Source organism: Mixophyes fleayi, chromosome 4 (genome assembly GCF_038048845.1).
Source record: "Mixophyes fleayi isolate aMixFle1 chromosome 4, aMixFle1.hap1, whole genome shotgun sequence".
Taxonomy (NCBI): Eukaryota; Metazoa; Chordata; class Amphibia; order Anura; family Limnodynastidae; genus Mixophyes; species Mixophyes fleayi.
The window spans coordinates 318,015,290-318,139,585 of record NC_134405.1 but is presented as its reverse complement, the minus strand read 5'-3'; the positions used below and the strand labels follow the sequence as shown (position 1 = coordinate 318,139,585).

General features: G+C 41.9%; 2 protein-coding genes, 1 non-coding gene and 1 pseudogene across 5 annotated transcripts; 2 read left to right on the top strand and 2 right to left on the bottom strand.

Moving 5' to 3' along the window:
- Window positions 1-2,977: 2,977 nt before the first annotated feature.
- On the bottom strand, window positions 2,978-59,363 carry ITK (IL2 inducible T cell kinase). Of its 2 annotated transcripts, none has more exons than XM_075210143.1 (17): window positions 59,111-59,363; window positions 38,498-38,602; window positions 34,937-35,018; window positions 32,403-32,531; window positions 21,121-21,155; window positions 18,400-18,545; window positions 16,813-16,878; window positions 15,304-15,358; window positions 14,259-14,338; window positions 11,771-11,904; window positions 10,117-10,191; window positions 9,842-10,013; window positions 7,987-8,203; window positions 7,798-7,862; window positions 7,168-7,286; window positions 5,852-6,009; window positions 2,978-4,867 (listed from the first exon to the last, which is right to left on the bottom strand). In XM_075210143.1, exons 1-17 carry the CDS (start codon window positions 59,228-59,230, stop codon window positions 4,796-4,798), a joined length of 1,830 nt encoding a protein of 609 aa, XP_075066244.1. In that variant the 5' UTR covers window positions 59,231-59,363; the 3' UTR covers window positions 2,978-4,795. The 2 variants fall into 2 exon arrangements, with proteins under 2 accessions (XP_075066244.1, XP_075066243.1); XM_075210142.1 differs by lacking the exon at window positions 59,111-59,363 and adding an exon at window positions 46,760-47,432.
- On the top strand, window positions 19,823-20,532 carry LOC142149597 (ras-related protein Rab-35 pseudogene; annotated as a pseudogene).
- Window positions 59,364-61,926: 2,563 nt separating the features above from the next.
- Window positions 61,927-64,869, top strand: MED7 (mediator complex subunit 7). 2 transcript variants are annotated; one of them, XM_075210145.1, is made up of 2 exons: window positions 61,927-62,061; window positions 63,754-64,869. In XM_075210145.1, exon 2 carries the CDS (start codon window positions 63,774-63,776, stop codon window positions 64,458-64,460), a length of 687 nt encoding a protein of 228 aa, XP_075066246.1. In that variant the 5' UTR covers window positions 61,927-62,061; window positions 63,754-63,773; the 3' UTR covers window positions 64,461-64,869. The 2 variants fall into 2 exon arrangements, with proteins under 2 accessions (XP_075066246.1, XP_075066245.1); XM_075210144.1 differs by having other exon boundaries at window positions 61,928-62,204.
- Window positions 64,870-86,255: 21,386 nt separating this feature from the next.
- On the bottom strand, window positions 86,256-86,337 carry TRNAS-UGA (transfer RNA serine (anticodon UGA)). Its single transcript has one exon. It is a non-coding gene; the product is annotated as a tRNA-Ser (tRNA).
- Window positions 86,338-124,296: the final 37,959 nt, after the last annotated feature.

The following is a 124,296-nucleotide window of genomic DNA, read 5'->3' as shown; positions in this document are numbered from 1 at the left end:
CTGTACTATGATATCATATACTGCTCAGCAAAGTGTATACACGACACAGCGTTGTACAAAAGTGAATAATTTAGTGCTGGTCTGTGTTGAGAAATTTCTATGCTTAGTTTTGTTTAATTCCCTCTCTTAAGATTACATAACAGTGAGTTTTAGATCTGTTCCACTCTCACGGTCACTTGCTAGACTGCAGTTTCAGAGGAACAAACTATTTGACCTGCTTGACCTCTCTGACCACTTACATCAAAGCACCTCTGTAACTATAGAGAATAATTCTGTTGCAGGATAAGCACAGTACAATAATCGGTATGTGAACACTACAATGTGATTTATCAGTTTGAACCAGCAGGGCACTTGCAATGTATAGTAATTTAAAATATAAGGAGTATGCAACTCAAATGCAGACAATACAAATAAAGTTGTCACTAAGCATTGAATAAGATCTTGCGGTAAATGTATCAAGCTGCGAGTTTCCAGTGGGTTTGAAAAGTGGAGATGCTGCCTATAGCAACCAATCAGATTCTAGCTGTCATTATGTAGAATGTACTAAATAAATCACTAGAATCTGATTGGTTGCTATAGGCAACATCTCCACTTTTCAAACCCGCGGGAAACTCTCTGCTTGATCCATTTACCCAATTGTGTTGCTCAATGTGTTTAAATTGAACACTAACAAGCAGATATCTGTGCTAATATTCCTCACAGCCACTTTTCAAAAATATAATATCTCCACGTCTGCTGAGTTTCTTCATTGACGAAAACCAACAGAGTTTATAATATAATACAAAAATAAGCAGGTCCAGCTTTACTTTCACCAAATTGCCCACATAAAAAATGTAATTAAAAAAAGCAGTCCTAGCTTTATCTTCTAGTTCCAAAATCTAAATCATGCCATGGCAGCTATGGGCATGTTGGTACTTGTAGTTTCATAATAGTATATAATCTGTTGTTTGACTTATAACTAGTACCCTGTCATCCACCTCTGTTCTGGTTGTGTTTCCAATCAATGTGGAGGCTGTGACTATTTTGCTGCATATGACAAATGCGACTCTTCATACACACATGTTATACAGCTGCTTATCGCGTGTATCACAAGTAATATGTGCAGGGAAGGGGGTACATTGACAAACAGGTATCTTTTAATTTGACTTATTTTGGCTGCATATAAAAAGGGGAAGGAGTCTCCATGCCATATTAAAGGGGAGAGCTCCACATAATGAGAAGACTCTACGGAATATGTTGGCGCGATATAAATAAATGATGATGATGATGATGACTCCATTGCGAGAAGTAGTGTATCGCTGTATGGGACAGTGTGACTACAATGTATAAGAGAAGACCCTCAGAGATATAGAGGGAGTAGGAGCCCCTGCACAGAGGGATCGCAGTAATGATCTGAGAAGAAGCATTTGGAGTGTGAGATACCCAGTCAGGCTAAGAGCAACACAGAGAGGGTGACAGTGATACTACCCTCACAGAGGAGGGGTGAGTGAGACATGGCGGAGAGTACATCAGAAGGTGTCAGAGCCCAAGTGATATTACACTCACAGAGGAGGGGTGAGTGAGACACGGCGGAGAGTACATCAGAGGGTGCCAGAGCCAAAGTGATATTACCCTCACAGACGAGGGGTGAGTGAGACATGGCGGAAAGTACATCAGAGGGTGCCAGAGCCCAAGTGATATTACCCTCACAGAGGAGGGGTGAGTGAGACATGGCGGAGAGTACATCAGAGGGTGTCAGAGCCCAAGTGATATTACCCTCACAGAGGAGGGTGAGTGAGACATGGCGGAGAGTACATCAGAGGGTGTCAGAGCCCAAGTGATATTACCCTCACAGAGGAGGGTGAGTGATACATGGCGGAGAGTACATAAGAGAGGGTGTCAGAGCCCAATTGATGTTACCCTCACAGAAGAAGGGTAAATGAGTGAGAGGGTGTCAGAGTCTGTGTAAGCCAAGTGTGTGATATCATCTCCACAGAGGAGGGATGAACAGTAGATGAGGAGTGTTAGAGCTGCAGAAGAGAAGCTGACCCTGGATGAGGGAAATGTTTAACCTGTCGGCGTGAGAGTGACGACCAGCTGAGTACAGGAGGACAAGGAGTCTACATGTATTGAAGAGAGCAACAGAAGTAACTAGATTGTTTGGTAAAGCAAGTAATTTAAGAACAGTGTTGGAGTGTGAACGGTGATATATATATATATATATATATATATATATCTATTTATTTATATTTATTTTTTTCTTTATTTCTTTGTCTTCAAGAATTGGAGAGAGAAGCATTTTGAATAAAAGAGCTTATTTATTTTAGAATAACTTTTTATTTATTTTGATTGAAATATAAATATAAATACATATAAACAGTAGCAACAGAAGAGTTTACTTTTATTGAGGTGGTCTGGGCCCAATTTATTAAGACATCTGTTTGCCCTACATTTGGGTGGACATGTTTTCCTGTCAAACTATTTCTTTAGGCTACATTTGCTCTGCCTTCCCATCAGTCCCTATTTAGGTGGGACTGTTCTGATTCTTGGATGAAAGCGTGGCTTGTAAGAATGTGGTTGGGTGTGGTTTAGTGGGAGGGGCTTATTGTATCCCAATTTTGCATTTTTAAAATGTTGGGAGGTAGGGTTACTCCATTGCCCTTGTCCTCCAAATTTCATGCACTTCTAATGCATGAACAATTCAAACGCTGATTTCTGTGTCTTTTATGTTGTATATTCTTATATAATACTAAACATTATGATTTAACCAATTCAATATGCTGTTTTTTACATACTGTACATAAATGCACAACTGAATTGCATCCTACTCAAAAGCATTAAATACAGATGCATTATTTTGGTTGTAAAAAAGCATGAAAGCTGAAGTGTGAATGGGCTCAAGTGTGAATGGGATCAAGAGTGAATGGATTCTTATTTTTCTAAATGTTGATAGTTATGTTAAACATTCCAAATAAAGAAAGAAACCGTCACACACACGTTTGATCTGTACAGCACTTTAATAGTAGACTGACACATATAATTTATAATAAATAACGACACACATATATTTTGTCAGTTCATCACATGTGATCTGCTCAGATTTGATTCAGACTAAGCAGTGGTTTCAGTCCCATACGTGCACTGACGTTAAAGTGTACCTATGTACACAGTGGAGGCAACCATTTTGAGAGCTGGATGAAGATTCAGCCTCAGTGATGCCAGTGATGTTGAATTTATAAGCTGAAGTCTCATGAAAATTGGGCCAACTCACAAAATGGCTGCCTCCGCTGTCTGTCAGCGATAGGTGCATGTTAATACAATTAGCACTACTTTAAAACAAATAACCATTATAAACAATACTTGCCAACTCTCCCGGAATATTCGGGAGACTCCCGAAATCTGGGTCAGTCTTCCGGACTCCCAGGGGAGAGGGCAATTCTCCCGATTCCCGACCGGCTGTGGAAAAGTAAATGGAGGGGACGGGGCTTATTGGCGTCATGGAAGCGTCATTGTGGCCCTTCCTGCCTAGTTTTATTGGTCGAACAGGGTGGTGCTTTGGAGGTGGGGCTTAAGGGCCAATTCCTCGAGCCCCGCCCCCACACACCTGCCCCCTGGATCTCCCGGGACACAAGCTGCCAGTGTTGGCAACTATGTTATAAACATTGGGGGTCTCTGTTCTGACAGCAACTAGCGAGACACAGCCTAGATCTGGCTACTATCCTGAGGAAAACTTAACTACAGCGCAACAGACAGATATATCTTGTCACAGAAATCTGTGCATATAACAGCAGTTTTTTTCATGGATTTGTCACTATGCCAACAGTCACGAATAACCCCCATTGCTGTTTAGGCTATTTATATTCCATAAAACATAAACAGTCTGCTTATTTTATTGCATTTAAGGCACTGAAAACTATGTACAAAAGTAGAAATAATATATAAAATTTGCATTGCAGTGAAAATGCAGATAAATACTGTACTACATACATATACAATGGATCATAAACTAATATCTGTTCAGATGTGTCATATCACAAACCAATTTTTATCGACTCACACCAAGAAAACAGTATTAGGCAACAATTCACACCTCTTTGTCTGTTTTACCCAGTTTGTTTATTAGTTTACTGTGTTTGTCCCCAATTGTAAAGCGCTACGGAATATGTTGGCGCTACATAAATAAATGATGATGATGACGAATTCAGCTACTGCAGTATCACTTCTGCCCAGCAGATGGGAATGGAAATTATTATATGTTTGCAAGCCATTGAGTTTGTATGCTATTTCTTGGTATGTGAAAGTGCCCTTTGCTCAACTTTAGGAGATGGCCTGTTCTAGACAAATTTAGTTGTGCCATAATCTTTCCATTTCTTTATGAAGGACTTGGAGGATATTAAAAGTCTTTGAAACCTTCTTATATCCCTTCCTGATTGCTGCTGTTCAATCCCCTATTCTTGGATTAATTTTGAATGTTAATGGATCTTCATGATGAAGCTCTTGTTTGGAAATTTACTGTCCCAAAGTGTGTCATCTCACAGACAGGTGTATTCATTTTGAAATTAATAAAAACACTTTAATTGTACACAGGTGGACTCCAATCAATAAATTATGTAATCAATTATTATTTGCGTTTTATCTGTAATCATTAAGAAAGACATCATCGATTCTGTGACAGATAGATAAATAAATAAAATATGAAAATACCAAAGGGGTGAATAGTTTTTATAGCCACTGTGTGCTGCCAAGATAGCTTTATATATCCCATGTATTCTATATATGTCCATTGACTTTTCAATTCAGATCATCTTCATTCAGGTCACATCTCAGACTCTACTATATCTGTGACCTCTCTCATCAGGCGGCAGAATGACGGACGTGGTTCTGGCATCTGTTGAATAATGAAGAAATAGGTAACTATAAATTATGGTAAAGCAAAACCCAGCGTATACATATTAAGGAGTGTCTTCTATTTGCCTTTTAATACTTACCCCCCTTGACTAAAAATGGTATCTATCATATCATATGAAGTCATCCACCCTCTTTAAAATTTGTTCATTTAGTAGTCCAGGGGTATATTTACTAAACTGTGGGTTTGTAAAAGTGGAGATGTTGCCTAAAGCAACCAATCAGATTCTAGTTATCGTTATTTAGTACATTCTACAAAATGACAGCTAGAATCTGATTGGTTGCTATAGGCAACATATCAACTTTTTCAAACCCACAGTTTAGTAAATACACCCCCACATCTCATTAATTGTGGGGGTCCCAAAAGTAGGAAAACCTGGGTGGGAGTTTAGGGCAAGTTAAACATGTGTTTATTAGGGAGAGGGAAAGAGCCACTTAGTAGCTGGTACCTGACCCAGTGCTATTGTCAGGGCTGTATTTACCATATTAAGAGGTGGGAGAAATTTTCAAAACCATTCCACAGAATTGTCACCTAATTCCGCAGTTGCTCCTGGAATGTGTCCATAAGTGACCGCACAGAATTCATCCAATCATTTTTGTTCCACCCAGAATTCCACTAAAAATTTGCTCCGCCCAGACACATCCTTTAAAATATCTCAACCACAACACAGAGTAGAATGAATTGGCGCTGTCATTGTTCCAGCTATTTATCTGCACCACAGCCTTTCTACAATACAGATCAAGGGCCAGCGTAAATATGTTTTATAGACATTTGATTTACTTTTTTTATTTTATATTTTTTACTTTGCTAATTGGTCTTCAATAGCCACATATTGTGTGGATTGCACAATTAACCTAGGATAAGGACACTCACAGTGCATATGTCAAAACAACCTTAAGTGTAGCCTTGGGTATTGCACTTGTCAGTGTGTTGTAAATCCTTTCCATTTTATACATGGTGACATACCTCCTGCCAGCAGCTGTTCATAAGCTTATATATGTTCTCTGACGCCAGCTTGGGCTTGAAGAGTCTCAGACCAGCTGATATTTCTTCCACAGCATCCGAATTGCTAAGGTGTTCAAAGGGTGTCTTTCCCTCACTGAATATCTCCCAAACCAGCACTCCTGCCAAGTACAAAGTCATCGTATTTAAGTGTAACATATTATAAGTAAGGTACAGCACTGTTTCCTCTATAACTACCTGCAGAATTACAGTGAACTAGTAACTGATGCCAATCTGTCACTTGTATGTTATTACCCAGAATCCCTTGCTGCACTATAGACATAGTTGGCTGTGCTAATGTCCATTCCTTGCTATCAGTTCATTAATGAAAGAGATAGGGGTAGATTTTACTAAAAGTTCAAAAAAAGGAAAAGTGTTGGTGTTGCCCATAGCAACCAATCAGATTCTAGCTATCATTGTCTAGAATGCACTAGATAAAGGATAATTAGACTCTGATTGGTTGCTATGGGCAACACCCACACTTTTTAGAAGCTTTAACAAATCTACCCAAAATGTTGTAGAGCGGGGTTGATCATTACATTCATGGACATTAAAAAGAAAACAATTTTTCACACCTCAGAGAATACAGAAAGAGTTGTGAAGCCTTAACAGCAGTGACAGGCAACCTTGTACACTTGTCTTCATGGACGACCCTTTATCTCAGTAATAAGTTAAAAGAATACTTTTAATCAAAGAAAGATATACCTATCTGTAATAACATATCAAAAGGCAGTTTAAACAAGTGTTATAAGCTATAAGAACCAAATTTGACTGTAAGGCAGGAAGGAGCTGGGGGTTAAGAGTCAGGCCTGTTGACCACCACTGCTTTAAAACATACTTGCCAACTCTTGGCATTAGCTTTCCGGGAGGTCAGAGGGGCTGGTGGGGGCGGGGATAGGAGAATCGCGTCATTGGCCCCGCCCCATAAACGGTCATAGCCATTTCTTGACCTATAACAGCAGGGGGCGTGATGACGCGGGTATTGTGTCACTAAGCCCGTCCCTCATTTTACCTTACCGATCTCCTGGGATCCGGGAAGTTGTCCTGCTCTCTCGGGAGTCCGGGAGGACGCCCAGAAATTCAGGAGTCTCCCGGACATTCCGGTAGAGTACGCAACTATGCTTTAAAACCAATGACCCTCTGGGTCATTCCAGTCTGAACAAAGTTTGATACAGCATAGCACGGTATGAGTAATGCCAGCTGTCAGTAAAATGGTTTGTAAAATATTCAGTAAAAATATAGTTGAGTAGATGGGAATGTTGTCTGAGTATAATACACACCAAAAGACCACACATCCGATTTGCTGCTGTATCGACCATATCGAAAAACCTCTGGCGCTGACCACTTGATAGGAAATTTAGTGCCCGACGAGCTTGTGTACTGGTCATCAATGACAAACCTGGAAAGGTGTAGAAATGTATCTTATTATATATAACGTATGAAGTGGATTGTATTAAATGTAAACGTCTTGAGCTGGGAACACACTACAGGCTTATCATCCCATTATCGCGCCGGACACAAAATAGATAACTGTTTGGTAAAATATGGCATTAGTGTGAACGCACCCACAATCATGTTATATCGAACCAAAGCAAAATGTATCACTTGATTTGGTTTTATAAAAAAATTCCTAAAAATCTTTTGGACTAAAAACTGTGAAATATATTGTTATATTTGTCACTAACAACCAAATATACAGCAAAAAGATTAATAATCACCAAAAGAAAAATATGTTTTCCAGTTGTTTATAGAAATATTCACATCACTCATGTATTATATAAATGCATTGTGACTGATCAACTAAACTGCACTAAAAAGTGTCATTAAGAAAAAAATGTACTACCTGGTTTTTACACTTAATCAGTCTAAAAGCATCCAGTATTTATAGACAATTGTAAATCTCTACTTACCTGGTCATGCCGAAATCTGATACTTTAACCACCAAGGATTCTCCAACCAGACAGTTACGAGCAGCCTGTTAGGGCCAGATCACAGAAGTTTGACATGTCATTGAAACAGTAATACCCAGTTATAGACAGATTACTGTCCCCACTGGCTGTAATATATTAGATATTGTAGGCATTGGAAGCGGTACATACCAGATCTCTGTGAATGAAGTTAGAGACCTCCAGGTATTGCATCCCCTCACAGACATCCTGACACATCCCTAGAGCGATACTCCGAGATAGCGAGCCCCGGTTCATCCGTAGGTAGTCATTGAGGCTACCGTGCTCCATGTACTCAAACACAAGAAAGATGGGCATTTGATGGGTATAAACGCCCTGTAATTGCACCAGTTTAGGGTGAGACATCTTCCTAAAGGAGAGAGAGACAATATTATACAATGGAACTCCTAAGAGGTATATGCATATATTTATATACCTGGATGGGTGCTGCACTATCGATGTATTAGGGAATTAGGGGGGCTGGCATTGGGGGAAAGGAGAGTAATTGACCCATTGAACAAGTTTTGTCTTTACAACTGGGGGCTGGAACCATGAGAGATAAGAAACCACTCGCTTTAGTACCGGTTCACTGTATATACAATCACTATGATTATGAAAATACTTAGTGGGTATTGTTAGCACATACAGACTGTCATATATTAGATTTCCTCAAGTCTTCAGGATGATAATCATAGCCATGATTATTCATCGTTAGGACAGATATGAGATGCTATCTAGCATGCCATAATAACCTGTTCATTTAAAATTGTGAGGAGGTACGTAGGATATCTAGGGCCAATCGCTTGGGCTTAAGCAGAGACCAAAATTTGCCAGCCTCTGCAATCAATGCAAATATCTATCAATTCACCAGCACTTACTGAGGATTCAGAAATAACCTAATTCACAAATATCTCCCCTCTCATGGTACCTTACCCCTATTAGCTGTAATGAACCGCAGGTCCACCTGTAGTGACAGCAGGAAAGTTATCTGAGCGGATGGCCAATTAGTTCATATTTCTGGCACTGTAGGTGTGTAGTGTAAATGGCAATTGATTGGATAGGAGCCATTGCTAATCCAACAACTGTCCACATGCACTACACACACTTATTATAGTTGTATGAATAGGATACATATTTTGGCTGTTTTAACCAAAGGGATACAGGAAGGACTACTTTATTGGAGTGATCAGTGGTGATAGAGCACATAAGGTTTCTACATACTGCTTTAGAAGTGTCACTAGGTAAGTGTTATGCTTTACTGCTCTGTTGTCTCAGAATCCATTCCAGATTGTGCTGTATGTCTGAGTTGTTGTGTCTCTGTGTGCTGGAGGTTGCTAAGCAACCTTTCTCACTATGATTTCTGAGCCGTTAACAGGGAATTCACATTACAGCTGATTTTTCAGCTCTTGCAAGACTCATAACTGATCACTACCTAGCAGCTGATCGGCAAACACTCTATGCTCAAATGATTTCTGCCCAGCAGCTGATCAGTTAACACTCCCTGCTTATATAATTTCTACTCAGCAGCTGATTGGCTAAGACCCACATAAATAAACTCATTGCCATTATTGTCTTGATGGTATTAGTTACCTAGGCTAGTTCCTGTACCTTTATTCTATATAGATTGATATATCTTTTGCCGCTGGATTCAGTGTTTTTGACCTTGGCTTCATTTACTGGACCTTGCTGTTGGATCTCTGCCTGCCCGTGAACTCTCAACCAGTTTATAGACCTCGTGTGCCTCTCCTGCCCTCTGACCCGGCCAGCCAGTTGACTATTCTCTATTGTGTTCTGTTTGTCTTGTTTTGGCTTCCTGTTTCTCCATGACTGCGAGTTTCCCTGATTCTACCTCATTCTCAGCTGATAACAACTATACACTTCTGGAATCAAGTTCAAAGTTGTCCAAGTACCAGTGAAATTATTAATGGTCAAGCATATGAAAGCAGCAAAAATAAGGCAAATTTATGAAGGCCATAGTTCAGTCATAACTAATACAAATTGTCCTTACATTAAGACCTGGGCTTCCTCCACAAAGTCTTCCTCTGACATCATTCCTTCACGGATCATCTTTACTGCCACTTTTTTTGTCCCTTGCCAAGATGCCAGCTTTACCACTCCAAACTGGCCACTGCCAATCTCTTTAATAAATGTCAAATGCGTGGGGTCAATTTCCCATTTTCCTGGGGAGAGAAGAAGATGGATAATTTCAGTTTAGTTCTAAATTTAGTTTTGAAATCTCATATTGAGTACCCAAAGTAAGTAGCCAGACAGAGCAGACCTTACCGTAGCTCAGTCCGGCCGTTATAGGGGTCATTTCCTTCCAGCAACACACCGGATAGCGCAGCCGCGTCACCAGACCTGAGACACAGTTATCAGAATGAATAGATGCAAATTAGAGGAAAATAGCAATACATAATAACATCCATCACGGTCCATAAATAATAATTAGCTTCATGCATTCCTGTACTTCACCTGTTGTCACATTAATATTTGGAGGTTGACTAGCACTGTGTCTGCTTTACAGTGACCGTAACACAATACCTCACTGCCCAACCATACGTATGTACTCTTAGGGGTTATTGTGTCAAACATTCTAAAAAGGAGAAGTGGAGGTGTTACCCGTAGCAACCAACCAGATTCTAGTTATCCTTCTCTAGAACAGAGTTGGGCAACAGGCAGCCCGTCGAGTCTTCTCCTGCCAGCTGCTCCCGATCTTATCAGAAGGAGGGAAACCGACTTCCGAGTCATGTGACAGTGCAGGGAGGTCACATGGCATACCCGGGGAGAAGGAGTGAGTGCCGCTATTACACGTTACCTATCACTGCTCTAGAATGTACTAGATAAAAGAGTAGAAACTGATTGATTGCTATGGGCAACACCTCCATTTTTCTTTTGATACATTTACCCTTTAAATTCACAGTACATGGCTGTCTACCACAGTTCAGACATGCACTTCATTGCTGCATGCATAGACTAGTTGCTAAAGTTGTTAAAGCAAGGGTCAGGGAACTTTTTTACCTTTTACCCCAAAATATATTTAGATACGCCGACGTTACCCCCTTGATTTGAAAGGAAGGAAATCATATATTATTAATTATTGAAATTCAAAATTTTATTGAATCTATTCAAAATTTCTTTGAAAGCTTCAACTTCAAAACTTCAGGTTTTGGAGAAATGATGTTGCTTCATTTTTGATACGAGAGCATCAATATTGGGGCATTTTGATGTCAGAGCAATTTGGGTACAGTCTTCAGTGTCCTATCGATTTCTCTGCTTTTTGACTGCCTCCTCATGTGCAATTTTGAATGCCTTTGCAGCTGTTGACATCCAAAAATATGACAGATCTGCTTTGTTTTCAAAGGCAATACGTGCTTCATTATTACATCGAAGCTCAAGAAGTGCCTCTGCCAACCATTCTGGTACAACAGCAATTTCACATTTAAAGGGGTCTACAATCCAACTGACAGCATGTGAATTGGCAGCATTACCCCCAGGAATTTCATTTCTACCCCATTTGGGGTAATTTACCCCTGTTTTCTCACCACTGTGTTAGAGGGTCACCCAGTGGGCTGCTGGTGACTTTTTCATATAGAAAGCATTAAACAAATATGTCCATACAACAGACCTTTTATATATATATATATATATATATATATATATATATATATATGTATCATGCTTTTGCAGCTATGTTGCCTCGAATCCATTCCAGATTCTGTTGAATGTCAGAGTTGTTGTGTCTCTGTGTGCTCTCATCCTGCTTTCTGAGCTGCTAACGGGCTCAGAATATATACACATATATGTATATATATATATATATATATATATATATAAATATATATATATATATATATATATATATAAATATATATACACACACACATACATAAATATGCCACCTGTCTATATCTAAAAAGTACACATTAAATATACGTACCCGCACAATTGTGTTGGTGGTAATTAATAAGGTGAGGTATACTGGTGAACACAAACTTTTCAGCCAAGTAGTATTTCGGAGATGAATCGTTTGTATGCCGAATATGATAATGTTTCACTGTGGGGATGCCGTCACTGTAGAGCAAATCACAAACAAAGCACAAATGTTTATGGAAGAATTCTAATACAAGTAAAAACCCACTGATAATACAAATACATATATACATACTGGGCCAGATTCAGAGTGAGACGTACCACCGTTTGGGTAACGTAGCTTTGTGGTTTTTTGCACTGCGCATGGTCAGAGAGTGAATGCACGCAACTATCCCTATTCAGACCTGCTACTTTTCTAACGCCATAAATGCACAGTAAGGGAGTGTTCGAGCAATTACCTATGGATTCAGACTGGGACGTAGTTGCAGGTATGGCTGAAAACGTTTTTCCATTAGCGGGTGGTCAGGGTCAGGTGTGAGTAGCGGATGATGGAGACCACCAGAACTAGTGAATCGCTTGTAATTAGAGGTTTGCAGATGATTTGCAGACACCTACTGAGACTTTAGTAGTCGCTAAGCCATAGATTGGAATTTGAAGAGTGTGTTGAAGCAAAGAAAAACATTTTTTTTGTATGCATATCGGGAAGTTGTTCCTGTTGTATTAGCTAGGTTAATCAAGTATAAATGAAGCTTCATAGCAATTGCATTCCTAACATATAAAATAAGAGTTTGACGTAAATGTCTTGTCTGAGGGGTGTGTCTGGTGTCACGCGTTCAGGGTCTATGTGTTGGGGATGATGGATGGATGGAATATTTAGGGTATATGTGTTGGGAATGGTGGATGGATGCAGTGTTCAGGGTCTATGTGTTGCGGATGGTGGATGGATGGAATGTTTAGGGTCTAAGTGTTGGTAATGGTGGATGGATGGAATGTATAGGGTCTAAGTGTTGGGAATGGTGGATGGATGCAGTGTTCAGGGTCTATGTGTTGGGGATGGTGGATGGATGGAATGTTCAGAGTCTAAGTGTTGGGAATGGTGGATGGATGGAATGTTCAGGGTCTATGTGTTGGGAATGGTGGATGGATGGAATGTTCAGGGTCTAAGTGTTGGGAATGGTGGATGGATGCAGTGTTCAGGGTCTATGTGTTGGGAATGGTGGATGGATGGAATGTTCAGGGTCTATGTGTTGGCTATGGTGGATGGATGGAATGTTCAGGGTCTAAGTGTTGGGAATGGTGGATGGATGCAGTGTTCAGGGTGTATGGGTTGGGAATGGTGGATGGATGCAGTGTTCAGGGTGTATGTGTTGGGGATGGTGGATGGATGGAATGTTCAGGGTCTATGTGATGGGAATGGTGGATGGATGGAATGTTTAGGGTCTAAGTGTTGGGAGTGGTGAATGGATGCAGTGTTCAGGGTGTATGTGTTGGGAATGGTGGATGGATGCAGTGTTCAGGGTCTATGTGTTGGGGATGGTGGATGGATGGAATGTTCAGGGTTTATGTGTTGGCTATGGTGGATGGATGGAATGTTCAGGGTCTAAGTGTTGGGAATGGTGGATGGATGGAATGTTCAGGGTCTAAGTGTTGGGAATGGTGGATGGATGCAGTGTTCAGGGTGTATGTGATGGGAATGATGGATGGATGCAGTGTTCAGGGTGTATGTGATGGGAATGGTGGATGGATGCAGTGTTCAGGGTGTATGTGCTAGGAATGTTGGATGGATGCAGTGTTCAGGGTCTATGTGTTGGGGATGGTGGATGGTTAGAATGTTCAGGGTCTATGTGTTGGCTATGGTGGATGGATGGAATGTGCAGGCTCTAAGTGTTGGGAATGGTAGATGGATGGAACGTTCAGGGTCTAAGTGTTAGGAATGGTGGATGGATGCAGTGTTCAGGGTGTATGTGATGGGAATGGTGAATGGATGCAGTGTACAGGGTATATGTGTTGGGAATGGTGGATGGATGCAGTGTTCAGGGTTATGTGATGGGAATTGTGGATGGATGGAATGTTCAGGGTCCAAGTGTTGGGAATGGTGGATGGATGCAGTGTTCAGGGTGTATGTGATGGGGATGGTGGATGGATGCAGTGTTCAGGGTGTATGTGATGGGGATGGTGGATGGATGGCGTATTCAGGGTCTTTGGACTGTTGATGGCTGGAGGAGTAAAGTGCTCAAAGGAACTGTAACCTCAAAAAGTTTATGGATTAGTGGCATTTTCAGAGCCTGTATATAAGGGTTGAGGGTTAGTGGATGGGCAATTCAACTTTTCAGGGTTTAAGTCCTATGACTGAGACTGGAATATTCAAGCTCTACTAGTTACGGATGATATGAACTTGTGTTTGTCAAGCTTTAGTCCCCAATTGACAAGCACCATACTGTAATGTTGATATTGATCAGTTATTAGATACAAAACTAGAGTAGCATTAGCTCAATCAGTTCATATCCTATAAAAATACAATGACTATATTGCCAACATAGTGGCGTGATAATTACCCTAATGATTTTGTGAAGATAGATACAGTGTACATTCCGGGCTGCCTTGAATCCCGCACCATGAATGCCCCTTCCTTGCCCTGTGTAGGAGTAACAGAAATGCAAGAAAACAAAATAGGAGAAGTCAATTAGAAGTGAGATCAAATTGGTTAGTAAAAGAAAAAATCTATATATTATATAAATCTATAATAAAAAAATTTACACAATTTAAAAAAAAGGCGTTTGAAGGAAGAATACAGTATATAATGATATAATGAATGTCTGTGTTTGCTGAACAAAATGAGGGCACTCCTATTGGTGGGACTGCTATTGTCTGTCCAGTCGCAATCACTTCCGATCAATGATAAGATTTTTTTCATGATTTTCCCGGTGTATAATTTCTGAAGTTCTCACCCATATCAGAGATGGAGAACTTCAGACAGGGGTACTATGATGCCTCAAAATGTTAACAACACATCTCTTCACTGCATTATATGTCCTGGTGTGCAGATCTCATCTTGCATTTCCAAGATAGACCCAAATCATTATGTGTATGGGCAAAATATGAATCCTAATTCTGATCGACATCTAGCCAGTTACTATAAGATATTGGTCAGGATTGTCAGTGCTTGCATAAGTGGACAGGGATCAGCCACACAGCCATTTGGCCTAAGTACAAGTTTGGCCAAAGACATGTGATAGATTTATCCGTTCATGAGATCAGAAGATGAGAAGCTGTCCTAGTGAGGTCTACGGATGATGTTTCATTCCACCTCACAAGAGGCAGCAAAATGGCAACTCCGGCTCAGAACGTTAAGGGAAATAAGACACACAGTGAGGGATAACGTTAACATTACTAGAACAATGGAGTAAAACTTTATTGACAATCCACCCATCACTCATAAACAGTAGAGACAGACATTTTATTGGCTGATACAATATTCATTGGATTGCAGTCATCCATAGGAATTTGTGACATTGTGTCACGTACAGTCATATCACAAAATGGTTGCCTCCACTGTGTGTAGACAAAGAATGCCCTTTAGATATAGAAACAACTTTTTACCGTATCAATTAAAAGCTTTTCAGCTTGGTTTCTGCCAATGTTCCTGTTGTACCACCTAAGAAACGGTGAAATAGCAAGTGAATCTATCGAAGCGAGTAATGATTACATTACAATAACATTGGTGGCTAGTTTTACCGAGCCACGACTGCAAAATATCTGTCAGGTGGCAACACTAGTTTAGGATGGAGTTCATTAAGTACAGATGTATGTTTACATTTAGGGGTATATTTACTAAACTGCGGGTTTGACTGATTGGTTGCCTATAGCAACCAATCACATTCTAGCTGTTATTTTGTAGAATGTATTAAATAAATGAGAACTAGAATCTGATAGGTTGCCATAACATCTCCACTAGTGCGTTTATCCCCAACGTGGCAGGTTATACAAAAGCTTGAACAACCCAGAGCTCTTCTCTTCTTTCCTCTTATTCCCTGACTGTTTCAGACAGTCAGTAACGTTCCCCTATGAACTTATCATCCACATATATGGAAAGTTTTGAAAGCTCACAGGCAAGAGGCATCGATATATGGCTGGAGGTTTCAATGAGGACGGTCTTAGGAGGAGAGGGGATCTCAGAGCTGGAGTCCTGGAACTTTGGGGGCACCCTTGGACTTGGAGGATCACTGCACTGACGGTAAGTAGAACTGTACTGTTTCATTCCTTAATGAACTCCGCTAAAACCTAAATGATACATTTTTAAGGCTCCACAAAAGGTCCACAGTGCCGCACATGACATTTACAATAGTATACAATAAACAGACAGAAACGATCCATATCACATTACATAATACATGAAATACAAAACAACACAAAGACCAGACATCTGTTGATTTAACAAATGCTACACAGATAACTTGGTAATGCAGATCAAGTTATTTAGTGATGGTAATGCCCAATGTAAAGTAGGCCTGGGCTCAAGAAGACAGGGCTAGGGAAGCAGGCCTAGGGGTACAGAGGGGGATAGAAGAAGGAGAACACAAGGAAATAGGGTCCTGCTTGTGAGAGCTTACATTCTAAAGGGAAGAAGAAGATACAAGCAGGGTGGTACTGAGTGGGGGAGTTCTCCCATAATAGAAAACGGACAGGGTGGCAAGCAGCTTCGCTAAAGAAAAACTATACCTATACAAACTGCTTTATAGGGAAAGGGGTTGGGACCATGAAAAGCTATAAAGTTGGTGGTGGTCTTTGAGGCCTAAGTGAGCAAACTATAAATCCAGTTCTGGGGGTAAATGTATCAAGCTGCGGGTTTGAAAAAGTGGAGATGTTGTCTATAGCAACCAATCAGATTCTAGCTGTCATTTATTTACTACATTCTACAAAATGACAGCTAGAATCTGATTGGTTGCTATAGGCAACATCTCCACTTTTTCAAACCCAAAGCTTGATAACCCCTGGTCTACAGCTGGGTAACATATGTGTTCCAGACTTCATGGCACAGAGATAGGATACATTCACATCCAGCATTATAAATTGTTTACATGACGCTTACTAATTCCATCATACACTTACTCATATCTAAGGAGGCTGTCCTCACTCTGCCTTGCTAGATAGCTGCTTGGGGCGTATCCGACATGCCTGAAAAAATGGAATCAACATATTGTGAGAGATGGAAAGGGTTCCAAAGTTCCATCTGTTTAACATTATTCAACACGGACAGGTTTACACAACGCTTATTCACCCTCATTTAATTAATAAGCAACGTGTTGAATAAAGAGAACAAGCTGGGCGTGACTCAATGTTTCAAGTTTGTAAATGGTATTCATTATATTGAGGTAAAATATAGCTATGCACAGTCTTCCATTTGAAAATCCAAATTAACACCCCGTTTGGCCCAGAAGTACAGCTTTCGGCATCCCTGCCCTCTCTGTGACCTCTCGCAAATTAAGGGAATGCCTCCAAGTTTGTAATTTTAACATCACTCATAAATGTTTTGTTTTTGCAGCTATATACTGTACTTGGCACTAGAAAATGACATCTTATATTCCACCCTAATCCACCCACTCGCCAGCCAAGTGCATTCACATAGCCACCATCAATGTGTGCTACCATTGCACCTATACAGGCTCAGTAGTATCAAAAAGGGAAATATGGCTTTAGCACCGTGCTGCATAATACGCTATGAACGACCCCAGAATTTTTCCATAAATAGCCAACTCCTTTAAAATGGCAAATTTGCCCCTCGCCTTATTGATCATAAAATTAACAATAGGAGACAATAAAGCGGGCATCACCTTCTGGTATAAGTTAATGTCTCTAGTTGGCGCTTCATAGAAATCATCTGTTCATTTGCAATGGGAAGTAGATCTACACAAAGAGTTTTCTACAGAGCAATGGGAGACCATCTTTCTGAATTCCTATTGCATGTCCAGGTGCCTCAATCACACAGAAATGTTGATAAAATGAATTAATAGGTTATATCTGACACCTGTAGGTCTCCACAAAATATGGCCTCACAGATTTGCTGGTGTAATCGTAATTCAGTAGGGGACATTATTCAACATCTTCTGGAGCTGTCCGGTAATTCAGGCTCTGTGAACGGAAGTCTTCAACCTTGCCAGGAAAGTCACTAATCAAATAATACCTCCTTCACCTGAACTGGTTCTACATCATTACCATTCCCAAGTTCCAATTAATGATGAATATGTGATTGGCCACATAATTACCACTAGGGTGACAATAGCTGGAAAAATCCTTCCCCGCCATCTCTTCATAAAGTTATTTCCAAGCTTCAATTTAGTTTTGAGTTGGAAACACTTTGTATGCCCTATTCTACCGCAACATCTTCGCCATTAATGAAATGGTTCAACTGGCACATAATGTACTGTATATATCACTGATGGAGATGGATCTCCTTAAATCCGATCAATTCCTGCCATGCTCCCGTTCCCCACAAATGTAATCGAATCCCCTCAATCCAATCCCTCTTAGACCTTTAAAAAAAAAAAAAATGGACAACCCCTCTGATATCTTAACACTGTCGCCTGTTCTATTTGATCTGTGCTTGCTGATGTATCTGTAATATTGTGTTCTTACCCCACTATGTACCCCCTCCTTCGGACATAGTGGCTGTATCTGAGGGCATTACTATTCACTTACCCATTCTTATCCTGCATTTTCCACCAATTTGGGTCCGAGGTGTCCAGTGGTAGATACTCTTCTTCTCTGCGGAGTACCAGCTCTTCAGTATTTTCTGTCATATAATCATATAACGCCAGTGCCCAGCCTGGCTCTAAGTGACTTATCTGGAGGGTACGGAAACAAACAGAGATTAGAACATATGCATGACTAAAACAGGGCTGAGTTATGTGCCTCTATTACAACCTCCAACATTCTACACACTAAAATTAAATAGATTCTTGCATAGAGGTGCCCCAAAATACACCCACCCCACCGTCAAGTATCCTGGTTCTCCCCTGTGGCTCCTGCTCTGCACTGAAAAGAGTGGAGACCTCTTCTTAGCGGTGTATGTGCATTGAGCGCCTACGTTGGACTGTGCATGCTCAGAAGAGGCTCCCCTGCTTTGCTCTATTGAGAACAGAGCATGAGGCCAGAGAGTCGAGAACTGCATCACTCTGCCCCTGCTCAATTTTGCTATGGCGCCCGTCAATTCTTGTTGACCTGATCAAATAAAGATTTAATTGTCATTTTCACTTTTTCCAGGATGCACATTTTTATCTTGGCTTTCAAATCCCGCCAATGGTCAGGTAAAGTTTCTTCCCAAAAGCAGACAAAGGAAGGTATGTGCCCTTGTCAGAGAATTGCCTGTTCTCTCAGGATTCCGGGAGAGTAGGAAACAATGCCCTTATCAAGTTGCCCCACCAAAACCCTCTGCCCTCTGGATTTTGCACCAACTTCAAAAACTTGTCCTTGACGTCTGCCAGTGAAAGTGTATTTATGCTACGTTTTACTGTGTTTGATGACATTAACTGAATGAATTTGCACATTTCATTTTAACTACTCATAAAATGGACCTCATGTTACCTATCTACCATTATGTGATCATTGTGATGATTATGGTTCAGAGTTGTAACTCCTATGGTACAATAATCCAGCAACTGAAGCCTGGGAAATCAACCGTTATAGTTTTATACAACCTATCTGATTTCTAGTCCATGATCAGCAGGATAATTTTCACACACAGGGTTGCTCATAGGGAGAAACAGGGGAGACACATGTCGGGGAGCCCGTCATGTTGGAGTGCCTGTGACATGACCCAGTGGCTATTACTGTATCTGTAATATTTTGGGGCCCAAAAGAATTCCAATATGCTGCCGGAATTCAATCCTGAATGTCTGAGGCCCCATGTGTCATGATCGTGTTGTCGTGTGATGGCCATGTGATGCACAGGCCATGAGGCTTGTCAGCGTACCGCGCAGCGTTGTAATATCTCAAGTGAGAAGATCACTGCACCACCCTACCACCGATATACAATTCTGCTACTTAATATAGTTCCTATATTGTTTTTGCAGTATAACAAAAGTTAAAGTACAGGTCCAGGAAGCAGATTCGGTCAGAACGGAACACGCAGATCTCGGTGACCAGCTGCACAAGATGCCAACATGGCCCGGGATTATGACCATCTCTTCAAGCTCCTCATCATTGGTAACAGCGGTGTTGGAAAAAGTAGTTTACTACTAAGGTTTGCGGATAATACTTTTTCAGGCAGCTACATTATAACAATTGATGTTGATTTTAAAATCAGGACAGTTGAAATGAATGGGGAAAAAGCGAAATAGCAGATTTAGGATACTGCGGGAAAGATTTCGGATCATAACATCAACATATTACAGAGGAACACACGGTGTTATTGTTGTTTATGATGCTACCAGTGCAGAGTCTTTTGTTAATATAAAGAGATGGTTACATGAAATAAACCAGAACTGTGACGATGTGGGTCCGATATTAGTGGGAAATAAGAATGATGATCCTGATTGGAAAGTGGTGGAAACAGGAGATGCCTGTAAGTTTGCTGGGCAGATGGATATACAGCTGTTTGAGACTAGCGCCAAAGAAAACCTAAATGTTGAGGAAATGTTTAATTGCATTACCGAGCTAGTCCTCCGAGCAAAGAAAGAAAACTTGGCAAAAGAAGAGATGCTGCTTGGTGCAGGCACAGCACTGAGAAGCTGCTCTCATCTGAAGATTTGTTCCTGGGACGGAGAGAAACTGTGCCACGGGCAGTGCCCAGCTTTCAGGGGTTGGGGTATTTTCTCAGTTTTGTGCTGTTAATTTAAGACATTTCTCAAGGTTTTCTATTGAGAGATGCTGCCACTTCTTTATACCTGTGCCAACAAGGTGTTGTGGATCTTCGTCACCCCTGCTATTCTGGAGCGTCTGCTAGGAAAGGACAATTGCAGTGCCTACCTCTTGGACTGGTTATCAAGTGTCTGTACATACTGTAGAGTACATTCCATAGAGTACACACTGTAGAGTACGTACCAGAGAGTACACACCATAGAGTACGTACCAGAGAGTACACATCATAGAGTACATATCAATGAACCTTCGCTTGAAGTTTTGGATGTAAATAAACTTCTCGCAAGGAGAGGTGGGCCCAGGATCAAAAGTTGTCGGGGGGCCCATAATTCTTATTGGTGGCCCTGGTCACAGAGACAAAAAAGGGGGACCAGAAATTGCTCCAGGGCTCCCAATAAAGTTCACTACCTGGTTCTGATCACCAGGGTGGAGTCCAAGAGCATACCCTCTATAAATGTCAATGATGCTGCATTTGCTTCGATTTGTTTCCCCTTTTGCTTTTTCCCTTTTGCTAGGTAATTATTGCCCTTCTGGACAATGTATCTATATAAATAAACTTACCCTATTGTCTTCTGGAGTGGGTGGCAGGGGTTTCCCTGTAAGAGAAGCAAAAATACATTATCTTTATACATATTATTATTATTATTATTATTATTATGATTATTATTATCGTAGATTTGTGAGGCGCCACAGTGCTCCACAGCTCCATACAGCAGGGAAAACAAAGACATACATAAAACAAGGACATACAAGACAGACATGAAAATGAATGGGTGTGGAAAACCCTGCTCATTAGAGAGCTTACATTCTAAGTAGAAGAGGGCGCAGCTGATACAAGATCAGGGAGTGTGGCTTAGTGGAAAAATTTGGACAGCTGTGAGGGTGTATTAGTGTGAAAAGTATCATCAGGGATAAGGTAAGCTTTAAAAAAGAGATGGGTTTTTAGAGAACGTCTAAAGATTTGTAGGTTTTGGGAAAGCCTGATTGGGCGTGGTAGAGAATTCCATAAGTGGGGAGCAGCACGGGAGAAGTCTTATAGGTGCGTGTGAGAGGTGGTTACCAGGGACAAGACAAGGCGCAGGTCAGATGTAGACAGGGCCCTCTTAAGAACATCTTGGGCCCCCGAGCACAGCAGTGCACCGGGGCCCCTATATATACAAAATAAAATAAAATGATTATATATATGGGCCCTGCAGCCCAGGGGGGCCCGTCGGAGGCAGCAAAAAAAAAAAAAAACCTGAAAAAAAAAGAAGAAAATACTTACCTTGCGGTCAGCTGGCGATCCGGCTCCCTCCATGGTCTCCTCCTCTGTCACGCCCCGCAATGGATGTCAGGTGGGCATGATGATGTCACGCCCGACATGCACTGCGAGTGCGACGGAGGAGGAGACCAACGAGGGAGCTGGATCGCCAGCTGCCGCAAGGTAAGTATTTTCTTCTTTTTTTTCAGGTTTGTTTTTTTTTTTGCTGCCTCCGACATGCCCCCCTGGGCTGTAGGGCCCCCGGGCACCTGCCCATTGTGCCCAATGGGAAAGACGGCCCTGGATGTAGATCTAAGAGGGCGGGAGGGAGAGTATTTTGATATGAGATTTGAGATGTATGCAGGGGTAGTGTTGTTGAGGGCTTTGTAGGTAAGGGTGAGTAATTTGAATTTGATACTGGAGGACACAGGGAGCCAGTGTAGGAATTTGCAAAGTGGTGCAGCAAATGTGGAGCGGTTAGAGAGGAAGATCAGTCTTGCAGCAGATGGATTGAAGTTTGGATATATGGGTGTCGGAATTGCCAGATAGCAGAAGGTTGCAGTAGTCAAGATGGGAGATGATGAGAGAATGGATAAGAGTTTTGGTAGCATGTTAAGTAAGAATAGGGCATATTCTGACAGTGTTTCTAAGGTGGAATCAACAGGACTGGGACAGAGTCTGGATGTGAGGAATAAAGCAGAGGGTGTAATCAAGTGTGACACGAAGGCAGCAGGCTTAAGAGACTGAGTAAATTGTGGTGTTATTAACAGTGAGGGAGATTTGAGGGCAGGTGGTGACTCTGGCAGGAGGGAAAATAATACGCTCTGTTTTGGATATACATAGAAATGAATTGCACGGGACAAACAAAGCAGACAGTGTTTGTATTAAATACGGAGTGTAACGCTATTGTAGCTTTTGTCTTCTGTATATAAGACAGTCTTTTAATCTGAAAAACATGCATACTGGTTTTTCATAATATATTGATGACCCATTTAATGACAGTAGAATACACCTTCAGATAACTTGAATTTATTGGATTCCCCATGCCCTGCAACTTTACATAATGCATTGCTTTATCTTTCTGTTTGTTAACATTTGTTTTGATAACGTAAAACACGTTAACTATTCGGCTAGACATAATACAAAAGATATAATATTCCTTCTTGCATACAAATGAAAATAGCTAAAAAATATTGTTACAATACATTCACAAAACCCTAGAATATATACACATGATCAATGCAGAAAGCACCTATCAGCTTTAGAGGTGAATTGGCAATCAGCCAATCAGAAGCGGCTACCTAATGCTGGCAAAGTCAGCAGGTGCAAAAGATATAGCCTCTGACCGGCGTATATGTGTGTCGCCGTGCTGGTCTGTCCAAGCCACATTTACATGAACATGCTCTTACGGCACAGTAAACGTTTATGTGTATTTGTTCTACTTCATTTTTAGCTTTCACATGTTATTTTCTCAAACATAAAGAACATGTTTGACCTTTGCTCTAGTCCTCAACCATTTTCGCCTATGTCCACTTCCTGAGTGTAAATGTGTGTTCATGTCAGTTGCTTTTAAGCCACAAACACAAATTTACAGTCAGGAAATGGACATAGGTGAAAGCCGTACTAAAAGGTCACTAATGGTAAACAGACATACAGATCATGTAAGAGCTACAAATGAAGTTAAATAAAAACATGGGGCCTCAGTCATTAGGGACGCATACTGAGTGCATTGTGCAGTTGTTCTCAATGGCACGTAAATCTGCATACTGATGATGATGATGATGATACTCCTGGAGTCAGCAGAGGACGGATCTCAAGATACGTGTGGTGTTGACTATGGGTGTAGGGTCACTCTGCTGTACTAGACCAGACACTGCAGGATGCGTACAATGCTTATGTGGAATATGAAATCTCAGAAGAACGCACAGAAAGAAAAAATATTAATCAATTAATGTTACCTGTCAATAATATAGTAATTTATGATTAGAAATGGAAATTGTATAAAAAAAAAAAAAAAAATGTTTAGAATTTTTTTTTCCCGTTGATAAACATTAGGGTTATTTTGTCCTTAAAGTCTACTGTACATAAAATAAATTTTTACAGTTGTTCCTGATTGCAGACACATGGTATATCATGCATACGATACTGACCCAGGACTTGCCCCTTAGCTGGTGCAAGAGATATGGCAGAAAAACAAGAAATTTTAACAGCCGCAGAGCTTCATTCCGACGTGGCTGCATTCGCTTGAGTTTGTCACGCCCACATTGTGCATTGAGTACGGGCACACGCCCCTTCCCTGCCCCGTTCACTCCCGGATATCGTACACTGTCGTAACTGTCATTTGCGTTGGCCTACGCAGCGTACTCGCTTTCGTTGACGGCCGAGTGTCCTCGTTCTGGGCATGCACAGAAGGGAATTGTGTACGATACGCACAAAAAACAGAGATACGTTCCTTAATGACTCAGGCCCGTGGAAATGAACTCAGGGGGGAATTCAATTGTCCGTGTTACGGGTAAAAGTACGCGGCCTGCGCATTATTACTGTTATTACGGTAATAATGCGCTGAGCTGTGAGCAGAAAGTGGGGTTAAAATTACCATAATAACGGTAATAATTATAACGCCATGGTTTTGTCCAGAAAACCTAAGTAAGAAAACTTACTTAAATTCTTACCTAAGTTCCTTAATAGTTATTAATGAAAAAACATTAAAAAAAAGTTTTTTTCTTCATTTTTTTTCTTCCATTAAATACATTTATCCTGATGTTAGTAATGTGTGCTGTACATAAAATGCAGTTTTACAGTTGCTCTTGATTTCAAACACATGTTGTAGCATGCATACGCGACCGTCATCACTATCACTCGGCACTTACATCTGCCCCGTAGCTGGTGCAAACGCTACGACCAAAAAACAGGTACCTTAGGGATGCCCAAAGCTTGAATCAGATGCTGCTGAGTGCACTGGAGCTTGGCACGATCCCTAGTGTACAATGACTATGTGCATACGCCCCTTCCCCAATCCGCCCCTGAAATCGTAGGCTGTCGGAAGTGTCCTTTGTGTTTGAATATGAATCTGATGTTCTTGTTTTCACTGGCGTATACTGGACATGCACAGTGCAGTTTTAAGCAAAATATGGCATGTATCCGCATTTACATTCCTTAATGAATCAGGTCCTGAATGCAGATATTAGGCTTAAGTAAGATCTGGGGTCAAAATATTTTGTCACGGCCACACCCGTGACATCACTTCCAAACCAGAGCCGACAAGCTGTGCAGGAAACATACAGTCACCATAATAACGTTGTGGACTGAGTGGCACTGATTTCCTGTGCTCAGTGCCTTAGAATTGTCTCTCTGGGCAGATAGAACCCTGCTTGTTATCTTGAAGCTGTTTTTGTTAAACCATTGGTCTATCGAAAGATTATTATTATTTTAGCGCCTTCCAAAATTGTTTAAAGTTTAAAAACCACATGGGGGGCAGAACCCAAGGGAGGCAAACAGTACAGGGTGGAAGTATAACTCGGGTCTATTATATTTGTGGCCTTTTACAACACTACGTTCTGTTAATATTACACTCGTGTTCTTGCACATATAATGCTAAGGATCATTTTTTAAATAACTGGCTAATTAAACTCTCAGTAAATGTTACATTTTACCCTGTATATCAGTGCAGGGAGTTCGTGTGTGGTACTATTTGAGTACTCACAACATATTATGTGACAGATAACAGGTGCAGATAGGTCCACACAATCTTATTCAATTCTTCCAAGAGTAAACAGAAGGTGATGCTGATACACTGCAGATCCTCAAACCAGGGGCAGGCTGGGCTGGAGGGCAGGGGGACATCTACCCCCCGGGCCGGTCCCATAGCGGACTACCTTCGGCTGGGTCACTGGACAACCTGCATTTTTTTCCTTTAAAATGTTCCTAACAGGCTGCCGAGTTGAGTCTTGGCCCCAGGGCTAAAATTTGCCAGCCCTCCCCTGCCTCGAACCCTATGTAAAAAAACTGGACCAACAAAGACTGAAAAAAAAGTGTCCGGCATTACGTATAGACACCTGAGTAAACAGTGATGCGCAGGGGCGAACGCAAAATTTTTTAGAGGCGGGTTTCCACACCACGCCACCAGTGGGCGTGACCAGCATGCATGGGGGCGTGGCTATAATATTAGACAGTACTTGGCTCCTCTCCAACTCTTCCTATCCCTATAATATACATGGGCAATGCTGCGTGCTCTAATGTTAGGTGCACGCAGCTCTCCCTTTTCAAGCAGAGCTGTTTGAAGCGGGGGCAGGGTCCAGCCACCTCAATTATACAGTGCCCCAGGCTTGGGGGGGGGGGGGGGGTTTCCAGGCACTAGGAGACCCCCCTCGGTTTGCCTATGGTGCTGTACCCATGGGGAACAGGGATCCCTACTGTGCCAGCAATTGTTAGTCATTGGTGTTGAAGTATGTATTCTTGGCTGATGAAGAAATATCATAGCTCTCACTCTTTTTAAACTGTATCTGTCATCTAAACACTGAGGGGGCAGCAATTTTGTGGACTGAAACAATATTTAGCTTATCAATTAGACTAAACTAGTGACATCACCGAGTCGGGTGAGGGCCTTTAAAAATCATCTTTGGAAGAATCATTCTGAGAAACACAGTACTGACCTTTATTTGTTTCACAGCCTGTTCCGTTTACCAGTAACAATAGGAAAGAAATGTGTCATCTCTCATGGAAACAAAACAGTTGAGACATTAAAAGAAATATGCGAGTGTGAGCCAAATTAGTGTCAGGCAAAGCATCAACTGGCTGTCAGTGTATCTCTGGTGCACAAAGTCCAAATTCTAAACTGAATAGAACGAAGCACTGATTCAACATCCTTGTTATTAGTAATCATTATTGGATTGTTGATTGGACCTTGTATAGTTTTGAATATCCATATTAAACAAATAAAAACAAATATTCTATTTGAACTTAAAAGGGACACAATCATAATATTATTTTCATGTTGTATGCATTAAAGGTAGTGAAGCTGTCCTTTTCTCAGGCTCCTTCATAAAAGTTGTTTGTAGTAAAACGTACGTAAATCGGGTGTACGTATGCCCGAATTCAACAAGGAACAGATTTGAAGATACGTGCAGCAATGACTACGTGTGTAGATCCGCTCTGCTAGACCAGACACTGCAGGATATATCTAATACTTATGTTGAATATAAACACACAAAAGAAAGCACAGAAAAAAAACTATTCAATTATTGTCACCTGTTAATAATATAGGCATGAATGATAAAACATTAAAAAAAATAAAAATAGTTGTTTTTTTAACAATTTTTTCCCCATGAAATACATGTATTAGTATGTTATTAATGTCTACTGTACATAAAATGCATTTTTACAGTTGCTTCTGATTGTAAACACATGTTATAGCATGCAAACACAGCCGTCATCACTAGTAATCGGCACTTAGGCTAGACCTGTAGCTGGAACAAGAGATACGGCTGAAAAACAAGTACTTTTGAGATGCCCAAAGCATGGATGGGATGTTGCTGCATGCGCTTGAGATTGGCATGGCCCTTACTGTACATTGACTATGGGCAAACAACCCTTCTCCTCTCCGTTCCCTCTGTGAAATCATAGGCTGTAGTAAGTGTCCTTTGCGCTCAAAGATTAATTGAAGTATCTGCATTCTGTGGTGTATGAGCTGGCATGCACAGAGCGATTTTGTGGATTGTACGCACAAAATCTCCGTTTACGTTCCTTGATGAATGAGGCCCGTTAAATGATGTTCCTCTGTGTTTATGTAAGACCAGCTAGGCCTCACTTTATAACATCTGTTCTTCCACTAACCATACTTATCTAGTTTTCATGGGCTGGGCTTGATAGAGTCATCAATTGGGTGGGACAAGGTGCATGATGCCACCAATCGGGCCATCATGTCCCTGCTCACTCAGTATTCACTAAGGTGGGAGGGTTTGTTGATGCAATTTTATGTAATTATAACACATTCCCGGCCACATCACAGACCGGTGAGCTGCCTTTGGGGAGAATTGGCAGCTGCCCTCGGAATCTGGGAGGTTTCCCAATAATCTGGGAGAGTACGTCATCTCTGGAGAGTAGAACATTCCGGGAGAGTAAGATGTTCCTGGAGAGTAGGACGTTTCGGAAGAGTAGGACATTCTGGGAGAGTAGGACATCTCAGAAGAGTAGGACATCCCAGGAGAGTAGGACATCCCGGGAGAGGACGATGTTCCGGGAGAGCAGGACATTCCGAGTGAGTAGATCATCTCAGGAGAGTAGGTCATCTCGGGAGAGCAGGACATCTCGGGAGAGCAGGTCATCACGGGAGAGTAGGTCATCACGGGAGAGTAGGTCATCACGGGAGAGTAGGTCATCTCTGTTGAGTAGGACAATCCGGGAGAGTAGGAAGTTCCTGGAGAGTAGGACAATCCGGGAGAGTAGGACGTTCCTGGAGAGTAGGACATTCCGGGAGAGTAGGACATTCCGGGAGAGTAGGACATTCCGGGAGAGTAGGACATCTCGGGAGAGTAGGACATCTCGGGAGAGTAGGACATTCTGTGAGAGTAGTATGTTCCTGGAGAGTAGGACGTTCCTGGAGAGTAGGACATTCCAAGAGATTAGATCATTCTTGGAGAGTAGGTCATCCCGGGAGAGTAGGACATTTTGGGAGAGTAAGTCATCTCGAGAGAGAGTAGGACATCTCGGGAGAGTAGGACATTCCGAGAGAGTAGGTCATCTCAGGAGAGTAGGTCATCTCGGGAGAGCAGGACATCTCGGGAGAGCAGGACATCTCGGGAGAGCAGGTCATCACGGGAGAGTAGGTCATCACGGGAGAGTAGGTCATCACGGGAGAGTAGGTCATCTCTGTTGAGTAGGACAATCCGGGAGAGTAGGACGTTCCTGGAGAGTAGGACAATCCGGGAGAGTAGGACAATCCGGGAGAGTAGGACGTTCCTGGAGAGTAGGACATTCCGGGAGAGTAGGACATTCCGGGAGAGTAGGACATTCCGGGAGAGTAGGACATTCCGGGAGAGTAGGACATCTCGGGAGAGTAGGACATCTCGGGAGAGTAGGACATTCTGTGAGAGTAGTATGTTCCTGGAGAGTAGGACGTTCCTGGAGAGTAGGACATTCCAAGAGATTAGATCATTCTTGGAGAGTAGGTCATCCCGGGAGAGTAGGACATTTTGGGAGAGTAAGTCATCTCGAGAGAGAGTAGGACATCTCGGGAGAGTAGGACATTCCGAGAGAGTAGGTCATCTCAGGAGAGTAGGTCATCTCGGGAGAGCAGGACATCTCGGGAGAGCAGGTCATCACGGGAGAGTAGGTCATCACGGGAGAGTAGGTCATCACGGGAGAGTAGGTCATCTCTGTTGAGTAGGACAATCCGGGAGAGTAGGACGTTCCTGGAGAGTAGGACAATCCGGGAGAGTAGGACAATCCGGGAGAGTAGGACGTTCCTGGAGAGTAGGACATTCCGGGAGAGTAGGACATTCCGGGAGAGTAGGACATTCCGGGAGAGTAGGACATTCCGGGAGAGTAGGACATCTCGGGAGAGTAGGACATCTCGGGAGAGTAGGACATTCTGTGAGAGTAGTATGTTCCTGGAGAGTAGGACGTTCCTGGAGAGTAGGACATTCCAAGAGATTAGATCATTCTTGGAGAGTAGGTCATCCCGGGAGAGTAGGACATTTTGGGAGAGTAAGTCATCTCGAGAGAGAGTAGGACATCTCGGGAGAGTAGGACATTCCGAGAGAGTAGGTCATCTCGGGAGAGTAGGTCATCTCAGGAGAGTAGGTCATCTCGGGAGAGTAGGTCATCTCGGGAGAGCAGGACATTCCGAGAGAGTAGGACATCTCGGGAGAGTAGGTCATCACGGGAGAGTAGGTCATCTCGGGAGAGTAGGTCATCTCGGGAAAGTAGGACGTTCCGGGAGAGTAGGACGTTCCTGGAGAGAAGGACATTCTGGGAGAGTAGGTCATCTCGGGAGAGTAGGACATTCCGGGAGAGTAGGACATTCCGGGAGAGTAGATCATCTCGGGAGAGTAGGTCATCTCGGGAGAGTAGGACATCTCGGGAGAGTAGGACATTCTGTGAGAGTAGTATGTTCCTGGAGAGTAGGACGTTCCTGGAGAGTAGGACATTCCAAGAGATTAGAACATTCCAGGAGAGTAGGACATCTTGGGAGAGTAGGTCATCCCTGGAGAGTAGGTCATTCCGGGAGAGTAGGTCATTCCGGGAGAGTAGGACATTCCGGGAGAGTAGGTTATCTTGGGAGAGTAGGTCATCTCGGGAGAGTAAGACATCTCAGGAGAGTAGGACATTCTGTGAGAGTAGTATGTTCCTGGAGAGTAGGACGTTCCTGGAGAGTAGGAAATTCCAAGAGATTAGAACATTCCAAGAGAGTAGGACATCTTGGGTGAGTAGGTCATCCCGGGAGAGTAGGTCATTCCGGGAGAGTAGGTCATTCCGGGAGAGTAGGTTATCTCGGGAGAGTAGGACATCTCGGGAGAGTAGGACATTCTGTGAGAGTAGGACATTCTGTAAGAGTATTATGTTCCTGGAGAGTAGGACGTTCCTGGAGAGTAGGACATTCCAAGAGATTAGAACATTCCAAGAGAGTAGGACATCTTGGGAGAGTTGGTCATTCCGGGAGAGTAGGTCATCTCGGGAGAGTAGGACATTCCGGGAGAGTAGGTCATCTCGGGAGAGTAGGACATTCCGAGAGAGTAGGACATCTCGGGAGAGTAGGACATTCCGGGAGAGTAGGTCATCTCGGGAGAGTAGGACATTCCGGGAGAGTAGAACATTCCGAGAGAGTAGGACATTTTGGGAGAGTAGGTCATCTCGGGAGAGTAGGACATTCCGAGAGAGTAGGACATCTCGGGAGAGTAGGTCATCACAGGAGAGTAGGTCATCTCGGAAGAGTAGGTCATCTCGGAAGAGTAGGTCATCTCGGGAGAGTAGGCCATCTCGGGAGAGTAGGCCATCTCGGGAGAATAGGACATTCAGGGAGAGTAGGTCATCTCGGGAGAGTAGGCCATCTCGGGAGAATAGGACATTCCGGGAGAATAGGACATTCCGGGAGAGTAGGACATTCCGGGAGAGTAGGTCATCTCGGGAGAGTAGGACATCTCGGGAGAGTAGGACATCTCGGGAGAGTAGGACATCTCGGGAGAGTAGGACATTCTGTGAGAGTAGTATGTTCCTGGAGAATAGGACATTCCTGGAGAGTAGGACATTCCAAGAGATTAGAACATTCCGGGAGAGTAGGACATCTTGGGAGAGTAGGTCATCCCGGGAGAGTAGGTCATACCGGGAGAGTAGGTCATCTCGGGAGAGTAGGACATTCCGGGAGATTAGGACATCTCGGGAGAGCAGGACATCTAGAGAGAATAGGATGTTCCTGGAGAGTAGGACATTCCGGGAGTGTAGGTCATCTCGGGTGAGTAGGACATCTCGGGTGAGTAGGACATCGCGGGTGAGTAGGATGTTCCTGGAGAGTAGGAAATTCCAAGAGAGTAGAACATTTTGGGAGAGTAGGTCATCCCGGGAGAGTAGGACATTCTGGGAGAGTAGGTCATCTCGGGAGAGTAGGACATTCCGGGAGAGTAGGACATTCCGGGAGAGTAGGACATCTCGGGAGAGTAGGACATTCTGGGAGAGTAGATCATCTCGGGAGAGTAGGACATTCCGGGAGAGTAGGTCATCCCGGGAGAGTAGGTCATCCCGGGAGAGTAGGTCATCCCGGGAGAGTAGGACATTCCGGGAGAGTAGGACATTCCGGGAGAGTAGGACATTCCGGGAGAGTAGGACATTCCGGGAGAGTAGCATGTTCCTGGAGAGTAGGACATTCTGGGAGAGTAGAATATTCCGGGAGAGTAGGATGTTCCTGGAGTGTAGGACGTTCCGGGAGAGTAGGACGTTCCGGGAGAGTAGGACGTTCCAGGAGAGTAGGTTATCTCGGGAGAGTAGGACATTCTGGCAGAGTAGGACATTCTGGCAGAGTAGGACATCTTCAGAGAGTAGGTCATCTCGGGAGAGTAGGTCATCTCGGGAGAGTAGGATATTCCGGGAGAGTAGGACATTCCGGGAGAGTAGGATGTTCCTGAACAGTAGACTACTGTGTCATTTAGTCACATAGCCAGGGTCAGGGAAATTATGAGTTTATTAATGATAACGGTAAGTACCTGTTGTTGGCAACATAGTGACAAGTGATAATTTATCCTTTAAAAGTCATTTAAATAGAAATTTTAATAATATAAGAGCCCTTTTAATGATAAGTAACAACTGAGCTGCGTGTCGGATAAATTCAGATCTTTGACAGGTAGCATAAGAAGGGGTGTGGCCTCACTTATAATGGGCCTAGTCTCACCCAAAATGTGCGGCTGTCATTTTCATTTATCAATGTGCAGATCTAAGTGTACATTGTACTAAAGCACACCCAATCCTATGGGAATAACAACATTTTACAGTATATTGATGCATACTATTGCCCAGCATTTTATGGACAAACTGAACATATATGACATGATGAAGAATCACAGTAACCTCATTCCCCTTCTGAGTTAGCACAGTATAAATATATGGTATTACTTACAGCCAACGCTGGGGTCATACACAGTACACCCAGCTGCCATCTTCTCTGTCTGACAGCAACACCTCCACCGTCCCTCCACCCAGAAGTTGGGGTGATACTTGGGTATGAGACAATGGTTTTTCTTGGTCACTACAAATAGATTTAAAATGTGCATCAGCGACTGGTCGACATTTAGATACTTAGATGAGAACTTAAACTTCCATATCTCAATGTTTTCAAGTGGTATAGTGCTATTGTGACTTGAAAAATTAGTAAAATGGTTCTTTCACTAAAAATATAGTTGTGATTTGTGCTAGTTGTATTACACCTACCATAAATGTAGCATTCTGAAAGTGGCAATTGGAAATAGTATACACTTCTATATGATACTATATATCATACCCGAATAACCTGTGGCTCTCCTGGGGGTATATTTATTAAACTGTGGGTTTGAAAAAGTGGAAATGTTGCCTATAGCAACCAATCAGATTCTAGCTGTCATTTATTTAGTACATTCTACAAAATGATAACTAAAATCTGATTGGTTGCTATAGGCAACATTTTGCACTTTTTCAAACCTGCAGTTTAGTAAATTTACGCCCTGTTGCTGTGAAACTACAAGTCCCAGCATGCCTTGCCAGTAGATTTCCAGCCAATAGCTCACAGGGTAAGCTGGAACTTGCAGTATCAAAACCCCTGGAGAGCCACAGGTTGGCTAGGCCTGATATATATATCTTTAAATCTTTGGACTATGTTTTCACCATTAAGTTACAGTAACTCCATATATTGCAGTTATATGATCTCCAGAAAGGCACAGTTTTCAAAAATGTATATTTCAGGCCTAAAGGGGCAGATTTACAAGACCAATGTATGTATTGAAGCTCAACAAAGAAACTTTAATATATAACACTATTTTAATATTTATTAACCCTATTAAAATAAGATATTTTTCTCAAATATAAATGAATCCGATTTCTTATTAATGCAACACTCACCATTTAGTACAGTTACATTGTGTGTATTCTCTTAAACAGATTTATTTGCCTCCATCAAGAGGTCTCCTGTCAATCTTATTAAAGTGGCAATCTTGTTAATCTTATTGAAGTGGCAATCCTCTTACAATACAATAGCTTGGGGGAGTGGCCTAGTGCTAAGGGCTATATGTGACATCATTGGAGGTGACCTATCACATCCTTGGGGAGGAGTAGCCAGGTACAGATAGAACCAGTGATAGACAGAAAGCAGACACAGGGTAGAAGCCACAACCACCTAAGTATGCTCAGACCTTGTGCAGAGGAATTGCATAAAACTATGTCTAACATGTACATTCCCCTGTACTAGGCACAGTTAAGCAAATCATTTTTTTATATGGTACAAGAAAGAGGTAAGGAGGGTGTGTACTAATGTGGTTCTTTAGCATGTGGTAATACACCATGGCACTTTATTTATTTTTTGCAGCACAATAAAGGTAATTTAATATAGGTAATTTATAAAAGCTTCGTGCATTCATATGTGCATTCCTAGGGCTCAGTGCTTGGATCTACATCTACTTTTGCAGGATTGCAGATCCAACTGGAACTGTGCATCGGGTGGAAAGAGTAAAAAAATGTCACTTCACAGTCCATCCTCCTGCCAGTTTAAGATCACCCACTTTATTTATTTAAAGCACCCGAGTTTTATGCATGCAAAATCGGGACAACATAAGCCTTGTCCCTGATCCACACAAACCCCAATTCCATATCTCCCAAGTTTCTGGCAAAAATAACCCCCACCCTTCATCTGACAAAACCCTGTCCCATGCCCACTTGTTGATGAAGCTCCGCTCCTTTCAAGGTCTGTACATCAGGACTGTTCTGCTAAAATTGGACAGTTGGGGTTATGCCCGATACACCCAACAACAGCCACATTTTGGCAAAGCTCCAACCACTTTCATGTAAGCTCCAACCCCATTAAGGTCCACATATCAGTGTTGGTTAAACTTTAAACTTTTCTCTTAAAAGACTTCTTGGTTTGGGATGACAGATGCACCTTAAAAGGTGTATTTCGACCAATGTAATAAGTGTCACGTAATAAAAGAGAGATCTGATGTCCCCTCACTTTCATGATTAACTTAATAAATGAGGCTAAACTAAGCAGTATTTTAGGAGAAAATGTGAGATGAATGAATGAAGGGTGTAGGCCTAAAGTAGAATGAACTTTAAAGTAATATGTTAACTTTTTCCAAGATATCCATTTCCCCAGATCCCCAGGGTATACAGGGCAGCATGGTGGCTCAGTGGTTAGCACCTCTGCCTCACAGTATTGGGGTTATGAGTTCAATTCCCGACCACCATCTGTACTTTCAAAATAAAATACCGTTGGTCAGCATTGTATTAATGCCCAGGGCATATAAATGGAGACATGATGAGCTTATAGCTGCACTATTGTGCCCAAAGCAGATGTCTGGTTACATTATTTTCTTCATGTTAAATAAGTCTTCTAGAGTAAAATGGAAAGTTATAATACTGTCTAAATGTTTATAGTTTATAACATTGGAGAACCAATATATTACTTACCTTCCTTTAGAGCCAGGACCCATTGTTGCCGGCTCTCCCTGTCTGGAGCGAAGATGTATAGAAAATAATTATCATGGAGGACCTGAGGAGAGAGGTGAGAGTCAGAGTTATTTATAAACTGTTCCACAATAATACCTAAGCACATAAATATTCACATTTTAGTCATTGACATATACATATTTCTGTATAACTAGGGATGAATGACATTATCAAAACTGTTCCGTGAAATAGACCATCCACATTTGGCAGTAAAATGTTGCCTTAATTGTTACCGGTTCTGCCCCAACTACACCACACAGCAGAATGACCATGGTCATCCCAGTTCTATTCATAGAACCATTATAATTTCTACTCAATGTAAATTTACAAATAAAGTACAGAATGGAATTCCGTGGTTTAGCGCAGAAACAGCAGAATGTTTGCATTGCTGGTTACTTTAAACAGCTGAAAGTCGGGCCGAAACTTGATTTGCATGAAATTTCACAACTTCGCTCATCTCTTCATTTAACCCGTATATAGCTCTGTTCTCAATTTTTAAAAGATAGGAATTAGTTTATTATATTTTCTCTGTTAGTCTTATTCACTCAGTGATTGCTCATCATTTTTCATTATGCTGGAAAACAAGCGGTGGCTATTGTTAATAAGGATAATGGAGAACTATGGTCCAGATAATAAAGTCTACAGCTCAAGAAGAACATTAGGATAAGATTCAATTGAATATTCCCAGAAAGTATAAAGAATGGGTGGAGCCTGACATATGGGGAGTATCAACTCTCACCATTAACAAGAAAATATATCAAGAAGTTGACTATGATCTCATCAGTGTTTATTGATTTATTGATTCCAGCTCTACCAATCTTCTTAACCTTTTCTAAGTTGCCCACCAATAGGAACGGCACAAGTGGGGGACTGAAAATGCGGTGTACAGATGGCTGCTTACAGAGGCCGACTATGATCCACTGCAGACAAGATTTAGAAGCGTTGCCAAAAATCTGTCAATGGGCTGCACTCAGACCAGATTGCCAATATTGCCATTAATATCACTGTGGGATCAGCCAGCATAAAACAACCAGTAATAGGATGCAGTATCACGTATAATTCTAACAAACAATATGCAAAATATTTTGAACTACAGCAATTTAATTTTTCTGTATAAATTAATTATTTTTTATATCATAATTCCACACCTGCCAGGTGAGCATGCTGCAAATGTAAACATTGTTTTACTTCATTAATAATACATATATATTGACATTATTGTTATGCTCTGAATTTACCTTTAGCTCAGTGACAGTCATTTACAAGGCACCAATCACAAACAGACGTACACCCCCCCTTCCTCCAGATTTCATGGTCCGTTTGCAGAAATGATTTGCTCAACATTTTGTGGATTTCTTGTCAGTGGCTGACATGTGAATTGTGAACAGTAAAAATGTCACCTCCAAGCACAGTCTACTATTATTTTTATTATTACTATAATACTTTATAAAGCGCGGACGTATTATGCGCTGTTGTCCAAGGAGAGGATCATGGTATAAACAAATGATATAAAATGACAAGGAACAGCTGAAGATTGCCCCATCCAAATCAGATTACAATCTAAGTATATGACTGATACATAGTGTAACATAATGACAAGTGTAGCTGCTGGTGATGAAGGTGTAAGTGTAATATAAGGCAGATGAATAATCAGCAGCCAATAAAAATTGCAGCCTTTAACGACTGGCATTTCTGTGCGGTTACCATTGGTGTTGTACGTAGGACTGAGGACAGGCAATGCATGAAACATGAACTACTACTATCACATTTGGCAACCCCTTCATTAAGTTTAACTTGTTTGTTTCCTAAAATACTGCTATGTTGCATATAACTCATGAAAGTAAGTGGACATTGGAGATGCCTTTACTGTCACAATTTGACATCTTTAGCATATCTCCCAACATTTAGGATTTGGGACAGAGAAGGAAGGACGCATGGTCATGGTGTATGGTAATTGTGCCAACGTCACATTGGGGGCAAGCAGAAGATAAAAATGTAATACAATAAGGTATTCAGACCTTAGTTACTTTAAAAATTGGGATTAGTTGAGAATTCCATAATTGTGGCTGTGTTTTGTAAGCACGCAATGGATCTAGAGGGTCTAGAGAACAGAGCATGTTAACTTATTGTAGTTCACCTAAATCTAAATTTTTAGTTTAGTTTGGGGCAGAGAAAGATATATCTTCCTCTGCCCCAAACTATACTTGCCCTGCCTCTAGCAAACAGGATGGTGATGGGGTCAAGATCAGCATGAGAGCTTCTGACTAGTCCCACCAGCCTAAATTAGTACAGTAGTATAAAGTTCATCTACATCAGAGTTGTCCAAGTTCAGTCCTCAAGGGCTACCAACAGTTCATGTTTTCAGGATTTATGTCTGTAGAAACAGGTGGGATAATTACTGACCCAGCCAAATGGATTAACTCACCTGTGCATGAATAAAGAAATCCTGAAAACGTGAACTGTTGGTAGCCCTTGAGGACTGAACTTGGACATCTCTGATCTACATCGAGGTAGGAGTTGTTCGTTGAAGAATACAGGGCACAAAATGAACAATCAGCTCTCAAAATTCCCAGGTGATGGTGTGCTAGAAAGTCTTACCAATCAGGTGACTAAGACAGAATTATGTATAGGAGATTGTGAGTGTTTGTATCTGTCAGCATTTCGAACAACCATCACTCATCATCCAAAGTGGGTATCCATGCATCCGAGTGTGAGGGCCTAGGCCCTCTTCTGAACATGATATGGAGATGGTTCTACGTAACAGGTGGAAGGTGAATCTCTAACAATAGAGGATCCCTGATTTTATGAGCACTTTGGAAGTTTCTGTCAATGCTCTCCTCTTGGTGGTGGTAGTAGGAGCCTGATCTTGGCATAGATAGAGTTGGTGTTGCTCAAGTTTACCACTGCAACATTTCTAGTCTATTCGCATTTGTAGTGACGAAAGAGGACCATGACATCATGTGGACGGTCTGGCTCATGTAAACACAGTCATAATACTCTGTCTCATCTGTCCTTGAGAAATTCAAGGTCTAAAAGATCTTGAACTAGTGAAATAAATAGTATCTTAAGAGAAGGGTTCAGCTCTTGCCCTACTAATTCAGGAACTCCTCTAACCCTATATCATGACATCAATTTCAGGCAGCTCTTCCACTATTTTATCAAGAAGTATATATACTTAGCTGCAGGAGCACAGTACCCTGGCAGCCTACTCCATTGAGCCCAGGCCAAGCCCCCCATCTATAGTGAATCTAAAAGAGGTTGTCCACTTTGAGACCCATCTTTAGGCTCTGGGATCTAATCCCTACCTGGTGTGAGAGGGAGGTTTATAATCTGAAAATGGGGTTTTGTCATCACCCATTTAACTATTTGCAGTAAACATGCACAATGATATCTGAAACATCACTGCTCCTGATGGCAATGTTATCTGAAAGACAACACCAGCTCTGTAAGGAGCTGCATCATCCTGCATAGCAAAATGGTTAAGAGATAAAGCTTAGTAATTATTAATAGTAAAACATTTACCTGGAAGGCGTACTTGTTTCTGCAGGGGATGCTGACATCGGTCGTCACAATTTCCACACATTTAATTCGAGCCACTTCAACAAAACCACGAAGATTCCGCACTTTCTGCAGATAGAGATTACATTAATTGTTAAACAGTCAGATATTGTAGGTAATTATAGCACTATGTGTACCAAGGTACTGCAGTGTTATGGGTATGTTAGTGGGTATATAGCCAAATATTTAAAGAATAGTTTTTAAAGCTTTGCCCTTCTAATTGTTCTCACAGACAACACACTGTCAGAAGGAGCCAGCAGGACTCTCTTCACTTCTGTCACCCTATATATTTACAGACAGGGGGCATGTTGTTCACCAACGTCAAAGTGCCAACAGAAGCAAGCAAGAGCCAACTGAGTACAGATATACACAGTACTTGGGGGGCCCATCAGATAGCCAGAACACTGGAGCCGTTTCCGATTGGGTTTTAGGATCTTAAGGACTGATTCAATTCAAATTTTCCGCAGAGTGCCTCCAGAACGGTTGTGAAACCACTCCGCCGCAATCCAACATCTTTCTTCACAGTCCATGGAGGAGCACAGGAAACTTTGCAGTGATGGGTAGCACAGTACCTGAAAATATGCACAGCCGGACATTGCGGTAATTGGCCCCTTAGACTCAACAACGAATTTTCAGTTTAGAGTGATATTATCCTCTAACAATTACCATATATATATATATATATATATATACATACATATATATATATATATATATATATATATATATACTGAAATATCTTTGTATTGTGGTCACCATTTTGGGATACGTTTTGAACACTAGTCCCCAGAATAGGCTCAGCTTTCTATATTAGCCACCAGATTTGACTCAGCTTTAGGTTCACTCATAGGGGTAATGCCACTCAGTCTGCCCAGAGGGAGTTTGGGTCACTGAGCAGCAATTTTTTGGGTCCCCCCCGCACCTATCATAATGATCAAACTTAAGCCTTTTTGCCTCTCAGCCAATAAGAGCGTGTCTCGTGCAAAGCCCACACCCATTCCCTACCATAAATGGCATGCACTCAATTTCAGGAACGAGATCTGCCAGCTGTCTGTCTGCTTGTAAATCCTGCAAGTCACTGGTGCACTACACGTACCAGCAAGCCTAGCTGGTATATGTCTTACCTTAAATATTTAGGCTGCCAGCTTCAACCGCTTTCCTATTAGTTGGAGAGTGTGTATCACTTATTAACAATAAGCAATGACATGCCTGTAAATAGAATTATCTGTGCATTTGGTGAAATACAATACTCTGCACTATACCATATTGCTTTGTATATCCAGGGCCACCAAATGGGAATTTGGGTCCCAGTTTAGCAACTTTGTGGCCCTCCTACATAGTGATGCATGCATAGTATGACCTTGCAAAGTGCACACAGGAGCGGGGTGCCCAAGATATTAAAATTTGTGCTGCCCAAACGCTATACTGTAGTTATCTTTGGGGAAGTGGGTTAGGTGCAAGAAGAGACTCTCCACAAGGTGTTTGTTTCACCAGCCACAAATACAGCAACAAAGCAGCTGAGCTGAAAATCTAACTAATTCTGCAGTAACTTGGGCAGTCCTTTAACACTAATCCTTTAACCACATAATCTTTGCTGTAGATGCTACACTTGTACTCTCCGAGTGCAGCCCTGAAGACAGTGCGCTAGATTCATTAAGGAAAGTAAGGCAAAAAAATGAGTACGTGTTCTCCTGGAAAAAAACATGTTACGATGCATCTGGTGCAAATGAGTTTATTATTTTGCACATAAGGTAAATACTGTCTGTTTTTTCACGTAGCACACAAATACTTGATAGCTTTATTTGTACACTGAAATTTAGAAGTTTAGTTGATCTAGAACAGGGTTGTCCAACCCGCGGCCCGCGGGCTGCATGCGGCCCAGCCCGCCTGTAAATTTGGCCCAGTGGTTGTGGCAAGGGGGCAACGCTGTTAATGAAAAAAATATCCTGCAAAAAAAAAAAAAAAAAAGAAAATACTTACCTTGCGGTCACGTCAGCTGGCGCTCCGGCTCCCTCCCTGGTCTCCTCCTCCGTGTGGCGCTCGCAGTGAATGTCGGGGGTGACATCATCACACCTGACATCCATTGCGTAACGCAGCACAGAGGAGTCACCCGCGCGAACTATCAGCAGCAGTGAAAGATTATCCAGTATCTTATTGTTACTCTGAATTTGGACTTTCTGCACCATGCAATTATGAACTAGCTGTGTTCTCTGTATGTATCTAATATACATATTAAAAGATGATTGTATTTTTAATATTTTAAACTATTTTAAATGTGCAGTGCTGAGTAGGGTGAAATTATCACCCACTGTTACCCTCATCGGAGGCTGCTCCATGAGACATTTTTCCCGCCACCCTATCTTTAAATCTCTGTAGATTTCTATTAGTCCTCCTGATGCTCCTATATCGGTGACCATTTCAAACTGGTCAATAAAAAAAATGATTCATGGGTGCAGAAAGAAAGGAAAAAAAGTTTTTGCCATTTAATTCCCCGAACCCCACTAAGGGGCAGATGCAGGTAAGTTAAATTGCAGCTGGTAATGGGACTACTGCTTTAATCATGATTCTGCATCAGGTTTCCTAACTCTTACTAACTTCATTTCCAAGTAAGTTTAATATGTTAACTATGTTTTCTATGTTTTTTTGGATGATCAGCTATCATTAGCGTTAGTGTATTTTATGTGCGGCCCAAACCAACTCGTCGTCTTCCAATGTGGCCCAGGGAAGCTTAAAGGTTGGACACCCCTGATCTAGAACATGCCTTACCCCAACTATAAATCTGCCATATCATTTTAAATTTACCTCCCCCTCCAATGCAACATGGTTTTGCCAAGGTGCAAAGGTACTTATTTTTTTTTTTGCTTCACTTTCCTTAATGAATAAGGCCCAGTGTGTTTTTACCAGCCTTCCATCCTACCATAACTGGTAAGAGCTGATATACTATTATGCATAGCTTTACCTGAGAGCCAGCCTCTGTCTAACCTTACACTCACACGATTAACTGTAAGAGCTGTCACTCAAAAATTCCTAAACATCTACAGCACCATGAAGAATTAACGGTGAGAAGGCCTGTTTAGATACCACTGATACCACTAATGTTACACCTGTTATCAAACAAGAAAAAATTGAAAAAGAAAAACATATAAAAGAAGTTAGACACAAAGGTATTTCAGTGAACATGTATAGACAACTAAATGCTTTGGGCACATACCTGTACCGTTATAATAACCAAAATGGCGCCTGTTTTCCAGCATAAATGGAGGTTAAGCCCCCTATTATATGGTAATTGCGCCACAGGGACCAAAACATAAAATGAGAGTAATTCTGTCGTTGAATATATATTACAGATATAGAAGTTTAATGGCAAAAATTTTTCATTTCCTCGTTTCGTAGGTAAAGAAATGAAAGGGAAAAGAAACCCAAGCGACATCAAGACCTGTTCTGCCACAAACCAGTAGCACCTTTAAAGTGTAATACTATTTTTTTCACTTGTCGTATTGCAAAAAAATTTGTACATATTTTCCTGCAATAAAACTGTTGCATGAACACTGTGTGGTTTATTCTGGGTATTTCACAAATATTAGTTAATAATGGTTAATATGACTTTATAACTTTAATAGTTTATAAAGGTTAAAATTTATAAAGGGTAAATATGAATACATTGCCAACATAGATGCAAAGGGTAATAACACACGTGCTTTATACACGTGTAATGGTCTGCAGCCAAACAGGTGCAATATACATCTATACAAAACACAAGCATGTGATGTGCGGATACCGCACCACGTGGGACTGGGACAGACATCAAAAATTTACATACACACGCCCCCCAGGTCGAGGAAGTATCGGAGGATTGTCGTGGATTGGTCGGAAGTTTATACACACTGCACAACGAAAACGAGATTGGAACGAAAATATTTAACGGTACGACCAACCAAATGAGGCGACAATCGTCCATTTGGCCAAACTTTCGAACCATCGTGTCACTACACACACTGACCCGACTTTTGAACAAGCGGTCTTATGTCGGCTGGTTGAGTCGATTATTGGACGAAAATCATGTAGTGTGTACCTAGCTTTACTGTTAGGGATCTGGACACACTCAGAGGACTATACTGGAGCTGATCCTGCTACTTGGTCCATGCATCAAGCAACAAGATTAGTGTTGAATTTGGCCACATATGTAGGTGGTCGTATTGAATGAATTCCAGCCATTTGTTGCATGAGCCAAGCTGCTGGATCCTTTCTGGTGTCACTGGGGCCTGTTAATGCGGTCAAGAGAGGACCGTGCACACCAGCCAATAGCGACCACATTCACCCCATGTACAATAATGAGTTGATCATTTGGGATTGGGGTTGCTTTGGGTCCACACATGTTGCCATATTAATATTTCTGCTGATAGTGTGTTTGGCCAGATTAAAGGTGTGGTACAACCTAATCACTACATTTTACTAACCTGCTCCTTCCCCTCCCTGACGCTCTAGCGGGACCTAATTGATTCTGATTGGTCCTCTATCGCAATGCCACACAGCCGCTGTGTATGGCCAGGGCTTTAGTCCTTGAAAAAGGGCTGTATAGAGCAGGCTCCTGTGGCTACAGTGAGGGGAAGGAGCAAGGGAGTAAAATTCAGTGATTATGAGTTAATGTAGCTTAGTCTTGTAGATGCCTTGAAGGCATACTAACTCCACTTTTACAGCTTTGCCATATGATTTATCCAATGGAGTTCTAAAGAAATACATCCGTGTAGAAAGCCTTTTCATCCCTTCAGTGACAATGTCTACTACAACAGCAATTACAATGCCAACATCTCCCTTGTCTTTTTAGATGAGACATCTGTGTATGCTATAAAATCAAGAAGATGGGACAATTATGGGTCAATCATGGCTTTCTGCCATGGGTAAAACATGCAGCTGTGCATAGCTACAAAAAAATGTGTCCATTTTGCACCCAGCAGTGATTCTCTGCCCTTCTGAGCATGCGGGGGGCCTTGGTTGGGGTGATCAGGCATCATCAGGCCACCTCCATTCTGGACCCTGTAGCGGCTGCACTTCCTAGAATAGCGGAAGTTCTACCACTGACAAAGAGTCACCCAAAGTGCTTTTCAGTTTAGCCTCTTTTACGCATTAAACGTTAGAGTAAGGGGACATCTGGGGTATATTTACTAAACTGCGGGCTTGAAAGAGTGGAGATGTTGCCTATAGCAACCAATCAGATTCTAGCTGTCATTTATTTAGTACATTCTACAAAATGACAGCTAGAATCTGATTGGTTGCTATAGGCAACATCTCCACTTTTTCAAAATTGCAGTTTAGTAAAACATATCCCCTGGAATGTTTTTATTACATGTGCTATCTTTGTTTTCTTGAATATTTGTATCACAAATATTTAATCATATGGGAAAGTTCATTTCTAGGTGCACAAATGCACCTAGAAATTAGCTTTCCCATATAAGGTGAGTCTCATAAAAGGCTTCCCACACAGATGCCCATGCCTTGCACTGACCTGCACACAATACAAATACGAAACATTTTTCAATATGTGTTAATATTACTATGGTACTTATGTTATGATCGGGCACCATAACAAGTTAGGTAACTCAGATACAATGTGCAATACAGAACGCTGTGTTTGGGAAGATGTGTACCCCCTTTTCTACCACCCTGGAACGTCAGGGACATCATCATCCAGGTCTCGAAATACCCAAAGAAGCAGCTCTACTGTCAGAGCACATGTTATCATGCTTTAACATTAGCTTAGATGTCACTGAGAGCCGATGATACTTAATGATCGGACATCATAATGTATTAGATTATTCCTATACAGTATAGATAAACACTAATAATATAATCCTTACACGCGCTGTTATATATCTATACAGATATTATAGGGATAGAAAATATACTTATTTATTGTCAGATGTGGTTTACTGTGACTTGATGTCTCTCTATGGTCACTTTCTCAATTCTCCACATAGGAAAAATTGATTCTTTTTTCGTTCTTCAAGGCATATTCCAGGGTGTCAAAAGAGGGCTCGTCATCATTTCATAAAAATAGAAAATAAAGTGCATCTAGTGTGATATTGCTTAGATAAAAATAGGGTATTGATTCACACAATAATGATACACTCACATATAAAAAAATTGAACAAATAAAATCCCACAAGAAAGAGATTATACACTCCTACTGAATAGTAATTGATATTTTGGCAGTTGGTATATTCACAAGAAACCCGGGATGTCAATATTGTGGAAGATCCTTATTCAGCACAGAATATACAGACTTTCTAGGAGTAGTATCAATCAGCTTGCATGCTCCTGAAAGAAGAATCTTCAGATTGATGTGCCATTCTCATACTGAATTCTAGTCGCCCTACATGAGGGGGCGATAAACCGAGAAGAAATTACCAACAATATATATATATGAACTATATGTGGGACTTTACTGCAATATATTTGTGTTAAACTCTATTACACTATTATGATTCTTCTTTTTTCTATGTGGAAAATTGAGAACGTGTCTATAGAGAGACATCAAGTCACAGTACACCACACCTGACAATAGAAGTATATTTTCTTTCCCTATATTATCTCTATAGAAATATAACAGCGCTTGTAAGGTTTATATTATTAGTATTTATTTATGTTTTTTGGGGGTTTGATGTACATCCCGAATTGAAACTTATCAGTCAGCACTTAGAAGTGGAGCGCCGTTGGATTTTATATATATATTTTCTTGAATTATTTCTATACAGTGTTCGTTATAAAATGCTGTGCTTGGAAAGAGGTCCCACCCTAAAGCCTCAGAGACACCATCACCCAGATCTCGAAAGACCTTTGTTGTCTACCCCAAAAAAAATTTGGGTAGACAACAAAATAAAAAAGTTATTCCAGGTGAAAAGAAAATAAACAAAAGGTGAAAATTGCTCTGCGCCGAATCATATGTGGTCTTGAATGGTTAAGGGCAATCGACTCTCAAAACCTATATGTCTCCTGGGAAAAGTGGGTTACTGTTTGTTTTTTGTAATAAACATGATCAGCTTTACCAGGAAATATATTTTGGACAAAAGAAATCTGTGAATGTTATTTGTTTTTAAAGGATGACATTTTTAGCGTGATGTCTGTTTAATAACTGTTTGAGACTGTCCCGTGTTTCGTTGCTCCAAACACCAAGACGATTTACAATTTCTAGTTCGCTTTTCCTTACATTAAAGTGGACCTGTCGGCTACACACAGTAGAGGCAGACATTTTGTGTGTTTCAACCAATATGAAACCACTAGACCCCATCGACAATTACTAAGGCATAAGACACATTTTTAAATCTGTTGGGCTTTTTGGATTAATATTTAATATGGTAAATGAAGAAAGCTCCTCCCCCTGCACCAGTGACATCACAACGTAGCCTCCCCCGACTTAAGTGCTGGAATTCCCGGCCTTACAAAATGCTACACAGAGTCTGGAGATTCCGACACTTAGGGCGGTAAAGCAGGGCTATGCTGTCACTGGAGCAGGGGTACAATTTATTGTAGCAATTTGGGCAAAAAGCCAAGCAGATTGCAGCTCTTAGCAGTAGTACAAATAAGTGGCAGTGGGCATATTTCTGTATGTACTGCTGTTTTGTACACTACGTTGCTATACTGCATGGATGAGGTGTATTAAAACATCAAACTACTGTGTCTACAACTGAAAGCAGCTGATAGTGGCCAAATTATTTTGAAACACAAAATAAAAAATCATAGAATTCTACCTTTGCATTTCAAATCCATACATTTTAAATAAAAACAAAAAGGCCACATTCGTTTAGAAGCAAAGTGTGATTCTCAAAACTTTTTTCAGAGCAATATTTGCTTAAAGGTGGCAGATATTAACCTGTAGGCTCAAACCTGCGTTTGCTATCCCTTTAAACCCCCTAACCCCCAGCTTAAGCTTCCTAATTAAAAGTTAATCAGTTCACAAATAGGACGGTATATCAAATGAACTATAAAATAAAACTTGTGATTTGTTCAGAAGCAGAAAGTTATATTTGATTGAGAGTATATCGGGGGTCTTCTGACCTTATATATCTTTAAAGATGGTTGACCAAATAAAATTATTAAAGTTTTACCAGTTATCGGGGATACTAATAACACACAGATATCCCTCTTAAGGGAAGATACAGCGGAAAAAGTTTCTAAGCACATCACACAGTACCACAGGCCCCCTCTGTCACCCTCTGCCCATCAGCTCACCCCATTCCGATGCTCGTAGTAGTTGAGTGAGTTGTGAGTAAGGATGAAGACCCTTGACTTGAAGTTGGCCGGAGACGTCCTCCTCTTCTGCTGGGATTTCTTGATAAGCGGCTGTTGTAATATGACTGAACTATTCATCTGGAATGTCAGCCTCTGTTCCCAAGGTCACAGGGAGACCCTGAGATATTCACATAAGACACAACCCTCGGACTCCAATTAAAATGGTGACGACATAAATCCCAGGTCAAGCACACGGATGATAGTACAACTCAACACCATGAGAAACAAAGCCGTAAAATAGATGGGGTCTAAAAGAGACAGGCAGGGTGGAGGTGGAGTTCATAAGTTTTTATCTGCAGATCTATGAACACAGAAGGTGTATTATATGACCTCAAGCTATAACCACATCCTCTACTGAACTACTGCTTCTGTAAGATTGTCGGTGCAAAGAAATATACTCCCCCTCCAAAGATTACGTATTCCTCCTACTGAACTGCAAATCCATACTGTAAAGTGGCTAAACAACAAAAAAGTATGTGTCGAGGTTGATTCATATATTTGTGTTTGGCCAGTTAGAGGTGCAAGCAATGTTCCCAAGGAGCCTGACTCAACTGGCCTGGCACACCAATCCAATCCTAAATCATCAGGTAGATTAGGAAATCGGATTGACCGATGTCCTCCATCATATTTGATGTCATCAGCATACCTTGACGTGGTAAAGTGCACTCTTTATGGTGTAATCAAGTCAATGAGTTATGTCTAAATATATGGTTCTGTGCACATTGGGCTACATATGGGTGGTCAACATAACCTGGTTCTGTATGGGTCCTGATACCCTTAGAATTGTTGGTATTCTATGAAGCCAATAAAGTGAAGCATGGAGAGTGTAGGAACAGCCCACTTCTATGTTCTAATAATGGACATCATAGAGATGGCAGCAAATGTTGTATTGGTTGCTATGGGTGACGGCATATATATGCACATTGTACCAAGTTATTAACCAATAACCATCTGGTGCTATATGTAATCAACTGACTAGACTTCAAAAAAGAGTGAAGCAAACATGTATACAAAGATATCTGTCACATAAAATGCATGTCGTAGGGTACCACTTTCCCAATATTTGTCTGTCGCCTCCCAATTCTATCCCTGCTTGGACGTTTTGCACCCGTGCGATTTAACTTCAAGGGTACAAAATGGAATGTATATCTTTAAGCCCCATAATTATAACATGCCATGTACAAACTACACATATAATTAGCCAGGGTATATTTCTAGGGTGTACTAATTGCCCGAGAAGATTAATGAAAAAGTATATTTTTATCTTTTATGCCATTTCTCCACATGTAAAATCCATAAAATATATATTTCTTACAAAAAAGAGCTTCTACCCCCCAAAAAAACCCAACACAATGTTGCTTGTATAGACCTATAAAAAAGGTTATTCCCTTTGAGAATGATAAATCTCCGAAGCATAAAAACTGCAATGTAATAGAAAGCTTCACACACACACACACACACACACACACACACACACACACACACACAAAAGTGACACATAAATAATATGTTATTAAACCCCACCACCGTCACACAAATGCCACAAATATTGACATTGAATGTCAGAGGGGGCTATGGTGACGTGACCATCACACCACCTCCCCACTCGTCACTTGACCTCCGGGAGACCCAAGAGGGGAAGCTCAAAAAGATGGCAAATTATGCTTTCTACATACCCAACATTTGCAGTTAAGATCAGACATTATTTTGTCCAAACCAAGATTAATCCAAATTGATTGTCCTTTACTTTGGCTGGTATAGATAAGAACTGTTGTCAGGTATATTCCTATGGATACTTATTGAAAATGTACTGGAAGCAAATAAAAAAATACCCTGCAAAAAAATCTCTTTGGTGATGTTATGTGCCATGGTGGTGCACGCACACAAACCCAATTAATAAAGTTAAAATATTGGGAGGTATAAGAATACATGCCTGACAATGATTGTTGTTGACTATTGGGGTATCGCAATGACCTCTTTGTCCCTTTAGTGGGCATCAAACATTTTGTATCTTATCTATCCTGTAAAATAGAACACTTCCAGCTACAGGATGAATGAAGTAATTGAAGTAATTGGCTATGACCCATAGTTGTTCCCATTTCCCCTAGAGCAGGGTTTCCCAAACCCAGTCCTCAGGGCTCCCTAACAGTGCAGGTTTTCCGGATCACATGTGACATAATTAGGACCACCTGTGGATCTGTTACAATGTGTCAGTCAGTAATGAATACACCTGTGCTCCAGCAAGGAGATATGGAAAACCTGCACTGTTAGGGAGTCCCGAGGACTGGGTTTGGGAAACTCTGCCCTAGAGCACACTACATAGACATGTAAGGTGGGCAAGAGGCAGGCAAAGGATCTGGCCCAGGCCCTAGGAGCATCCGAGCAGCATCCTCTGTCTGCATCTCAGCCACTAGGGACATCCATGCAGTGACGGGTATGACTGGGTCATACCAGCAGCATACATATTGGTGGATGGCACTGCCCATGAATCAATGAAGCCTGCACAGCACCCCGAGAGACAGCGAAATCCTGCAGCAGGTGTAAGTAGTTTAATTGGGCTACCACCACAGATCTGGGGTCTGATTTTTACACCAATAGAGAATCGGTTGGGAGGGGGGCAAGTCTGTATAATAATGCCACCAAAGAACTAGGTTCTACTCTTGTATTATTGCAGGGATTGGGGGAGTTCTACACTATAATGCCACCGAGTTCTACACTATAATGCCACCAGAGATCTATCATCTGATTTCTTGTTACAACAGGGATTAGGCACATTCTGTATTAATCTGCAGCATTCCATGAAGTGCTGGTCATATCATATCATATGCTGGTCATTTTATATGTTGTTTATTTGGCAGTCCCCCTGTAAAGTATGACTTTTAAGCCCAGAGCCAAAACTAGAGTTAGATCTGGATTTGGACTGATTTGGAAGCCACACACTCCAGCTGGGACAGATATCCGGATTTGTAAAGCATCAATCACCACTGCTGCTCGTTAACTTGACTTTTACATTTGGCTTCTTTGTTGCTCATTTGACATCTGCAGCCGACCTTGTTTTCCTGTTAGCTCTTTTCTCAGTTCTTTATAATATCTTCTAATCCTTCCAAGTTCCTCACAGCTCTCATCACATCCACATTTTATTTTATTTTTTTGTAACATATTTTAGTAGGCCAGAGACAGTACATGTAACCATGGCATAGTATCAGGGCCGGATTAACCCGAGGTTTAACTGGGCTACAGCCCAGGGGCCTCGGGCATCCAGCAGGCCCTTGACAGAGCTCAGCGGCATTATTGATCGGGCCGGGGGCGGGGGGCCCTCACAGAGGAATGGTGGTCCCCTTAGCCCAGGGACCTCCATTCCCTTAATCCGAACCTGTATAGTATACATTGCAGTCAACTGCACAGCAGGCAAAGGCTACAGTTCATAATACTTGACTTATTATAATTCTCTGAATAGAGGTTTCGATTATCTTTACTACATAAGAATAATGCAAATAAGAATTCAGTAATAAGTACACTCACTTCTGAGTAAAGGAAGGGAAGGGACATGGAGCGCGTAGGGAGGAGGAAGACAAATACATTAAAAACTTCATTAGGGATGAGTATATGAGCGCTACACGATTACCAGGTGTCAGAGAGCGCTACGACTACACAATTTTCATCAAATTTGAATAAAGCGAGATTTGTTTCCTCGCATTTATGAAAATGGCGAGCTAGTCACATAAATCATTTTATATATGTGCCAAATCTGTCTACTCTCTGGAGTAACGGTCGGGGTTTCTGTGTTTTTTAGTCCACTGCAATTTAGCAATTAATTGCGTTTAAAATATGAGTAATTTATTTGGTAGTTCAACAGCTGTTTCCACATATAGGGAGAATAATATGATCGTCAGGAACTTCTACTTGATTATCGTCCTCAATGAGCTTAACAACTTTGCTCCAAAATCCTGTGATTTGACACCAGTTATGTCTTTCTTAACAGCATGGTCCCAAGTTAGTACAATACATTCTAAGGTGTTTTTCTTTCATTCTAGTGTAAGAGCACTGACCTTGTCAGTGACCCTTCTTTAGGAACCTTTCTGGTCCAGCCTAAGAAGGATTCAACAACGGTTATATCACGCATCTCACCGGTTAGTTCCATTGTGATCCTTATGTACATTGGTTTCCCTTGGTTACAGCTATCTGCTGTACAGCCTGACGTTCCTCTATCCTCGGACGCCATTTTGCCAAGTATTCTGCACATGCGCAACCCTGGGAACCTTTAAAACCTCTGCTCCTCAGTGATTGGATGATCACCAGCCAGTTCCCGTTATAAGGGTCCTCCTTCTTTCCATGAGTGTCAGATCATCAAGTCTCCCTACCTGACAGGAAGCATCACCTCTGACTCCTGCTCGTGCTTATACTTACCTTTGTTCATGACTTTGTGGGTTAGGCCGTCCATTCAACTGCTGCAGCTTCACTCGTCATCGGTCCTGTTCCAGAGTTATAACACCTGTGTGGATCACAGTGCTTCTGCTCTCTGCAGTTCATCACTTTACAGACTTATTCCACAGTCAAGACCTGTGACCTCACTGCAGAGCATTGCTCACCATCGGTCCTGTTCCAGAGTTCTAACACTTGTGTGGATCTCAGCACTTCTGCTCTCTGCAGCTCATCACTTCACAGCTACACCTGTTCAGCCTAATCCGCTGCTAAGACCTGTGACTATAGACTTTAGTGCTTCGCTCAGCATTCATCCTGTCACTCAAGCAGAGATCAAGACCATTTCCACTATCCGGCTTTCGTGACAGGTTATTTTGGAAGTGGTAGCGGAGAGAAGACGAAGGGGGAATGTCCAAGATGTTTGGCTGGAGTAGGGTAACTGAACCCCACTCTGGATGCCGACATCTCGATTTTGTTCTTGGCCTGGGCACGTATCTACAGATCTTCGCTGAATTGAAGACTCCCGCATGAAGACCTTACTCACCAGGGGTGAGGATGTAACCAAGAGTGACATGGGATGGGGGACACTAACTGTAGAAACACTGTCTCCTCTTGTCTATCGTCATATTGAAATTTGCAGGCATCTGATCTGCAGTTGCTCGCCTGTTTTACCTTGCACTTGAAATGAATGCATAGATTCCAAGATCTTGGCTCATGAGCTTGCACCCTCTATCACCCTTTGCTGATTATATTTTTTTCTTGGAGGTCCAAGCTGTTATCACCTCACACACCGTTGCTCGTGGAACATTAACAAGTTGAACAGTCTTGTACACTAAAGTTCCTGACCAATTCTTCCCAACAATCAGCCCTGCATCAAAGCCACTCCTCTTACAGCCATGCTAGCAATAATTAAAGGCAACGGATCAGTCCATCATTTTTTATACATAACCCTGACCATGCTGGATGTTATATGCTTAATTAACACCTGAGCCACCCAGCCTATGTTGAAGTCCTCGCTTTCAATATGCTTGGTGTCCCCCATTTATCCAGAGGTTCTATTTTTGTCTACTACCTGCACTTGTAAGTACATGCAGGATTAGCACAGGATTATAAAAGGGAACATTTATTTTCCTTTAAAAAAAAAAAAAGTAATTTACTATATATTTTTGAGTTTGTGATAAAGTTTTTTACGCTGTATAGAGGGTTTGTTTGTTTTATTTCTACACTGTTTTCATTGCATTTTATGTTTTTTAATAGTGAGAAGTGCTGTGTTAACACTATAACGAATATTCTAACTATATAATCATTTGCTGGGATCAGCTAGAAAGATACTGTGTGGTAGGCACACTGGCCTCAAATAGATCTCTGTAAGGATAATCTAGCAACCTTGAAACAGCATCTGTCAAATGCAAAACACATAAAAATAGGTCTAAAATAAATGTTTCTTAACACTGCTAAAGGAAATCACCAGCAGACTATTTTTGAAAAATGATGTAACTTGGTTGTATGAAATTCTGGGATTGCAGATCCCATTGACCAAGCTCAGGAAGTTGTAGTCACTTTTTTTGTCATTGGTCATTTGGCCCTTATCCAGACATAAGAAACTACACTTAAGAAACACATCATTGCCTATGTGTCTGTGGCTACATTCTATTCCTCCCTGCTTGTCCTCAAATCGCCCCCATCTCCTCCTTCCTTGTGCCGAAGACTTCTGCTATTTGAAAATAATAACAACGTCTTTGGAAAGGATGTACAGTATTGTGCTAACTAGGATGCACTATCTAGTGATCCGGATGGAGCATGCCGTTACTATAACATAGGGAATGAGGTTTTAGCTGCAATACAAGAGAATGGTAGTCTCACAGTCCAGAACAAAATTCTCCAGAAAGAGATCTTAGCTCAGGTACTTTCTGCCTTATATTCCCATCATGCAAATGCTATAGAAGTAATAATCACATTCTGTTAAAATAACTATTGATCTTACCAGTGAAGAAACCGGTGGTACACAATTCTGTATACTTTCTAGCATCCCACAGGAAACAAAATGTTTTACAGTAGTAGATCATTGTTCTGCATTTTTCCTCTATACCTTGATAGTCAGTATTTATTTTCATACACATCTAAGAGACAACAATATACATGGACCAGATTGCCACAGGCAGGCTATGTATTTTCCCCAAATCCTGGAGAAGGATTTAGAGGACATTGTATTTCTAAGAGGCATGTTGATTTGCTGCCTGCTTTTCTCTTCCTTTTTTTTTTAGAGGATTATAAAAATCTAGGTCACGACATAACACACAGACATAAATACATTTCTATAGATAGCATTAAGGTAATACTCAGAATCCCCAGGTCAACTAGAAAACTGAAATGGGTTCCTTTTCGGTCATGACTGGCTATTGCCACCAGTGGATACTTGGCTATGCCTTTGTTATAATTGTTGACACACCTGGATGTGCCTGGACCTTGTACTAAGAAACAGAAAGTTTCCAGTACCCATGCATTAGGACTGTCCGATTACTCTAAACCTTTTCACATTTTTGTAATCAAAGAGATAATTTGCATGAGGGAATTTGACACATAAGCATGAGGATAAACCAGTGGCAGATCCAGGGGGGGGGGGCGATCGGGGCTTGCTGCCGGCGGCTGCACAGTATGTGCAGGTCCGTTCGGCAGTGACAGGCAGGGACAGTGTGCTGCCCGGCTGCTCTGATTGTGTTTTAAACACAATCAGAGCATCCGGGCAGCACACTGTCCCTACCTGTCACTGCTGAACGGACCTGCACATAGTATGCAGCCGCCGGCAGCCTCAGATGTAAAAAAGGGGGCGGGGCCTAAATCGCCTTCCCCTAAATCGCCCCGGGTAGAAGAATTCTCTAGATCCGCCCCTGGGATAAACACCATTCTACAACTTATAACAGCATATTTCTAGCTCAGGTCTTTCCTCTATGCTAGAAAGCTGTTTACCCCTCATGTTTTTATAGCAACATTCACTACTTAATCCTGCTTCTTTGTTGCCATCTCTAGATAAACAGGGGGAACATGAGTGTATTCAAGTCACTTCCCATCTCACTGCAAAAAAACAGACATTGGGCCTGAGTCATTAAGGAAAGTAAAGCAAAAATAGGAGTAACTTTGCACCTGGCCAAAACCATGTTGCATTGGAGGAGGAGGTAAATTTAAAATGTTATGGCAGATTTATAGTTGGGGTAGGGCATGTCCTAGATCATCTTTAAATTTCAGGGTAAAAATAAAGCTATCAAGTATTTGTGTGTTACATGAACAAGATGACAGTATTTTCCTTACATGCAAAATAATAAACTAATTTGCACCCCTTGTATTGTAAAATGGTTTGTCCAGGATCAAACTTACTCCTTTTTTTGCCTTGCGCTCAATAATGTCTCAATTAAGCTGGTACTCTTGTTTCTAGTTCTGGGGTCTTTTTGCAGCACAATGTACTTGAGAATAGCTACCTACCCTCTGCCTACTCAACACAGGTAGCAGAGTTTATATAATCATCATCATCATCATCATCATTTATTTATATAGCGCCAACATATTCCATAGCGCTTTACAATTGTGTAATTATGTACAATTATGTATGACTCTCGTATGTATGATAGCATAAGGCAAGTCAGTAAATATCCTTACTAACTTCAGATATGCATTATAGACCAGAATACATGGTAATACAAGATATACATCAGCAGGTAAGCAGATTAAGAATGGTCTTAATGAGATCAACCATTGAGTGAGTGCAGAGTCGGCTGGCGCCAAAAAGGAAAAATGACGCCCCCTAGTCCTAAATTATAATGAAACCAACCTAAAACATTCCTTACCCTGTGCCTCCCTTCTGCTTTGCACCCTGGGTGGCTGTCCCTCTTGCACAGCCTGGATACGGCCCTGAGTGAGTGGTATCATGTTACCCTCTGAGATAGCAATCATCAAATGTTCAGTTCACACTTCACTCACTTAATGCATCAAAGGGAAATGAATTGGCAACTTTGCTGAGATCGCAGCCGTCTGAGGTCTCTCAGAGAAGAACAAATGATTTGTTTGCAGTGGAACCTAATTCTCTTCTGGTTTCTCTAGTCTAGATGATCTTCTTACCCTTCAAAATGAAGCCCCTGAGTCTGAAAAGACTACATGGTTGTACTTTGCAATCAGAGAATCTCCGAATGACACCAGATGGCTCCACATGTTCTACTCCCATTTATTGATTGGGTGCACCATGGAATGACACATGAACAAAGGAGGGAGTATTTCTGCCACAAATCAGGACTAGCTTGCAGCAGGATTTACTTCTGTTATGTCTAACTTGAACTACACAGTATACCAACAAACCAACTACACAACCTTCAACCTGGGGTCCATTTTTTAATTCACAAGGTGCTTGCTGCATCTGTAATAAATGTATGTGAAACTGCTGATGTCGTTGCTGCTCAGCCTGCAACTGCTGAAAAAGTTATTTCTGAAATTCCTGTTAGCGGTGAAGCTATTCCAGGTAGGACTACATTATTATCTTTCATGCTTATCTTTGGACCTCTTGGTGTGCAATCCCACTTCTAACGCCAGTGTAGACTATTGGGATATCACGCTGACTCTTTAGTCACTTTAGTGGGCTCAAAGCTTTTTGTATATTTCCTTCCTCCTGACAAACAGGACACCACCAGCCACAGTTTAAATGAAACTCGGGTATGCATCTATTCAGCAAATATTCAGCATTTTAACACGAGGTTGTTCACAGACACAAGAAAGGATTTTATCATTCATAATATATAGGGGTCTATTTATTAAAATGCAATTTACCCTGCCGGGGCTCCTCTGCAAGTCCCAGTGAGGACCCTCTGTCCTCCAGGAAGCCTTGTTGCTCTTCACCGACAGCATAATGGTGCCTAATGTTGCTGGTGCATAGCACCTTCACAGGTGAGGCATTCAGAGAAGCCGGAGAGGCTTCAGCTAGATCCCATTGTGAAAGACAAGTTACGCCATCCTGTGTTACTTTGCTGTGAAAAGCAAAGCTTTTTTCAGCTTACTAAATTGACTAGTAATGCTGAGCCCATAGTGGTCTGCAGTTAAGCTCCGGTAATTAAGTTAAATAGACTTCATAATGCTTTTAGCAGCACAATTTCTCCCCAACCTGTAACACACAACTGTTTCATGGAAACTTGTTTTGATCTCACCATAAAAAGGAACTAATCTCAGCATATCAGCAAATCTCCTCTCTCGGAGACACTTGAATTAAGATCCCTTAACAAGCACCTGTTTCCCTGCAGATTTATTCAGGCTAAACCAACACTTGCTATCCCTGGTTAATATTCAGGTGTGTGTTTGTTTTACTCAATTGCAATCAACCAGACATGTGCGTAACACCAAGCGTGTGCACTAGCTTTTTGTTGCTGGGCCTGATCAATTAAACAATGACATGAATGATTACTTATTTAAGTTGCATCTACACATACAACACTGCAAGTGATAAGGATGTAAAGTTAAGTCCCCTGAAAATCAGAAAGAGGAACATTGGTCAGGTTTACGATAGAAAAGAGTGCCCATGGTTTCATGGGAAATACCCAGAGTGACTCCGCCCTCAGGAGAATATGATGGTAATCGTTAGAAGCAAGATAAGTAGTGAGAATTCATTTCACACTTCGTTAACCATTATGCAATCACACTACATAAACTCTGTTTATTTCAGGAAACATAAGAAAACCACTTTAGATGAACTGTAAGCTCATCTTCTGATAAAGTCAAATGTAATCTGCAGAGCTCAATGTGCAGGCGAAAGCTTACAGTAACTGTTAATGCCATCACATTTTAGCTGATAACCATCAGTGTCTGTTTCATCAAGGAAACCTCCAATACAAACCATGGCACCATGATTACTACACATACTCCTCAGCCAGATAACGGAATGTGTAATCGAATTGTCAACAAGTCTGGATAATATTTTTTTAAATTTTTTCTCACTCAAACTAGAGATGTTCACTGACCCCCGTGTTCTGGTTTTGGATCTGGATTAACTTTGTGTTTTGGTTTTGGCAAAACCGCCCTTGCGCGTTTTGGTTTTGGATCCCTATTTTTTCTAAAATCCCTATTTTTTTTTTGCTAAAATCACATAATTTTGCTCTTTTTTCCCCCTACATTGTTATTAACCCCAATAATACTAATTTCAAGTCATTTGCAGTAAATTTTGACCATCTCACAGGTCACAATATCATTTTCATACACTTTCGGACAAAGACTGCAGCGACCTGGCTGGATGGTAAGAGACAGAGCAATGGCACAAACACATGGCAGTTCCTAGCACATCCAGGAAACATTGCCACACAGCAGTGGCAGAAAAGAAAAGTGATGCAAGATGGAATTGTCCTTGGGCCCTCCCAAACACCCTTATGTAAGATATTGAAAAGGACATGTACAGTTTAACAAATCAAGAACTCAAGCGACAAGCAGTGCCACTTTTGTGGCTGAAGTGCTTGGTTTGTTTGGGCACCCTCAAAACAAGCTAACAATAGCTTAGCTGCCTTTAGCCTAACAGTGCTGTCAATGAACTCTACATTATTAAACCATGTCTGATTGTGCTGCATCTTTAATCTCCTTCTCCTCTTTGGATACCTTCATGTCATCACTGAAAAACTGCCAAACTTATGTAGACACAGGAATGGATATTACAACTGGAGTGGCATTAGATCTGCTTCAGACGGACTGTGACACGGAACATGTGGGCAGCATGGAATCTGTGATGTTGGAATATGCTGCATTGAACAATGATTTCAACCAATATATAGACGCAGTTGAGGAGGCCAAATTAAAACGTGACCCACTGGATGAAATCCCACATTTGAGAGAGCTTGTACATGAGAGATACACTGTGCTTCAGTAGAATAATACAGAGGAGGCCCTGAGGCAGGACGATAAATATGTCCAGTTTAAAAACAGCTAAGAGACCTGAGAAAAAAAATGGGTGTGTCACCGGCCCCTGCAGACTAAGCTTTGGAAGATGATGACAAGGAGATTGCCGTCACCCTGAGCACATGGCCAGTACAGTGAAACTGAGAATGAATCATGAAATCAGTTATGGTTCATTTGATCGCTCCACCCGTTCCTTGGATAACTGTAGTAATTCTACAGCTAATACATGGACAGAGTGAAGCGGGCGGTCATGTACAAGGAGCCCCTCAAAGGTGGGAAAGGGATCCCAGATATACCCACCATGCTGCGCGCCTTCTTTGTCTGCAACTGTATCCACAGAACTCTTATTGAAAAGAACATTTGCTCTGCTGGGAAGTCCATGTCTCACTTTTTCCTCCTGCCTCTTTGGAGGACCCTTGGTTGGGACAAGTGGGACAGCTCCTTCCCTTACAACACCTTGGTTTTACCTGGATGTCGGACAATTTGTGAGGAAGCACCATCTGGAAGGACTTAAACCAGACTTGTGGAAGCCAAAAATTGTCCACAAGTTCATCAGAGCTAAAGACATTATGGAGTCTGTTCCAGGGCTCTCTGCTGCAGCAACAAAACATGGGTGGGAGAATGTGGCCTCCTACAGGCTGACTACTAGACGCAAAGACATTGCATGGATGGCCATCCAGGGGTGTCTGCTTCTCAGGACATTCATTCACTCCCGGAACCTGTGCCGATATGTCCACTGCCCCTTCTGCATCCCCAGATGGGAAACAGCACAGTGTATTTTTGGGACTGCCCCACTGCACAGGCACTGTTGGATGCCTTGGAACATGAACATAAGGACAGTGTGCCCAGAACTTGCCTTTCATATCATTCAGTATTTGATGGATTATTTTGTCATGGGTTCTAAGGGAGACAAAGCCACACAGCTACAATCCCCTTCGCTACACCCCAGTTACTCACCCGATCCCGAGGGAACACTATGGAACACCACTGCGCCGTCTGCAACCCCTGGAACCGAGGTCCACCTTGATCCTCTTTCCCCTGTACGCCAACAGGTACGTACACCTGAGGAAGAAACATAGCGTCGAGATCCGCTATCTCCCGAAGGAGGGGGCAATGTCCGAGGAGACAACTACGAGACACAGACACTCACTCTACCCGTTTGCCGACACCTCATCTTGCTCTAGCCACCTCAAAATTATTTGTTTTCTGCTGTATCACCTGCTTCAGTTACAGGGTTAGTCTAAGTCTTGATCAGCAGTGATGAAAGTCACGTGTGCATGCTATAACATGTGTCTGCTATATATATATAATTGTCCCTAGTCTGTCTGTGTGTGTGTGTATTAGGGATTTTAGGCTGTAACCTCCAATGGGGCAGGGATTGATGTGAGTGAATTCTCTGTACGGTGCTGCGGAATTAGTGGCGCTATATAAATAGTGGATGATATATATATATATATATATATATATATATATATATATACATATCTAACATATAAATGTCTAGTGGCGTGTTAGTCTGTCTGTGTGTGGAAAAAATAAAACCGAGCTGCAGCGCCACCTGCTGGGCAGAGTTATACACTGACCTACTAAATTCTTAGTGTGTGTGGGGAAAAAAATTCAGAAAGGGCTGAAATTTGGTATACTAAGATGTTTTTAATTTGTTAATTTAATTTGTTAATTGTTAAAAGTGTTTATAAAGATTTAAAATATATATATATATATTTCTTGAAGGAGAAGTGACAGTTGGGAGTGGTTGGTGGTTGCCGGGGGTGACAGTGGGGAGTGGTTGGTGGTTGCCGGGGGTGACAGTGGGGAGTGGTTGGTGGTTGCCAGGGGTGACAGTGGGGAGTGGTTGGTGGTTGAGGCCTGGGCTATGGCCCAAATGCATGACAAGAACCTTTTTAACACCTTAAGTAGCTTGATTTGACTAGAATGCATGAGTATCATGCACGGGTTAACTTGTATACATATAATTATATAATATATATATAATATAATAACCTACACACATACACACAGATGCAAATGACATACAAGGCCAAAATACTAAACAATGTCCGCAGTGACTGATCTTAATAACGGTATATCCAAGTCCAGCAGACTATAGTCTGTGCGTCGCCCCCTTCGTATTCCCGATCTCCACCGTAAAATAAATATCTAAAAGATTAAAAAGACGGGGGCGCTTCCATGGTGAATTATGTTTCATAAAATTTATTCATATAAAATCACAAAGATGCAAGTACCAAAAGATCATAAGATCAAAGCATATAACACACACTGGTCTAGTCGTTGCTGCAAACCTCACACGCAACAAACTCCTTCCAATCCCTCTACGCATTTAGTCTGTGGTGACTTCGTCTGGAGGGGTGTGTCTAACGTCATCCCACAGTCTTCTATAGGGCAACATAATTGCTCAAACAGGTGCACCCCTGATAGCTTCAATGCAAGCCCATTTTTACATCAAATCATCATTAATACAGGTATTCCTACACAGATGGTAATCGCTATATTAAACCATATTATCGAGGGTTATCTTAACACTCTGCACCAATTATACATACAAAAAACAAACAGTTAGAAAGTATATTTAAACAAGAATTTCTCATACTGATACAAGCTTAATGCCAGCCCCTTTCACGTAACTCCTTCCCGTTTAGAGAGCAGAAGCTGTATGACTAGCTCATTATTCAGCGTATAAATCATACTTGCCAACTATCCCGGTGTGCCCAGGAGACTCCCGTTATCCCGTTATTCCCCTGCATCTGCTGACTTCCTAGTGAAGCAGGGCAGATTCGACGCCTCCATGGTGCGATTCTCCGGGAATTGTACGTCACAGGGGGCGGGGCCAACATGACACGATTCCCGGAGCCCCGCTCCCTCATGCCCACCTACACCGAGACTCCAGGAGGCCAATTGTTAAAGGTTGGCAACTATGGAATAAATCTCCTGCAATAACGATCAGATCATATTGATCAATAAAAATAAAAACATACTTACCAACTTTCTGCCATTGCCTTCCGGGAGCTGCCGTGGGGCAGTGGCGGATCCAGGAAGGGGGCGATCGGGGCAATCAGAGCAGCGGGGCAGCACTGCCCGGCTGCTCTGATTGTGTTTTAAACACAATCAGAGCAGCGGGGCAGCACACTGTCACTGCTGAATGGACCTGCACATACTGTACAGCCGCCGGCAGCCTTAGGAGTCGGAAAGGGGGCGTGGCCTAAATCGCCCGGGGTATAGTAATTTCCTAGATTTGCCCCTGCCGTGGGGGAGGTGGGGCTCCAAAATCGCGTCATTTTGGACCCCCCGTGACGTAATGACGTCATTTTACAGTGGGGGGCGGGGCCAAATGCTGCGATTCTGGGAGAATCACTGTATTTTGGCCCTAATTCTCAGATGCGGGAGATTGCCATACTCTCCCGGGAGTTTTATGAAAGATAATACACCATGGAAGCACTCCCATCTTTTTAATCATATATAATATATATAATTTTAAGTTATGGAGCCACCGCTTTCTTTAATTTCAAGTCAAGTCTGGGAGTAACTGACTTTAATTTTTAGGTCAGTGGGGCCCGATATTTAGTACAGTGGTTGGCTCCTGTCTGTTAGTCTGTATATACATGTTATTAGCTCAGTACCAGCCATGTGCATGTACTTCACTAATGATCTCCCAACAACCTAACTGCGCGCAACTAGCGCCCCCTAGCGGATGCTGGGCGGACATGCGCAATAGAGACACATTTAACCCGTTCTCACCTGCGTCGCGGCCGCCAATCAGCAGGACACGGGCGGACCCTACGGACTACACGGGTGTTACCAGATACAGGCCCTGAGCTACCGTCACATCCGGGAAGTTGTGTCATCTGTCTGCCTGCAGTAGAGCTGTACGTGTTTGGAGCCGGGGGCTGCAGGTATTGTGTTTGAGAACCTCCACATGGTCTCCTAGTGCATCATTTACATGGCTGGGGTGTGATATTACAGAGTTGTATTCAGTCATTGATTCACACTTTAACTCAGGCTTCTGCCAGGTTTGCATGCAGCAAACATTACATAGGTAAGTGGCCTGTTGCTTTCCAGCTGGTGTGGGGATACAAGTCCCATCACACCCTGCCTTGTGTGCTGGAACTAGTAGTTCCACACCAGCTACTTATGCGGTGTTTGCAGAGTGTCTTAGCATGTATCTCGTTTTGGTTAAATTGACATTTTATCCAAGAGGTTCTGTGGCATCTGTGCCAGCTCTGTGTGGACTTGACACTTATACTCAGCTTATCTACACACAGGTGAGTTTACACACATATTCCTGGATGCAGTGGTGCTGATCTGCAATGTGAGCACTGTACATGTCCTTAGTGTGCCAGGAACTCTGCACTGCCAGCTATGTATGTGCAGGCAAATAGTGCTTGTTTCCAGTTATCCTGTGTTTATTTGTTTATGGTGCACAACAATGGATGTTTTTGTAAATATTTGTTTAATCTGGGCCTTATTGCACCAGAATGATGTCAATTATACTCTATCCCATACTATTCACTGGTAGCTATTGGTACCAGTCCTGTGATTCCCACCATCAACTGATTATTCCCCTTCACACTTCAATAAATTAGGGAGTGTGAGATTGTTGCCAAGTTAGTGCAGCACAATCTGCTCAAAGCAGTGCTGGTCAACAGCTGGCCCTAGGGCCTTCCCAGTCGTCACCTGTGGCCTACAGCTCATCCCTCATTTATGCCCTGCCAGTCCTTTCCTATTCTTTATGTCCCATTGCCCCAACTCTTATTTTTTTGCTTTACGTCCTGTTGAGCTTAACCTGCAGTCCCAGCTCTCATTCCAAGATTAAGGGTACTGTTCAGCCCTTTTGAAGGTTAGAGGGTCACAGATGTGGCCTTTAAAGGCTATCTGGTTGCCCATCAATAATCTATAGTTTACCAATCTAGCAATGGCACCTGGTTGTTGTATATTTCAGTTAAACCAGTTTGGTTGGATTTTATGTGTGTGTGCACTTTAGATGCAGCAAATTATTATGGATATTAGAAGTCATCTCTTTGTTCCATAAACCTGTATAACAATTCTTTGCCTAGATCTATATGTGGTTGTTGGACACTGCTACATACAGTGATTTGTGGGTGTCCCCTACCAGTTAATCTAGCAAGGGGATGGATTTGCTAGAAACTTATAATGGAAAGCCCCTTATCAAGATAATCATCCCAATGTGGTTTCCCTATTAACCACTTGTCCTGCCTACGTGCCGTCTTCCACACCTCATGTTGCGTGGGCTTGTATTGATTTTTTTTTAAACTGTTTTGTGAGACAGAAAGTTTACTGCCCTGCAGAATATGTTGCCCCTGTTAGTATATTCACAGAAAATAATATTATGATATATTGGAAATTGAAGCGTGGTCTCTAAATAAGGCTTTATAGGGTATGTTGAAAAAGTAGGGTTTTTTTTACTTGCTTAGTAAGTAAACTCAAGATAATTGTTTTATATTACTTCAGTTTGAACATAGCTAAGTTGTTCCATATTCTAGTAATTTTATATGCATTGCAGTGTTTCAAATAATTTGTTGCAAGATTATTAGAAACTGTTATCCACTATATTGCTTGTCTTACAGGTTGTGTTTCACCCGTCACCATGGGGGAGCCCCAGCAAGTGAGTGCTTTGCCTTTGCCTCCAGTGCAGTACTTCAGAGAATACACAGATGAAAATATCCGTAAGGGTCTGGTCCTTAAGCCACCGGTCCCCATTAAGGACAGCTACACCATGTTTGGTAACCAGTTTCAGTGTGATGAACTGATCATCCGCCCCCTTGAGAGCCAGGGCATCGAGCGGCTCCATCCCCAGCAGTTTGACCACAAGAAGGAGTTGAGGAAACTTAACATGTCTATCCTGATCAACTTCTTAGATCTACTGGACATTTTGATTCGAAGCCCAGGTAACATCCGGCGGGAGGAGAAGCTGGAGGACCTAAAGTTGTTGTTCGTTCACATGCATCACCTTATTAATGAGTACCGGCCCCACCAAGCCCGGGAGACCCTGCGGGTGATGATGGAAGTCCAGAAACGGCAGCGTCTGGAGACGGCAGAGAGGTTCCAGAAACACCTGGAGAGGGTGGTGGAGATGATACAGAACTGCTTGGCCTCGTTGCCGGATGACCTGCCCCTCCCTGACAATGGCGTCACCGTTAAGTCTGAACCAATGGAGATGCATGATATTGGTTTAGACCAGCAGGACCTTCCTCCTGAGGCAGCTGGCTCTGTAAAAGAGCACACGGCGGACAAAGATGCTGCCATGTGTGTTCTCATTGATGAAATGACATAGATCTTTATAGCACTTTCATATGATAAACTACCTCTGGGATCCGCGTCTCTTCAACCCAGACAAATGATTTGTGTATTTGCTGTCGCATACTCTGCCCCTCAGGCCTCACACCATCTCTCTCTTGTGGAGATATTGATGGGTGTTAGACGTGTCGGAGCAGTATGAATACAACTGTATTTATGGAACTCTTGTTCTGAATTAAATGAATTCTCTCAGGAATTTCTTGTCACACGCTTGGCGTAGGAATGTTCCATTTGCATCCTTATTGCCACCAATAAGTATTACTCCCCCTTTTTCTGGAATTTGGTGTAAAACATTTTTATGCACCCAATGGATTTTCTCTTGCCTAATAACTGTTAATGTTCAGTTTCAATTTGCTTGAGTAAATATGACTGTTTTTGAAAGATAATGTATATTTTGTATTTATTTATTTTTTAAATCACAAGTACATCGCAATATCTCGAGATATATAAAGTGACATGTATATTAGGTTTAGAGAACCTTTAAAATGATTGCATACATTATTGGGAGGAACTAAGGCCTAAAGATCTTTTATTACCATTATTGTTTATTGATTTGGACAGACATGTTACATTTAAAGCAGGCCTGTCCAACCTGCGGCCCTCCAGGTGTTGTGAAACTACAAGCCCCAGCATGCTTTGCCAGTAGACAACCTGTTGATATCTGGAAGGGCATGATGGGACTTGTAGTTTCACAACATCTGGAGGGCCACAGGTTGGACAGGCCTGATTTAAAGGTTTCTTTTGTTTTTCTTATTTGTGGTTGTGCTTACAGACTACAACCACTAGAGGGAAGGTATGTATTTGTTTTGGTCCTGAAAAACTTGGATCAATGTTTTAAATATCTCATTATATTTTTTTCTAAGTCTGTATCTCAAGGTTTAATTCACATTTCTAGGTTCGATTTAGTTTATCATCTGTTTTAGATCAAAAAATTTTTTCATTTTTTTTTAATGTAATACTATTTTATGTGTGTTTAGCTTTTACCCAAGGACCTGCAGTGATCAGTCCAGATGGCTGCTGTGAGTGCTGGGCTGAAATGCACAGTCTGTCCCGTCCCCCCCTCTACCATTGATGATAGCATTTTGTTTTGTTTTATACTTCTATAAAGTTGTTTTTGTTTACTGAACATTTTTGCATTTTGTAGAAACCTTTTCCTGCTTTTGCTTACTGTACAAATGCCAAAAACCCATACTCTAATGACCCATCCGATGGATGTGCTGGAGATGCCTGTGGGTGATCGGGTATAAATGGAGCCGTCCCTGGGGCGGGCTAGTGTGTGGTGGCTGGGGCAGATCATTTAAAATGTCCGCTCCCGTGCCTGGGCAAAAAGTCTTGCGTGGTCTCCCTTTGCCTTGTAGTTCAGAAAGACCAGGCTGAGGAGAGAGACTGTGTGATTCTGCAAGAGGGTAAAATAAGACGTTGACCGTCTCAATCAGGGAGAGTGTCCATTCTGGTAATCATGTGCTGTGAAAACTTCCAGTTATGTACCGTGCAGGAGATGTAATTAGTTATCCTTTCTAATCAATAAGATGATCTGGCACGCATTCAATTTGTCATATGTCATTGTACTGTGGCAACTTGTCTGTCTGCTCCAGATTCAACTTCCATTTGTTAAAAAGCCTGCATAGGCAGGGACACATTCAGTTAACTACCCCCATACGCTGGGATAAGAGGACTGAGCCTAGACCTGGGAGACCAGTCTGACCATCTCCAGAGGTAGGTGCCTGAGCGTGTGCAGTTAACCCACTTCACAGACACACAGGGCTATTTCTATAATACAGATACGTGGCATAATAAATGAGTAACCGAACACTTCGGCTTTTACAGTTAAGAAAAATAAGACTGGGAAATTACAAGTGAAATACAGTACACAAATATACTAGGTGTCTAACTTGAAATTGGACAGACGTATATTTGTCTATGCAGACTCGTGTGATTACGCCAACCTGCGGGATAATGTAGGCAAGGGGCTGAGTACAGTCCGTGAGAATGTTCTCACCGTTCGTTGACATTTCCCACCCAATCCCTATTAACCACTCCGTGAATAAGAGAGAGGATTGGAACACAATGAGGAAATAGCTTATAGTAAACAGAGTGCGCTCCTACACTCGAAAAATAAGTGTAAGAAGCTGTTTTATCGAGAACTAAATTTCATCTACCCTGTGTCTTATAGATAACTATATCTAGATCTGGTGATTATTTTTGTCAAATGTTTTGTGATGTAAAGATTGTTTCTGTCCAGCTAATTGTGATTGGTAATTGGGATTATAAAACAGCAGTCCTCATATGTTCCTTGTCACCCAGTGGTGGAGCAGACCATCCTCTGTACTTTAAGAAACATCCAGCATTCAACAAGGCTCCTGGGACTTTATGAAGATAATTGCATATATATGTATGCTGTTTAATTAAGGACATGTGGTAGGAATGATTGCCTGTGTCAGGGTTCAAAAGTTTTATTTATATGCATGAGGTTTATGTTTATTATGAGATGGGGTTTTTTTTTTTTTTTTTATTGAAATATTGGATGTTTAAAAGGTAATGCACCAGAAGCACAGATGTCCCTTTATTGTGAAATCAGCCTCACTATAACTTAACATTTAGTGTGGGGGAGATGTGTGTTTTCTACGCTAAGGGCCTGACTCATTAAGGATCTTAACTTGAGAAAATTCTTATTTCAGTCTCCTGGACAAAACCATGTTGCAATGCAAGGGGTGCAAATTAGTATTCTGTTTTGCACATAAGTTAAATACTGACTGCTTTTTTCATGTAGCGCACAAATATCAACTTTCAATTTCAGTGTACAAATAAGCTATCAAGTATTTGTGTGCTACATGAAAAAACAGTCAGTATTTAACTTATGTGCAAAACAGAATACTAATTTGCACCCCTTGTATTGCAACATGGTTTTGTCCAGGAGACTGAAATAAGAAGTTTCTCAAGTTAAGGCCTGATTCATTAAGGATCTTAAGTGTTTTTCTCACAGTGTTTAGAAAATACAGTTAAACAAGACAGTTAAACAACAATTGAAGACCTCTAGAAATAACCTACATCTGCTTCTTCAGATTGCTCAGGACATTACAACTAGGTAATTCTTTTATTTCCTGCATTTGATGGTATTTGCCTTCTAAATACCAATGTTTCCCAAGTTATTTTTCTTGCTTTTCCTTCATGACATCTTCAGAACTATATCCTCCTTCACCCATCCTCCAACACACACCTTTGTCCACATTATCCCTTCATTACTTCACTCGCCTCTAGTTAACACCCATGAACTGTTTTTTCCTATTTAAAATTAATAGTTAGAACAGCCTCACCCTGTCACCAGATACTAAAAGGACACACATCTTACAATCATCTTTCCTATCTTTCTTCCTCCCTGTTTCTATTAGCTAGTGATATATCACCGAATTCAGGTTCCCCTCACTTCTCCCAGACGCGTATATCTGAACGCTACCACAATCCAGCAAACCTCAAACGCATCACCTGTCTTCCTACCTCGAGGTGGGAAAGACAGCGGCGATTAATATTCTATAGAGTTTGGATATCATGCCTCTGTCCTTAGGGTGATTTTTACAATGGTCTTCAAAAGGAGTTAGGTCTCGTCAGACATATAGGTAGGCGAGAGGGACCGTAGGTAATGACTAACTTGGAAAAACTTAAACAGGCTAAGTATGGGGGATGGGGAGCAGCGTTGAAGTTCTGCCAGTGACCTAGTTTGGAGAACTCTGTCGGATATTTAAGGCCAGCTTGAGTCCAAAGATGAGCTCTTGCGGCCGAGAGTCCAGGAGGGAATACAGGATTGTGCCAAATAGGGGTGAAAGGGGATAGTGGTGTGGTAAGCTTCAATTTAAAGGAGTGAGAGTCCCAAAGCTTGATATCAAACTTAATGGTAGGGAGCATTTTGGATGCAGGAGGGCGACATGTAGTGGAGAGACCCCATAGAGAAATAAGATCGGGCAGGGTAGTATAAGCCAATTCTATATCGAGCCAAGAGGTGAAGCCTGAGGGGACATATGAGGTAACAATGTGGGAAAAGTGGGAGGCTAGGTAATATAGTTAAATATCAGGAAGGCCCCTGCCGCCAGAAGGGATTATTTTTTTTTGAGAATGCTGGCTGAGATCCGTGGGGGTCTGTGATTCCAAATGAAACAGGTGAGGGATTTTTGAATGTTGGCAAGGAAGGAGGCAGGGACTGCGGCCGGCAGTGTTTGAAAGAGGTATAGCCATTTAGGTATGATAGACATTTTGACTATGATCCTGCCCAGCCAGGAGATAAAGAGGCGTTTCCAGGAGGTCAGGCAGGAGAGCGTCTTAACAAGAAGGGGAGGGAAGTTTTCATGAAAGAGGAGGTTGTAGCGAGAGGTGAGGAAGACTCCTAAATATTTGATCTTTCTTTTTTGCCACTTGAAACTGAAGGTGGTCTGGAGGAGGTCGGTTTCCTGGGGGGAGCCATGAAGGAGCATGGCCTCCGATTTCGCATAGTTTATTTTATAACCAGTGATGGTCCCATATGCTTGAAGTATTTCATAGAGATTATGGAGGGAGATCGCCGGTTGAGATAGAGAGAGGACGTCATCTGCAAAAAGAGAAATCTTAGAGTTGATGCTACCCACCTGCACCTTCTGAATGTTGGGATTGGATCTAATCTGAGAGGCCAGGGGCTCCATCACCAGTGCGAATATAAGGGACGATAGGGGGCAACCATGCTTTGTGCCGTTTTGGATGAAGATCGGGTCTGTAGGTGTACCATTAATCAAAACTTTGGCAGTACAATTCCAGGACGCCAGTGAGGAAACCGCTAGCGAATCCAAAAGCCTCAAGGGCAGCCATCATAAAGTCCCAGGAGATCCTATCAAATGTTTTTTCAGCATCAAGAGAGAGCATGATAGTTGGGGAGCTTCTGGAGTTTACAATGTGAATGTCAATGGCTCTTCTGGTGTTATCTCTCTCCTGGCGTCCCGGGATAAATCCTACTTGGTCATAGAAGATTAGGGAGGAGAGGATTTGATTCAAACAGTTCACCAGAATTTTGGCAAATATTTTCAAATCAAGGTTAAGGAGGGAGATTGGTCTGTAACTTGCACAGTGGAGCGGGTCTTTCCCATCTTTGGGGATTACTACAATTCTGGATTCGAGCATTTCGGGTGGGAAGGAGTCTTCTTGAAGAACATTGTTGTAGAGGGAGCACAGGTGGGGAGCAAGTCTGAAAATTTCTTATAATATATCGGCCGTGAAGCCATCGGGGCCTGGGGATTTGCCATTTTTTGTCCTTTTAGGTTTGCTGGACTTCAGCTATCGAGATCTCCTCATTGAGATGTTCAAGAGCTTGGTGGGATAATTTGGGAAGTTTGGAGTTGACTAGGAATTCAGAGACTAAAGTAGCATTGGATCGGTGTGGTGGGGGGGGGGGGGGGAGGATGGGAGGTTATGGGGCTCTGTGTAATATTGTTGGAAGGCTGTTCTGAAGGCTGCAGGATCGTAAAGAAGCTGATTGTGAGAATTACGGATCGAAACAATATTATTGTTTGTCCTAGCGGAGACGTGATGCGAGAATTTTATCTGCTTGTCCTCCTTCTCATAGAAGCGTTGGAGAGGAGGTTAAGTTCAGCTTTTGTTGTGTGTAGAGCCACCAATGTGGCAGGGTCAAAGGTCATTTTGTGTTGAGTTTCCAAAGTTTGCAGGTGGAGTAAGAATCTATTGATATTGGAGAGCGTTTTTTTTTTTTGGAGGCCACGCTGAGCAAATGTCCCCTCATGAACGCTTTATGTGCTAACCAGAGTGTAGACTTGGAAATCTCCGGGGAGTCATTTAATTCAAAGTAATTCTCTAGTTGTGATTTGAGCTGGGATACTATGTCCACGTTGTGAAGAGATTCATTAAGGCGCCATGTCATGGGATGGGGACGAGGTGAGGCCGGAGAGGTCAATGGAAATATGGGAGTGGTCAGACCAAATCAAAGGATGGATCCGGGCCTCCTGGAGGTTTAAAGCAAAGTCATGGCTGAGCAGGATCATGTCTTTACGGGAGTAAGAATGGTGGGGTGAGGAGTAAAATGTGTAATCCCGGCCTGCTATATCAAGGACAAAATTGATAAGATCAGACTTGAAATGGTATCATCTCCCTCGACTAGCAATCAGCTTAATTCCTTCCCAGCATCCTCTGACACCCTCTCTTCATTTGATCCCACAAATGAAAAGGAAGTTTCTACTCTCTTCTCATCTTCCTACTCTACCTCCTGTCCTCTTGATCCCATGCCCTCACAAATTGGTAGGTCCTTGTTTTGTGTGCTCATTCCACCTCTAACTAAAATCTGTAATCTATTTCTCTCTACTGGTATCTTTCCATCACTATTCAAGCACGCAATGATTACTCCTATTCTATCCCCCTCCAAACTTCTTGAGAGAATTGCCTACACTTGCTTCACATGTTTCCTTTCTGGAAACAACCTATTGGATCCTCTTCAATCAGACTTTCCCTCTCAACACTCCACAGAGACTGCTCTGAGCAAGGTTGTCAATGATCTGATCACAGCTAAAGGTGATTACGCTCTTCTAATTCTCATGGATAATTGCTGCATTTGACACTGTTGACCACTGTCTCCTCATACAGACACTACAATCCCTGGGTCTTCAAGACACTGTCCTATCCTGGTTCTCATCCTATCTATCTAATTTCAGTATTCATTTCTCTGGAACAACCTCCACTCCACTTCCTTTATCAGTTGGAGTACCACAAGGCTCAGTCCTAGGTCCTTTGCTATTCTCTATCTACACCACTTCTCTTGGAAAAGTAATAAGCTTCTTTGGCTTTCAGTATCATCTTTATGCGGATGATACAAAAATATTTCTATCCTCTCCTGATCTCTCACCATCTGTGTTGTCTCGCGTTATTGACTGTCTTTCTGCCATTTCATCCTGGATGTCTTCTTGCCAACTCAATCTTTCAAAAACAGAATTAATAATATTCCCACCCAACAATAGAAGCCTCCTGCCTGACATTTCTATTGACATGACCAGAAATCCGACCCCGCACGCTCGCTGCCTAGGTGTAATGCTTGACTCACAATTATCCTTTGTTCCCCACATCAGCTCTATATGTACATCATGCTGCATACATCTATAAAACATTTCCAGAATACGTACATATCTCACAAAAGACACTGAAATAACGAATTCATGCACTCATCATCTCCCGCATCGACTATTGTAATTCCCTACATACTGGTGCTCCCCAACTCAGACTCAAGCCCCTACAATCTATGTTGCACGCAGCAGCTAAACTTATTTTCCTTGCAAATTGTTTTTCGTCTGCTGAGTCTCTTTGTCAGTCTCTCCATTGGTTGCCTGTTTCTCAAAGAATCCAATATAAAATTTTTCTACTAACCTACAAGGCCATCAATAAAATTGCACCAACATACATTTCCTCACTTGTCTCAAACTATCTCCCAACTCGACACCTCCGTTCTGCACAAGATCTGTGTCTCTCTTCCACTCTCATCACATACTCTCATTCTTGGTTACAGGACTTTTTCCAGGTTGCACCCACTTTATGGAATTCACTCCATCGCACCACAAGACTTTCCTCTAGTCTCTAAGCTTTCAAGTGTTCTTTGAAAACCCACCTCTTCAGATAAGCTTATAATATTCCTCTACCACCCTCACAGCTAACACAAGACAACCCTCTGACCAACATTGCTGTGTGACTGAAACAAACTTACCTTTCCTCGTTCCCCCGCCGCTCCGTTGGACCTGGAAGCCACACTTACGGAGTCAGCGGTCACATGACTGCAAATCCCAGGGCAGGGGATTTGAATGAGGCTGCCTATAAAAAAAACACGCTCTGACACTTGGTGAGTGTCAGAGCAACTTACCTGTTCCTCCTTGTGCCTGCTCCTTGTGAATTGACCTCCTATGCACCAGTCCCGGCTTGCGGACCTTCCTGGATCTCCTATACCTGTGTACCGACCCGGATTGTCTGACGTCTCTTTGCCTCTATTTGTATTGCTGCTGGCAACCGTGTACCACATTCCCTTCACGCTGCATTCACCTGCTACTCCAGTCGCTACACTACTTCTTGAGGCAAGCCTGAGGACCGCGACCTGCGTCTCCCGGCAGCTAAGCCCATTCCGCCTTGCGGCGCTTCTTGGCGAACACTGGGGAGTTCGTTAGACTCCGCACCTCAGGTAAGCCAGCGCTAATCAAGAATAGTACAGAATCCAGCTAATTCGTTACAGTGACTGAGCATACAGCCCACTGAATACTTTGTAACCTTTGCATTCTAGCTGGACAAATATTCAATATGATGTAGCACTTACCCTTGTGTATCAAACCCGTTGTCCCATAGATTGTAAGCTTGCAAGCAGGGCCCTCTTACATCTCTGTATGTATGTATTAACCAGTATTGTTTTAATACTGTTTGTTCCCAGTTATTAAGCACTATGGAATCTGCTGGCACTATATAAATTGTTGATGATGAAGCGGTTTCCTTTTCCTTTTCCATACGACAAATGATATTTAGTAGTCCATTGCATGAAGCATTCCCCAATTGGGACCAAAATAACTTGTGATAGATATTCATTCTTTCTTTTTGGAACACGAGTTGAGTGGAATGGATGGAAAGTCACACATTGAAGAGGTCAATGCAAGGCACGTTGGAAGTGCGCAAGGAACTGCGATTTATATTCTCAATTGTGGAACTTGACACTTAGACATAAGGAAAGTGAAGGCTTGCAGTAGACCGTTTACTATTGGGTTTGCTCCATCACAAATATCTTCTATATTGAGTACAGTACTTCTATTTTTAGTTATATACTGCAATTTTGTCACCAACTCTGCATCAGCCCCTAAGTATGTGCTTATAGATTGATTCTGGTCTGAGAGCTGCTATAAGGGGTTCTAAGAGTTGCGTAAAACATACAACCAGGGCTGAAACTAGGGATGTGCGACAGTAGCGACTGCCCAGGGCGCAACGCTGAAGGGGGGGCGCAATTTAGGAATATTTTAGGTTCATTTGGTTAAAATTGAGGGCTAGGGAGGCGGCATTTGTCTTTCTCACCCAGGGCGCTAGAATTCTAAGTTACGGCTCTGCATACAACTTTATACCCAGCAATATCAACAGCATCGCAAAGTGCAGTAAACGTAGAATACTTTTTCATCCATAACCGTGGAACTCAAATCTGTTTTCAAATATATGTTTATTTTTAAAGGATCATTAATCTTATTTATTCATTTTTTGGCGGTTAACGAAAAATAGTTGGTGTAAATAGAGCAAGCACTAAACACAGTGGTAAAATACATACAGATATTGTACAGGTTACAGGAACTAGTCAGAATCTTAAGCAGGGCCTGATTAAGGGTTCCAGCCGCCCCAGGCTAACACACCCCTTGCCGCCCCCCCCCTTCCCGCGCCACAGTTTTACAATTAAGGCAGTAGAAGTGGAGGTATGGAATTACACAGTCTACCAGCCCACTTCACCACTGTGTGTGTGTGTGTATATACATGTGTGTGTGTGTATATGTATATATATATATGCACAAAATTGTAAAATATTACTACATAAAAACACATAGTCCTGATTCATTAAGGAAAGGAAATGACCCCAAAAATTGTAACTTTGCACGTGGGCAAAACCATGTTGCATTGGAGGGGGATGTAAATTAAAATGTGGGGAAAGGTTTATAGTTAGGGTAGGGCATGTTCTAGATCAACTTTAAATTGCAGTGTAAACATAAAGCTAACAAGTATTTGTGTGCTACATGAAAAAACAGCCAGTATTTAACTTGTGTGCAAAATAATAAACTAATATGCATCCCTTGCATTGTAACATGGTTTTGTCCAGGTGAAAACTTACTTTTTTTTTAATTACTTACATTCATGAAGCAGGCCCACATTAGTTTGAAAACACATTAAAATGTCACTAAAGTAAAAATACACATTCAAAGTAAAGACAGGTTGCACTGTTCTCTCTTACCTGATCTTGCAGCGTAGACTACCTGATGTTCTCTCTTACTGGATCTTGCAGTGTAGACTACCTGATGTTCTCTCTTACTGGATCTTGCAGCGTAGACTACCTGATGTTCTCTCTTACTGGATCTTGCAGTGTAGACTACCTGATGTTCTCTCTTACTGGATCTTGCAGTGTAGACTACCTGATATTCTCTCTTACTGGATCTTGCAGTGTAGACTACCTGATATTCTCTCTTACTGGATCTTGCAGTGTAGACTACCTGATGTTCTCTCTTACTGGATCTTGCAGTGTAGACTACCTGATGTTCTCTCTTACTGGATCTTGCAGTGTAGACTACCTGATGTTCTCTCTTGCTTGTTCGTGAAGCGTTATTGTCAGTTGGCTTCTGGAACCTTGGGGTCCTGTATTGAAAATGTGCAAAAATGCAAAATGTTAACAAACCCTGAATGATTCAAACACAACACTCCATTATGACCAAATAAAACAACCCTTTACTACAGGCATATATAGATAATAAAAAATATGAAAATTATTTATACTATACTAACATCTACCAACCCATGACAGTCAGTTAATTAGCCCCCCAGCCCTTAGCCAATTTATAATTTTTATGCCCCCTGCAGCTTATTTACCCCCCCCCACGTCATGATCTCACCTCTGGCCCCCATATAGAGAAAAATATTTATCCCCCTGCACCCTATCCCCCCCCACCCCCAAGTCATGATATGTGCCACTCCCCCCCCCCCCCCCCACCAGTCATGATCTGTGCCTGAGCCCTTCCCCAGTAATTAATTGTGCCTGAGGGTCCCCCCCCATGAATTTTTGTTGCCTGAGGGTCCCCCCCCATGAATTTTTGTTGCCTGAGATCCCCCCCCCATGAATTTTTGTTGCCTGAGGTTCCCCCCCCATGAATTTTTGTTGCCTGAGGTTCCCCCCCCATGAATTTTTGTTGCCTGAGATCCCCCCCCCATGAATTTTTGTTGCCTGAGGTTCCCCCCCATGAATTTTTGTTGCCTGAGGTTCCCCCCCACCATGAATTTTTGTTGCCTGAGGTTCCCCCCCCCCCCCCCATGAATTTTTGTTGCCTGAGGTTCCCTACCCCCATGAATTTCTGGTGCCTAAGGTTCCCCTCCCCCTGGGTTATCACTCCATGGGCAGCCCACAGTGCAATTTACTTTTTTTACTTACCTGCCGAGAAATCTTCTGTGCGCTCCGGCGTCCAGCAGTGACTGTTTCTTCAGTGCAGGCGCGCTCTGTCTGCTTAGTGTGGTCTCGTGAGATGTTAACATCTCACGTGACCACACTGAACAGCGCACCGCGCCTGCACTGACAGCTTCTGATGCTGTTAGCTGCGCCTGCCGTCTCTGCTGTTGGAGCTGTCACGGACTGTGTATGGAGTCATAGATGGACTCCATACACAGGAGCGGACCCCAGAAGGTAAAAATTGCGGGCGGACGAGCGGGTTGAATCTGCAACAAAAAAAAAGGAAATAATTTTTTTACAACTTAACCAGCGATGCGCCCCCCCCGACCCAGCGCCCCAGGCTGCAACCTGGTCAGCCTGTTGGCTGATCAGGCCCTGATCTTAAGATAAATTTTGTGCCATGGAAAAAGATTTGCTACGCACCTCTGGTCCACAGCTACTAAATAGTACAAGAGGGACCGATATATAATCTACATGTCTGATTATAGGGACAATAAGCATTAAGTCCTGATGTGACAGCCGGAACCTGTCTATTCTGTACTGATCACAGACTGTGCTATGACGATGTGTAATACATTCCCTGTAATCTGCTCTACTAGGAAAGTATCCGAGAAGTGAAGATTTGCAGAGAGGGTGGGAGTCCGTGTAACGGGTCAAGTGATGTCCTCTGGTACCCAGGAACTTTGACAATAAACTAATCCTCCAATAGTAAACAGGGGGAAATACAAAAACCTGACATGCTAGATCAATGGCATGCTGCTGATAACTGCCTATAGTTTAATATGGACTAGAAATAGAGTATAATGCGATATAGTAAATGGAAAAGTTATCTGAACAACCATATAAAACACTTGTGTGACAGGATGGACCGCCTATGCCACCCTGTCTGTTGTTGCTGGGAACTGGCTGGGCTTACTTTGCCACCGTACCCTTTCGTCCCTCCTGTTGCAGTAGTAGGAGCCTGCTGCCACCACTGGACTCCTTTATGGCATCCAGAACCATGTTCCTTCTGGATAACAGTCGCTGCTAGGGGTACCTTGCTGGTACCCCTGACTGCTTACGATGGATCAGGGTGCTGTGAATCATCATCATCACTTATTTATATAGCACCACTAATTCTGCAATGCTGTACAGAGAACTCACATCAGTCCCTGCCCCATTGGGGCTTACAGTCTAAATTCCCTAACATACACAAACAGGCTGACTTCAATTTGTTAGCACTAATTAACCTACCAGTATGTCTTTGGAGTGTGAGAAGAAACTGGAGCACCCGGAAAAAACCCACGCAAACACGGGAGAACTTACAAACTCCACACAGATAAGGCCATGGTCGGGAATTGAACTCAGGACCCCAGTGCTGTGGGGCAGAAGTGCTAACCACTTAGTGCTGTGAATGGATTCCCCCTGGTCTATCACACTGGCCAGAGCTGCTGGGTAGCGGGCAGAGCGGTGGTACGGGAGAGCTGGGTCCAAACTTCAGAAACAGCCAGCGGATGGATTAGATTTAGGGTCTAATCTGTAGGTCACAGGATTACAGCAATATTCAAGAAGTTGTCAAGCAGGGTCTTCAAGCAGAGTGTGATGTTTATATTGCTCAAGTGTCCTGACAAGGACAGTTTAACTAATTAAAGTCAGGTCAGATGTAACATCAGAATGATACATTTTAGTGTACAAGGGCTCTCTTTATGCTATTTTAGACACAGCCTCACATGCCATTTTTAGAATCAGGATGCAATTTGTTTACCCAAACATGGATTTACATGCAATGCAAAGCTAACAATGTTTACACTTATTTGTGATAAGCAGTAAATCACAGAAAGGTTTTAGGTTCTTATTTTGGACACAGTGGACATCTGACAGCGAGTCTCAATACCCCTTCCTTTTCCTTAAGGGGTATTGGACACTCACACCAAAAGAAATATAAATATAAAAAAACCTTACGGCGCTAATAATGACTATGTAAATAAGGTGCCTAGGGGTCTGCAGTCCCAAAATATAAAATATAAACCACAACGATAATGCAATGATCACCCTATTTCCTGAAAATACTTGCACTGCAAAGGGTATATAGTATATATAATTTAGTAAAATGCAACACAAATCCACATGGATAATGTGTACTAGTACAAAGATCACATAGTATAAAAACACCACATTATTATAATGTAAACACAGCAAAGATCATGTACATAAAGATAGTAGGTGCACCTACAAATATGACATATTTATGCGGATAAATCCAACCAACCGGTTAATCGCAGTTCACCCCAAATGGTTAATAATGCTGGTGATATGGAGTGTTAAGAAATAGTCAATCACATATATTCCAATAAAATTTGTGCTGAGATAATTCAGAGTCCTGGGTCAGATGACCCAAATGGTGAATTGAAAACGGCTGCTTGTAAATATGGGGAGAGGAACTTTCTTGTCCGTGTAAAAAATAAAGTGACAGTCTCTTACCAGATTCCTGGAGATGTAATAGTCTGCGAGACCGGTACCTTTACAAAGATCCACGAGTGCTCGTTTGGAATGTGTTCCTCCACCAATATCCCCGAAAGCAATGAAGCTACTACTCCATTCTCAGACTCTTGTCAGTTCTTATGCACGCTTCAAGGTAATAGCGTCCCGACACAGACGTGCGAGATTGATAGAAACTTCACACAGCATATTGGATCTATATAAAATCTTCCAAAGGTTAGCGAAAAGTCTGGTACTAGGTCGGTAATGAATGTAAGTGGTACAATAAGATTAGGCTTTCAAACTGATGCGTTTCATCACCACACAGGTAATTTCATCAGAGATATGTCTGAGAGTCAAGACTCTGAGAACGGAGTAGTAGCTTCATTGCTTTCGGGGATATTGGTGGAGGAACACATTTCAAACGCGCACTCGTGGATCTTGGTAAAGGCACTGTGGTGCCTGAGACGCTGTCATACATCACAGGACTTACAGTAGGCCGGGACGTCATCCGACATTCCAGGTCAGAAAACGTTCTGTGTCAGGTGCTTCAGTGTTCGGTCTCTTCCCTGGTGCCCCGCCATAGGGATTTCATGGGCAACTTACATTAGTAACGCACGAAAACCCAGTGGTACCACCAGTTGAACTTGTTCCTGGACTGGTCTATCCCCATCTACCTTCCTAGCTACACGGTACAACATCCTTTTGCGCCAGGTCACACTCCCTACCTAAAATCACATAATTTAGGTATTACTTTTACCTTCATTATTATTAACCTCACTAACACTAATTTCCATTCAATTTTTACCATCTCACAGGTCACAATATGCTTTTCATACACTTTCAGTCAAAATACTGCAGTGATTTAGCTGGATGGTAAGCGACAGAGCAATGACTCAAACACACAGCAGTTCCAACCACATCTAGGACACATTGGCACACAGCAGTGACAGAAAAGAAAAGTGGTGCAAGATGGAATTTCCCTTGGATTATGAAACCAGTTATGGTTCATTTGATCGCTCCACCTTTTCTTGGATAATTGAGGTAATTCTACAGCTAATACATGGCAACGAGCACTGACCCCCCCCCCCACCCCACCAGGATGCGTGCTTTTATCAGACACACACCAATCCAGGCTGCCAGACAATGCACGAAAAAGAGCCATTGTAATTCCTAGCAAAAAGTGTATATAACACCGTACAGTTTTTGGTGCAAATTCAGAAGAAAAGCCTGCAAGGACTAGTATATTATATTTGTATTTCAGCAATGACAAAATTAGCAACGCAGCTCTTCTCTTTGGGTGTATATTAGACCCTACACTTATTAGTGCAAATTAAGAAAAAAAGCCTGCAAGGACATGTAGATTAGTATTTTGGCAATGGAGCTCTTCCCTGTGCCACTCTATTCTACCCCTTCTTTATCCCTCTCTCAAATGGCGCAAAATCGCAGTGGAGGGCGGTATTTATAGATTCCAAAAATCACGAGATCCGACGACGTCACAATGACGTTTTGCTTCGCTTTGGAATTCGAATTAGCGCGAAAGTACCGAGCCAACTCGGCGGTACTCGGAACCCTGAAGTTCGGGTGGGTTCGGCTTTCAAGAAACCGAGCCCGCCCATCTCTACTTTATTTTGCAGATCCGAGCCATCTAAAGTCAATTTGAGATCTGTGGGAGCAGAAAAAGCGGGTTTGTTCATCTTACCTAAGGTAACCCACAATACTGAATTTAAGCGCTCTTTTGGATTAGACTATATGCGTGGAGCACGGCTACTTATGTATTAAGTGGAACAGGTTTATTGCTTTATACATGGATATGACACTTCCATTGACATTTTATTTGGAATATTCATTCATTGCAGAAGATACATAAATACAAGACCACAGTGAGAAAAATATATCTTTTCCTTTATATTACTTTGGCCACTGCTTTTGACAATTATAGACGGGTGGATATTACATGCAGGAGGAAGCTATACTTTGACGATTTGTCCATCAGTGATACAGCAATTACAGCATAAAATCTGGATTGAGAACTGTGATATATATTATTACCATTGGTGTCTGCATGTTTTTAGGTGGTCCATGTTTGACCTAGATATCTCATACTATCGGACATTTGATGAATTGATTGTGTCGTATGGATTATGCTACTATAGAGTCTAAATATATTTTAAATCGATGAGACACTGTGAATTTATATTTTAATAAAATTTTATTTAGATATTTTTTGTTTGTTGCATGTTTTAATAAATGTTATGTGTTTAACCATTTCATGAACTCATCTATTATTGGCAATTGGTTACCAGCGCCCACAATTCTCTTAAAGATCATAAGATCATCATACAGGAGCAGGAAGAACAGTCATAATAGCCTTCTCTCCCGGAATGTCCGGGTAGTTCTCCTGGATTCCCAGGAGAGTAGGGCATCCTCCCGCATCATTATGTGCAGAGGTTGAAACAGTTATTACAGATGATCATATGGTAAAGAAACGTGACTGAAAAGGAGATATATATATATATATATATATATATATATATATATATATATATATATATAATAATAATGTCTTGGCGATACTGTATGTGTTGCTAATTCAGGATAACAGTGTAATTGCATTATCTGTATTACTGGGAATGTTAGAATGTTGTTATATGTGTGTTTAACATTTGCCAAAGCATCAAAAGCTGCATTTGGTCCTGAATTGTATGCTGAAAATAGTGTAACGTGTGTTCTCTAGCTGTGACCAGAATCACCAACCAGGTGCTATTTAATATCACCTACTCTGCATTATATTCATATATAATGTGTTTGGGAGACCCTGACCTCTGCTGTGGTTTGGTAAGTTGGGAAAGACGGTCTGCCGCAGAAGTAAGTGCGCCGGAGCTGGAGTCTGCAGAGCTGCGTCACACCAAGGTACCAGTGACCTGTACTTCATCCTATATTACTACACCCTCTCTACAACAAGGTGTTACAATTGTGCACTACATACTGCACATCTCTGTTAGTAATTAGGAAATGGTCATCTCTGTGAGCTGTGTAAACTATTGTTTCATGCAATGATGTTATAAGTCCTGATGATGGAACCTGTGGGGGGGAATCACAATTGAAAGCATTAAGCAAATACAGACTGTGTAAGTAACAGCTGTAAAAGCGACAATGTTTCCTAAAACATGAATGGTACTATATTTATACTTGGTGTACTTCTCAATGTTTGAAATGACCTATTGAGGCGGCCGCAGTGCCAGGCAGGCCGACCAAGCGTGATGACATCACCGCACCTGGCCCACGCACACTGCGTCCACGTGGGTGCTATGACATCGAAGCTCAGTTTGTGCCAACACATAGCAGGGGGCTGGGGACATGAGTATCATCACAACCCTGCCTCCTTTGTAGGGTCTGGGAGGATGGCCTACACTACAGGAGTCCAGGAGAACTCCCCAAGATTTGTGAGTCCCTACCACAAATGCTGAAAGGTTATTACATGGATCTCTCATGCTTTTGGTAAAAATAAAATACTTCCTAATGTTTAATCTTTTCCCTCCAAACGTTTCCCTTTCTTCTAGAAATCCTATAATATTATTAAAGAGTTCAGGATGGCAGTATTCTATATGTTTAAATGTTTCTATCAGTCTATTCTCTCCTCCCAGTTGTCCAAGATCAGCTCTTGAAGCCATTCCTGATTGGTTATGTTATACAGCCCATGCACCATGTCACTATCCTTTCTCTAAAATGATTGTGTTTTTTTATATATTTGATGATGTGGCCTCCAGAACTGTACACAGTATTTCCCTCTTACATGCCACCTCTTCTCTCCGGTCACAAATTATTTATCCTCAGCTTTCATTTAAAAAAAAATCTACTCCACCTGTTTATAACGTACATCTTTTAATATTTATTGAAAAGTATTGAATTCAAATGCACTTATGAAGCCTAGAGAAAAAGAATAGCAACAATTGGATTTAATATGCAAAATTATAGGAATGATAATGTACAGAGGAAAATAAACTTGGGACATTCCATTGAAATGATGGTCAGCTGGCCAGTATAGTTTCTAATGGTCTCATTTTGCAGTATGGGTCCTCCCATTCCCAGGACTGTCAACTGATTGAAGATGACACAGTATAGAATGTTATTACATACATTCAGAACTTTCAGGTATTGTTCTGTCACATTCACCTGCTCTTCCATTGTCACAACCACTAGTATCTTTCAGAGCAAAATGTTTTTTCTACTACACACACACATCCACCAGCCCCACCCCTATGGCAACTAGCCAAGAGGTTTGTCACACCCACCAGCCACACCCATTTCATCACACATGGATGACATAGGGAGGGTCATTGTGACACTATTGTCACTTCACTATGTAAAGAGATTTCTGGCCATAAGACATCAGTCTGCTACAGGCAGAAAGCAGTAGAATCTGCCAATGTGAAGGCTTTGAGGAAAGGGTAAGGTGATGTGACAGGATGGACCGCCTATGCCACCCTGTCTGTTGTTGCTGGGAAGCGGCTGGGCTTATTTTGCCACCGTTCCCTTTCGTTATCACAAAAGCGCGCTCTTGCCGCAGTAGGAGGGGCTTATAATGCTGCCACCACTGAGCTCCTTCTATGGCACTCAGAACCACGTTCCTTCTGGGTCACTGACGCTGCTAGTGTAACTCGTTGCTGGTGTACCCGGGCTAGTTACTCCGGACCTCTTACCATGGATCCGGGTTGCTGTGAGTGGATCCCCCCTGGCCTATCACATGGACCAGGGCTGCTGGGTAGCAGACAGAGTGGTGATACTGGAAACGCTTGGGTCCAAACCTCAGACACAGCCAGAGAACGGATTAGATTTGGGTCTAATCTGTAGATCACAGGAATACAGCGATATTGAAGATGTTTCCAAGCAGGTCTTTGAAGCAAAATATTTATTTTCTCTTACCCTAGTTGAAGGTACCAGGGTGATCAGGTCAGATGAAGTCAGAAGAATGATACATTACACGCTCACACAGCTCATCTTTTATACAGTTCAGAAATAGTCTATTTTTAGAATCGGTGTAACCCTGCTTAGCAAAACATAAATTTACATGCATTGCAAAGCTAACGATATTTACATTTATCTGTGAAATTCTAGAAACCATGTGATGGTTTTCAGAAGCAAAGAATCCAGGAGTTGGTCTTAATTAAAAGTTCCTGCCTTCAATGTTGGACCTTCATGCATCAAAAGATCTAATTAACATGTGGCCTTTCATCAGACCGTTCAGCATACATATTCACACAGAACAAAAAAAACAAAAACAAGCTAGTTTCCCACATCACAATACACCAAAGGCTTGGTAAACACAGGCTCATTGTATCAGATATATGCATCAGAAATAGGCATATCCTATAGCAAGGTTAAACAAGAGACCAATTTCTTCAGCTGATCTCAGAAATAACGATTTTGTATCTCACAATATACAAAATATCAAAAAATAAGTGCACATGCAATTACATAAATAAGTGCCCTGCGCCATTTGCTTTCAATAAATTTTTGCCAAAAGTTATTTAATAGTGATCCAGTCACACTCCTCCCCCCCCTTGTCCATGCGGCAACCAGGGTGCCATGTCCAATGATTTGGCTCCCGGTCCGCAGTATCCCAGGCTTACCAGAGGTGATCCAGCGGATCTGGCTCTTCCTTCCGCGACAGTCCATCCGCATTGCTGCAAGCCTTTCCTTGCTTGTGAATTATGTCAGTCATAAATTTGAAGAGCAAGGCTCCAGCGCAACAAATGGCCATTTTCCCCTGAGTTGTGTTGTAGCCACTTTAAAGGATTACGTTCAGTCACCACAGTAAAACGTTGTCCATACAAATAAGGTTGTAGTTTTTTTTACTGCCCACAAAATGGCCAAACATTCCTTCTCAATTGTGGCATACCCCACCTCCCAGTTCAGCAGTTTTCTGCTCAAATAGGCCACGGGGTGCTCATCAGGCCCCACCTGGCTAAGTACTGCTCCCAGTCCACAATGTGACGCGTCAGTTTGCACAATAAAGTCCTTGTTATAATTAGATGCCAACAGTACTGTAGCACGAACTTCCTTTAATGTCTGAAATGCCAGCTCACAAGCGGGTTTCCAGTCAACTATTTTGGGGAGTTTATTCTTAGTGAGATCTGTCATGGGCTTCGTTACGGTACTAAAGTCTGGGACAGAACGTCTGTAGTCCCCTGCAGTCGTTTAAGAACGCTAGTACATGTAACTGAGTCGTGGCCTGGGGCCAGTCTGGGATTGTTTCTACCTTAGCTGGTTCTGACCTAACCCATCCTCCCCCAACACGATCACCCAAGTACTGTACCTTCTGACATCCCCATCTGCCACTTCTCTGCCCTAACAGTCAAGCATGCCCAAGCCATCTTCCCTAACACCAGTCCTATTTGCTATAGATTATCTTCCCAAATCTTACTGAAATTGGAAATGGCAAGACTCGATTCAGCAGGCAGCCTAATTTAAAGCAGGTGGCCCAGTTACCCAGCCAAAGGTATCCCACTATGGGACCTGCCCCTGAATATGACACAACTTTGTTTGAGGCATTTTAATATTTAATTGTAGTCAGTACAGTACTTTCTTTATACCCTTAAATTGTCACAAAAATACTATACCATATATGTTTTCTTTTTTTTTTGCAAGGGAAATAATAGCTATGTTATGCAGTAATCAAATCTTATATAAAGTACAGCTTACTACAACCTATGCTTTCATGGGAGTGGACTAGACATATGCCAGCCACCTCAATTATACAGTGCCCCAGGCTTAGAGGGGGGTTTCCAGGCACCAGGAAACCCTCCCTCGGTTTGCCTATGTATAGAAAATAAACACACAGTCAGAGTGCCCTATGTAAAGTAACCAGAGACATCTGGACAGCTAATAGCATTTAGAAGACCTCATTATTGTCTTCACACATTGTCAAAAAGAAATGACACTTTCCAGACTCATTTCTGAATCTCCATTAACCGATAAGGAGGTGAACTGGCGGTCACTGGCTGAGTTGCTTAGAACTCTGACTCACAATTCATACTCGAGGACTGTGTGATTTGTAGAACAGAACGGATTAGTGAGATTTGAAAGGATCTGAAACACACGCAGTATTGCAGTCATGTAACAAGCAAAGAACATTTGACATACCTCTACCCAGAATTCCAAGGGTGTAGCTTAACCCTACACTTTGGTTCTGTCTGACAATGAAGGTTTTTTTATGCTATCTAGGAGAATGTGAACGCCAAAGTCATTGCCAAACTTATTTATGAGCCTCAGAAGAACAAGAAAATAATTCCACATTCCTCTATCATGGTGTTTGCAAAATATTTTACAAAGCTGATTCCCATATCCCATGTTACTGTGATTACACCTGCAGTAGTGTATTTACAGCAAGTACAAAAATGACCAACTCTCCATTATCTAAGTGACAAAAGATTTTCTCCCTGAAATTGTGCAAACTGCCTAGTGCTTAGCAGCAGAGCCAAGATGTGGCTGCAAAGATGTAATAGAAGGAATTTTTTCTTGCTTACTGTTGACTCTGTTCATGTCCTCCAGTCTGGCTATAACCATTTTATTTATACTCTACACTCACCTGGATTTAGCCTTTAGCAGGAAAAATGTGGAGCCCTCTCTAGGACAGACTCCTGCTGCAGCCCCCACTGAGGCCAGCCACGCCCCTTATAGGTGCGGTCACGCCCCTTTATAGATACGGCCACAGGCTGCAATAAGCAAGCGGGACAACAAAGTCACGCGAGAGCACAGCAAGGCACTCTCGCGTGACGTCATCGCAAGACGGACCGGGCGCCGCGGCCGGCACAAAAGCTCCCCCCCCCCCTTCCTTCCCAAACACCTTCCCCCGGCAGTGCAGCACCGGGCTCCCTGGCACACCCGGGCCGGGTAAATAGTACCCGCCCCCCTCTTTCTCGGCGGCCCTGTCGATCTGTAGATATATAGATAGATATATAATGATTGTTACTCAGTGACAAGTAACACAAGTTACAATCAATCCCTAGTTATGGCATGATATGCATTGTACAGTACAGTATTTTGTTTTGTAAGGTATCTCAGTCCAGCTATAACTACGTAGTAAATACGTAGAACAAATATTGAACTAAACTAATAAATTAAAAACCCCCCAAAAAAATTCGCTGCGAGCAGGGTTCGAACCTGCGCGGGGAGACCCCATTGGATTTCAAGTCCAACGCCTTAACCACTCGGCCATCACAGCACCACGTGAACTAAAAGCTGAGATATTATATAAAAGGCTAACCAGGACCTGTCATGTTTCACGTTCACTTCAGTCCATCTATCCATGTATTTAATGATAAACACCCAATATTATAGTATATTATTTATTTCTGTATTATGGGCAGATCCCTAAATCTGAGGTCGTACTCCTTATTTTCACTTTTTTCTTTTACCCATGGATCTGTACAGAAAATATCTTTATAGCCCTCTGGTGGCCACTGTGGCCAATTGCTCAGTGCTTCTATAGACGATGGAAGGAAGGCAGGCAGGCAGGGGATTTCACTAATCACTTCCCAGAGAACGCTACACATTTGGCCTTGGACGAATTAACCCATGTTCCTTCATCAGATTTCACTATTCAGTGTGGTGGAAATGCTTTTTTTTTGCTCCTTTCAGACAGATGTCTATTGTTGACACATTACTTGCGTCACAATGGCCCCGCTCCAGCTGCACACATGCCATTTTAGTACAGAGGTAGTAGGCAACCTATGGCTATCCAGTCGTTGGGGAACTACAAGTCCCATCATACCAACCTGGACTACAGGGCTACAGGTTTAGTAAATCCTGAATAAATTACGAGATTTTTTAGGTTTTTTTGGAACAGTTCTGATTGTTCTCAGCACTGTCCAATGTGGTGATCTGCTTTTACCATGTAATGATAAAAGCTGAGGTATATGATTTGTATGGTACTGTGCACACTGGTTATATACAGGGCTGCCAAGAGGAATTCAGGGCCCCAGTACAACAAATTCATGGGGCCCCCCTCAGTGGCGCACGCAGGGGGGGTTGCTGAGTCTCTAGAAACCCCCCCCCCCCACGCTAACTAAGTGGCCACTGTCCTATACAGCAGCCGCGGCGCTGTCAAAGAAGCGTCCGCGGCGGTGCCCCAGACGCTTCTTAGACAGCGCCGCGGCTGCTGTATAGGACAGCGCTGCGAAACGGAGCTGTGGTTTTTTTTGGGTTTTTTTTTTTTTCGGTCGGCGGGTAGAAACCCCCCCCCCCCCCGACAATCCTCCGTGCGCCCCTGCCCCTTAAAGTCGAGATGTGGTCATGCATTTGGGGGCGTGGCAAATACGCCATTGGGGCGTGGCTAACACATCAAAATGACTAGGTTCTGAATTCGCCGGAGTGTCACATATGTCCAAGCACTCCTGACTTTCAGGACATCTAGCACCACAGTGTAGTATAGAAATAAATAAAAAGATATTCATTAGTCAGGGGTGGTGGTAGAGCTGACATCTCAGATATAATATGGTATCAATAAGTATTTTGTAACCCTGTGTTATATACTCTATCTATATATATAGAGCTGTGTGCAGGTAAGCCTTAAGCCCAGATATAATAGCATAGCATTTGATCATGTTAGGACTGACCAGAATGGGAAGACTTTGGCGTGAGTTGGTCAGCTTAAATATATATTGCAATATGTGGAACTAACATTCCCTGTTTTTAATATAGAACAGTACTTGATTTAGCATTAATTATTAGAGATGAGCGCACTCGGATTTCGGAAATCCGAGCCCACCCGAACGTTGCCGATCCGAGACAGATCCGGGTATTGGCGCCAAATTCAAATGTGAAACCGAGTCTCTGACTCATAATCCCGCTGTCGGATCTCGCGATACTCGGATCCTATAAATTCCCCGCTAGTTGCCGCCATCTTCACTCGGGCATTGATCAAGGTAGAGGGAGGGTGTGTTAGGTGGTCCTCTGTCCTGCTATATCTTGTGCTGTTCAGTTCTGTGCTGTGCTGTGCTCTGTGTTCTGCTCAGTCCAGTGGTGCTGTGTCCTGTGCTCTGTCCTTCTGAGTTCAGTGGTGCTGCTGGGTCCTGTGCTGTGTCCTGTTCACTTCAGTCCATTGGTGTTGTGTCCTGTGCTCTGTCCTTCTGAGTTCAGTGGTGCTGCTGGGTCCTGTGCTGTGTCCTGTTCAGTCCAGTGGTGCTGTGTCCTGTGGTCTGTCCTTCTGAGTTCAGTGGTGCTGCTGGGACCTGTGCTGTGTCCTGTTCACTTCAGTCCATTGGTGTTGTGTCCTGTGCTCTGTCCTTCTGAGTTCAGTGGTGCTTCTGGGTCCTGTGCTGTGTCCTGTTCAGTCCAGTGGTGCTGTGTCCTGTGCTCTGTGCTTCTAAGGGCATAGTTATTTCCCCATTATTCCCAAGTGTTTAAAAAAATAAAAAAAGTTATTAAAAAAAATACTAAAAACTAATTTATTTTTTTCTTAATTACAACAAAATTTGCACAACCAATCCTGCAGTATAAGCCCATTGGTACTGCAATATTACCAAGTTCACACATTCAGCAGTATCTTGTGCTACATATAATGGAGAACAAAAATTTGGAGGATAAAGTAGGGAAAGATCAAGACCCACTTCCTCCTAATGCTGAAGCTGCTGCCACTAGTCATGACATAGACGATGAAATGCCATCAACGTCGTCTTACAAGCCCGATGCCCAATCTCCTAGTACAGGGCATGTAAAATCCAAAAAGCCCAAGTTAAGTAAAAGTAGCAAAAAGATAAACTTAAAATCATCTGCGGAGAAACGTAAAGTTGCCAATATGCCATTTACGACACGGAGTGGCAAGGAACGGCTTAGGCCCTGGCCCGTGTTCATGACTAGTGGTTCAGCTTCACCCACGGATCTTAGCCCTCCTCCTCCTCCCCCCCCTACAAAAAATTGAAGAGAGTTATGCTGTCAGCAACAAAACAGCAAACAACTCTGCCTTCTAAAGAGAAATTATCACAAATCCCCAAGGCGAGTCCAAGGGTGTTGGTGGTTGTCAAGCCTGACCTTCCCATCACTGTACGGGAAGAGGTGGCTCGGGAGGAGGCTATTGATGATGTAGCTGGTGCTGTGGAGGAACTTGATGATGAGGATGGTGATGTGGTTATTGTAAATGAGTCACCAGGGGGGGAAACAGCTGATGTCCATGGGATGAAAAAGCCCATCGTCATGCCTGGTCAGAAGACCAAAAAATGCACTTCTTCGGTCTTGAGTTATTTTTATCCAAATCCAGACAACCAATGTATGGCTTATGTAAAGCTCAAATAAGCAGGGGTAAGGATCTTGCCCACCTAGGAACATTCTCCCTTATACGTCACCTGAATAACCTTCATAGTTCAGTGGTTAGTTCAGGAACTGGGGCTAGGACCCTCGTCGGTACAGGGACACCTAAATCCCGTGGTCCAGTTGGATACACACCAGCAACACCCTCCTCGTCAACTTCCTCCACGATCTCCATCAGATTCAGTCCTGCAGCCCAAGTCAGCAGCCAGACTGAGTCCTCCTCAATACGGGATTCATCCGAGGAATCCTGCAGCGGTACGCCTACTACTGCCACTGCTGCTGTTGCTGCTGTTAGTCGGTCATCTTCCCAGAGGGGAAGTCGTAAGACCGCTAAGTCTTTCACAAAACAATTGACCGTCCAACAGTCGTTTACCATGACCACAAAATACGATAGTAGTCACCCTATTGCAAAGCGTATAACTGCGGCTGTAACTGCAATGTTGGTGTTAGACATACGCCCGGTGTCCGCCATCAGTGTAGTGGGATTTAGAGGGTTGATGGAGGTATTGTGTCCCCGGTACCAAATCCCTTCGAGATTCCACTTCACTAGGCAGGCGATACCAAAGATGTACAGAGAAGTACGATCAAGTGTCCTCAGCGCTCTAAAAAATGCGGTTGTACCCACTGTCCACTTAACCACGGACATGTGGACAAGTGGTTCTGGGCAAACGAAGGACTATATGACTGTGACAGCCCACTGGGTAGATGCATCCCCTTCCGCAGCAACAGCTGCATCAGTAGCAGCATCTACAAAATGGCTGCTCGTGCAAAGGCAGGCAACATTGTGTATTACAGGCTTTAATAAGAGGCACAACTCTGACAACATATTAGAGAAACTGAGGGAAATTATCTCCCAGTGGCTTACCCCACTTAGACTCTCATGGGGATTTATGGTGTCAGACAATGCCAGTAACATTGTGCGGGCATTAAATATGGGCAATTTCCAGCACGTCCCATGTTTTGCCCACACCATTAATTTGGTGGTGCAGCATTACCTGAAGAGTGACAGGGGTGTACAGGAGATGCTTGCGGTGGCGCGCAAAATTGCTGGACACTTTCGGCATTCAGCCAGTGCCTACCGCAGACTAGAGGCACATCAATAAACCATGCACCTGCCCTGCCAACACCTCAAACAAGAGGTTGTGACGCGCTGGAACTCCACCCTCTATATGCTGCAGACGATGGAGGAGCAGCAAAAGGCCATTCAGGCCTACACAGCCATCTACGACATAGGCAAAGGAGTGGGGATGCGCCTGAGTCAAGCGCAGTGGAGACTGATTTCCATGTTGTGCAAGGTTCTGCAGCCATTTGAACTTGCCACACGAGAAGTCAGTTCTGACACTGCCAGCTTGAGTCAGGTGATTCCCCTGATCAGGCTGTTGCAGAAGCAGCTGGAGAAAGTGAGGGAGGAGCTGGTAAACCATTGCGATTACACCAAGCATGTAGCTCTTGTGGATGTAGCCCTTCGTACGCTTTGCCAGGATCCGAGGGTGGTAACTCTTTTAAAGTCAGAGGAATACATTCTGGCCACCGTGCTCGATCCTCGGTTTAAAGCGTATGTTGTGTCTCTGTTTCCGGCGGACACAAATCTACAGCGGTGCAAAGACCTGCTGGTCAGGAGATTGTCCTCCGAAGAGGACCGTGACATGCCAACAGCTCCACCCTCATTTTCTTCCACATCTATGGCTGCGAGGAAAAAGCTCAGTTTTCCTAAAAGACACGCTGGCGGGGATGCTGGTCTGGACTGAAGGACCTGCCAACCATTGCAGACATGTCTACTCTCGCTGCATTGGATGCTGTCACAATTGAAAAAATGGTGGAGGATTACTTTGCTGACACCATCCAAGTAGACATGTCAGACAGTCCATATTGTTACTGGCAGGAAAAAAAGGCAGTTTGGAAGCCCCTGTACAAACTGGCTCTATTTTCCCTGAGTTGTCCCCCCTTCAGTGTGTACTCGGAAAGAGTTTTTAGTGCAGCGGGGAACCTGGTCAGTGAGCGGCGAAGGAGGTTGCTTCCTCAGAACGTTGAAAAAATGATGTTTATAAAAATGAATAATCAATTCCTCAATGAAGTACAGCACTGCCCTCCAGATAGTACAGAGGGACCTGTGGTTGTGGAGTCCAGCGGGGATGAATTGATAATGTGGGAGGAGGAGGAAGTACACACTGTAGGGGGAGAGGAATCAGAGGTTGAGGATGAGGACAACATCTTGCCTCAGTAGAGCCTGTTTAGTCTGTACAGGGAGAGATGAATAGCTTTTTTGGTGTGGGTGCCCAAACAAACCAATCATTTCAGCCACAGTTGTTTGGTAGGCCCTGTCGCTGAAATGATTGGTTTGTTAAAGTGTGCATGTCCTATTTCAACAACATAAGGGTGGGTGGGAGGGCCCAAGGACAATTCCATCTTGCAACTCTTTTTTGGCATTATGTGACCATTCAACAGTCGTTTGCCAAGTTCAAAAAGTAAAACCAAATTTCAACAAATTCAAGAAATTAAACCAAAAGTAAAATGCCCTGTCATAATTTAAAACAAGAGGTATTGACATGCTCTAGAACTACTGTATTGTTGTTTATATTTTATAAACACTACACTTGGAAGTTGGAGGAGGTATTGTGGCCCCAGCACCAAATTTACTACCGGGGCCACTCCACTGTGCAGTCCATATTTCGGTGTATCAGATATTAAACAACGGTGACAGTTGATGCCCAATTTTTTAATTATATTGTTGGCGCTGTAAAAAATTGTGTTCCGGGCACACCACACTACGCAGTCCATACCCTTTTTTGGTGGAATTCTGACCCGTGGAGGGTTTTTTAATTATATTGTGGCCTCGGTACCAAATTGTGTACCTGGGCCACCACACTACGCATTCTAGAAAGATAGATGCGTATCATAGATAAAGTACATTCAGTGTTGTGGGGCAAATTGAAAAATATTCAAAATGCACTGTCATTATCAAAAACAAGAGGTTTTGACACGCTGAAACTCCAACATGTATATGATGGAGAGGATGGAGGAGCAGCCATATGTGCAGTGTAATGCAGACCTGTTGAAGGTTTTCTATATATTATATTGTGGTGGCCAGTGGCCAGTCCTCTACGCAGTGCAGATACTATTTTTGGGTGTAATTCAGACCTGTTGAAGGTTTTCTATATATTTTATTGTGGTGCCCAGTGCCCACTACTCTACGCAGTCCATATACTATTTTTGGGTGTAATGCAGACCTGTTGAAGGTTTTCTATATATTATAATGTGGTGGCCAGTGGCCAGTCCTCTACGCAGTGCAGATACTATTTTTGGGTGTAATTCAGACCTGTTGAAGGTTTTCTATATATTTTATTGTGGTGCCCAGTGCCCACTACTCTACGCAGTCCAGATACTATTTTTGGGTGTAATTCAGACCTGTTGAAGGTTTTCTATATATTTTATTTTGGTGCCCAGTGCCCACTACTCTACGCAGTCCAGATACTATTTTTGGGTGTAATGCAGACCTGTTGAAGGTTTTCTATATATTATATTGTGGTGGCCAGTGGCCAGTACTCTACGCAGTGCAGATACTATTTTTGGGTGTAATTCAGACCAGTTGATGGGTTTTTAATTATATTGTGGGGAACACTCCTCTACGCAGTCCAGAAAGATACCTCGTTGCAACGATTTGTACTAAAAAAAATAAATTATTGTGAGGTGTTAGGTGTTCAGAATAGCCTTTAAATTAGTGGAAATGATGGTTATTAAATGTTATTGAGGTTAATAATAGCGTAGGAGTGAAAATAAGCCCAAAAACTTGATTTTTACACTTTTTATTTTTTTTTCTAAAAAAATCCGAATCCAAAACCTTAAATCCGAACCAAAACCTTTCGGCAGGTGTTTTGCGAAACAAATCCGAACCCAAAACATCCCGAAAATCCGGATCCAAAACACAAAACACGAGACACCAAAAGTCGCCGGTGCACATCCCTATTAATTATGTGTTTGGAGAGTGCAGAGTATCCCTGTTTTCTTGTCTATACAATGTGGGCAACCCCCTCTTGCACCCCAGTCTGTACATGGTGAGTGCAGAGGACCTATGCCTGTTTTTGTTTATACAATGTAAGTCCCATGACTCTTGCACCCCATTCTTTACATTAATTAATTCCAACTTGTGTCAGGTGAGTCCCAGGTCTCCCGTGGCTGCTAGTGCTAGGGAAAGACTTGCCTTTAAAAGCTGTGTGCAGGTAAGCCTTAAGCCCAGATAAAATAGCATAGCATTTGATCATGTTAGGACCGACCAGAATGGGAAGACTTTGGCGTGAGTTGATCAGCTTAAACATATATTGCAATATGTGGAACTAACATTCCCTGTTTTTAATATAGAACAGTACTTGGTACAGCATTAATTATGTGTTTGGAGAGTGCAGAGTATCCCTGTTTTCTTGTCTATACAATGTGGGCAACCCCCTCTTGCACCCCAGTCTGTACATGGTGAGTGCAGAGGACCTATGCCTGTTTTTGTTTATACAATGTAAGTCCCATGACTCTTGCACCCCATTCTTTACATTAATTAATTCCAACTTGTGTCAGGTGAGTCCCAGGTCTCCCATGGCTGCTAGTGCTAGGGAAGGACTTGCCTTTAAAAGCTGTGTGCAGGTAAGCCTTAAGCCCAGATAAAATATCATAGCATTTGATCATGTTAGGACTGACCAGAATGGGAAGACTTTGGCATGAGTTGGTCAGCTTAAACATATATTGCAATATGTGGAACTAACATTCCCTGTTTTTAATATAGAACAGTACTTGATACAGCATTAATTATATTTTTGGAGAGTGCAGAGTATCCCTGTTTTCCTATATATATAGATGGATATGTAGAGATATAGAAAGATAGATATATAAACATTGTTGCTCAGTGACAAGTAAAAGAAGTTACAATCAATCCCTAGTTATGGCATGATATGCATTGTACAGTACAGTATTTTGTTTTGTAAGGTAGTTCAGTGCACCTACAAGTTATAACAGTCATACGTATTACATAGGTACAAGAAATATTCAACTAAATCAATAACCTGTCACGTTCACTTCAGTCAGTCCTTATGCCACTGTGGCCAATTGCTCAGTGCTTCTATAGACGATGGAAGGAAGGCAGGTAGGCAGGGGATTTCACCAATCACTTCCCAGAGAACGCTACACATTTGGCCTTGGACGAAATAGCTAGAGATGGTCACTGACGCCCGTGTTTTGGTTTTGTATTCGGTTTTGGATCTGGATTACCTTCGTGTTTTGATTTTGCAAAACCGCCCTTGCGTGTTTTGGTTTTGGTTTCGGTCTTGTTTGGTTTTGTTTTGCTATTTTCGAAAAAAAATAAAAAAAAATTGTGTCTAAAATAACCTCTTTTAGTGCTCCACCAGTTTCTTAGATAAGTGAGGTAATTCTAAAGCTAATAAATTATGAAAAAAACAGTTTAATTCCTGGTAGGCCATCCTTAATTCGAACACTTGTCTGCAAATTATACAGGCAAACCTGGTTGTCTACCTCCTCCATCTTTGATTATTGGCAATGTAGCCATCGTCTTTGGGTGTATATTATACCCACCACTTGTAGTTGAATATTAAAAAAAGCAGCCTGCACAGACTGTGGAACTAGAAAGTAAAATTAAATGGACCACGGTAGTTTCGTGGCTATCTATGCCCCCCGCCCTCCACTTGTAGTTGAATATAAAAAAAGCAGCCTGCACAGACTGTGGTACTAGAAAGTAAAATTAAATGGACTACGGTAGTTTGGTGGCTATCTATGCCCCCCCTGCCGTCCACTTGTAGTTGAATATAAAAAAAGCAGCCTTCACAGACTGTGGAACTAGAAATTCGCATATACAAAGAAATGGACAAAGGCATTTTGGTATCTTTCTGCATCAGACCCCCCCCCCCCCCCATCCACTTGTTGTAAAATAGAAAGAAAAGCAGTCTGCATAGACTGTAGAACTAGAAATTCGAATATACAAAGAAATGGACAAAGGCAGTTTGGTATCTGTCTGCATCAGATCCCCTCTCCACTAGGATTAAAATAGAAAACTATTCAGCCGTTATATAATCTAGAATATAAATAGAAATTGAGAAAGGCAATTTGGTATCTGTCTGCATCATAATCATCAACATCATCATTAGCGCCCTCGTCGCCTACACAAATCTCCCCCTCATCCTCTTCTAAGTGGCATCCTCAATTTCTGTATCAGCGGCTACACTCGGGCTGTTCAGGTACACATCAGCAGAACTGCTGAAAGGGCCCTTCTTTATGGGTACACTAAAAGAATGCTCACGATTAGACATACCACTGTTGGATGGACTCTCCACAGGGATTGGTGTCATTTGTGAATCAGAGCAAACATTATCCTCTAATGCCTTACTGTTATCTTGCAGCTCGGCTTTGACGCGTAACAGTAGTTGTGCACCAATTGTAGGCTCGGTAACTTTTTGGGATCTGCCACTAATAGCCAAAGGTGAAGGCCTCATTCTCTCTTTGCCACTGCGTGTGTAGAATGGCATGTTGGCAATTTTTATCGGCACTTAACTTTTGCTCAGTAACACTTCTTTTTCGCTTCAACACAGTGAATTTTTTTTTTTGTTTTTGTTTTTTGGTCTGATTTCAAAACACTCTGTAGTTTGACATCGCCTTGCCCACATGAAGTACTGGGAACAGTAACATCAGGACTGGTGACAGAACCTGGTTGCTCATTCTGCTCATATGTGGACTGCTTTGAATCCATTCTCACTTGTAGTGCTAAAAATTAGTTGGTAGATACTGCTGACGGATAGTAATTTTGACAGCCAGAAATATTTATGCACAATTAGGGGGGACACCCCAAAAGCACTGGGGAGTGCTAAAAAAGAGTGCCAAATATTGAAAAGAAAAAAACCCTCTATCATCCTCTCTTCTCTAGCATTTTTTGTTACAACAATTGGAAAAAGAATATTGGATTCTCTGTCCCTGCTCTAATCAGCCTGTGACTACACCCTGCTCTCTCCCTCTGTCAAATGGCGATGGATTGCTGTGGAGGCGTGTATTTATAATCTTGAAGTATCGCGAGAACCGTGCCCCGAGATCCGACGACGTCACAATGATGTTCGGCCTCGATTTGGATTAGGAGCGGGCGGGAGAGTACCGAACTACTCAGCTCGGTACTCGGATACCCAAAGTTCGGGTGGGTTCGGTTCTCGGGGAACCGGACCCGCCCATCTTTAGAAATAACCCATGTTCCTTAACCATATTTCACTATTCAGTGTGGTGGAAATGCTTTTTTTTGCTCCTTTGAGACAGATGTCTATTGTTGACACATTACTTGCGTCACAATGGCCCTGTTCCAGCTGCACACATGCCATTTTAGTACAGAGGTAGGCAACCTATGGCTATCCAGTCGTTGGGGAACTACAAGTCCCATCATACCAACCTGGACTACAGGGCTACAGGTTTAGTAAAGCCTGAATAAATTGCCAGATTTTTTAGGTTTTTTTTGGAAGTGTTCTGATTGTTCTCAGCACTCTTCAATGTGGTGATCTGCTTTTACCATGCAATGGTAAAAGCTGAAGTATATGATTTGCATGGTACTGTGCATACTGGTTATATATCTAAAGGAGCAACACAATATGGCTAATATTGGCACATCTGAGAGCAGATAACTCTGAGTATAATCTGTCAATCTATCAATGGATAACTTAATTCAATATGTAGCCTGATGCTTTATACATTTAGGACCTCATTTAGAGTCGGACGCATCCAACAAAAAAACACTATCATGCATGTGCAGAAAGCACCAAATCCGCCTGCATCTTGGACACTTGCGCCTAAAACAGACTTTGCGTCCGACTCTAAATGAGGTCCTTAGTGAACTGTGTAACTTATACAGCATCATTGGAGGTACAGTGGGTCACTCATAAAGGATTTGCACATAAAAGTATGACCCACCTAATGTGCCCCAATTCGGCTCCTGTTCTTTAAACTTTACTCAGTATAGAAGTTGTTTATATATTAGATTTGAAATTGGCACCAAGAACCTACTGTTGAAGTCACACTCAATAATGACCTTACGTGAAACATTAAAGACCGCGTTAAACGACTATTAAAAATATGAAAAGCATACATAAACAAACTGAAAGCTCCACAGAATGACGTGGGGATATAAGCACACAAGTCTAATGAATAATGACAGAAAAATAAAAATTTTAAAAGTGAAAAATTTATTTTTTCAATCATGTGTTTTTTATTGGTAGATTTTTTTTTATAACACAAATAAAAATTATAACAAACAAACAAAACAAAACAAAAAAACTGACATAGGTTATGCTAATAAGTATTTGCTAATGTAATCAATAAATTGACATGTTATTTACCCAGGTTAAAAATATAGTTACAAGTTGGGTAAATGGTTAATTATAATATATAAACAATTATTAATGAAAGGGCTGACATAATAGCAGTAATAAAGCATAATTAAATAATATAAAAGAGTAATAAAACATATACAGTCAGGTCCATAAATATTGGGACATCGACACAATTCTCATATTTTGGGCTCCATACACCACCACAATGGATTTGAAATGAAACTAACAAGATGTGCTTTAACTGCAGACTTTCAGCTTTAATTTGAGGGAATTTACATATAAATCAGGTGAACAGTGTAGGAATTGCAACGGTTTCTATATGTGCCTCCCACTTTTTAAGGGACCAAAAGTAATGGGACAATCGTCTCAAAAGCTATTTTATGGACATGTGTGGGCTATTCCCTTGTTATTTCATCATCAATTAAGCAGGTAAAAGGTCTGAAGCTGATTCCAGGTGTGACATTTGCATTTGGAATATGTTGCTGTCGACTCTCAATATGAGATCCAAAGAGCTGTCACTATCAGTGAAGCAAGCCATCATTAGGCTACAATATCAAAACAAACCTATCAGAGAGATAGCAAAAACATTAGGTGTGGCCAAATCAACTGTTTGGAACATTCTTAAAAATAAAGAACGAACCGGAGAGCTCAGCAACACCAAAAGACCCGGAAGACCACAGAAAACAACTGTGGTGGATGACAGAAGAATTTATTCCCTGGTGAAGAAAAACCCCTTCACAACAGTTGGCCAAATCAAGAACGCTCTCCAGGAGGTAGGTGTATATGTGTCAAAGTCAACAATCAAGGGAAGACTTCACAAGAGTGAATATAGAGGGTTCACCACAAGATGTAAACCATTGGTGAGCCACAAAAACAGGAAGACCAGGTTAGAGTTTGGCAAACAACATCTAAAAAAGCCATTACAGTTCTGGAACAACATCTATGGACAGATGAGACAAAGATCAACTTGTACCAGAGTGATGGGAAGTGTCACTCACCGGACTGTGAGTGCCACTTCCCGTGTATTCAGGAACCGTGGCCGTCCGTCATCCTGAGGGTCTGCGCATGTGCAGCCCTTTCAAACCTTCAGTTACTGTTGCTTTTAATTGATTGGATGATCAGGCAACCCTCCCTATTTAAACCACCTGTGATCATTACCTGGTTGCCGGATCTTGGAGTCTCATTCCCCATGAGCCTCTGAAGGTGTTCCTGTGTTCCTCGTGTATTCAGCTCCTGCTGATTCCTGTTACTGCTATTATGGTTTCCAGATCACTTCAACTCTCCTGTGTTCATCGTGCCTGCACTCAGCTGATTCCTATCCGCTGCCTCCGTTACTTCTACAGAGTTCCTGCTCACTTCAACTCTCCTGTGTTCATCGTGCCTGCACGCAGCTGATTCCTATCCGCTGCCTCCGTTACTTCTACAGAGTTCCTGCTCACTTCAACTCTCCTGTGTTCATCGTGCCTGCACGCAGCTGATTCCTATCCGCTGCCTCCGTTACTTCTACAGAGTTCCTGCTCACTTCAACTCTCCTGTGTTCATCGTGCCTGCACTCAGCTGATTCCTATCCGCTGCCTCCGTTACTTCTACAGAGTTCCTGATCGTCTCAACTCTCCTGGGTTTATCGTGTCAGCGCTCCGCTGCCTCCACCTCTACTACTGGATACCAGACAGCCTCAACCCTCCCGTCTTCTTCATGTTTCCAGTTCCACTTACTACTGCTTCCTGAGTATTGCTTCGTGGATTCTGGATTACCTGCCGTGCGCTGCACCAACCTGATTACCGCTTCCACCCTCCACTGGTCTCTCCTCCTGCCGGCCTTCAGCCGTTCAGGTATCCCTGCACGTCTCTCTGACAGCCTGCTCTCCTGAACCGCGGTATGCATACTTTCCATTGACTTTGCTTGTGTATTGCATATCCATCTGGACTGAGTTGTGTTCTCCTCCGGAGCCTCCTATCCACTGTAGCTATTGTTACTATTGACTTTGTCTCCTATTGCCTGTACTGTTATTGTGACTTTGTATACTTCAAACAGTGCTATCAGTTATCGTTGTATTGTGGATATCATCGTGGGATCAGATCAAGTTCTGTGTGCCCCGTGTATACTCTGCTTTACATTCATCTCCTCGTGCCCCTCCTCACATATATATAGTAGTGGTACAACTTTCTGACGCAGACCACTGACTCCTGTTCCCTGTGACACCAGTTTCAAGTATCCTCTCACATAAGCAGTGGTACAACTTGCTATACGCAGACCACTGACTTCCCCGTTACCTACCTTCACCTGGATTCCATTCCTTCACTATAGACAGCGGTACAACTTGCTATACGCAGACCGCTGACTCTCTCTACCTCCTCGCTACTCCTGGACATTCCTCCTCACTATAGCAGTGGTACAACTTGCTATACGCAGACCACTGACTTTCCTCACGTTCCCTTGTCCATCTGGTTCCTCGTGTACATTCATCTACTCATTACCAGTTGCTGCTAGTCATAGACTTTCCTCGAGCATTCTCTCACCATCTGCTGTTTCTCCTGTTCCGTTGTCACCCTGCTACCAGAGAACCATAGTACCATCTCTATTTCTATGGTAAGTCCATCATCTGGTGATATCCTGGGCAAAGACTCCTAGTGCCCGTGACAGTAAGATCAGGCCATGACAGACCCAGGTGCGGAACCTACAGCTAAAGAGATGCTGCAGCATTTGGTTACCCGTATGGAACAACAGGATGTTCGTCAACAACTTTTGCTGCAATGTTATCAGGCGTTAGCCTCCCAAAGAACGTCTGTGCAAAATATCACAGCTACCGTTGATGCTCCTGTGCCTTCCTCCGTTTCCCCAGTGCCATCCCAGGTGTCTACTGCTTCCACGCTTCACCTGCCTACTCCGTCAAAATATGATGGAGACCCCAAAACATGCAGGGGTTTTCTAAACCAATGCTCAGTTCATTTTGAGCTCCAACCTCACAATTTCTCTACTCATCGTTCCAGAGTGGCCTATCTCATTTCCTTGTTTTCCGGACAAGCTCTCGCATGGGCTTCCCCTCTGTGGGAAAGAAATGATCCTTTATTACAGGATAGTGCCAAATTTATTTCCACGTTTCGAAGTGTATTTGATTAACCTGGTCGTGTTATTTCCGCTGCATCCAGCATCCTCCGGTTACGTCAGGGTTCTCGTACAGTAGGCCAGTACGTCATTCAATTCCGAATATTAGCCTCTGAACTTCAGTGGAACACTAAAGCGTTAATTGCCGCCTTCTGGCAGGGGCTTTCTGATAAAATTAAAGATGCACTGACTACCCAAGAATTACCTACTTCTCTAAAAGATTTGATTTCTCTTTGCCATCGTGTAGACATGAGATTTCGTGAAAGTGAGTCTGAAAAAACAACTTCATTTAAAGCACCTCTTCGCTCAAGTCCTCAAATTCGCCCAGCTTCATCTCCGGTGATACCCTTGGAGATAGGTCGCTCCAAATTAACTTCTGAGGAGAGGGACCGAAGAGTAAAAAATAGACTTTGTATCTATTGTGCTGATTCCACTCATATGCTCAATTCATGCCTTAAAAAATCGGGAAATGCCAGGTCCTAACCAGTTCTGGAGAGGTGAAGTTAGGGTCCCTGGAGTCCTCTCCATGTTCTACGAAATTAAAAGTTTGTGCTTTTGATGTTATAGTTTCCTTTGCTACCAAATCCTTTAAGTCCCAAGCACTTATTGACTCTGGAGCTGCAGGAAATTTTATTTCTAAATCCCTCGTGAATCAATGGTCCCTACCAGTGATTACTTTGAAGACACCCATTACTGTGACTGCTATCGATGGATTATTATTATTATTATTAATATTTATTTATAAGGCGCCACAAGGCATCCGCAGCGCCGTACAGAGACAAACAAAATCACAATACAATGGGAGACAGCACAGTACAGTAAACACAGCAACTCAGTACGCTCAATGCACAGCTAGAGAGGGCGGTGAAGGGGGAGGAGGGCGCGGAAGACAGGGAGACCCCCAGGGGGGAGGAGGGAGCGAGAGTGGACGTGGGGTGGAGGACCCTCGAGGAGGAGGGCTAAGTAGCTGGAGAGCAGAGTTAGAAGTGGTGGAAACAGGAGGAGAGATGGCCCTGCTCAGAGGAGCGTACAATCTAAGGGATTGATGGATCACGCATTATTAATGGTCTCATCACCCAGAGTACGTCTCCAGTAACCCTTCAAATTGGTGTATTACACCAGGAAGAAATTTCATTTTTAATTCTCCTTGTTACTACCAGTCCGATTGTATTAGGCCTTCCATGGCTTCAACGTCACTCTCCTCAGATTGACTGGCACACTCCTCAAGCTGATTCCTATCCGCTGCCTCCGTTACTTCTACAGAGTTCCTGATCGTCTCAACTCTCCTGGGTTTATCGTGTCAGCGCTCCGCTGCCTCCACCTCTACTACTGGATACCAGACAGCCTCAACCCTCCCGTCTTCTTCATGTTTCCAGTTCCACTTACTACTGCTTCCTGAGTATTGCTTCGTGGATTCTGGATTACCTGCCGTGCGCTGCACCAACCTGATTACCGCTTCCACCCTCCACTGGTCTCTCCTCCTGCCGGCCTTCAGCCGTTCAGGTATCCCTGCACGTCTCTCTGACAGCCTGCTCTCCTGAACCGCGGTATGCATACTTTCCATTGACTTTGCTTGTGTATTGCATATCCATCTGGACTGAGTTGTGTTCTCCTCCGGAGCCTCCTATCCACTGTAGCTATTGTTACTATTGACTTTGTCTCCTATTGCCTGTACTGTTATTGTGACTTTGTATACTTCAAACAGTGCTATCAGTTATCGTTGTATTGTGGATATCATCGTGGGATCAGATCAAGTTCTGTGTGCCCCGTGTATACTCTGCTTTACATTCATCTCCTCGTGCCCCTCCTCACATATATATAGTAGTGGTACAACTTTCTGACGCAGACCACTGACTCCTGTTCCCTGTGACACCAGTTTCAAGTATCCTCTCACATAAGCAGTGGTACAACTTGCTATACGCAGACCACTGACTTCCCCGTTACCTACCTTCACCTGGATTCCATTCCTTCACTATAGACAGCGGTACAACTTGCTATACGCAGACCGCTGACTCTCTCTACCTCCTCGCTACTCCTGGACATTCCTCCTCACTATAGCAGTGGTACAACTTGCTATACGCAGACCACTGACTTTCCTCACGTTCCCTTGTCCATCTGGTTCCTCGTGTACATTCATCTACTCATTACCAGTTGCTGCTAGTCATAGACTTTCCTCGAGCATTCTCTCACCATCTGCTGTTTCTCCTGTTCCGTTGTCACCCTGCTACCAGAGAACCATAGTACCATCTCTATTTCTATGGTAAGTCCATCATCTGGTGATATCCTGGGCAAAGACTCCTAGTGCCCGTGACAGTAAGATCAGGCCATGACAGACCCAGGTGCGGAACCTACAGCTAAAGAGATGCTGCAGCATCTGGTTACCCGTATGGAACAACAGGATGTTCGTCAACAACTTTTGCTGCAATGTTATCAGGCGTTAGCCTCCCAAAGAACGTCTGTGCAAAATATCACAGCTACCGTTGATGCTCCTGTGCCTTCCTCCGTTTCCCCAGTGCCATCCCAGGTGTCTACTGCTTCCACGCTTCACCTGCCTACTCCGTCAAAATATGATGGAGACCCCAAAACATGCAGGGGTTTTCTAAACCAATGCTCAGTTCATTTTGAGCTCCAACCTCACAATTTCTCTACTCATCGTTCCAGAGTGGCCTATCTCATTTCCTTGTTTTCCGGACAAGCTCTCGCATGGGCTTCCCCTCTGTGGGAAAGAAATGATCCTTTATTACAGGATAGTGCCAAATTTATTTCCACGTTTCGAAGTGTATTTGATTAACCTGGTCGTGTTATTTCCGCTGCATCCAGCATCCTCCGGTTACGTCAGGGTTCTCGTACAGTAGGCCAGTACGTCATTCAATTCCGAATATTAGCCTCTGAACTTCAGTGGAACACTAAAGCGTTAATTGCCGCCTTCTGGCAGGGGCTTTCTGATAAAATTAAAGATGCACTGACTACCCAAGAATTACCTACTTCTCTAAAAGATTTGATTTCTCTTTGCCACCGTGTAGACATGAGATTTCGTGAAAGTGAGTCTGAAAAAACAACTTCATTTAAAGCACCTCTTCGCTCAAGTCCTCAAATTCGCCCAGCTTCATCTCCGGTGATACCCTTGGAGATAGGTCGCTCCAAATTAACTTCTGAGGAGAGGGACCGAAGAGTAAAAAATAGACTTTGTATCTATTGTGCTGATTCCACTCATATGCTCAATTCATGCCTTAAAAAATCGGGAAATGCCAGGTCCTAACCAGTTCTGGAGAGGTGAAGTTAGGGTCCCTGGAGTCCTCTCCATGTTCTACGAAATTAAAAGTTTGTGCTTTTGATGTTATAGTTTCCTTTGCTACCAAATCCTTTAAGTCCCAAGCACTTATTGACTCTGGAGCTGCAGGAAATTTTATTTCTAAATCCCTCGTGAATCAATGGTCCCTACCAGTGATTACTTTGAAGACACCCATTACTGTGACTGCTATCGATGGATTATTATTATTATTATTATTATTAATATTTATTTATAAGGCGCCACAAGGCATCCGCAGCGCCGTACAGAGACAAACAAAATCACAATACAATGGGAGACAGCACAGTACAGTAAACACAGCAACTCAGTACGCTCAATGCACAGCTAGAGAGGGCGGGGAAGGGGGAGGAGGGCGCGGAAGACAGGGAGACCCCCAGGGGGGAGGAGGGAGCGAGAGTGGACGTGGGGTGGAGGACCCTCGAGGAGCAGGGCTAAGTAGCTGGAGAGCAGAGTTAGAAGTGGTGGAAACAGGAGGAGAGATGGCCCTGCTCAGAGGAGCGTACAATCTAAGGGATTGATGGATCACGCATTATTAATGGTCTCATCACCCAGAGTACGTCTCCAGTAACCCTTCAAATTGGTGTATTACACCAGGAAGAAATTTCATTTTTAATTCTCCTTGTTACTACCAGTCCGATTGTATTAGGCCTTCCATGGCTTCAACGTCACTCTCCTCAGATTGACTGGCACACTCCTCAAGTTACGTCTTGGGGGTCTGAATGTCATCATCGTTGCCTCTCTCAAGTCGTTCCTCTCAAAATACAGCAATCCTCCATTTCACCTTGTTCACCGGGACTTCCTCCTCAGTATGCTTCATTTGCCGATGTATTTGATAAAACTCAGTCTGAACGTCTTCCTCCTCATCGTTCGTGGGACTGTCCGATTGATCTTCAACCTGGCAAGACTCCTCCCAGGGGACGTGTGTATCCACTTTCGTTACCTGAAACTCAAGCTACATCTGAATACATCCAAGAGAATCTCCAGCGAGGATTTATTCGACCTTCTACCTCTCCCGCTGGAGCAGGGTTTTTCTTCGTAAAAAAGAAGGATGGATCATTACGCCCCTGCATAGAGTTCCGTGGACTTAACTATCAAAAATCGGTATCCCATTCCACTAATTACTGAGTTATTTGATCGCATCAAGGGAGCTCGGATCTTTACCAAGTTGGATCTTCGTGGTGCCTACAATTTAATTCGAATCAGGTCCGTAGACGAATGGAAGACAGCTTTCAACACCAGAGACGGGCATTATGAATATTTAGTAATGCCCTTCGGGTTATGTAATGCCCCCGCTGTTTTCCAGGGCTTCATTAATGAGATCTTCTGGGACTTGTTATATGTTTGTGTCGTCGTCTATCTGGACGACATATTGATCTTTTCGCAGGACCTGCCTTCTCATCATCAACATGTGGCAGAGGTCCTTTCCAGACTCCGGAAAAATTCATTATTCTGCAAGTTAGAAAAATGTTCATTCGAGTTGCCCCAGATTCCATTTCTGGGATATATTGTCTCCGGAGTTGGTCTTCAGATGGATCCAGAAAAGGTGAATGCTGTGTTACATTGGCCTCAGCCAACTACTCTTCGTGCAATTCAGCGTTTTTTAGGTTTTGCCAATTACTATAGACGCTTCATTCAAGATTTTTCCTCGATTGCATCTCCTATTGTGGCCCTAACTCGTAAAGGGGCCAATACTAAACAATGGTCCTCTGAGGCTCTTCAAGCCTTCCAGTTTCTCAAAGAGTCCTTCTCCTCTGCTCCTGTTCTTCGACAGCCTGATGTGACGCTTCCCTTCTTCCTAGAGGTAGATGCCTCTAATGTTGGTTTAGGAGCCATTCTCTCCCAAAGATCGGAGCAACAAAAATTCCATCCTTGTGCCTTTTACGCTCGGGGTCTTCTGCCTGCGGAGAAGAATTATACCATCGGGGACAAGGAGTTGCTGGCTATAAAAGTAGCATTAGAGGAATGGAGATATTTGTTGGAGGGAGCTCGTCATCCTGTGACAATTTTTACTGATCATAAAAATTTGTCATATTTACAGTCTGCTCAATGTTTGAATCCTCGTCAAGCAAGATGGTCTCTTTTCTTTTCTCGTTTTGAACTAATCATAACCTTCAAACCAGCTGCAAAAAATAAAAAAGCAGACGCTCTATCTCGAGCTTTTGTGACGTCCTCAGACGTTGAAGATGGTCCCAACCACTCTATATTAGACCCCAAATGTGTTTCTCTGACTGCTTCTTCCACTAAGGTGCTACCATTTGGGAGAACCCTCGTGCCTCCTGCTCTTAGGAAGAAAATCCTTTCGTGGTTTTACTCTTCTCGTTTTTCTGGACACTCTGGTGAACGCAAGACCTTTGAAATTCTTTCTCGAAGTTACTGGTGGCCTTCTATGAGGAAAGATGTCAAAGATTTTGTGGCTGCGTGTGAATTGTGTTCCCAGTTCAAGACTCCCCGCAGAACTCCAGCGGGTTTGCTTCAACCACTACCCATTCCTTCCAAGCCGTGGACCCATATTAGTATGGACTTTGTTACTGATCTTCCTCCTAGTAAAAACTGCAATACTATTTGGGTAGTGGTGGACAGATTTTCGAAGATGGCACATTTCGTTCCTTTGACCGGTTTACCTTCTTCATCTACTCTGGCTGATTATTTCATCAAAGAAATCTTCCGTATTCATGGATGTCCTTCCGAGATTGTTTCAGATAGAGGAGTACAATTCGTTTCCAGATTCTGGCGGGCCCTCTGTAAGACCTTGGGTATCCGATTATCACTCTCATCCTCCTACAATCCTCAATCAAACGGACAAACCGAAAGAGTCAATCAAGATCTTGAGACTTTTATTAGGATGTTCTCTTCAGCCAACCAAGACAACTGGGTAGATTTGCTTCCATGGGCTGAATTCGCTCATAACAACATGTATCATGAGTCATCTTCTAAAACTCCATTCTTTGTGGTTTACGGTCACCATCCGTCTTTTCCGGAATTTCCTGCCCTCCCTCCCACCCAAGTTCCTGCTGTAGAGACTGTTTGTCAGACCTTCAAAAATATTTGGTCTCAGGTCAAAACCTGTTTAAAGAAGACATCTGCCAGATATAAGTCTTTTGCAGACAAAAAGAGACGGGCTATTCCACCACTGAAAATCGGAGATCGTGTTTGGTTATCAACCAAAAATATTCGTTTGAAGGTCCCATCTATGAAGTTCGCTCCTCGTTTTATTGGTCCGTATAGGATCATTCAAGTGATAAATCCAGTTTGTTTCAAACTTCTACTACCTAAGAACCTTCGTATTTCCAATGCCTTCCATGTGTCTTTGCTCAAACCTCTTATCATCAACCGTTTCTCGGTCCCTCCTTCAGCACCGCGGCCAGTTCAAATTCATCAAGAGGAGGACTTTGAGATTACTCACATATTGGATGCAAAAATTTTGCGAGGAGTTCTTCGTTTCCTCGTTCATTGGAAGGGCTTTGGTCCTGAAGAGCGGTCATGGATCAAAGCAGAAGATCTTAATGCTCCAGCTCTTCTTAAGAAGTTTTATTCCAAATTTCCGGACAAACCCGGTTCCAGGTGTTCTGTGCCCACCTTTAAAAGGGGGGGTACTGTCACTCACCGGACTGTGAGTGCCACTTCCCGTGTATTCAGGAACCGTGGCAGTCCGCCATCCTGAGGGTCTGCGCATGTGCAGCCCTTTCAAACCTTCAGTTACTGTTGCTTTTAATTGATTGGATGATCAGGCAACCCTCCCTATTTAAACCACCTGTGATCATTACCTGGTTGCCTGATCTTGGAGTCTCATTCCCCATGAGCCTCTGAAGGTGTTCCTGTGTTCCTCGTGTATTCAGCTCCTGCTGATTCCTGTTACTGCTATTGTGGTTTCCAGATCACTTCAACTCTCCTGTGTTCATCGTGCCTGCACTCAGCTGATTCCTATCCGCTGCCTCCGTTACTTCTACAGAGTTCCTGCTCACTTCAACTCTCCTGTGTTCATCGTGCCTGCACGCAGCTGATTCCTATCCGCTGCCTCCGTTACTTCTACAGAGTTCCTGCTCACTTCAACTCTCCTGTGTTCATCGTGCCTGCACTCAGCTGATTCCTATCCGCTGCCTCCGTTACTTCTAATGAGTTCCTGATCGTCTCAACTCTCCTGGGTTTATCGTGTCAGCGCTCCGCTGCCTCCACCACTACTACTGGATACCAAACAGCCTCAACTCTCCCGTCTTCTTCATGTTTCCAGTTCCAATTACTACTGCTTCCTGAGTATTGCTTCGTGGATTCTGGATTACCTGCCGTGCGCTGCACCAACCTGATTACCGTTTCCACCCTCCAGTGCTCTCTCCTCCTGCCGGCCTTCAGCTGTTCAGGTATCCCTGCACGTCTCTCTGACAGCCTGCTCTCCTGAACCGCGGTACGCATACTTTCCATTGACTTTGCTTGTGTATTGCATATCCATCTGGACTGAGTTGTGTTCTCCTCCGGAGCCTCCTATCCACTGTAGCTATTGTTACTATTGACTTTGTCTCCTATTGCCTGGACTGTTATTGTGACTTTGTATACTTCAAACAGTGCTATCAGTTATCGTTGTATTGTGGATATCATCGTGGGATCAAGTTCTGTGTGCCCGTGTATACTCTGCTTTACATTCATCTCCTCGTGCCCCTCCTCACATATATATAGCAGTGGTACAACTTGCTGACGCAGACCACTGACTCCTGTTCCCTGTGACACCAGTTTCAAGTATCCTCTCACATAAGCAGTGGTACAACTTGCTATACGCAGACCACTGACTTCCCCGTTACCTACCTTCACCTGGATTCCATTCCTTCACTATAGACAGCGGTACAACTTGCTATACGCAGACCGCTGACTCTCTCTACCTCCTCGCTACTCCTGGACATTCCTCCTCACTATAGCAGTAGTACAACTTGCTATACGCAGACCACTGACTTTCCTCACGTTCCCTTGTCCATCTGGTTCCTCGTGTACATTCATCTACTCATTACCAGTTGCTGCTAGTCATAGACTTTCCTCGAGCATTCTCTCACCATCTGCTGTTACTCCTGTTCCGTTGTCACCCTGCTACCAGAGAACCATAGTACCATCTCTATTTCTCTGGTAAGTCCATCATCTGGTGATATCCTGGGCAAAGGCTCCTAGTGCCCGTGACAGGAAGAGAAGAGTATGGAGAAAGAAAGGAACTGCTCATGATCCAAAACATACCACCTCATCAGTGAAGCATAGTGGTGGTAGTGTCATGGCGTGGGCATGTATGGCTGCCAATGGAACTGGTTCCCTTGTATTTATTGATGATGTGACTGCTGACAAAAGTAGCAGGATGAATTCTGAAGTGTTTTAGGCAATATTATCTGCTCATATTCAATCAAATGCTTCAGAACTCATTGGACGGTGCTTCACAGTGCAGATGGACAATGACCCGAAGCATACTGCAAAAGCAACCAAAGAGTTTTTTAAGGCTAAAAAGTGGAATGTTATGCAATGGCCAAGTCAATCACCTGACCTGAATCCGATTGAGCATGCATTTCACTTGATGAAGACAAAACTGAAGGGAAAATGCCCCAAGAACAAGCAGGAACTGAAGACATTTGCAGTAGAGGCCTGGCAGAGCATCACCAGGGATGAAACCCAGCATCTGGTGATGTCAATGCCTTCCAGACTTCAGGCTGTAATTGACTGCAAAGGATTTGTCACAAAGTATTAAAAAGTGAAAGTTTGATGTATGATTGTTTAATTTGTCCCATTACTTTTGGTCCCTTAAAAAGTGGGAGGCACATATAGAAACCTTTGTAAATTCTACACAGTTCACCTGATTTGGATGTAAATTCCCTCAAATTAAAGCTGAAAGTCTACAGATAAAGCACATCTTGTTAGTTTCGTTTCAAATCCATTGTGGTGGTGTATAGAGCCCAAAATATGAGAATTGTGTCGATGTCCCAATATTTATGGACCTGACTGTAAAACAGAATTTCTGTACATTTAGTAACATAGCTCAGGACAACACATAAGCAGGTGGACGTACAGGACAATGCTAACCAGGGACCCACAGAGAGAAGCCTGTGGATATACTAGTGCGGAGGTACATAAACATAGTAACATAGTTGATGAGGTTGAAAAAAGACACCAGTCCATCAAGTTCAACCTATTTTGGATCTCCTGCGATCCCTCACTTATATTTGAAATTAATCCAGAGTAAGCAATCGCCAATCTGTTTCAAATGTGAAAATCCCCCCAGACCCAATATTGTAACCCTATTTTTACCCTATATCCACTACTTTAGTTCATTTTAATTAACGGTCATATCCCTGGTTACACTTTTCCCCTACAAATTTGTCTAACCCTTTCTTAAACATATCTATTGAATCTGCCATCACAACCTTCCCTGGCAGTGAATTCCATATCTTGACTGCCCTTACTGTAAAGAACCCCTTCCTTTGCTGGTTGTGAAACTTCCTCTCCTCTAACCTTAGGGAGTGACCGCTTGTCCTTGAGGTAAAAAGTTTCCATGAAAGTTCTCTGTATTGACCCTTAATGTATTTGTACATAGTAATCATATCTCCATCTTAGGCGCCTCTTTTCTAAAGTAAACATGCCTAAACTGAGTTATAGGGTTCACATTTGTATAAATTTGCAAACTTTTTAAGTACTAAAATGTTATTTCGTTAATTTTTTAATTTAACTTTCCTCATTGCTTAATGACTCCATACCCTTTATCAATTTTGTCACCCTTCTCTGAACCCTTTCTACTTCCAAATTATCTTTTTTATAGAGTGGTGCCCAGAACTGTACTGCATATTCAAGATGAGGTCTTACCAATGATTTATACAGTTCTAAAAAGTCATTTTCTGGTGTTGAAATTACTATATACCAGCAGTATATATTTCTGAATTTGCACTACAAGTGCTTGGGGTGTCAGATAGTCCCTAGTTCTCAAAAAGCAATTTTCTGGTGTTGAAATTACTATATACCAGCAGTATATAGTTCTGAATTTGCACTACAAGTGCTTGGGATATCAGATATTCCCCAGTTCTAAAAAAGCTATTTTCTGGTGTTGAAATTACTATATACTAGCAGTATATATTTCAGAATTTGCACTACAAGTGCTTGGGGTGTCAGATATTCCCCTTTTTGAAAAAACGAATTTTCTGTTGCTGAAATTACTATATACCAGAGTATAAACAGAGAAACATAGAACTGCAGATCCAGCTATTGACAAGACAGTGAACATAATTGATAAGTAGCATGAGACAGGCATAGAGGTGCAATGGTGTGTAGGGAGATAAGAAAGGTGATAAAAAAAAAAATGCCATGCAAGATGTTCTATACTCTATCTATATATATATATATATATATATATATATATATATATATATAGATGGATATGAAGAGATATAGAAAGATAGATATATAATGATTGTTCCTCAGTGACAAGTAAAAGAAGTTACAATCAATGCCTGATATGCATTGTACAGTAGAGTATTTTGTTTTGTAAGGTATTTGAGTGCAGCTACAAGTTGTAACAGGCAGACGTATTAAATAGGTGTAAGAAATCTTGAAGTAAATGAATAAATGAAAAAGGGCTTGTTACAAGCAGGGATCGAACCTGCGCAGGGAGAAAAGATTGTACTTCCAGTCCTACACCTTAACCAGTCGGCCATGGCAAAAACACGTGCACGCGCCGCAGCAATGTTATATAAGAAGTTAACCAGTGTTTTCACGGTCGCGTCAATCCGTCCTTATGCCACTGTGATGTTCACTTCACCCCGTCCTTATGCCATTCTGCCCAATTCACATCATCTGCATTCTACACTACACTATTTTCTTTTGGAAGCTACTTCAGTGCAGCTACAAGTAAGAACAGTCACACCTATTACATAGCTACAACAAATATTCAACTAACCTATTGTACAAAGAACACAACATCCCTATACCATCCCTATACCTGGGACAATGGGATGGTTACATTTTGGCCCAAATTTATGCCAGTATAATTGCCTAAATCGAACTGTCATAAATCATGGAACTTGAATTCTTTACAGTTTTTCACTATATAAAGCCCCTTAATTAAAAAGATATTCATTAGTCAGGGCTGGTGGTGGAGCTGACATCTCTGTGACCTATATAAAAACACTGTGCTTCTGACCTCATGCTATTATGTACTTACCTGAAGTCAGCAGTGCATTAAGACAGATATTAGAAGTTCCACTCAATCCCTAGTTATGGCATGATATGAATTGTACAGTAGAGTATTTTGTTTTGTAAGGTATTTGAGTGCAGCTACAAGTTCTACCAGGCAGACGTATTAAATAGGTGTAAGAAATCTTGAAGTAAATGAATAAATGAAAAAGGGCTTGTTACAAGCAGGGATCGAACCTGCGCAGGGAGAAAAGATTGTACTTCAAGTCCTACACCTTAACCACTCGGCCATGGCAAAAGCATGTGCACGCGCCGCAGCAATGTTATATAAGAAGTTAACCAGTGTTTTCACGGTCACGTCAGTCCGTTCTTATGCCACTGTGATGTTCACTTCACCCCGTCCTTATGCCATTCTGCCCAATTCACATCATCTGCATTCTACACTACACTATTTTCTTTTGGAAGCTACTTCAGTGCAGCTACAAGTAAGAACAGTCACACCTATTACATAGCTACAACAAATATTCAACTAAATCAATAACCTGTCACGTTCACTTCAGTCCGTCCTTATGCCACTGTGGCCAATTGCTCAGTGCTTCTATAGACGATGGAAGGAAGGCAGGCAGCCGGGCAGGCAGGCAGGCAGGCAGGCAGGGGATTTCACCAATCACTTCCCAGAGAACGCTACACATTTGGCCTTGGACGAATTAACCCATGTTCCTTCATCAGATTTCACTATTCAGTGTGGTGGAAATGCTTTTTTTTTGCTCCTTTCAGACAGATGTCTATTGTTGACACATTACTTGCGTCACAATGGCCCTGCTCCAGCTGCACACATGCCATTTTAGTACAGAGGTAGTAGGCAACCTATTGCAATCCAGTCGTTGGGGAACTACAAGTCCCATCATACCAACCTGGACTACAGGGCTACAGGTTTAGTAAAGCCTGAATAAATTGCCAGATATTTTAGGGTTGTTTTGGAAGCGTTCTGATTGTTCTCAGCACTCTTCAATGTGGTGATCTGCTTTTATCATGTAATGATAAAAGCTGAGGTATATGATTTGCATGGTACTGTGCTTACTGGTTATATATCTAAAGGAGCAACACAATATGGCTAATATTGGCACATCTGAGAGCAGATAACTCTGAGTATAATCTGTCAATCTATCAATGGATAACTTAATTCAATATGTAGCCTGATGCTTTATACATTTAGGACCTCATTTAGAGTCGGATGCATCCAACAAAAAAACACTATCATGCATGTGCAGAAAGCACCAAATCCGCCTGCATCTTGGACACTTGCGCCTAAAACAGACGTTGCGTCCGACTCTAAATGAGGTCCTTAGTGAACTGTCTAACTGATACAGCATCATTGGAGGTACAGTGGGTCACTCATAAAGGATTTGCACATAAAAGTATGACCCACCTAATGTGCCCCAATTCTGCTCCTGTTCTTTAAACTTTACTCAGTATAGAAGTTGTTTATATATTAGATTTGAAATTGGCACCAAGAACCTACTGTTGAAGTCACACTCAATCATGACCTTACGTGAACCATCAAAGAGCGCATTAAACGACTATTAAAAATATGAAAAGCATACATAAACAAACTGAAAGCTCCACAGAATGACGTGGGGATATAAGCACACAAGTCTAATGAATAATGACAGAAAAATAACATTTTTAAAAGTGAAAAATTTATTTTTTCAATCATGTGTTTTTTATTGGTAGATTTTTTTTTATAACACAAATAAAAATTGTAACAAACAAACAAAACAAAACAAAAAAACTGACATATGTTATGCTAATAAGTATTTGCTAATGTAATCAATAAATTGACATGTTAATTATGCAGGTTAAAAATATAGTTACAAGTTAGGTAAATGGTTAATTATAATATATAAACAATTATTAATGAAAGGGCTGACATAATAGCAGTAATAAAGCATAATAAAAAAATATAAAAGAGTAATAAAACATATAAAACAGAATTTCTGTACATTTAGTAACATAGCTCAGGACAACACATAAGCAGGTGGACGTACAGGACAATGCTAACCAGGGACCCACAGAGAGAAGCCTGTGGATATACTAGTGCGGAGGTACATAAACATAGTAACATAGTTGATGAGGTTGAAAAAAGACACCAGTCCATCAAGTTCAACCTATTTTGGATCTCCTGCGATCCCTCACTTATATTTGAAATTAATCCAGAGTAAGCAATCGCCAATCTGTTTCAAATGTGAAAATCCCCCCAGACCCAATATTGTAACCCTATTTTTACCCTATATCCACTACTTTAGTTCATTTTAATTAACGGTCATATCCCTGGTTACACTTTTCCCCTACAAATTTGTCTAACCCTTTCTTAAACATATCTATTGAATCTGCCATCACAACCTTCCCTGGCAGTGAATTCCATATCTTGACTGCCCTTACTGTAAAGAACCCCTTCCTTTGCTGGTTGTGAAACTTCCTCTCCTCTAACCTTAGGGAGTGACCGCTTGTCCTTGAGGTAAAAAGTTTCCATGAAAGTTCTCTGTATTGACCCTTAATGTATTTGTACATAGTAATCATATCTCCATCTTAGGCGCCTCTTTTCTAAAGTAAACATGCCTAAACTGAGTTATAGGGTTCACATTTGTATAAATTTGCAAACTTTTTAACTACTAAAATGTTATTTCGTTAATTTTTTAATTTAACTTTCCTCATTGCTTAATGACTCCATACCCTTTATCAATTTTGTCACCCTTCTCTGAACCCTTTCTACTTCCAAATTATCTTTTTTATAGAGTGGTGCCCAGAACTGTACTGCATATTCAAGATGAGGTCTTACCAATGATTTATACAGTTCTAAAAAGTCATTTTCTGGTGTTGAAATTACTATATACCAGCAGTATATATTTCTGAATTTGCACTACAAGTGCTTGGGGTGTCAGATAGTCCCTAGTTCTCAAAAAGCAATTTTCTGGTGTTGAAATTACTATATACCAGCAGTATATAGTTCTGAATTTGCACTACAAGTGCTTGGGATATCAGATATTCCCCAGTTCTAAAAAAGCTATTTTCTGGTGTTGAAATTACTATATACTAGCAGTATATATTTCAGAATTTGCACTACAAGTGCTTGGGGTGTCAGATATTCCCCTTTTTGAAAAAACTAATTTTCTGTTGCTGAAATTACTATATACCAGAGTATAAACAGAGAAACATAGAACTGCAGATCCAGCTATTGACAAGACAGTGAACATAATTGATAAGTAGCATGAGACAGGCATAGAGGTGCAATGGTGTGTAGGGAGATAAGAAAGGTGATAAAAAAAAAAAAAAAATGCCATGCAGGATGTTCTATACTCTATCTATATATATATATATATATATATATATATATATATATATATATATATAGATGGATATGAAGATATATAGAAAGATAGATATATAATGATTGTTCCTCAGTGACAAGTAAAAGAAGTTACAATCAATGCCTGATATGCATTGTACAGTAGAGTATTTTGTTTTGTAAGGTATTTGAGTGCAGCTACAAGTTCTACCAGGCAGACGTATTAAATAGGTGTAAGAAATCTTGAAGTAAATGAATAAATGAAAAAGGGCTTGTCACAAGCAGGGATCGAACCTGCGCAGGGAGAAAAGATTGTACTTCCAGTCCTACACCTTAACCAGTCGGCCATGGCAAAAGCACGTGCACGCGCCGCAGTAATGTTATATAAGAAGTTAACCAGTGTTTTCACGGTCGCGTCAGTCCGTCCTTATGCCACTGTGATGTTCACTTCACCCCGTCCTTATGCCATTCTGCCCAATTCACATCATCTGCATTCTACACTACACTATTTTCTTTTGGAAGCTACTTCAGTGCAGCTACAAGTAAGAACAGTCACACCTATTACATAGCTACAACAAATATTCAACTAACCTATTGTACAAAGAACACAACATCCCTATACCATCCCTATACCTGGGACAATGGGATGGTTACATTTTGGCCCAAATTTATGCCAGTATAATTGCCTAAATCGAACTGTCATAAATCATGGAACTTGAATTCTTTACAGTTTTTCACTATATAAAGCCCCTTAATTAAAAAGATATTCATTAGTCAGGGCTGGTGGTGGAGCTGACATCTCTGTGACCTATATAAAAACACTGTGCTTCTGACCTCATGCTATTATGTACTTACCAGAAGTCAGCAGTGCATTAAGACAGATATTAGAAGTTCCAATCAATCCCTAGTTATGGCATTGTAGAGTAGAGTATTTTGTTTTGTAAGGTATTTGAGTGCAGCTACAAGTTCTACCAGGCAGACGTATTAAATAGGTGTAAGAAATCTTGAAGTAAATGAATAAATGAAAAAGGGCTTGTTACAAGCAGGGATCGAACCTGCGCATGGAGAAAAGATTGTACTTCAAGTCCTACACCTTAACCACTCGGCCATGGCAAAAGCATGTGCACGCGCCGCAGCAATGTTATATAAGAAGTTAACCAGTGTTTTCACGGTCGCGTCAGTCCGTCCTTATGCCACTGTGATGTTCACTTCACCCCGTCCTTATGCCATTCTGCCCAATTCACATCATCTGCATTCTACACTACACTATTTTCTTTTGGAAGCTACTTCAGTGCAGCTACAAGTAAGAACAGTCACACCTATTACATAGCTACAACAAATATTCAACTAAATCAATAACCTGTCACGTTCACTTCAGTCCGTCCTTATGCCACTGTGGCCAATTGCTCAGTGCTTCTATAGACGATGGAAGGAAGGCAGGCAGCCGGGCAGGCAGGCAGGCAGGCAGGGGATTTCACCAATCACTTCCCAGAGAACGCTACACATTTGGCCTTGGACGAATTAACCCATGTTCCTTCATCAGATTTCACTATTCAGTGTGGTGGAAATGCTTTTTTTTTGCTCCTTTCAGACAGATGTCTATTGTTGACACATTACTTGCGTCACAATGGCCCTGCTCCAGCTGCACACATGCCATTTTAGTACAGAGGTAGTAGGCAACCTATTGCAATCCAGTCGTTGGGGAACTACAAGTCCCATCATACCAACCTGGACTACAGGGCTACAGGTTTAGTAAAGCCTGAATAAATTGCCAGATATTTTAGGGTTGTTTTGGAAGCGTTCTGATTGTTCTCAGCACTCTTCAATGTGGTGATCTGCTTTTATCATGTAATGATAAAAGCTGAGGTATATGATTTGCATGGTACTGTGCTTACTGGTTATATATCTAAAGGAGCAACACAATATGGCTAATATTGGCACATCTGAGAGCAGATAACTCTGAGTATAATCTGTCAATCTATCAATGGATAACTTAATTCAATATGTAGCCTGATGCTTTATACATTTAGGACCTCATTTAGAGTCGGATGCATCCAACAAAAAAACACTATCATGCATGTGCAGAAAGCACCAAATCCGCCTGCATCTTGGACACTTGCGCCTAAAACAGACGTTGCGTCCGACTCTAAATGAGGTCCTTAGTGAACTGTCTAACTGATACAGCATCATTGGAGGTACAGTGGGTCACTCATAAAGGATTTGCACATAAAAGTATGACCCACCTAATGTGCCCCAATTCTGCTCCTGTTCTTTAAACTTTACTCAGTATAGAAGTTGTTTATATATTAGATTTGAAATTGGCACCAAGAACCTACTGTTGAAGTCACACTCAATCATGACCTTACGTGAACCATCAAAGAGCGCATTAAACGACTATTAAAAATATGAAAAGCATACATAAACAAACTGAAAGCTCCACAGAATGACGTGGGGATATAAGCACACAAGTCTAATGAATAATGACAGAAAAATAACATTTTTAAAAGTGAAAAATTTATTTTTTCAATCATGTGTTTTTTATTGGTAGATTTTTTTTTATAACACAAATAAAAATTGTAACAAACAAACAAAACAAAACAAAAAAACTGACATATGTTATGCTAATAAGTATTTGCTAATGTAATCAATAAATTGACATGTTAATTATGCAGGTTAAAAATATAGTTACAAGTTAGGTAAATGGTTAATTATAATATATAAACAATTATTAATGAAAGGGCTGACATAATAGCAGTAATAAAGCATAATAAAAAAATATAAAAGAGTAATAAAACATATAAAACAGAATTTCTGTACATTTAGTAACATAGCTCAGGACAACACATAAGCAGGTGGACGTACAGGACAATGCTAACCAGGGACCCACAGAGAGAAGCCTGTGGATATACTAGTGCGGAGGTACATAAACATAGTAACATAGTTGATGAGGTTGAAAAAAGACACCAGTCCATCAAGTTCAACCTATTTTGGATCTCCTGCGATCCCTCACTTATATTTGAAATTAATCCAGAGTAAGCAATCGCCAATCTGTTTCAAATGTGAAAATCCCCCCAGACCCAATATTGTAACCCTATTTTTACCCTATATCCACTACTTTAGTTCATTTTAATTAACGGTCATATCCCTGGTTACACTTTTCCCCTACAAATTTGTCTAACCCTTTCTTAAACATATCTATTGAATCTGCCATCACAACCTTCCCTGGCAGTGAATTCCATATCTTGACTGCCCTTACTGTAAAGAACCCCTTCCTTTGCTGGTTGTGAAACTTCCTCTCCTCTAACCTTAGGGAGTGACCGCTTGTCCTTGAGGTAAAAAGTTTCCATGAAAGTTCTCTGTATTGACCCTTAATGTATTTGTACATAGTAATCATATCTCCATCTTAGGCGCCTCTTTTCTAAAGTAAACATGCCTAAACTGAGTTATAGGGTTCACATTTGTATAAATTTGCAAACTTTTTAACTACTAAAATGTTATTTCGTTAATTTTTTAATTTAACTTTCCTCATTGCTTAATGACTCCATACCCTTTATCAATTTTGTCACCCTTCTCTGAACCCTTTCTACTTCCAAATTATCTTTTTTATAGAGTGGTGCCCAGAACTGTACTGCATATTCAAGATGAGGTCTTACCAATGATTTATACAGTTCTAAAAAGTCATTTTCTGGTGTTGAAATTACTATATACCAGCAGTATATATTTCTGAATTTGCACTACAAGTGCTTGGGGTGTCAGATAGTCCCTAGTTCTCAAAAAGCAATTTTCTGGTGTTGAAATTACTATATACCAGCAGTATATAGTTCTGAATTTGCACTACAAGTGCTTGGGATATCAGATATTCCCCAGTTCTAAAAAAGCTATTTTCTGGTGTTGAAATTACTATATACTAGCAGTATATATTTCAGAATTTGCACTACAAGTGCTTGGGGTGTCAGATATTCCCCTTTTTGAAAAAACTAATTTTCTGTTGCTGAAATTACTATATACCAGAGTATAAACAGAGAAACATAGAACTGCAGATCCAGCTATTGACAAGACAGTGAACATAATTGATAAGTAGCATGAGACAGGCATAGAGGTGCAATGGTGTGTAGGGAGATAAGAAAGGTGATAAAAAAAAAAAAAAATGCCATGCAGGATGTTCTATACTCTATCTATATATATATATATATATATATATATATATATATATATATATATATAGATGGATATGAAGATATATAGAAAGATAGATATATAATGATTGTTCCTCAGTGACAAGTAAAAGAAGTTACAATCAATGCCTGATATGCATTGTACAGTAGAGTATTTTGTTTTGTAAGGTATTTGAGTGCAGCTACAAGTTTTACCAGGCAGACGTATTAAATAGGTGTAAGAAATCTTGAAGTAAATGAATAAATGAAAAAGGGCTTGTCACAAGCAGGGATCGAACCTGCGCAGGGAGAAAAGATTGTACTTCCAGTCCTACACCTTAACCAGTCGGCCATGGCAAAAGCACGTGCACGCGCCGCAGTAATGTTATATAAGAAGTTAACCAGTGTTTTCACGGTCGCGTCAGTCCGTCCTTATGCCACTGTGATGTTCACTTCACCCCGTCCTTATGCCATTCTGCCCAATTCACATCATCTGCATTCTACACTACACTATTTTCTTTTGGAAGCTACTTCAGTGCAGCTACAAGTAAGAACAGTCACACCTATTACATAGCTACAACAAATATTCAACTAACCTATTGTACAAAGAACACAACATCCCTATACCATCCCTATACCTGGGACAATGGGATGGTTACATTTTGGCCCAAATTTATGCCAGTATAATTGCCTAAATCGAACTGTCATAAATCATGGAACTTGAATTCTTTACAGTTTTTCACTATATAAAGCCCCTTAATTAAAAAGATATTCATTAGTCAGGGCTGGTGGTGGAGCTGACATCTCTGTGACCTATATAAAAACACTGTGCTTCTGACCTCATGCTATTATGTACTTACCAGAAGTCAGCAGTGCATTAAGACAGATATTAGAAGTTCCAATCAATCCCTAGTTATGGCATTGTAGAGTAGAGTATTTTGTTTTGTAAGGTATTTGAGTGCAGCTACAAGTTCTACCAGGCAGACGTATTAAATAGGTGTAAGAAATCTTGAAGTAAATGAATAAATGAAAAAGGGCTTGTTACAAGCAGGGATCGAACCTGCGCATGGAGAAAAGATTGTACTTCAAGTCCTACACCTTAACCACTCGGCCATGGCAAAAGCATGTGCACGCGCCGCAGCAATGTTATATAAGAAGTTAACCAGTGTTTTCACGGTCGCGTCAGTCCGTCCTTATGCCACTGTGATGTTCACTTCACCCCGTCCTTATGCCATTCTGCCCAATTCACATCATCTGCATTCTACACTACACTATTTTCTTTTGGAAGCTACTTCAGTGCAGCTACAAGTAAGAACAGTCACACCTATTACATAGCTACAACAAATATTCAACTAAATCAATAACCTGTCACGTTCACTTCAGTCCGTCCTTATGCCACTGTGGCCAATTGCTCAGTGCTTCTATAGACGATGGAAGGAAGGCAGGCAGGCAGGCAGGCAGGCAGGCAGGCAGGGGATTTCACCAATCACTTCCCAGAGAACGCTACACATTTGGCCTTGGACGAATTAACCCATGTTCCTTCATCAGATTTCACTATTCAGTGTGGTGGAAATGCTTTTTTTTTGCTCCTTTCAGACAGATGTCTATTGTTGACACATTACTTGCGTCACAATGGCCCTGCTCCAGCTGCACACATGCCATTTTAGTACAGAGGTAGTAGGCAACCTATTGCAATCCAGTCGTTGGGGAACTACAAGTCCCATCATACCAACCTGGACTACAGGGCTACAGGTTTAGTAAAGCCTGAATAAATTGCCAGATTTTTTAGGGTTGTTTTGGAAGCGTTCTGATTGTTCTCAGCACTCTTCAATGTGGTGATCTGCTTTTATCATGTAATGATAAAAGCTGAGGTATATGATTTGCATGGTACTGTGCATACTGGTTATATATCTAAAGGAGCAACACAATATGGCTAATATTGGCACATCTGAGAGCAGATAACTCTGAGTATAATCTGTCAATCTATCAATGGATAACTTAATTCAATATGTAGCCTGATGCTTTATACATTTAGGACCTCATTTAGAGTCGGATGCATCCAACAAAAAAACACTATCATGCATGTGCAGAAAGCACCAAATCCGCCTGCATCTTGGACACTTGCGCCTAAAACAGACGTTGCGTCCGACTCTAAATGAGGTCCTTAGTGAACTGTCTAACTGATACAGCATCATTGGAGGTACAGTGGGTCACTCATAAAGGATTTGCACATAAAAGTATGACCCACCTAATGTGCCCCAATTCTGCTCCTGTTCTTTAAACTTTACTCAGTATAGAAGTTGTTTATATATTAGATTTGAAATTGGCACCAAGAACCTACTGTTGAAGTCACACTCAATCATGACCTTACGTGAACCATCAAAGAGCGCATTAAACGACTATTAAAAATATGAAAAGCATACATAAACAAACTGAAAGCTCCACAGAATGACGTGGGGATATAAGCACACAAGTCTAATGAATAATGACAGAAAAATAACATTTTTAAAAGTGAAAAATTTATTTTTTCAATCATGTGTTTTTTATTGGTAGATTTTTTTTTATAACACAAATAAAAATTGTAACAAACAAACAAAACAAAACAAAAAAACTGACATATGTTATGCTAATAAGTATTTGCTAATGTAATCAATAAATTGACATGTTAATTATGCAGGTTAAAAATATAGTTACAAGTTAGGTAAATGGTTAATTATAATATATAAACAATTATTAATGAAAGGGCTGACATAATAGCAGTAATAAAGCATAATAAAAAAATATAAAAGAGTAATAAAACATATAAAACAGAATTTCTGTACATTTAGTAACATAGCTCAGGACAACACATAAGCAGGTGGATGTACAGGACAATGCTAACCAGGGACCCACAGAGAGAAGCCTGTGGATATACTAGTGCGGAGGTACATAAACATAGTAACATAGTTGATGAGGTTGAAAAAAGACACCAGTCCATCAAGTTCAACCTATTTTGGATCTCCTGCGATCCCTCACTTATATTTGAAATTAATCCAGAGTAAGCAATCGCCAATCTGTTTCAAATGTGAAAATCCCCCCAGACCCAATATTGTAACCCTATTTTTACCCTATATCCACTACTTTAGTTCATTTTAATTAACGGTCATATCCCTGGTTACACTTTTCCCCTACAAATTTGTCTAACCCTTTCTTAAACATATCTATTGAATCTGCCATCACAACCTTCCCTGGCAGTGAATTCCATATCTTGACTGCCCTTACTGTAAAGAACCCCTTCCTTTGCTGGTTGTGAAACTTCCTCTCCTCTAACCTTAGGGAGTGACCGCTTGTCCTTGAGGTAAAAAGTTTCCATGAAAGTTCTCTGTATTGACCCTTAATGTATTTGTACATAGTAATCATATCTCCATCTTAGGCGCCTCTTTTCTAAAGTAAACATGCCTAAACTGAGTTATAGGGTTCACATTTGTATAAATTTGCAAACTTTTTAACTACTAAAATGTTATTTCGTTAATTTTTTAATTTAACTTTCCTCATTGCTTAATGACTCCATACCCTTTATCAATTTTGTCACCCTTCTCTGAACCCTTTCTACTTCCAAATTATCTTTTTTATAGAGTGGTGCCCAGAACTGTACTGCATATTCAAGATGAGGTCTTACCAATGATTTATACAGTTCTAAAAAGTCATTTTCTGGTGTTGAAATTACTATATACCAGCAGTATATATTTCTGAATTTGCACAACAAGTGCTTGGGGTGTCAGATAGTCCCTAGTTCTCAAAAAGCAATTTTCTGGTGTTGAAATTACTATATACCAGCAGTATATAGTTCTGAATTTGCACTACAAGTGCTTGGGATATCAGATATTCCCCAGTTCTAAAAAAGCTATTTTCTGGTGTTGAAATTACTATATACTAGCAGTATATATTTCAGAATTTGCACTACAAGTGCTTGGGGTGTCAGATATTCCCCTTTTTGAAAAAACTAATTTTCTGTTGCTGAAATTACTATATACCAGAGTATAAACAGAGAAACATAGAACTGCAGATCCAGCTATTGACAAGACAGTGAACATAATTGATAAGTAGCATGAGACAGGCATAGAGGTGCAATGGTGTGTAGGGAGATAAGAAAGGTGATAAAAAAAAAAAAAAAATGCCATGCAGGATGTTCTATACTCTATCTATATATATATATATATATATATATATATATATATATATATATATAGATGGATATGAAGATATATAGAAAGATAGATATATAATGATTGTTCCTCAGTGACAAGTAAAAGAAGTTACAATCAATGCCTGATATGCATTGTACAGTAGAGTATTTTGTTTTGTAAGGTATTTGAGTGCAGCTACAAGTTCTACCAGGCAGACGTATTAAATAGGTGTAAGAAATCTTGAAGTAAATGAATAAATGAAAAAGGGCTTGTCACAAGCAGGGATCGAACCTGCGCAG

What these genes read in the sequence shown, in the direction of transcription:
- ITK (XM_075210142.1), bottom strand. Translation starts at nt 46,897, where the DNA reads ATGAATAGTTCAGTCATATTACAACAGCCGCTTATCAAGAAATCCCAG. An exon ending in GAAACAAGTACGCCTTCCAG is followed by an intron (nt 35,019 to 38,497) that starts GTAAATGTTTTA and finishes CTCTCTCCTCAG; the next exon opens with GTCCTCCATGATAATTATTT. An exon ending in GACAGCCTCCTTAGATATGA is followed by an intron (nt 15,359 to 16,812) that starts GTAAGTGTATGA and finishes ACCGTTTCTTAG; the next exon opens with GTGGTACAACAGGAACATTG.
- MED7 (XM_075210145.1), top strand. Translation starts at nt 63,774, where the DNA reads ATGGGGGAGCCCCAGCAAGTGAGTGCTTTGCCTTTGCCTCCAGTGCAG.